The 142641-nt window shown below is 45.7% G+C and overlaps 2 protein-coding genes, 1 long non-coding RNA gene and 2 other non-coding genes across 10 annotated transcripts in view; 1 reads left to right on the forward strand and 4 right to left on the reverse strand.

The window, feature by feature from the left end:
* The window catches only part of LOC105472423 (mediator complex subunit 1), a 48708-nt gene extending 37350 nt beyond the window's left edge, over positions 1-11358 (reverse strand). The window contains exons 1-3 of one of the 2 annotated variants that reach the window (XM_071083062.1): positions 11113-11358; positions 7030-7136; positions 2452-2530 (exon numbers count right to left, since the gene is read on the reverse strand). In XM_071083062.1, coding sequence (XP_070939163.1) covers positions 2452-2530; positions 7030-7136; positions 11113-11137 — 211 coding nt within the window. In that variant the 5' untranslated portion in view covers positions 11138-11358. Of the gene's footprint in view, positions 1-2451; positions 2531-7029; positions 7137-11112 lie in introns of those variants that run through there. The other variant, XM_071083063.1, reaches the window with a different exon arrangement.
* Positions 11359-23874: 12516 nt separating this feature from the next.
* Positions 23875-101979, forward strand: LOC105472252 (cyclin dependent kinase 12). Of its 5 annotated transcripts, XM_011725323.3 has the most exons (15): positions 23876-24092; positions 24481-25541; positions 35016-35900; positions 55729-55905; positions 58116-58255; positions 59866-60036; positions 66268-66457; positions 75184-75240; positions 77587-77688; positions 82730-82807; positions 84450-84566; positions 87258-87389; positions 92642-92853; positions 93818-94270; positions 98573-101979. In XM_011725323.3, exons 2-15 carry the CDS (start codon positions 24496-24498, stop codon positions 99283-99285), a joined length of 4473 nt encoding a protein of 1490 aa, XP_011723625.1. In that variant the 5' UTR covers positions 23876-24092; positions 24481-24495; the 3' UTR covers positions 99286-101979. The 5 variants fall into 5 exon arrangements, with proteins under 5 accessions (XP_011723623.1, XP_011723625.1, XP_011723624.1 ...); XM_011725321.2 differs by having other exon boundaries at positions 23875-25541; positions 35019-35900; XM_011725322.3 differs by having other exon boundaries at positions 23876-25541.
* LOC112424991 (U6 spliceosomal RNA) lies at positions 47006-47110 on the reverse strand. Its single transcript, XR_003015963.1, has one exon. It is a non-coding gene; the product is annotated as a U6 spliceosomal RNA (small nuclear RNA).
* A 2432-nt stretch (positions 101980-104411) lies between the features above and the next one.
* On the reverse strand, positions 104412-125319 carry LOC139359634 (uncharacterized). The gene is made up of 3 exons (XR_011615815.1): positions 125116-125319; positions 106012-106064; positions 104412-104582 (listed from the first exon to the last, which is right to left on the reverse strand). It is a non-coding gene; the product is annotated as an uncharacterized lncRNA (long non-coding RNA).
* LOC139359693 (U6 spliceosomal RNA) lies at positions 113861-113970 on the reverse strand. Its single transcript, XR_011616051.1, has one exon. It is a non-coding gene; the product is annotated as a U6 spliceosomal RNA (small nuclear RNA).
* Positions 125320-142641: the final 17322 nt, after the last annotated feature.

Here is a 142641-nt window from a genome sequence, read left to right on the forward strand (position 1 = left end):
CCTGTAATCCCAGCTACTCAAGAGGTGGAGGCAAGAGAATTGCTTGAACCCAGGGGGCAGTGGTTGCAATGAGCAGAGATGGCGCCACTGCACTCCAGCCTGGGTGACACAGCGACTCTGTCTCAAAAAAAAAAAAAAAAAAAGAAAAAAAAAAAATAACACTCAGTCTCTACTAAAAATACAAAATTAGCCAGGCATGGTGGCATATGCCTGTAATCCCAGCTACTTGGGAGGCTGAGGCAGAAAAATCACTTGAACCCAGGAGGCAGAGGTTGTGGTGAGCCGAGATTCCACCATTGCACTCCTGAGACCAGGCAAAGTAGCTCACACCTGTAATCCCAACACTTTGGGAGGCCAAGGCAGGCAGATTACCTGAAGTCAGGAGTCCAAGACCACCCTGGCCAACATGGCAAAACCCCATCTCTACTAAAAATCCAGAAATTAGCCGAGCGTGGTAATGGGCACCTGTAATCCCAGTTACTTAAGAGGCTGAGGCAGAAGAATCACTTGAACCCAGGAAACGGAGGTTGTAGTGAGCAGAGATCACGCCACTGCACTCCAGCCTAGGCGACAGAGTGAGACACCGTCTCCAAAGAAGAAAAAAAAAAAAAAAACCTCAGCTGAATTAGGTTCATTTCCAGTGGATCAAAGTAAAATCTGTTTTTACTTTCCTTATTCCCAAAAAATAGAATTAGTCATTATAAGCATGAATAATCAAGCTCATGACTTATATTTTACATTTATTTTCCCGGAAATTTGCTCCATAAACATCGTAAAAATCTTTTTAGAGTAAAATGTCCATCTTCTAGCCAGGCATGGTAGCTCATGACTGTAATCCCAGCAATTTGGGAGGCCGAGGCAGGTGGATCACGAGGTCAGGAGATCGATACCATCCTGGCTAATGCGGTGAAACCCCATCTCTACTAAAAATACAAAAAATTAGCCAGGCATGGTAGGATGCACCTGCAGTCCCAGCTGCTTGGGAGGCTGAGCCAGGAGAATCGCTTGAACCCAGGAAGTGGAGGTTGCAGTGAGCCAAGATTGTGCCACTGCACTCCAGCCTGGGAGACAGAGTGAGACTGTGTCTTAAAACAAACAAACAAAAAAAAACGTCGCCAGGTGCAGTGGCTCACACCTGTGATCCCAGCACTTTGGGAGGCCAAGGCGGGTGAATCACCTGAGGTTGAGAGATCAAGACCAGCCTGACCAACATGAAAAACCCTGTCTCTACTAAAAATACAAAATTAGCCGGGCATGATGGCATATGCCCGTAATCCCAGCTACTTGGGAGGCCGAGGCAGAAGAATCACTTGAACCCAGGAGGCAGAGGTTGTCGTGAGCTGAGATTCCACCATTGCACTCCAGCCAGGGCAACAAGAGTGAAACTCTGTCTCAAAAAAAAAAAAAAAAGTCCATCTTCTTATCGAGATTAATCAGAAAAAAACATGTGAAGAAAAAAAAAACTTTGCCGGGCGTGGTGGCTCACGCCTGTAATCCCAGCACTTTGGGAGGCCGAGGCGGGTGGATCACGAGGTCAGGAGATCGAGACCATCCTGGCTAACACGGTGAAACCCCATCTCTACTAAAAAATAGAAAAAAATTAGCCGGGCGTGGTGGCGGGTGCCGGTAGTCCCAGCTACTCCAGAGGCTGGGGCACAAGAATGGCATGAACCCAGGAGGCGGAGCTTGCAGTGAGCCAAGATTGTGCCACTGCACTCTAGCCTGGGCAACACAGCAAGACTCCGTCTCAAAAAAAAAAAAAAAAAAAACCGGAAAAAAAAAAACTTTTCCCAGGTATCTCTTTTTTTTTTTTTTTTTATTTGAGACAGAGTCTCACCCTGTTGCCTGGGCTGGACTGCAATGGTGTGATTTCGGCTCATTGCAACCTCCGGCTCCCCAGTTCACACTATTCTCCTGCCTCAGCCTCCCAAGAAGCTGGGATTATAGGTGCCCACCACCACGCCCAGCTAATTTTGTATTTTTAGTAGAGACAGTATTTTTAGTAGATACTAAAAACGTGATTCTATACAGCTACTCAGGAGGCTGGGACTCCCGCCACCATGCCCGGCTAATTTTTGTATTTTTAGTGGAGATGGGGTTTCACCACGTTGGCCAAAGCTGGTCTCAAACTCCTGGCCTTGTGATCCGCCCGCCTCAGCCTCCCAAAGTGCTGGGATTACAGGAGTGAGCCACCGCACCCGACCTCCCCAGGTATCTTATATTACCCTTCATCATTTATCTTTTAATCTCTAACATCCTCCAAAACAGGATCGAAAATAAATGTTTCAAACTATAGCAAAAAGCTCATTCCAACTCCATAAATGAATGCAAGAGCAATATCTAGTATATAAAGTAGACCTACCTCAATTTATACTTCAAGTCTAAGTATAAATGGTCCTTCTTAAACTGGGGGTTTTGTGAAATCAGCATATTTCAAAAGCGTTTACAAACCTTTGAGAGCCTTCTGCAATGTCTCCAAACAGCTGACCAAATGTTGATGCCCTCCAGAACTCATCACAACCCTCTTCTCCTGTGTCAAGTGGGAAAACATTTGAGGTGAAAATTAACCAGGCCAACAGTGTTTTGGGTAAACATACACATTATCCTAGTAGTAATATTGCAGGACAGTCTATAGACTCAATATAGGCTACAGACTTTGTAGACTATATAGAGTAACACTGATCTACAAGTGTTACTCTGTCCATCCAACCAAAGGAAGAAAAATCCATATACATGAGTGTAGAAAAAGGTATTCCTCAGCCAGGCACAGGCTCATGCCTGTAATTCTAGCACACTGGGAGGCCAAAGCTGAATAATCACTTGAGTCCAGGAGTTCGAGACCAGCCAAGGTAAGATAGAGAGATCCTGTTTCTATTTAGTTAAAAACAAAAAAGAAAAAGAAAAACATATTTCCACATCTAAAACAAGAAAACCTTTACAGAAATATTAGGAAGAATCAAAATGTAATAGATGAGATCTGCCTCCTGTGGAAGTGACTATATGCTAAGATATAAACAGTTAAATAAGATGGCTCAGGAGATTTGGTAGTGTACAAATTTAACAAGGTGATTTGCATGTAATCTGAGAAACACAACCAAATTTTAGGAAAATGAGATTGACTCTAAAAAATAGAACATGTAGGCTGGGTGCGGTGGCTCACGCCTGCAATCCTAGCACTTTGGGAGGCCAAGGCAGGTGGATCATGAGGTCATGAGGTCAAGAGATCGAGACCATTCTGGTCAACATGGTGAAACTCCGTCTCTACCAAAAATACAAAAATTATCCGGGTGTGGTGGCGCATGCCTGTAGTGCCAGCTACTCAAGAGGCTGAAGCAGGAGAATCGCTTGAACCTGGGAGGCAGAGGTTGCAGTGAGCTGAGATCGTGCCACTGCACTCCAGCCTGGCAACAGAGCGAGAATCTGTCTTGGAAAAAAAAAAAAAAGAAACAGAAAAGACACAGAACATGTAGTCCAGAAAAGGGACTTCCAAAGAACAAAAAACTTAGCCCAGTTTTCCTAATGCTATCCAGTGAAGAAGTTTCCCTCTGAAAAACATTCCATTCCCTAAAAATGTGAACAATTTTCTGGTATAAGGATAGTTTTCCAGGCTTTTCCATGTTGCAAATAAATCTATCTCACTGCTCTAATTCTCCCTTACAAAACAAAGTAATTTATTAATAATCTGAAATCTCTTGATTCTTTTTTTTTTTTTTTTTTGAGACGGAGTCTCGCTCTGTCGCCCAGGCTGGAGTGCAGTGGCGCGATCTCGGCTCACTGCAAGCTCCACCTCCCGGGTTCACGCCATTCTCCTGCCTCAGCCTCTCGAGTAGCTGGGACTACAGGCGCCCACAACCGCGCCCGGCTAATTTTTTGTATTTTTAGTAGAGACGGGGTTTCACCGTGGTCTCGATCTCCTGACCTTGTGATCCGCCCGCCTCAGCCTCCCAAAGTGCTGGGATTACAGGCTTGAGCCACCGCGCCCGGCCAATCTCTTGATTCTTGACAGGAGAAGAGGTGCTCTGGTCAATGAATACCAGTATTATGAAAACTGGAAAACTAAACGTTTTGTTATAAATTAATAAATAAGCATATAGTATGTCAGTTGTTGAAAACTCTTTTTTTGTTGTTTTATGAGATGGAGTCTCGCTCTGATGCCCAGGCTGGAGTGCAGTAGCGTGATCTCCGCTCACTGCAACCTCCACCTCCTGGGTTCAAGCAATTCTCCTGTCTCAGCCTCCTGCGTAGCTGGGACTACAGGCACCTGCCACCACAACTGGCTAATTTTGTCTTTTTAGTAGAGACAGGGTTTCACCTTGTTGGTCAGGCTGGTCTCGACCTCCTGACCTCAGGTGATTCACCCACCTCGGCCACCCAAAGTGCTGGGATTACACGTGTGAACCACCACGCCCGGCCACGAAAACTCTATAAAACCTTAACATACCAATAAAATTAGGTTTCTGAATCTGCAAAACTGACAAGTAGACATGGGAAGTCATGGTGACCAAACCAAGATAGTGGGTACCCAAACAGAGGGCCTTAATAGCCACCTGGAATCCTTCTATCTCACAATGTCTCTCTAATGACAGTATCATTTACAGAACATATTTCAAGCTAGAATTTGGTTGCCTTAAGGAATAAAAATGACAACTTGGGCCAGGCGCAGTGGCTCACACCTGTAATCACAGCACTTTGAGAGGCTGAAGTGGGTGGATCACAAGGTCAGGAGTTTGAGACCAGCCTGGCTAACACGGTGAAACCCCATCTCCACTAAAAATACAAAAATTAGCTGGGCATGGTGGCGGGAGCCCCAGCCTCCTGAGTAGCTGTACAGAATCACTTGAACCCAGGAGACAGAGGATGCAGTGAGCCAAGATCCTGCCACTGCACTCCAGCCTGGGCGACAGACGGAGACTCCATCTTAAAAAAAAAAAAAAAAATTAATCCGCCAGGCATGGTGGCTCACACTGTAATCATAACACTTTGGGAGGCCAAGGTGGGTGGATCACTTGAGCCCACAAGTTTGAGACCAGCCTGGGCCACATGGTAAAAACCTATTTCTGACTGGGAGCAGTGGCTCACGCCTGTAATCCCAACACTTTGAGAGGCCAAGACCAGCAGATTACGAGGTCAGGAGATCAAGACCATCCTGGCTAACACGCTGAAACTCTGTCTGTACTAAAAATACAAAAAATTAGCTGGGTATGGCAGCGGGCACCTGTAGTTCCAGCTACTCAGGAGGCAGAGGCAGGAGAATGGTGTGAACCCAGGAGGCGGAACTTGTAGTGAGCCGAGATCACACCACTGCACTCCAGCCCGGGGGGACAGAGCAAGACTCAATCTCAAAAAAAAAAAAGAAAAAAAAAAAACCTACTTCTACAAAAATGTAAAAAACTAGCTGTACAGCCGGGCACAGTGGCGCACGCCTGTAATCCCAGGACTTTGGGAGGCCAAGGCAGGCAGATCACGAGGTCAGGAGATGGAGACCATCCTGGCCAACACGGTAAAACCCCATCTCTACTAAAATACAAAAAATTAGCCAGGCATGGTGGCGTGCACCTCTAGTCCTAGCTACTTGGGAGGTTGAAGCAGGGGAATCACTAGAACCCGAGAGACAGAGGTTGCGGTGAGCTGAGATCTCACTATTGCACTCCAGACTGGCCACAGAGTGAGACTCCATCTCAAAGGGAAAAAAAAAAAAAAAACTAGCCAGGCATGGTTACATGCACCTGTTGTCCCAGATACTGGGAGGCTGAAGTGGGAGAACCACCTAAGCCTGGGAAGTCAAAGCTACAGTGAGCCATGATCATGCCACTGCACTTGAGCCTAGATGACAAAGTAAGACCCGATCTCAAAAAAAAGAATGAATCAAAAACTCTTCTAGTACAGGCTGGGCAGACCTAATTAGAAAATCAAAAATCTGTAATGCTCCAAAATCCAAAACCTTTTTAGCATTCACAATGATGCCATCAAAGATTTCACACCTGACCTCATATAACAGGGTCATGATCAAAATGCAGTCAAAACGGCTGGGCATGGTTGCTCACACCTGTAATCCCAGCACTTTGGGAGGCCAAGGCAGGTGGATCACCTGAGGTCAGGAGTTGAAGACCAGCCTGACCGACAAGGAAAAACCCCATCTCTACTAAAAACATAAAAATTAGCCAGGCGTGATGGCCCATGCCTGTAATCCCAGCTATTTAGGAGGCTGAGGCAGAAGAATCACTTGAACCTGGGAGGCAGAGGTTGTAGTGAGCCAAGATCGGTCCATTACACTCCAGCCTGGGCAACAAGAGTGAAACTCCGTCTCAAAATAAAAAAATAAAAAATAAAAAAACTTTGTTTCATGCACAAAAGTATTAAATATATTATTAAATATATTGAATAGGCCGGGCGTGGTGGCTCAAGCCTGTAATCCCAGCACTTTGGGAGGCCAAGACGGGCAGATCACGAGATCAGGAGATCGAGACCATCCTGGCTAACATGGTGAAACCCCGTCTCTACTAAGAAATACAAAAAAACTAGCCGGGCGAGGTGGCGGGCGCCTGTAGTCCCAGCTACTCCGGAGGCTGAGGCAGGAGAATGGCGTAAACCCGGGAGGTGGAGCTTGCAGTGAGCTGAGATCTGGCCACTGCACTCCAGCCTGGGCGACAGAGCGAGACTCCGCCTCAAAAAAAAAATATATATATATATATATATAGTATAAAATTACCTTCAGGCTATATCTATAAGGTGTATGAAACATAAATTCTGTGTTTAGACTTGGGTCCCATCCCCCAAGATATCTCACTATGTATTTGCAAATATTCCAAAATTCAAAACAATCCAAAATCTGAAACACTTCTGGGCCCAAGCATTTCAGATAAGGGATATTCAACCTGTAGTATAGATACAATAAGACTCCTAAAGTTGAAACCACCATGTATTCAGATGTTTTATGAAGATAGTATGAATACATTTACATGAGGAACTTAGCGTATTAAGAATAATTATCTACGCAAAACACTTTACCCACTTCACCACAATCCTTACCATGACTTGACGCACAAGCTTAATGGTTTCACTCCAAGGTCTATTTTGGTTAAATTTTGCATGGAGCCGTTCCAGGAGAGAACTCATCTTACTCAGCTTTTCCGACTCTGCGATTCAAATCAGAAAACGTCATCAGTAACTATTCTATCAAGACTATCCACAGTTTTCCTTGCAAAATAAATTCCCACACTTCATCTCAGTAAGAATTCAGTTAAAATATTTTCCAAAATCATTTTACTTCAAAATATCCAAAGAAGACATTTTTAGGCCGGACGCGGTGGCTCAAGCCTGTAATCCCAGCACTTTGGGAGGCCGAGACGGGCGGATCACGAGGTCAGGAGATCGAGACCATCCTGGCTAACACGGTGAAACCCCATCTCTACTAAAAAAAATACAAAAAACTAGCCGGGCGAAGTGGCGGGCGCCTGTGGTCCCAGCTACTCGGGAGGCTGAGGCAGGAGAATGGCGTAAACCCGGGAGGCAGAGTTTGCAGTGAGCTGAGATCCGGCCACTGCACTCCAGCCTGGGCGACAGAGCCAGACTCAGTCTCAAAAAAAAAAAAAGAAGACATTTTTCATGGCAAGATGACACACAAATTATAGGTCTGATGTAAGGAATACCATACAGCTGGACTGTTTTCTATCTAAACTTTTTTTTTTTTGAGACGAAGTTTCACTCTTGATGCACAGGCTGGAATGCAATGGCGTGATCTCAGCTCACTGCAACCTCCACCTCCTCCCAGGTTCAAGCAGTACTCCTGCCTCAGCCTCCCAAGTAGCTGGGATTACAGGCACGCACCACTACACCAAGCTAATTTTGTATTTTTAGTAGAGATGGGGTTTTACCACATTGGTCAGGCTGGTCTCGAACTCCCGACCTCAGATGATCCGTCCACTCGGCCTCCCAAACTGCTGGGATTACAGGTGTGAGCCACCACACCCGACCTCAAGCACTAGTAAAAGTGCTGGGGAGGCCAGACACTGTGGCTCACACCTGTAATCCTCGCTAGCACTTTGGGAGGCCAACATGGGAGAATACTTAAGCTGGGGAGTTCAACTACAGCTTGGGCAACATAACAAGATCTCGTCACTACTTTAAAAAAAAAAAAATTTATCAGGCCAAGCGCAGTGGCTCACACCTGTAACCCCAGCATTTTAAAAAGCCGAAGCAGGCAGATTACCTAAGTCAAGAGCTTGAGACCACCGTGGTCAACATGGTGAAACTCTATCTCTACTTTTTTTTTTTTTTTTCAAATGGAGTTTTGCTCTGTCACCTAGGCTGGAGTACAGTGCTGCAATCTTGGCTCACTGCAACCTCCGCCTCCCGAGTTCAAGCAATTCCCCTGCCTCAGCCTCCCTAGTAGCTGGAATTATAGGCATGTACCACCACACCCAGCTAATTTTTGTATTTTTAGTACAGACGGGGTTTCACCATGTTGGCCAAGTTGCTCTCGAACTCCTGACCTCAGATGATCCACTCACCTCAGCCTACCAAAGTGCTGGGATTACAGGCCTGAGACACCGCACCCGGCCAAACCCTGTCTCTACTGAAAATACAAAATTAGCCTGGTATGGTGGTGCATGCCTGTAATCCCAGCTACTTGGGAGGCTAAGGCAGGAGAATAGCTTGAATCCAGAAGGCAAAGGCTGCAGTGAGCCGAGATCACACTATTGCACTCCAGCATTAGCAAGAGCAAAACTCTGTCTCAAAAAAAAAGAAAAAGAAAAAAATTAGCCAAGCCTCCTGGCATGTGCCTATAGTCAGTCCCCAGCTACTCTGGAGGCTGAGGCAGAAGGATCACCTTAGCCTGGGAGGTCGAAGCTTCAGAGATGGGCCTTGATCACACCACTTACTCCATCCTGAGCAACAGATGGAGACATTGTGTCAAAAAAAAGTTATTGAACTGGGTTAGAGAGGAAAATTTTTTAAAAAAAGAAAAAGAATAAATGAAATTGCTAAAAAGACAGCAGTGAACAAACCAGACAAAAACTCCTACTTCACAAAGTTTCCATTTTTACCCTTCTCCCCTTGCACCTGAGGAGTACATTTTTTCTTTTCTTTTTTTTTTTTTCAGACAGAGCATCACTCTGCAGCCCCGGCTTAAGTGCATTGGCACAATCAAGGTCTACTGTAGCCTCGACCTCCCATGCTCCAGGATCAAGTGATCCTCCCAGCTCAGCCTTCAGAGTAGCTGGGGCTATAGCTAATTTTTCCTTGAAACAGGGTCTCGCTCTGTCACCCAGGTTGGAGTGCAGTGGCACAATTCTGGCTCACTGGAGCCTTGACCTACAGGATTCAGGTAATCCTCCCACCTCAGCCTCCCAAGTAGCTGAGACTACTGGCTTGTGCCACCATGCCTAGTTAATTTTTATATTTGTTGTAGAGACAGGCTTTTGCCAGGTTGTCCAGGCTGGTCTCCAACTTGTGAGCTCAAGTGATCTGCCTGCTTCGGTCTCCCAAAGTGCTGGGACTACATCCTTGAGTCACTACCTGGCCCTAATTTTTTTTATTTTTTATTTTATTTATTTATTTATTTTTAATTTATTTATTTATATTTTTGAGAGGGAGTTTTGCTCTCGTTGCCCAGACTGGAGTCCAGTGGCACCACCTTGGCTCACTGCAACCTCCACCTCCTGGGTTTGAGTGATTCTCCTGCCTCAGTCTCCCAAGTAGCTGGGATTGCAGGCATGCCACCATGCCGGGCTAATTTTGTATTTTTAGTAGAGACAGGGTTTCACCATGTTGGCCAGGCTGGTCTTGAACTCCTGACCTCAGGTGATCCGCCACCTTGGTCTCCCAAAATGCTGGGATTACAGGAATGAGCCACCACGCCCAGCCAATTTTTTTTTTTTTTTTTTTTTTTTTTTTTTTTTGAGAGGAAGTTTCCCTCTTGTCGCCCAGGCAGGAGTGCAATGGCACAATCTTGGCTCACCACAACCTCCACCTCCTGGGTTCAAGTGATCCTCCCACCTCAGCCTCCCAAGTAGCTGGGATTACAGACATACGCCACCACAGCCAGCTAATTTTGTGTTTTTAGTAGAGCCAGGGTTTCTCCATGTTGGTCAGGCTGGTCTCAATCTCCCGACCTCAGGTGATCCGCCCGCCTCGACTTCCCAAAGTGCTGGGATTACAGGCGTGAGCCACGGCGCCCGGCAATTTTTCATTTTTTTGTAGAGACAGGGCCTCACTATGTTGCCCAGGCAGGTCTCGAACTCCTGGGCTCAAGGGATCCTCCAGCCTCAGCCTCCCAAAGCGCTGGGATTACAGATGTGAGTCACTGCTCCCGCGGGGCCTCACCTTTCGACCTCTCCTCCAAAACACACTCCTTGTTTTTCTTGAGAAACCTGCTGATAAATATTTGCACTTCGATGCTCCAAGATTTTTTGAGCGACTATTACGTTCCAGAAACTATATAAAAATGAATCAGGCAAGGACCCTAATCTGCAAAGCTCAGAGTAAACTGGAGATAAACAAACAATAACACAGCTCACTGTATCAACAGAACTATGCCCAAAATGCCAAGGAAGCATCTAAGCCAGAGTGTGGAACTTTAGAAAATCTTAGTAAAGTTCCCCAGGAAAGTTGTTTTTCTGCAGTTATTAGTTCGGTCAATAAAAGAATGAAATTCAGCACAGTTTAAAAATACACAACAGTACAGGATCTGAACACTTGACATTGTAGGGAGCCGCTGGCTGCTAATAAATACAAGGAATTAATCATTTCATTCATGCCAAAATAGTCTCCAGTACGTTTACACACAGCCCTAAATTTATTCGGGCGTCTCTTCTGGAAGGAGATGTAAGCTGGTTTTGTATTCACTAGCCCCGTCTCGCACCACTTTAGGCCAAAAGTGCCCTAGCCGAGCATGAAATCTTCACAGAAGTTGAGAGTCCCCATCACCCCAAAGTCGAAGCTCTATAGTCATCAAGGAGGGTATAGTGACAATCTAAAACTCATACACATTCCCTCTCCCGGACTCTGTGCCCCTCAAGTGGCCCCCATGGGACATCTGCAAGAACCTTCTCTCACAAACTGGCTCCCCCAGTTGTGTCCCGCCCCCTCCTTTCCCCCTCAGTCACTTACCCTCGGTTTCCCCCTGAGCTTTCATCCTGAAGGCGGCGAGAGACTGGATCTGCCACAAAAGGATAAGCCCTTCCCCACCACTAACGGGGGAAACAAGTTGGCTCGGGATTCCAGGACGCAGGGTACCAGCAGTCCCTACTCTTCGCGGGAAGGATCAGTCTGAAGTCCCCGGCGGCAAGAAGAGAAGGGTGCTCGAGGCCGCCGCCATCTTCCCCAACGGAACTTCCCAAAATTCGCGAGATAAACCGTGGTCCTGCCAGAAAGAGGAAAAGGACAGGGCATCGAAATCTCGCGAATATTGGTCGATGCGTGGGCCTCGCGAGATTTCTTTCAGCCCTGTCTTCTTTGATCTGAGTTGTCTCAGGCCTCACGCCGCTGTATGTAGCTTTCAGCTCCCTTCGGAAACCGGCATTTTTTTGTTTATTTTATTTTAGCAGTTAACTCGCAAATTAACTGATTAATTAACATGTCGCTGTACTTAAAGACTGGCTTTTTTTTTTTTTTTTTTGACACGGAGCCTTGCTCTCGTCGCCCAGGCCGGAGTGCAATGACACGATCTCGGCTCACTGCAACCTCCGTCTCCCGGGTTCAAGCGATTCTCCTGCCTCAGCCTCCCTAGTAGCTGGGATTACAGGCACCCGCCACCACGCCTGGCTAATTTTTGTATTTTTAGTAGAGACGGGGTTTCGCCTTGGCTAGTCACCCGGCCAAGACTAGCATTTCAAAGGGTATCGGTATCAGAAATGTCTTATGAAAAATAAGTTTAACCTGAGATACTAGATGCAGTAATTACATCCTAAGAAAGATAGTGGCGCGGCCGGGCGCGGTGGCTCACGCCTGTAATCCCAGCACTTTGGGAGGCCGAGGCAGGCGGATCACGAGGTCAGGAGATCGAGACCATCCTGGCTAACACGGTGAAACCCCGTCTCTACCAAAAATACAAAAAAATTAGCCGGGCGTGGTGGCAGGTGCCTGTAGTCCCAGCTACTCGGGAGGCTGAGGCAGGAGAATGGCGTGAACCCGGGAGGCGGAGCTTGCAGTGAGCGGAGATCGTGACACTGAACTCCAGCCTAGGCGACAGAGCGAGACTCCGTCTCAAAAAAAAAAAAAAAAAAAAAGATAGTGGCGCATTGTAACATGATGTTCAAAGCGAGACTAGCACAGTTCATTCCCCTTTTCTCATTTTTTTCGTTTCAAAACTATTTCTGGCTGGCCGCAGTGGCTCACGCCTGTAATCCCCACACTTTGGGAGGCCGAGGCAGGTGGATCAAATGAGGTCAGGAGTTTGAGACCAGCCTGGCTAACATGGTAAATCTCCGTCTCTACGAAAAATACAAAAATTAGCCCGGTGGTGCGCTCCTGTAATCCCAGCTATTCAGGAGGCTGAGGCAGGAGGATCACTTGAACCCATGAAGCGTAAATTGCAGTGAGCAGAGATCATGTCACTGCACTCTAGCCTGGGTGACAGAGTGAGACTCTGTCTCAAAAAAAAAAAGAAAAAACTGTATAATTTGCTATCCTCAAACTAAGTGTTCTTCACTTAGTAAGCATCTGTGGAGTCCTAATATGTGTATATTTGGAACTGGTAATACAAACATGAAAACACGACCAGGCACAGAGCTACTCAGGAGGCTGAAGCAGGAGAATCGCTTAAATCCCGGAGGCAGAGGTTGCAGTGAGCCGAGATCATGCTACTGCACTCCAGCCTGAGTGGTAGAGCAAGACGCTGTCTCAGACAAATAAACAACCATAAAAACACAACCCTAGCCTTTGATAGGCTAATCTTATTTAGAGTTCTGAAAATATGATTGTTCACTGTAATCACAGGGGCTCAAATTTTTTTCATTAATTATTATGCCCTAAGTACCAATGCCAGATACCCAACTACACTTTCTCATGGAAACTTTTTATACAAATAAAAAATAAATGTCTGTACTAAGTGTTGCTAGTACATTTTTAACTTTATAAAGCTTATAAATAAGCTTTACTAACTTCTGGTTACACAATCGAATGAGAAGTTATTTGTCATCTGAAAATGCAGATGAAACACACCATTGGAAAAGTTCTACTCTAGAAGATAACAGAGCAGTGTCCTTTGGGAGGCTGAGGCGGGCACTTGAGGTCAGGAGGCCGAGACCAGCCTGGCCAAAATGGTGAAACCCCATCTCTACTAAAAATACAAAAAATTAGCCCAGTGTGGTGACACATGCCTGTAATCCCAGCTACTGGGGAGGCTGAGGCAGGAGAATCGCTTCAATCCGGGAGGTGGAGGTTGCGGTGAGCCAAGATCGTGCCATTGCACTTCAGTCTGGACAACAAGAGCAAGACTCCGTCTAAAAAAAAAAAAAAGCAATGTCATTAAACAAGAAAAGTGGCCGGGCGCGGTGGCTCACGCCTGTAATCCCAGCACTTTGGGAGGCCGAGACGGGCGGATCACGAGGTCAGGAGATCGAGACCATCCTGGCTAACACGGTGAAACCCCGTCTCTACTAAAAAAAATACAAAAAACTAGCCGGGCGAGGTGGCGGGCGCCTATAGTCCCAGCTACTCGGGAGGCTGAGGCAGGAGAATGGCGTGAACCCGGGAGGCGGAGCTTGCAGTGAACTGAGATCCGGCCACTGCACTCCAGCCTGGGTGACAGAGCAAGACTCCATCTCAAAAAAAAAAAAAAAAAAACAAGAAAAGTATTCAAGGTACATATAGGAACAGTATTTATATATGGCAAAATGGGTACAGTGGGCAAATTGTAAGTGACTAAGCTTTGAAGGAGGATCCAAAGGACTCTTTTTTTTTTTTTTTTTTTTTTTTTTTTTTGGTGACAGAGTCTTGCTCTGTCATCTGGGCTGGAGTGCAGTGGCACAATCTCAGCTCACTGCAACCCCTGCCTCCCAGGTTCAAGCAATTCTGCCTCAGCCTCCCAAGTAGCTGAGACTACAGGTGTACACCGCTACACCTGGCTAATTTTTTTGTATTTTAGTAGAGACGGAGTTTCACCATGTTGCCCAGGCTGGTCTCGATCTCCTGAGCTCAGGCAATCCACCCACGCCGGCCTCCCCAAGTGTTAGGATTACAGGCATGAGCCACCGTGTCTGGCCCAAAGGACTCTTTAAATCTAAAATCTAAACTAACAAATTGGTTTGTGGGGAAAAAGAGCTATTGAAACTTTAGTTAAATGTCTCTTCTTGTGCACAGCATAAATAGAAACTTTCTGACTTGTTTTAGTAGATTTACAGGCAAAGTATTGCCACCGCCTGACTGATCACTTGGGGTTCACAGAGTTGCCCTGACTCTCTGCCCTTGAAGGTTATGCAAATAAAGCAAATGGGCAGTCCTGGAATTTCTGAGTTCAAAGTTTTTCTGTAGAATGAAGCAACCCTTATTTTACAAAAGCACTATTCTCACCAGTTATTGGATCAATACCTGCAGTTTACAGTAGATATTGTATTTAAAAATTTAGATACAGAGATTTTCTGGTGCAGAATTTTATTCACCAAAATGAGGAATACCATGTTAGGGAGATTATAAGAAAGAAAGAAAGGAAGAAAGGATGAAAGAAAGAGAGAGAGAAAGAAAGAAAGAAAGAAAGAAAGAAAGAAAGAAAGAAAGAAAGAAAGAAAGAAAGAAAGAGAGAGAGAGAGAGAGAGAGAGAGAGAGAGAGAAAGAAAGAAAGAAAGAAAGAAAGAAAGAAAGAAAGAAAGAAAGAAAGAAAGAAAGAAAGAAAACGAAAAAAGGGAGGGAGGAAGGAAAGAGAGAAGGGGGGAGAGGAGGGGAGGAAAGAAAGAAGAAAGAAAGGGAAAGAAAGAGAGGAAGGAGGGAGGGAGGGTTGAAAGAGAAAGAAAGAGAGAGAGAAAGAAAGAGAAAAAAAGAAATGAAAGAAAGAGGAAGTGCAGTTCAATAGAAAGTACTGGTTTAGGATGTAGAAATGAGGTGTTCCGGCTTCAGGCACTTCTTACACTTAAGTATAAACATGGTCCAATCTAATTCCTTGTGAGTCTCAGTTTAACCTATATTAGATGCCAATAATAATAACATAGGTAGGGGCGCAGTGGCTCACGCCTATAATCCCAGTCCTTTGGGAGGCTGAGGTGGGTGAATCACTTAAGGTCAGGAGTTTGAGACCAGCCTGGCCAACATGGCTAAATCCTGTCTCTACTAATAATACAAAATACAAAATAATACAAAAAAAATACCTAGGTAGCCGGGTGCGGTGGCTCAAGCCTGTAATCCCAGCACTTTGGGAGGCCGAGGCGGGTGGATCACGAGGTCAGGAGATCGAGACCATCCCTGGCTAATATGGTGAAACTCCGTCTCTACTAAAAATACAAAAAACTAGCCGGGCGTGGTGGCAGGCGCCTGTAGTCCCAGCTACTCGGAGGCTGAGGCAGGAGAATGGCGTGAACCCGGGAGGCGGAGCTTGCAGTGAGCTGAGATCGCGCCACTGCACCCCAGCCTGGGCGACACAGCGAGACTCCGTCTCAAAAAAAAAAAAAAAAAAAAAAAAAAGCTAGGCATAGTGGTGTGCGCCTGTAATCCCAGCTACTTGGAAGGCTGAGGCAGGAGAATTGCTTGAACCCAGGAGGTGGAGGTTGCAGTTAGCCAAGATCCTGCCACTGCACTCCAGCCTAGGCCACAGATTGAAACTGTCTCAATAATCATCATAATAATAATAGGCCCGGTGCAGTGGCTCACGCCTGTAATCATGCCACTGCACTCCAGCCTGGGCGACAGAGGGAGACTTCGTCTCAAAAAAATAAATAAAAATAATAATAATAACGTAATTTCATTAGTTTATTCAATTGAAATTTATTGACGGGATTAAGAGTTCCATGAAAAATTTTAAAGTGCTATAGAAATACAAGATATTGTAAGTGCAAAGTTTCAGTGATAAAGCTTCATTCATTCATTCCTTTGTGGTCTCTAATTGGCTTCAAGAGGCAGTAACAGAGAATTTTAAAAGTTTTGGCCAGGCGCAGTGGCTCACGCCTGTAATACCAGCACTTTGGGAGGCCAAGGAGAGCAGATCATGAGGTCAGGAGATCGAGACCATCCTGGCCAACACAGTGAAACCCTGCCTCTACTACAAATAGAAACAATTAGCTGGGCATAGTGGCGGGCGCCTGTAATCCCAGCCATTCAGGAGGCTGAGGCAGGAGAATGGTGTGAACCTGGGAGACAGAGCTTGCAGTGAGCCAGGATCGCACCACTGCACTCCAACCTGGGTGACAGAGCGAGACTCCATCTCAAAAAAAAGAAAAAGAAAAGAAAAGAAAAGAAAAAAAGAAAAGTTTCTGCTGGTGTTTAATCTGGATAATCAATTTAATTCTTCCATATTTTGACACATCACCATGCCTTCTGTCGTCTTCACTTTTCCATTCCACTGTGGGTACATTGTGTGTTTTTTTCTTTTTTTGAGGTGGAGTCTTGCTTTGTCGCCCAGGCTGGAGTGCAGTGGCACCATCTTGGCTCACTGCAAGCTCCGCCTCCTGGGTTCACGCCATTCTCCTGCCTCAGCCTCCGAGTAGCTGGGACTACAGGCACGCACCACCACGCCCGGCTAATTTTTTGTATTTTTAGTAGAGACAGGGTTTCACCGTGTTAGCCAGGATGGTGTCGATCTCCTGACCTCATGATACACCTGCCTTGGCCTCCCAAAGTGCTGGGATTACAGGCGTGAGCCACCGCGCCCAGCTGTGGGTACATTGTGAGTTAAAAACTTGGTCTTGGCTGGGTGCGGTGGCTCGCACCTATAATCCCAGCACTTTGGGAGTCTGAGGCAGAGGGATCACGAGGTCAGGAGTTCAAACCAGCCTGGCCAAGATGGTGAAACCACGTCTCTACTAAAAATTTTAAAAAATCAGCTGAGCGTGGTGGCAGACGCCTGTAATCCCAGCTACTCAGAAGGCAGAGGCAGAGAATTGCTTGAACCCAGGAGGCAGAGGTTGCAGTGAGCCATTGTTGAGATAGTGCCATTGCACTCCAGCCTGGCAACAGAGCAAGACTCCATCTCAAACAAACAAATAAAAAACTTGATCTCATTTAAAAGACAGAAAAATCAGGGTGAATTTTGTTGAACTCATGACAACAAACCCATGCCAACACTTACTATGGCTGACCAGTCACTACATTTAATCAGCCCAGGAAGTCTCATGCCATCTGTCATCATGTAAAACATTCAAGGCCAAACACAGTGGCTCATGCCTCTATTCCAAGCATCTTGGGAGGCCAAGGTGGGAGGATCCCTTGAGCTGAGGACTTCAAGAGCAGCCTGGGCAACATAGCAAGACCCCATCTTTACAAAAAATTAAAAAAAAATTAGCCAAGCTCTGTGGCTCATGCCTGTAATCCCAGCCAGGAGAGGTTGAGGCTGGAGGATTGCTTGAGCTCAGAAGGTAAAGACAGCAGTGTGTCAGCCGGGCGCGGTGGTTCACACCTATAATCCCAGCACTTTCGGAGGCCAAGGTGGGTGGATCACCTGAGGTCAGGAGTTCGAGACCAGCCTAGCCAACATGGCAAAACCCCATCTCTACTAAAAATATAAAAATGAGCTGGGCATGGTGGCAGGCGCCGGTAATCCCAGCTACTCGGGAGGCTGAGGCAGGAGAATCGCTTGAACCCAAGAGGCGGAGCTTGCAGGGAGCCTGGATCGTGCCATTGCACTCCAGCCTGGGGGACAAAAGCGAGACTTTATCTTCAAAAAAAAAAAAAAGACTGCAGTGTGTCATGGTCATACCACTATACTCCAGCCTGGGCAACAGAGCAAGGCCTTGTCTCAAGAAAATAAATTGGTGAGGACTTTTATATCCAGGGCCTCCTATTGTCCTATAGCAGTGAATAAGGAGTGTTCACAACTGAGTTCCAGTACTTGTGTTTTTCTTTCTTTCCTTTTTTTTTTTTTTTGGTACAGTTTCGCTCTTGTTGCCCAGGCTGAGTGCAATGGCACCATCTCAGTTCACCGCAACCTCCACCTCCCGGGTTCAAGTAATTCTCCTGCCTCAGCCTCCTGAGTAGCTGGGATTACAGGCGTGTGCCACCACACTGGGCTAATTTTTGTATTTTTAGTAGAGACGGGGTTTCTCCATGTTGGTCCAGCTGGTCTTGAACTCCTGACCTCAGGTGATCTGCCTGCCTCGGCCTCCCAAAGTACTGGGATTACAGGCTTGAGCCTCCATGCTCGGCCAGTGTTTTCTTTTTTCTTTTCTTTTTTGAGGCAGTTTCTTGTTCTATTATCCAGGCTGGAGTGCAGTGGCATGATCATGGCTCATTGCAGCCTTGACCTCCTGGGCTCAAGTGATCCTCCCATCTCAGCCTCAGAGTAGGTAGGACTACAGGCAAGCACCACCATGCCTGGTTAATTTCTTGCTTTTGTTTGTTTATTTTTTGTAGGGATGGAGTCTTGCTCTGTTGCCCAGGCTGGAGTACAGTGGTGTAATCTTGGCTTACTGCAACCTCTGCCTCCCGGGTTCAAGCAATTCTCCCGCGTCAGCCTCCCGAGTAGCTGGGAATACAGGCGCACACTGCCACACCCGGCTAATTTCTTTTGTATTTTAGTAGAAATGGGGTTTTACCGTGTTGCCCAGGTTGGTCTCGAACTCCTGAACTCAGGCAATTTGCCTGCCTCAGCCTCCCAAATTGCTGGGATTACAAGCATGAGCCACCGAACCTGGCCTGTCATTTCTTGTATTTTTTTTGGAGAGACAGAGGTCTCAACATGTTGCCCAGACTGGTCTCCAATTTCTGGGCTCATGAAATCCTCCCATGTTGGCCTCCCAAATTGTTGGTTTTATAGGTGTCAGCCACCACACTCAGCCCATTTTTCTTTTTGTTAGCCACTTTTTTTTTTTTTTTTTAAGACTGATTCTCACTCTGTCGCCCAGGTTGGAATGCAATGGCGCAATCTTAGTTCACTGCAACCTCTGCCTCCCAGGTTCTAGTGATTCTCATGCCTCAGCCTCCTGAGTAGCTGGAATTACAGGTGCGTGCCACCATGCCCGGCTAATTTTTTTTTTTTGTACATATATATAAATATATATATATATATATATATATATTTTTTTTTTGGAAACAAAGAGTGTTACTCTGTCACCCAGGCTGGAACGCAGTGGCACGATCTTGGTTCATGGCAACTTATGCATTCTGGGTTCAAGCGAGTCTCCTGTCTCAGCCTCTTGACTATCTGTGATTACAGGCAAGCACCACCACGCCTGGCTAATTTTTGTATTTTTAGTAGAGACAGGATTTCACTATTTTGGCCAGGCTGGTCTCGAACACCTGACCTCAAGTTATCTGCCCACTTTGGCTTCCCAAAGTGCTGGGATTACATTCATTAGCTACCGTGCTTGGCCTCTAATTGGTTTTTGTTTTTGTTTTTTGAGACGAGTCTTGCTCTGTTGCCCAGGCTGGAGTGCAGTGGCGCGATCTCCGCTCACTGCAAGCTCCACCTCCTGGGTTCCTGCCATTCTCCTGCCTCAGCCTCCTGAGTGACTGGGACTACAGGCACCCGATACCACGCCTGGCTAATTTTTTTGTTTTTTTTCCTTTTTTTTGAGACGGAGTCTGGCTCTGTCGCCCAGGCTGCAGTGCAGTGGCCGGATCTCAGTTTACTGCAAGCTCCGCCTTCCGGGTTCACGCCATTCTCCTGCCTCAGCCTCCCGGGTAGCTGGGACTACAGGCGCCCGCCACCTCACCCGGCTAATTTTTTTTTTTTTTTTTTTTTTTGAGACGGAGTCTCACTCTGTCGCCCAGGCTGGAGTGCAGTGGCCGGATCTCAGCTCACTGCAAGCTCCGCCTCCTGGGTTCACGCCATTCTCCTGCCTCAGCCTCTCGAGTAGCTGGGACTACAGGCGCCCGCCACCTCGCCCGGCTAGTTTTTTGTACTTTTTAGTAGAGACGGGGTTTCACCGTGTTAGCCAGGATGGTCTCGATCTCCCGACCTCGTGATCCGCCCGTCTCGGCCTCCCAAAGTGCTGGGATTACAGGCTTGAGCCACCGCGCCCGGCCATTTTTTTGTATTTTTAAGTAGAGACGGGGTTTCACCGTGTTAGCCAGGATGGTCTTGATCTTGTGACCTCGTGATCCGCGTGATCCACCCGTCTCGGCCTCCCAAAGTGCTGGGATTACAGGCTTGAGCCACCGCGCCCGGCCATTTTTTTGTAATTTTAGTAGAGACGGGGTTTTACCGTGTTAGCCAGGATGGCCTCAATCTCCTGACCTCGTGATCTGCCCGCCTCCGCCTCCCAAAGTGCTGGGATTACAGGAGTGAGCCAGCGCACCCGGCCCATTTTTATATTTTTAGTAGAGACAGGGTTTCACTGCATTGGCCAGTCTGGCCTTAAACTCCTGACCTCAAATGATCCTCCCCTCTTGGCCTCCCAAAGTGCTGGGATTACAGGCATGAGCCACCGCTCCCAGCCACTTTTTTTTTTTTTTTTTTTTTTTTTTTTTTTGAGACGGAGTCTCGCTTTGTCACCCAGGCTGGAGTGCAGTGGCCGGATCTCAGCTCACTGCCAGCTCCACCTCCCGGGTTTGCGCCATTCTCCTGCCTCAGCCTCCCGAGTAGCTGGGACTACAGGCGCCCGCCACCTCGCCCGGCTAGTTTTTTGTATTTTTTAGTAGAGACGGGGTTTCACCGTGTTAGCCAGGATGGTCTCCATCTCCTGACCTCGTGATCCGCCCGTCTCGGCCTCCCAAAGTGCTGGGATTACAGGCTTGAGCCACCGCGCCCGGCCCACTTTTTTTTCTTGATAGCATTTTTACTTCCATAGAAGATCAAAAAGTTGTCACGGAAAACTTGGTCTTTTTATTTTTTTAATTATTATTATTATTTATTTATTTATTTTGAGCTGGAGTTTTGCTCTGTTGCCAGGCTGGAGTGCAATGGCTCGGCTTGCTGCAACCTCTGCCTCCTGGGTTCAAGCAATTCTCCTGCCTCAGTCGCAGGAGTAGCTGGGACTACAGGCCTGCGCCACCAAGCCCAGTTAATTTTTGTGTTTTTAGTAGAGACGGGGTTTCACCAGGATGGTCTCCATCTCTTGACCTTGTGATCTGCCCGCCTTGGCCTCCCAAAGTGCTGGGATTACAGGAGTGAGCCACTGTGCCCAGCCTGATCTTTTTATTTTAGAACCAGTATTTATGGACTCAATAATTTAGGGCATGGTGGCTCACGCCTGTAATCCTAACACTTTGGGGGCCAAAGTGGACGAATTGCTTGAGCCCAGGCGTCTGAGGTCAGACTGGGCAACATAGCGAGCCCTCCATCTCTACAAAAAAATTAAAATTAAAATTAACTGGGCTGGTGGCCTGCATCTGTAGTCTCAGCTACTCAGGAGGCTGAGGTGGGAGGATCACCTGAGCCCATGAGGTGAAGGCTACAGTGAGTTATGATTGTGCTTCTGCACTCCAGCCTGGGTGACAAAGTGAGACCCTTCACACACACACACACACACACTTAGGTTTTTTTTTTTGTTTTTTTTTGTTTTTTTTTTTTTTTGAGACGGAGTCTCGCTGTGTCGCCCAGGCTGGAGTGCAGTGGCGGGATCTCAGCTCACTGCAAGCTCTGCCTCCCGGGTTTTTACGCCATTCTCCTGCCTCAGCCTCCCGAGTAGCCGGGACTACAGGCGCCCGCCACCTCGCCCGGCTAGTTTTTTGTATTTTTTAGTAGAGACGGGGTTTCACCGTGTTAGCCAGGATGGTCTCGAACTCCTGACCTCGTGATCCGCTCGTCTCGGCCTCCCAAAGTGCTGGGATTACAGGCTTGAGCCACCACGCCCGGCCTCACACTTAGGTTTTTTTAAAAAAATGTTTTGGATAGCCCTGTGAGCAAAAGGAACAAGAACATTTAAAGGGAGTGATTTTTTTTTTTTTTTTTTTTTGAGATGGAGTCTCGCTCTGTCGCCCAGGCTGGAGTGCAGTGGCCGGATCTCAGGTCACTGCAAGCTCCGCCTCCTGGGTTTACGCCATTCTCCTGCCTCAGCCTCCCGAGTAGCTGGGACTACAGGCGGCCGCCACCACGCCCAGCCAGTTTTTTTTTTTTTTTTTTTTTTTTTTAGTAGAGACGGGGTTTCACCGTGTTAGCCAGGATGGTCTCGATCTCCTGACCTCGTGATCCGCCCATCTCGGCCTCCCAAAGTGCTGGGATTACAGGCTTGAGCCACCTCGCCCGGCCAAGAGAGTGATTTTTGAGAATGGAGTTTACCTTAATTCAGAATGTTTTCTGGTCCTGAATTTACCAACTGAACTTCTCAGTTTTGGACAACCCCCTTCACTTCTCCATGCCTTAGTTTTCTCACTTACACGACCTATTTCAGAGGACTATTGTGAAGATGGAAGGACTTAAGGTACGTAAAATTTTTAAAAGTAATAAATGAGGGGCCAGTGTAAGAGAATGTTATTTTCTTGTTAATTAATACTATGCTTTTCTTGTTCATATTATAATCTTTCATATGAGAATGAAAGGCTAAATTATCCAATAATAGCCATGGGAGGATCTCAAGATGGGATGAGCTTTTAGGTTCTGAGATTTGAAGCAAAGATTGGTGAGGAGATAGCGCCATAGGATGGAAGAGCTTGTGCTTTAGTCTCAAAAAGACATGAATTTGAATGTTAACTGTGGCACTTGTTGGACTAAATGATTCAACTTCCCTGAGGCTGGGATTCCTTTTCTATAAAATGGGGATGAAAGTCTCATGTTTTGCAGGATACTTGTGAAAATTAGAGATAATGTATGTAAAATGCTTGGCACGTAGCACACACTCTATATGTTGGAAGCACTGTTAAAACACTCAGGGACTTGGGTTGAAATGTCCCCACATTTGTCTTTTGCTCTGTAAAAAATAATCTCAGCCGGGTGCAGCGGCTCAAGCCTGTAATCCCAGCACTTTGGGAGGACCAGGTGGGCAGATTGTTTCAGTCTAGGAGTTCAAGACCAAGGATCGCTTGAGTCTAGGAGTTCGAGACTAGCCTGGGCAACATGGCGAAACCCCAGCACTACGAAAAATAGAAACAAACTAGCACGGCGTAGTGGCGCGACTCTATAGTTCCAAGTACTCGGCAGGCTGAGGTGGGAGGATTGCTTGAGCCCCGGAGATGGAGGCTGCAGTGAGCCAAGATCGCGCCACTGCACTCCAGTCTGGGCAACAGAGAGAGACCTTGTTTCAAACAAACAAACAAAACGCCCGGGCGCGGCGGTTCACGCCTGTAATCCTAGTACTTTGGAAGGCCGAGGCGGGAAGATCACTTGAGGTCAGGAGGTCGAGACCAGCCTGGCCAACATGGTGAAACCCTGTCTCTACTAAAAACACAAAAGTTAGCCGGGCATGGTGGCGGGCTCCTGTAATGCCGGCTACTCGGGAGGCTGAGGCAGAAGAATCGCTTGAACCTGGGAGGTAGAGGTTGCAGTGAGCCGAGATCGCGCCACTAACACTCCAGGCTGGGCGACAGAGCGAGACTCCGTCTCAAAAGAAAACAAAAAACAAAAAACAAAGTCATCCTGGTAGTTAAAAGATTTGTTAAAAAGGAAGTTAAAATTAGTTTGTCAGGGAGCCTGGGAGTGTTTGTTTAATCACTTATCGATAAAGTTTTGGTTAAAAAAAAAACTCGGTTTGTTCCGTTTCAATAAAGCTTTGTTCAAATGGGGAGAGAGAGCTCATCGCGAGAGTCAGGTGAAACGCGTTTCTAGTTTGGGACCTGATCTCGCGTTGTTTGATGAAGCAGCGGAATGAGGTGAAAGCAAAGCATGAAACATCGCGAGAGGCTACTGGACTTTCGCGACGATTTCTGGGATTGCCCCTCCCCCCTCCTCTAAGTGCCGTTTCGGTTTAATCTAGTGTGTGACTGAGTCTGTGTGAGGGGGAGTGTGTGTGTGGTGTGGAGGTGAAACGGAGGCAAGAAAAGGGGCTCCCTCAGGAACGAGGGACAAAGGGGGCGTGAGGCACCTAGGCCGCGGGATCCCGGCGACAGGAAGCCGCCCTGAGCCGGGCTACCGGGTAGGGGAAGGGCCCGCGTAGTCCTCGCAGGGCCCCAGAGCGGGAGTCGGCCCCACAGCCCCGGGCCGTCGGCTTCTCACTTCCTCGACCTCCCTGGCGCCCGGGCCTGAGGACTGGCTCGGCGGGGGGAGAAAAGGAAACAGACTTGAGCAGCTCCCCGTTGTCTCGCAACTCCACTGCCGAGGAACTCTCATTTCTTCCCTCGCTCCTTCACCCCCCACCTCATGTAGGAGGGTGCTGAGGCGTCGGGAGGGAGGAGGAGTCTGGGCTACGGTCCCTGCCCTCCCCACCCCCTTCCTGGGGCGCTTTGGTGGGCGTGGAGTTGGGGTTGGGGGGGAGGGTGGGGGTTGCTTTTTGGAGTGCTGGGGAACTTTTTTCCCTTCTTCAGGTCAGGGGAAAGGGAATGCCCAATTCAGAGAGACATGGGGGCAAGAAGGACGGGAGTGGAGGAGCTTCTGGAACTTTGCAGCCGTCATCGGGAGGCGGCAGCTCTAACAGCAGAGAGCGTCACCGCTTGGTGTCGAAGCACAAGCGGCATAAGTCCAAACACTCCAAAGACATGGGGTTGGTGACCCCCGAAGCAGCATCCCTGGGCACGGTTATCAAACCTTTGGTGGAGTATGATGATATCAGCTCTGATTCCGACACCTTCTCCGATGACATGGCCTTCAAACTAGACAGAAGGGAGAACGACGAACGTCGTGGATCAGATCGGAGCGACCGCCTGCACAAACATCGTCACCACCAGCACAGGCGTTCCCGGGACTTACTAAAAGCTAAACAGACCGAAAAAGAAAAAAGCCAGGAAGTCTCCAGCAAGTCGGGATCGATGAAGGACCGGATATCGGGAAGTTCAAAGCGTTCGAATGAGGAGACTGATGACTATGGGAAGGCGCAGGTAGCCAAAAGCAGCAGCAAGGAATCCAGGTCATCCAAGCTCCACAAGGAGAAGACCAGGAAAGAACGGGAGCTGAAGTCTGGGCACAAAGACCGGAGTAAAAGTCATCGAAAAAGGGAAACACCCAAAAGTTACAAAACAGTGGACAGCCCCAAACGGAGATCCAGGAGCCCCCACAGGAAGTGGTCTGACAGCTCCAAACAAGATGATAGCCCCTCGGGAGCTTCTTATGGCCAAGATTATGACCTTAGTCCCCCAAGATCTCATACCTCGAGCAATTATGACTCCTACAAGAAAAGTCCTGGAAGTACCTCGAGAAGGCAGTCGATCAGCCCCCCTTACAAAGAGCCTTCGGCCTACCAGTCAAGCACCCGGTCACCGAGCCCCTACAGTAGGCGACAGAGGTCTGTCAGTCCCTATAGCAGGAGACGGTCGTCCAGCTACGAAAGGAGCGGCTCTTACAGCGGGCGATCGCCCAGCCCCTATGGTCGAAGGCGGTCCAGCAGCCCTTTCCTGAGCAAGCGGTCCCTGAGTCGGAGTCCACTCCCCAGGTGAGCTATTTGTCTAACAGTCCTTCCTCATTTAGGGTGGGTTGCGAGGAATTGGCATTCAGCGTGTTAACATTGTGTGGAAGCCTGCAGTGTTCATCATTGATTAGAACACTTTGCTGTTGGCTAGTCGTTGCAGTGTGTGAATCTGTCTCCCCTTAACCCAGAACGAAAAGTGAAGAGTACATAGGCCTCAAACCCCTAAAGGTAGGTACTTCCAGTGGTGGGGTCTTCAGTTGTAAGCTTGTAAGTGAGAAATGTCAAAGGCTTCTGCTTAGTGAGTGGATGGAGTTGATACTAGTTCCCAGAGCATGTTTAGCTGTTTCTGTTGCTTAGTTTAAAATTTTTAAAAATCATATTGGTATTAGTGCTTTAGACTCTATGGGACCTGTTTGAAGACTTAAGAAATTACAAAGTTTCGTTTGTATTAAAGTTACTTGCCTAGGTTATCCTATTTGTGTTGTCCACTGAGTCCCCAAATCTGTACATTTATTCATTTCCTACTTGGCACTGTTTTAATAATTTACAAAAGATTCCTGTCTTTTAACTGATGTTTTAGTGGAAATTCAACTGATTAATCTGTTACCCTTTTGATGGTATAACCTAGCAGAAATTGGTTCCAAGGACAATTTGGTTTTCTTTACAGCATCATCACTGACCTACCTTGTGACCGCTGACAATTTTCAAAATCTTTCTCTAAAACACATGGTAATAATGCCTTCCTTATATTTTGACTCCTTTGTGGCCTCACCTCAGTTCACGAAAACAGAAGGTGGGCTTTAGTTAGAACTTTGTGGAATCCTAATGTTGCTTTTTGATCTTTAGCAAATTAGTTAATTTCTCTGTGCCTGAGTTGCTTCAGGTGTAAAATGGGGCTGGTCTTGAACTCCTGAGCTCAAGCAATCCTCCTGCCTCCAAAAGTGCTGGGATTACAGGCTTGAGCCACCACGCCTGGCTCATACATGGCTTTTGTATTTCAGTGTAATTTTTGCTGACTTAAAGTTACAATTATTCATAAATGATGTGAGTACATCAAGCTGCAGAGTGTTCCTAGCTGTCAAGGGCTGGAATTCTTAATGTTTCCTCCTCCATTTTATTTTTTATTTTTATTTATTTATTTATTTATTTTTAAACTTTTTTTTTTTTTGAGACGGAGTCTCGCTCTGTCACCCAGGCTGGAGTGCAGTGGCCGGATCTCAGCTCACTGCAAGCTCCGCCTCCCGGGTTCACGCCATTCTCCGGCCTCAGCCTCCCAAGTAGCTGGGACTACAGGCGCCCACCACCTCGCCCGGCTAGTTTTTTTTTGTATTTCTTAATAGAGACGGGGTTTCACCGTGTCAGCCAGGATGGTCTCGATCTCCTGACCTCGTGATCCGCCCGTCTCGGCCTCCCAAAGTGCTGGGATTACAGGCTTGAGCCACCGCGCCCGGCCCCTCCTCCATTTTATTATAAAAAAATTTTAGGCCGGGCGCGGTGGCTCAAGCCTGTAATCCCAGCACTTTGGGAGGCCGAGACGGGCGGATCACGAGGTCAGGAGATCGAGACCATCCTGGCTGACACTGTGAAACCCCGTCTCTACTAAAAACTACAAAAAACTAGCCGGGCGAGGTGGCGGGCGCCTGTAGTCCCAGCTACTCGGGAGGCTGAGGCAGGAGAATGGCGTGAACCCGGGAGGCGGAGCTTGCAGTGAGCTGAGATCCGGCCACTGAACTCCAGCCTGGGTGGCAGAGCGAGACTCTGTCTCAAAAAAAAAAAAAAAAAAAAAAAAAAAAAAAATTTAAGCACAGAAAGGTTGAAAGAATTGTAGTGAACACCCATATATCTAACACCTAGTTTCTACAATAAATATTTGTTATATCCAGCCTAGGCAACATAGTGAGGGCCCCTTCTCTACAGAAAAAAAAAAAAAAAAAAATTAGCTGGTGGCGGTGGTGCACATCTGTGGTCCCCACTGCCTGGGAGGCTGAGGTGGGAGGATCACTTGAGCCTAGAAAATCAAGGCTGCAGTGAGCTGTGATCACACCACTGCACTTCAGACTGAGCATCAGAGTGAGACCTTGTCTCAAAAAAAAAATTGGGCTGGGAGGAGTGGCTCACACCCGTAATCCCAGCACTTTGGGAGGCCGAGGCCGGTGGATCATGAGGTAGGGAGTTTGAGACCAGCCTGACCCTGGTCAGGTGAAACCCTGTCTCCACTAAAAATATAAAAAATTAGTTGGGTGTGGTGGTGTGCACCTGTAGTCCCAGCTACTCGGAAGGCTGAGGCAGGAGAATCGGTTGAACCCAGGAGGCAGAGGTTGCAGTGAGCTGAGATCATGCCATTGCACTCCAGTCTAGGTAACAGAGACAGTAAGACTCCGTCTAAAAAAAAAAAAAAAGCTATATATTTTATAATCTGTCTACCTATCCATTAATCTGTCTTTTGTTTTCATTTATCTCAAAGTAAGTTGCAGACATCAGTATACTTAATTCTAAACACTTCAACATGTTTACCATTAGCTGGATTACCATTTTTTTTGGAGGGGTGAGGAGTAAAATTTATATACAGTAAAATGCCTAAGTCTTAAGTGTAGCATTTGTAAAGCTGCTTAGTTTTTTTTGTTTGTTTGTTTGTTTTTGTTTGTTTTTTTTTTTTTTTTGAGACAGTCTTGTTCTGTCGCCTAGGCTGGAGTTCAGTGGCGCAATCTCAGTTCACTGCAACCTCCACCTCTCGGGTTCAAGCTGTTCTCCTGCCTCAGCCTCCTGAGAGTAGCTGGGATTACAGGCGCCCACCATCACATCTGGATAATTTTTATATTTTTTTAGTAGAGACAGGGTTTCACCATGTTGGCCAGGTTGGTCTCGATCTCCTGACCTCAGGTGATCCGCCCGCCTCAGCCTCCCAAAGTACTGGGATTACAGACGTGAGCCACTGCGCCCGGCCACGCTGTTTAGTTTTTTAAGGAAGTCTAAAAAGTATTCTCAGAATATTTGTTTCTTGATAGAGTAGTTCATTAAGGTTGTAAAAATTGTTAACTGTTAGGCCGGGCGCGGTGGCTCAAGCCTGTAATCCCAGCACTTTGGGAGGCCGAGACGGGCGGATCATGAGGTCAGGAGATCGAGACCATCCTGGCTAACACAGTGAAACCCCGTCTCTACTAAAAAATACAAAAAAAAAAACTAGCCGGGCGAAGTGGCGGGCGCCTGTAGTCCCAGCTACTCGGGAGGCTGAGGCAGGAGAATGGCATGAACCCGAGAGGAGCAGCTTGTAGTGAGCTGAGATCCGGCCACTGCACTCCAGCCTGGGTGACAGAGCAAGACTCCGTCTCAAAAAAAAAAAAAAAAAAAAAAAAAATTGTTAACTGTTGTAGGGTATGGGAATACAGAAGAGTGTGCTAAGACTAAAACACTAAAAGGAGTTTCAGTAAGAAGTGCATCTTTCTAGTGATTCCTTTTGAATTCTTAGAGAAAACAGTGTATCTCATGTTCTCTTAAGAGAGTAGAGGAGGCTGGGCGTGGTGGCTCATGCCTGTAATCCCAAGCACTTTGGGAGGCCAAGGTGGGCAGATCACCTGAGGTCGGGAGTTTGAGACCAGCCTGGCCAACATGGTGAAACCCTGTCTCTACTAAAAATACAAAAATTAGCTGGGCGTGGTAGCATGCACCTATAATCCCAGCTACTCAGGTGGCTGAGGCAGGAGAATTGCTTGAATCCAGGAGGCGGAGGTTGTAGTGAGCCAAGGTCACGCCACTGCACTCCAGCCTGGGCAACAGAGTAAGACTGCATCTCAAGAAAAAAAAAAGCCACGCCTGTAATCCCACTACATTGGGAGGCTGAGGCGGGCGGATCACCTGAGGTCGAGAGTTCAAGACCAGCCTGACCAATATGGAGAAACCCCGTCTCTACTAAAAATACAAAATTAACCAGGCATGGTGGTGCATACCTGTAATCCCAGCTACTTGGGAGGCTGAGGTGGGAGAATTGCTTGAACCCAGGAGGCAGAGGTTGTGGTGAGCTGCAATTGCAATAAGTACACTCCAGCCTGGGCAACAAGAGGGAAACTCCATCTAAAATAAAAATAAAAATAAAAATCTGAGGAATCTACTCACATAATTTAAACTAGTCAGTAATGGTAAAAATAAGTTTAGAGAAAATTGGAGACACAATATGGTAGCGTAGCATGCAAATATAATCATTATATAATATTCCCAGAGACACATGAACGCTTTTAGTTGGCTTATAGAGAGCATTGTATGTTTGTATGTGTGCATTATATGTTTTTCTTCATTGGTTGAAATTCTAAACAGTACAGAAATATTGTAGAGTCAAAATAGAGGAACATATAGATCCCTTCTTCAATATTCTCTGTGTTTTCTTCCTTGGGAGACAAGTCAAAATGAAATAAGCAACATTTTATTTTATTTTTTTTTTTTGAAACAGAGTCTTACTCTGTGGCTAGGCTGGAGTGCAGTGGCGCGATCTCAGCTCTTTGCAACTTCTGCCTCCCAGGTTCAAGCGATTCTCCTGCCTCAGCCTCCCAAGTAGCTGAGACTACAGGTGCGCGCCACCATGCCTAGCTAATTTTTGCATTTTTAGTCGAGACGGGGTTTCACCATGTTGGCCAGGATGGTCTTGATCTCTTGACCTTGGGATCTGCCTGCCTCGGCCTCCCAAAGTGCTGGGATTACAGGCATGAGCCACTGGACCCGGCCAAACAACCTCATTTTGAAAGACTGAAGATGCTTTGGCAGAAATGCAATGTCTTTGCATTTGCCAGTTTAGCAATGATGAATAGTTGAGTGGAACCTAACTTAATTCGGGGAGTGGGGGGGAAATACATTTGTTTTTGAAGACATTCCTTGATTCTACATTGCTTATTGCTGGCTGTGTTTACCTATTTGTATCTACTCCTCCGCTTTTTTCTAGAAGAGTGAACCTGGAACTTAAATGTAGCATTTGTATCACTAAAAATACTGCAAGTGTATGGCCATCCAAATCTATTAACAGTAGGCTTCTGTGAGAAATTGAAGGGTTTGTAACAGACTTCCTTAGGAAGATTTGGTCACGCTGACTAAAACAATAGTACTTGGTAGCTAGCTAGCATTAGTGTTTTGGGTTTTACACATTTTCCCCGGGATAGAGATGTTACTTAGATACATTTCAAGCAGAGAAACCCTCTTGATTCAGCCAAATATGTACCGAAGGCATATTAGTTTTAATGGTAAGTGGATATTTGGTAAATATCAGTACTTTTCAGTATTTTATATTCTCATGTTCATGTTTGTGATGTTTTTTAGTTCTGTTGATTCCAACAATATTTTTATTTTTATTTTTATTTTTTGAGACAGTGTGTCTCTCTGTCCCTCGGGCTGGAGTGCAGTGGCGTGATCTTGGCTCACTGCAACCTCCATCTCCTGGGTTCAAGCAGTTCTTCTGCCTCAGCCTCCCGAGCAGCTGGGATTACAGGCACACACCACCATGCCTGGCTAATTTTTTTGTATTAGTAGAGATGGGGTTTCACCATATTAGTCAGGCTGGTCTCAAACTCTTGATTTAAGGGCGATCCACCCGCGTTGGCCTCCCAAAGTGCTGGGATTACAGGCATGAGCCACGGCACCCAGCTTCCAATATTAATTTTATATTTTAACTAACTGTTGGAAACAAACTTGCAAAAAGCAGTATAGGTAAAAGAAAATCATCGCTGCTGTTATACAAGTTGTTTCCCTTACACATATATGTTGTTTTGAAACATTTTGGTTCATGTCAGTCTTACTATATGTCAGTCTTACCATATCTCCCTGATCAAAGATAAAGGAAGACATTGATGATCTATAATGGAAGCAATTTGTTTTAGACTACTGGGAAAATTTTGTTTTGTCCAGTTATGCTTTTAATGTTTTTATTTTATTTATTTTTTTGAGACGGAGTTTCACTCTTGTTGCCCAGGCTGGAGTGCAATGGCGCAATCTCAGCTCACCACAACCTCTGCCTCCCAGGTTCAAGCTATTCTCCTGCCTCAGCCTCCCAAGTAGCTGGGATTACAGGCATGGACCACCATGCCTGGCTAATTTTGTATTTTTAGTAGAGACAGTGTTTCTCCGTATTGGTCAGGCTAGTCTCACTCCCAAACTCAGGTGATCTGCCTGCCTTGGCCTCCTAAAGTGTTGGGATTACAGGCGTGAGCCATAGTGCCTGGCGCTTTTAATATTTTTATTTAATTTAATTAATTTATTTATGTTTTGAGACAGATTTTCGCTCTGTCGCCAGGCTGGAGTACAGTGGCGAGATCTCTGCTCACTGCAACCTTGGCTCACTGCAACCTCTGCCTCCTGGGTTCAAGCGATTCTCCTCCCTCAGCCTCCCAAGTAGCTGGGAGTACAAGCACGCACCACCAAACCCAGCTAATTTTTGTATTTTTAGTAGATACGGGGTTTCACCATGTTAGCCAGGATGGTCTTGATCTCCTGACCTCGTAATCCGCTGCCTTGGCCTCCTAAAGTGCTGGGATTACAGATTTGTTTTTTGTTTTTTGTTTTTTTTTTTTTTTTGAGACGGAGTCTCGCTCTGTTGCCCAGGCTGGAGTGCAGTGGCCAGATCTCAGCTCACTGCAAGCTCCACCCCCGGGTTCACGCCATTCTCCTGGCTCAGCCTCCCGAGTAGCTGGGACTACAGGCGCCCGCCACCTCGCCCGGCTAGTTTTTTGTATTTTTTAGTAGAGACGGGGTTTCACCGTGTTAGCCAGGATGGTCTCGATCTCCTGACCTCATGATCCGCCTGTCTCGGCCTCCCAAAGTGCTGGGATTACAGGCTTGAGCCACCGCGCCCGGCCTGTTTTTTGTTTTATCTCACATTGAGACTTCAGCAGGTTAGGCTTTAGTAAAAGATTTGGGTTTCGACTTAAAATGATCTGCCCCATAGATTCCCAGATTTTATTTCCAACGCCTTCCTTAAGAAGGTTAATCAAACATGCAGTAATACCTTCCTTTAGGAGTTTCTAATCATAGTTGATTAGAAGTCATTTTATAATAAAGATATCAGGAGCCCTCATGTTTTTGAAACGTTCTAACAAATTTTGGTAAAATATTTTCTCCACTTTGTTTTGTAAATCCTAAGTTTTATGTGTTGGGAATTTGTTTAGTACTTTATTTTAAACTTTACAACTTTATTATAAACTGAGGATGCAAGGAACAATATATTTTTCTGAGATCTGCCAATTAAATAACTCTAGTTAACAAATTTAGGTTTTGGTGAAGCATGCTTGTTGCTTTTACCTTTCTGATGGATATAACCCAATTTTACTGTGGAGTATGACTTCTTTTTTTCTTTTTTTGAGACAGAATTTTGCTGTTGTTGCCCAGGCTGGAGTGCAGTGGCGCAATCTTGGCTCACCACAAACTCTGCCTCCTGGGTTCAAGCAATTCTCCTGCCTCAGCCTCCTGAGTAGCTGGGATTACAGGCGCCCACCACCACACCTGGCTAATTTTGTATTTTTAGTAGAGACGGAGTTTCTCATGGTTGGTCAGGCTGGTCTCAAACTCCCAAAATGGGCGGATCAGGTGATCCGCCCATTTTGGCCTTCCAAAGTGCTGGGATTACAGGTGTGAGCCACTGCACCCAACCGAGCATGACTTCTTTATCCTGTTTTCACTTTATCAAGGATTAAAATCAGAATTCTGAAAGTAATCATTGTGAATATGGTTCTTTCTTTTCCATTGTAGGAAAATAATAGTGACCCATCTTTTTTCAGATGAACAAGTAGTAGATAATTTTATTGTTATATGATTCAGATATGTTTTCATGTAGGATTATTTAGTTTAATCTTTTTTTTTTTTTTTTTTTGAGGCGGAATCTCCCTCTGTCACCCAGGCTCACTGTAAGCTCCACCTCCCAGGTTCATGCCATTCTCCTGCCTCAGCCTTCTGAGTAGCTGGGAATACAGGTGCCTGCCACCATGCCCAGCTAATTTTTTGTATTTTTTAATAGAGATGGGGTATCACTGTGTTAGCCAGAATGGCCTTGATCTCCTGACCTTGTGATCCAACCGCCTCGGCCTCCCAAAGTGTTGGGATTACAAGTGTGAGCCACCGTGCTCGGCCAGTTTAATCTATTTTTTAAATGAACTTTATTTTTTTTAGGGTAGTTTAAGACTTACAGAAGGCCGGGCACGGTGGCTCAAGCCTGTAATCCCAGCACTTTGGGAGGCCGAGACGGGTGGATCACGAGGTGAGGAGATCGAGACCATCCTGGCTAACACGGTGAAACCCCATCTCTACTAAAAAAAAAAGTACAAAAAACTAGCCGGGCGAGGTGGCAGGAGCCTGTAGTCCCAGTTACTCGGGAGGCTGAGGCAGGAGAATGGCGTGAACCCGGGAGGCGGAGCTTGCTGTGAGCTAAGATCCGGCCACTGCACTCCAGCCTGGGTGACAGAGCGAGACTCTGTTTCTTTTTTTTTTTTTTTTGAGACGGTGTCTCGCTGTGTCGCCCGGGCTGGAGTGCAGTGGCCGGATCTCAGCTCACTGCAAGCTCCGCCTCCGGGGTTTACGCCATTCTCCTGCCTCATCCTCCCGAGTAGCTGGGACTACAGGCGCCCGCCATCTCGCCCGGCTAGTTTTTTGTATTTTTTAGTAGAGACGGGGTTTCACCGTGTTAGCCAGGATGGTCTCGATCTCCTGACCTCGTGATCCGCCCGTCTCGGCCTCCCAAAGTGCTGGGATTCCAGGCTTGAGCCACCGCGCCCGGCCTTTTTTTTTTTTTTTTTTTTTTGAAACAGAGTCTCGGCCGGGCGCGGTGGCTCAAGCCTGTAATCCCAGCACTTTGGGAGGCCGAGACGGGCGGATCACGAGGTCAGGAGATCGAGACCATCCTGGCTAACACGGTGAAACCCCGTCTCTACTAAAAAATACAAAAAACTAGCCGGGCGAGATGGCGGGCGCCTGTAGTCCCAGCTACTCGGGAGGCTGAGGCAGGAGAATGGCGTAAACCCGGGAGGCGGGGCTTGCGGTGAGCTGAGATCCGGCCACTGTACTCCAGCCCGGGCGACACAGCGAGACTCCGTCTCAAAAAAAAAAAAAAAAAAAAAAAAAAAAGACTCACAGAAAAATTGTGAAGATAGTGCAAAGAAGTCTCATATATTCCTTCATCCAGTTTCCCTTATTGTTAACATCTTACATTAATGTGGTATAGTTGTTACAGTTAATGAACCAATATTGATAACATAATTGTAAACTGGAGTCCATACTTTATTTAGGTTTACTTAGTCTGCCTAATGTCCATTTTCTGTTCCAGGATCTTACTCATTATACCATCTTACATTTAGTCCTGTTTCCTTGGGATGCCTCTTGATTGGGCTGGTTTCTCAGACTTTCCTTGGTTTTGATGGCACTTAATCTATTTTAAGATTGATAAGTTACAGTTCTTCATAGTTTGTTTTGTTGATCTGTTTTCCTCCATATACTACTGTAGTCTATTCATTTAAAACTGCCTTTTTATTTTTCCAGTAGGAAATCCATGAAGTCCAGAAGTAGAAGTCCTGCATATTCAAGACATTCATCTTCTCATAGTAAAAAGAAGAGATCCAGTTCACGCAGTCGTCATTCCAGTATCTCACCTGTCAGGCTTCCACTGAATTCCAGTCTGGGAGCTGAACTCAGTAGGAAAAAGAAGGAAAGAGCAGCTGCTGCTGCTGCAGCAAAAATGGATGGAAAGGAATCCAAGGGTTCACCTGTATTTTTGCCTAGAAAAGAGAACAGTTCAGTAGAGGCTAAGGATTCAGGTTTGGAGTCTAAAAAGTTACCCAGAAGTGTAAAATTGGAAAAATCTGCTCCAGATACTGATCTGGTGAATGTAACACATCTAAACACAGAGGTAAAAAATTCTTTAGATACAGGGAAAGTAAAGTTGGATGAGAACTCTGAGAAGCATCTTGTTAAAGATTTGAAAGCACAGGGAACAAGAGACTCTAAACCCATAGCACTGAAAGAGGAGATTGTTACTCCAAAGGAGACAGAAACATCAGAAAAGGAGACCCCTCCACCTCTTCCTACAATTACTTCTCCCCCACCCCCTCTACCAACTACTACCCCTCCACCTCAGACACCCCCTTTGCCACCTTTGCCTCCAGTACCAGCTCTTCCGCAGCAACCACCTCTGCCTCCTTCTCAGCCAGCATTTAGTCAGGTTCCTGCTTCCAGTACTTCAACTTTGCCCTCTTCTACTCACTCAAAGACATCTTCTGTGTCCTCTCAGGCAAATTCTCAGCCCCCTGTACAGGTTTCTGTGAAGACTCAAGTATCTGTAACAGCTGCTATTCCACACCTGAAAACTTCAACATTGCCTCCTCTGCCCCTCCCACCCTTATTACCTGGAGATGATGACATGGATAGGTAAGTCCTATAGTGAACTGGAAAAAACCCACTTGATCTAAACATATAGCATTTTCTGTTTTAATCTTTGTCAAAACTACCGTCATGGTTTTATGAGCAGGAAATGCCTTTGATATCTTCAGTGGGAAAGTCTGTATTTATGACATTATTACTCGGAAAGAGAGAATTAGAATTTGAGGCCTGGTTAACCCATTTTATCATTAAGTTTATTTTATTTATTTTTTTTTATTTTGAGACATGGTCTTGCTGTGTCGCCCAGGCTGTAGTGCAGTGGTGTCATCTCGGCTTACTGCAGCATCTGCCTCCCGGGTTCAAGCGATTCTCCCGCCTCAGCCTCAGCCGCCTCAGCAGCTGGGACTGCAGGCATGCACCACCATACCTGGCTAATTTTTGTATTTTTAATAGAGACGGGGTTTCGCCATGTTGGCCGTGCTGGTCTCGAACTGACCTCAAGTGATTTCCCCACCTTGGCCTGCTAAAGTGCTGAGATTACAGGTGTGAGCCACCGTGCCTAGCCTAAGTTTATTGATAATGCTAATTTTGATTAAAATTTGAAGAAAACGATTTTTTCCCTTAAATTTTTGTTGAAAATATTAATACCTATAGAATAATTAAAAGTAATAGGCTGGGTACAGTGTCTTATACCTGTAATCCCAGCACTTTGGGAGGCTGAGGCGGGCCGGTGGATCACCTGAGGTCAGGAGTTCAAGACCAGCCTGGCCAACATGGTGAAACTCCGTCTCTGCTAAAAATATAAAAATTAGCTGGGCGTGGTGGTGGGCCCCTGTAATCCCAGCTACTTGAGAGGCTGAGGTAGGAGAATCACTTGAGCCCAGGATACGGAGGTTGCAGCGAGCCAGGATTGCTAATTGACATATTTGCTTTTGCTTTAACTGTGGGTATCATGACACTTCTAAGTACTTCAGCATGTCTCTCCTAATAATGACGTTGTTCTGTGTAATTACGATATCTTCATCACCCTGAAAAATTTAGGATTGACTTAATAACATCAATAGTTATATAAATAACATGCTATCTGCCATGCGCAGTGGCTCATGCCTGTAATCCCGGCACTTTGGGAGGCCGAGGCGGGTGGATCATGAGGTCAGGATATCAAGACTATCTTGGCGAACACGGTGAAACCCCGCCTCTACTAAAAATATAAAAAATTAGCCGGGCGTGGTGGCAGACGCCTGTAGTCCCAGCTACTCGGGAGGCTGAGGTAAGAATGGCGCGAACCTGGGAGGCGGAGCTTGTAGTGAGTTGAGATCGTACCACTGCACTCCAGCCTGGGCGACAGAACGAGACTCCATCTCAGAAAAACCAAACCAAACAAAAATGCTATCAATAATAATATTTAACCAAATAGTCCCAGTAGCCCCCAAAATGTCTTCATTGTTGGTTTTTGTTTTCAATTGGAATTCAGAATAACTCACAAAATGTCATTTATAGCTGAGTTTGTTTTTTCTCTCCTGATCCAGGGTCCAAACTGGGTTTATTTTGAAAAGGGCTGCTTTTTTTTTTGTTTTTTAATTATTCCATAAAAAGGGGGGAAGGGGTGAGGGATTGCATTGGGAGTTGTATCTGATGTAAATGACGAGTTGATGGGTGCTGACGAGTTGATGGGTGCAGCATGCCAGCATGGCACAAGTATACATATGTAACAAACCTGCACGTTATGCACATGTACCCTAGAACTTAAAGTATAATAATAAAAAAGAAAAAAAAATTACCATGGTAAATTTTAGATTATGTGTAATTTGCCATAATTAAAAATTTTTTACTTAAAAAAATGCATTTTTCAGATGAGGAAATTGAGACACGGTAACATGTAAAAAAAAAAAATTATTCCTTAAAAAGTAAAAGAATAATATGTAAAATATTTGCTAATTAGAATATAATTCACAGTGGGATGAGGGGAAGAACTTTAATCTTAGTAAGTTCTCTGAATATTGAGAATTGAAATGATTACGAAGCATGAATCTAATTTTATAGAAGACATTAACAAAAATATTTCTTTAAGGCTGGACTTGGTGGCTCACGCCTGTAATTTCAGCACTCTGGGAAACTGAGGGAGATAAGATCACTTGAACCCAGGAGTTCAAGATCAGCCTGGCCAACATGGTGGAACCCCATCTCTACTAAAAACATACAAAAATTAGCCAGGCGTGGCCGGGTACGGTGGCTCATGCCTTTAATCCCAGCACTTTGGGAAGCTGAGGCGGGTGGATCACGAGGTCAGGAGTTCAAGACCAGCCTGGCCACGATGGTGAAACCGTCTCTACTAAAAATACAAAAATTAGCTGGGCGTGGTGATGGGTGCCTGTAGTCCTAGCTACTGGGAAGGCTGAGGCAGAGAATTGCTTGTGAGGTTGCAGTGAGCTGAGATTGTGCCACTGCACTCCAGCCTTGGCAACAGAGCGAGACTCCGCCTCAAAAAAAAAAATAAAAATGAGGCCAGGCGTGGTGGCTCAAACCTGTAATCTCAGCACTTTGGGAGGCCGAGACGGGCGGATCACGAGGTCAGGAGATCGAGACCATCCTGGCTAACCCGGTGAAACCCTGTCTCTACTAAATAATACAAAAAACTAGCCGGACAAGGTGTCGGGTGCCTGTAGTCCCAGCTACTTGGGAGGCTGAGGCGGGAGAATGGCGTGAACCCGGGGAGGCGGAGCTTGCAGTGAGCTGAGATCTGGCCATTGCACTCCAGCGTGGGTGACAGAGTGAGACTCCGTCTCAAAAAAAAAAAAGAAAAATTAGCCAGGCGTGGTGGCAGGCGCCTGTAATCCCAGATGCTCAGGAGGCTGAGGTGGGAGGATCACTTGAACGCAGGAGGCGGAGGCTGCGGTGAGCCGAGGTCATGCCACTGCACTGCAGCCTGGGCGACAGAGCGAAACTCTGTTTCAAAACAATATATATGTATTTCTTTAATATCTTGACAGGACTAACTAGGCATGTACCACCAAACACACTTGCTTTAGCAGTGACATGTGATGGCAGTCTTTGTGTTACGGTTTGCTTATTCTACTGCGATCCTATGCTCTTTGGGATGTGAATTACATTTATTGAAACGAACTTTTCATTGTAAGCACAAAATTAAGTGCCACTGATCTTGCATCCTAGCCTAATTCCCAGGCCTCTGTTCCTTTCAAGGTAATAATTGTAGTTTTATTTCATTTTATTTTGAGACAGGCTCTGGCTCTGTCCCCCAGGCTGGAGTTCAGTGATGCGATCTAGGCTCTTTGCAACCTCTGCCTTCCAGACTCAGGTGATCCTCCCAGCTTAGCTTCCTGACTAGTTGAGATTACAGGTGCACACCACCACATCTGGCTAATTTATTTTTTGTAGAGATGGGATTTCATCATGTTGCCCAGGTTGGTCTTGAGCTCCTGGACTCAAGTGATCCATTGCCTTGCCTTCCAAAGTGTTGGGATTACAGGCATGAACCACCACTCCCGGCCAATATTGGTGATTTGAATGATGATACATTGCAGCCCTCTGGGTGAGAAAGTATGTTTTTTCACATTTACCCTCTGTTCCTTTAAAGAAGATGCAAATACAGTAAATGGAAAGGGGAGAAAAATTTTAAGAAATGGCCCATCACTATTTATAGAAAGAAATATGATGTGTAATGTTTCCTTTTTTTTTTTTTTTTTGGCGTGACCAGACTGCCAAAATCTGATTTTTTATTTATTTATTTTTTCAGACGGAGTCTCTTACTGTTGCCCAGGCTGGAGTGCAATGGTGTGATCTCGGCTCACTGCAACCTCCTGGGTTCAAGCGATTCTCCTGCCTCAGCTCCTCTGAGTAGCTGGGATTACAGGCATGTGCCACCATGGCTGGCTAATTTTTGTAATTTTTAGTAGGGACAGGGTTTCACCATGTTGGCCAGGCTGGTCTCAAACTCCTGACCTTAAATGATCCTCCCACCTCGGCCTTCCAAAGTGTTGGGATTACAGGCGTGAGCCGCCACATCCAACCCAAAATGTGATTTTTTTTTTTTTTTTTTTTTTTGAGACAGAGTCTCGCTGTGTCGCCTGGGCTGGAGTGCAGTGGCCGGATCTCAGCTCACTGCAAGCTCCGCCTCCGGGGTTTACGCCATTCTCCTGCCTCAGCCTCCCAAGTAGCTGGGACTACAGGCGCCCGCCATCTCGCCCGGCTAGTTTTTTTGTATTTTTTAGTAGAGACGGAGTTTCACCGTGTTAGCCAGGATGGTCTCGATCTCCTGACCTCGTGATCCACCCGTCTCGGCCTCCCAAAGTGCTGGGATTACAGGCTTGAGCCACCGCGCCCGGCCCAAAATGTGATTTTAAATAAAAATTCCACATACTCTTTCTAACATTAATAGGTATTTATAGACTGAGCTTTGTGGATGTAATCCCAGCACTTTGGGAGGCCATGGTGGGAGGATTGTTTAAGGCCAGGAGTTCAAAACCAGCCTGGACAACAACATAGTGAGACCCCATCTCTACAAAACATTTAAAAATTAGTTGGATGTGGTGGCAGGTACCTTTAGCCCTAGCTACTTGGGAGGCTGAGGCAGGAGGATCACTTGAGCCCAGGAGTTCAAGGCTGTGGTGAACTGTGATTGGGCTGCTGTACGCCAGCTTGTGAAAGAGACCTTGTCTTTAAAAAGAAAATTTTAATTAAAAAAATAATAATAACAAATTCTGCCACGTGATGAAAATTACAGAAGAGAAGGCGAGAACCTGAATTTTCTTTTTTTTTTTTTTGAGACGGAGTCTCTCATTATTGCCCAGGCTGGAGTGCAGTGGCAATCTTGGCTCACTGCAAACTCTGCCTCTCAGGTTCAAGTGATAGAATCCAAGTGGCTGGGATTACAGGTGCCTGCCACCACGCCCAGCTAATTTTTTGTATTTTTAGTGGAGACGGGGTTTTACCATGTTGGCCAGGCTGGTCTGGAACTCCTGACCTCGTGATTCGCCCGCCTCGTCCTTCCAAAGTGCTGTGATTACAGGTGTGAGCCACTGCACCCAGAACCGAACCTCAAATTTATGTGAAAAAAATTAACTTGAGGTCCAAAATATAGATAGATAAAAGCCAAAGATAAAAAGATAAAAGCCATATTCTTTTTTTTTTTTTTTTTTTTGAGGCGGAGTCTCGCTCTGTCGCCCAGGCTGGAGTGCAGTGGCACGATCTCGGCTCACTGCAAGCTCCGCCTCCCGGGTTCCCGCCATTCTCCTGCCTCAGCCTCCCGAGTAGCTGGGACTATAGGCGCCACCACCACGCCCGGCTAATTTTTTTGTATTTTTAGTGGAGACGGGGTTTCATTGTCTCATAGCCAGGATGTTTCATAGCCAGGATGGTCTCGATCTCCTGACCTCGTGATCCGCCCGTCTCGGCCTCCCAAAGTGCTGGGATTACAGGCTTGAGCCACCGCGCCCGGCCGATCTCAACTCTTGATCTCGTGATCCATCTGCCTCGGCCTCCCAAAGTACTGGGATTACAGGTGTGAACCTCCGTGCCACACCTAATATTATTTTATTTGTTTATTTATTTTTTGAGATGGAATTTTTGCTCTTGTCACCAAAGCTGGAGTGCAGTGGTGCGATCTCAGCTGCATCCGCCTCCTGGGTTCAAGCGATTCTCCTGCCTCAGCTTCCCAAGTAGCTGGGATTGCAGGTACCTGCTACCACACTCAACTAATTTTGTATTTTTAGTAGAGCCTGGGTTTCGCCTTGTTGGCCAGGCTGGTCAGGAACTCCTGACCTCAGGTGATCTGCCTGCCTTGGCCCCAACAAAGTGCAGAGATTACAGGCATAAGCCACTGTGCCTCGCCTTTTTTTTTTTTTTTTTTTTTTGAGGCAGTTCTGCTCTGTCACGCAGGCTGGAGTGCATTGGGGTGATCTTGGCTCACTGCAACCTCCACCTCACAAGTTCAGGCGATTCTCCTGCCTTAGCCTCCTGAGTAGCTGGGATTACAGGCGCCCACCACCATGCCTGGCTAATTTGTGTATTTTTATTAGAGATGGGGTTTCACCATGTTGGTTACGAACTCCTGACCTTAAATGATCCACCTGCCTCGGGCTTCCAATGTGCTGGAATTACAGGTGTGAACCACAGGCCTGGCCGTAATCTAATTATTATTATTGTTATTATTTTTGAGACAGTCTTGCTCTGTTGCCTAGGCTGGAGTGCAGTGGCGCGATCTTGGCTCACCACAACCCCCACCTCCAGGGTTCAAGCGATTCTCCTGCCTCAGCCTCCTGAGTAGCTGGGACTACAGCTGTACATGGTGTGTGCCACCATGTCCGGCTAATTTTTGTAGTGGTGGTTTTTTTTTTTTTTTTTTTTGAGATGGAGTCTCTGTTTCCCAGGCTGGATTGTAGTGGTGCGATCTTGGCTCACCACAACCTCTGCCTCCCAGGTTCAAGTGATTTTCCTGCCTCAGCCTCCCAAGTAGCTGGGACTATAGGCACATGCCACCATGCCCGGCTAAGTTTTTTGTATTTTTAGTAGAGACGGAGTTTCACTATGGTGGTCAGGCTGGTCTCGAACTCTTGACCTTGTGATCCACCTGCCTTGGCCTCCCAAAGTGCTGGGATTACAGACATGAGCCACTGCGCCCAGCTAATTTTTGTATTTTTAGTAGAGACAGGGTTTCACTACCTTGACTAGGCTGATCTTGAACTCCTGACCTCAGGGTCTGTCCCTTGGCTTCCCAAAGTACTGGGATTACAGGTATGAGCCACTGCACTGGGCCGATCTAATTATTCTTAAACATGTTTTTTTTTTTTTTAGCCACCTCCTCCTCCAGCTCTTTTTTAAGAGATGGGGTCTTACTCTGTTGCCCAGGTTTGTCCCAAACTCCTCAACTCATATTATCCTTCTACCTTGGCATACCTGAATGCTGGCATTACATGTGTGAGCTGCTGAGTTTGGCCATGATTTTTTTTTTTTTTTGAAATGGATTCCCACTGTCACCCAAGCTAGAGTGCAGTGGCTCAATCTCAGCTCACTGCAACTTCTGCCTCTGGGGTTCACACGACTCTCCTGCCTCAGCCTCCCCAGTAGCTGGGACTGCAGGCACATGCCACCACACCCGGATAATTTTTTTGTATTTTTAGCAGAGACAGGGTTTCACAATGTCAGCCAGGCTGGTCCCGTCCCGAACTCCTGACCTCAGGTGATCCACCTGCCTTGGCCTCCCATAGTGCTGGGATTAGAAGCATGAGCCACTGTGCCCAAGCCTGGCCATGATTATTATCAGTTTTCTACATATAAATAAATTATTAAGGGTAGAAAAATGGAAATAGGCCAGGTGCTATGGTTTATTCCTATAATCCCAGCCTTTTGGGAGGCCAAGACAAGAGGATTACTTGAGCCCAGGTGCTTGAGACCAGTCTAGACTACATAGCCAGACCCTGTTGCTACCATTAAACAAGAAAAAAGGGCATGATAGCATGCATCTGTGGTCTGAGCTACTTGGGAGACTGAGGTGGGACCATTACTGGAGCTTGGAAGGTTGGAGCTACAGTGAGCCACGATCGCACCACTGCACTCTAGCCTGGATAACAGTGAGATGTATCAAAAAAAAAAAAAAAAAGAAGATGAGAGTGTCTTCCATGAGCAATTTTATTTATTTATTTATTTATTTATTTATTTTTGAGACGGAGTCTTGCTCTGTCGCCCAGGCTGGAGTGCAGTGGCCAGATCTCAGCTCACTGCAAGCTCCGCCTCCCGGGTTCCCGCCATTCTCCTGCCTCAGCCTCTTGAGTAGCTGGGACTACAGGCGCCCGCCACCTCGCCCAGCTAGTTTTTTGTATTTTTTAGTAGAGACGGGGTTTCCCCGTGTTAGCCAGGATGGTCTCGATCTCCTGACCTTGTGATCCGCCCGTCTCGGCCTCCCAAAGTGCTGGGATTACAGGCTTGAGCCACCGCGCCCGGCCAGCAATTTTATTTTTTTATTTTAAATTCATGATGTGTTTCTGTTTCTATTTTGTGTGTGTGTGTGTGCTGATACATCCATGTACCAGTTGCTCCATATCCATGTACTAGCTGCTCCTATCTTTGACATGAGAAGTAATTTTTACGTAGGAAAACTTTTAAAAAAGAAATCTAAAAGTTTCATAAGGAACTCACTTATATTCTCTCTTTTATCTTCTCACCTGAGACTGCAGCAGCATGGATGTTGAGAATGTGACTTACACATCTTTTTATTACCTACAGTACCTTATGGATGAAATACAGAATGCAATTAGTAAATGTTGGTTATTTTAATTGATGGGTAAATAAAACTTCTAATGGAGCCAGGATCAGGGCTTGTGTGAAATGACAGTGGACATGTAAAATAAGTCAGTGTGCACATAAAGAACATAAAGCCTACATTAGAGGGTTTGTCTGCTTTTTTTTTTCCCCGAGACGGAGTCTTGCTCTGTTGCCCAGGCTGGAGTGCAGTGGCATGATCTCGGTTCACTGTAGTCTCCGCCTCTCACGTTCAAGCAATTCTCCTGCCTCAGCCTCCCAAGTAGCTGAAACTATAGATGGTCACCACCATGCCTGACTAATTTTTGTATTTTTAGTAGAGACAGGATCTCCACATGTTGGCCAGGCTGGTCTCAAATTCCTGACCTCAGGTGATCCACCCCCCTTGGCCTCCCAAAGTGCTGGGATTACAGGCATGAGTCACCGCACTGGCTTTTTTTTTTCTCCCCCTGAGACGGAGTTTTGCTCTTGTTGCCGAGGCTGAAGTGCAATGGCATGATCTCGGCTGACTGCAACCTCCACCTCCTGAGTTCAAGCGATTTTCCTGCCTCAGCTGCCTGAGTAGCTGGGGTTATAGGCCCCCGCCACCACGCTCAGCTAATTTTTATATTTTTAGTAGAGACGAGGTTTTACCATCTTGCCCATGCTGGTTTCAATCTCCTAACCTCATGTGATCCACTCATCTGGGCCTCCCAAAGTGCTGGGATTATAGGCATGAGCCACTGTGTCCAGCCTAGAGGATTTAGTGTCATTTTGGGAAAAGAATGAAACTTTACTTTTTTTTTGAGACAGAGTCTTACTTTGTTGTCCAGGCTGGAGTGCAGTGGTGTGATCTTGGCTCACTGCAACCTCCGTCTCTGAATCCCAAGTGATTCTCCTGCCTCAGCCTCCCGAGTAGCTAGGATTGCAGGCATGTACCACCATGCCCAGCTAAATTTTTTTTTTTTTTTTGAGACGGAGTTTTGTTAGTTGCCCAGGCTGGAGTACAATGGTGCAATCTCAGCTCACTGCAACCTCTGCCTCCTGGGTTCTAGCAATGCACCTTCCTCAGCCTCCCAAGTAGTTGGGATTCCAACTGATTTTTTGTATGTGTAGTAGAGACCGGGTTTCACCATGTTGGCCAGGCTGGTCTCGAACCCCTGATCTCTAGTGATCCACCTGCCTTTGCCTCCCAAAGTGCTGGGATTACAGGTGTGTGAGCTAGCACACCCAGCCGAAACTTTTCTTTCAAACATATATTTTGAGTAGGAGTGTACTAGTTCAGGTATCAAATACAGTAGTTAATTTAGCTAATGGTATTTCAAAAGCCTTTCTCATTTGTGGTCTACAATTCTCGTTTTCAAGAAGCACGGCAGCCCACATCCAACATAGTACAGTCTACATGACCATAGCTATTAATGAATATATTCCTGCCTTAAGTAGATCATCTGTATACTTTTCTTAGAAATTTCAGTTAACCGGCTGGGAGTGGTGGCTCACTCCTGTAATCCCAGCACTTTGGGAGGCTGAGGCCAGCAGATCACCTGAGGTCGGGAGTTCGAGACCAGCCTGGCCAACGTGGAGAAACCCTATATCTACTAAAAATACAAAATTAGCAGGGTATGGTGGCACATGCCTGTAATCCCAGCTACTTGGGAGGCTGAGGCAGGAGAATCCCTTGAACTCGGGGGGCGGAGGTTGCAGTGAGCCAAGATCATGCCATTGCACTCCAGCATGGGCAACAAGAGCAAAACTTCTCAAAAAAAAGAAATTTCAGTTAAACACATAGAATTTTTAAAATCATCTTTTCTTCTTTCTCTTTTTTTTTTTTTTTGTGACAGAATCTCACTGTCACCCAGGCTGGGGTACACTGGTGTGATCTTGCCTCACTGCAATCTTCACCTCCTGGCCTCAGCCTCCTGAGTAGCTGGGACTACAAGCACAATGCCTGGCTGGCTTTTTTTTTTTTTAATTTTTATTAGAGACCAAGTTTTGCCATGTTGCACAGGCTGGTCTCAAACTCCTGAGCTCAAGCAGTCTGCCCACCTTGGTCTTCCAAAGTGCTGGGATTGCATGTGTGAGCCACTGCGCCCAGCACTTCTGCTCTGCTTTTCTTTTTTCTTCTTTTTTTTTTTTTTTTTTGAAACAGAGTCTCGTCCTGTTGCCCAGGCTGGACTGCAGTGGCGCTATCTCGGCTCACTGCAACCTCCACCTCCCAGGTTCAAGCGAGTCTCCTGCCTCAGCCTCCCAAGTAGCTGGGATTACAGGCGCATGCCACCACGCCTGGCTAATTTTTTGTATTTTTAGTGGAGATGGGGTTTCACCAGGTTGGCCAGGCTGTTCTCTTAACTCCTGACCTTATGATCTGCCTGCCTTGGCTACCCAAAGTGCTGGGATTACAGGTGTGAGCCACCGCACCTGGCTTTTTTTTTTTTTTTTTTTCGATACAGAGTTTCGCTTTTTATTGCCCAGGCTAGAGTGCAATGGTGTGATCTCTGCTCACTGCAACCTCTACCTCCTAGGTTCAACCAATTCTTCTGCCTCAGCCTCCTGAGTAGCTGGATTACAGGCACGTGCCACCATGCCCCACTAATTTTGTGTTTTTAGTAGAGATGGGGTTTCACCATTTTGGCCAAGATGGTCTGGAACTCCTGATCTCAGGTGATCCACCTGCCTCTGCCTCCCAGAGTGCTAGGATTACAGGCTTGAGTCACCTTACTTGGCCTTGCTCTGTTTTTCTAATAGCCTTGTTCATTTGGAGTGTACTGAACTTCAAGGGAGTCTACATTATTTTTAAAGGCTGTATCTCTGTAAGTTCAGTACACTCCAAATGAACCAGGATTTTCCTAGTAGAATGGGATGCTTGGTTTCCATTTTTTATGTACGTAACTAAACTTTTTTTTTTTAGGGAACACTTCACGAATTTGTGTCATCTTTGTGCGGGGGCCGTGATAATCTTTTCTGTATTGTTCCGGTTTTAGTGTATGTGCTGCCAAAGTGAACACTCAACAAAATTTTTTTTTGTTTTTCCGAGACAGAGTGTCTCACTGTCACCCAGGCTGGAGTGCAGTGGTATGAGCTCAGCTCACTGCAGCCTACCCCTCCCAGGTTCAAATGATTCTTGTGCCTCAGCCTCCCAAGTAGCCGGGATTACAGACATGTGCCTCCATGCCTGCTGATTTTTATATTTTTAGTGGAGAGGGGTTATGCCATGTTGGCCAGGCTGGTATCTAACTCTTGGCCTCAAACAATCCACCTGCCTCAGCCTTTCAAAGTGCTGGGATTACAGGTGAGATCCACTATGCCTGCCTCAACTAAATTTTTTTTTTTTTTTTTGAGACAGAGTCTCACTCTGTCACCCAGGCTGGAGTGCAGTGGCACGATCTCGGCTCACTGCAACCTCCTCCTCCTGGATTTAAGCGAATCTGCTGCCTCAGCCTCCCGAATAGCTGGGATTACAGGCTTGTGCCACCACGCATGGTCTAAGTTTTGTATTTTTAGTAGAGACAGCGTTTCACCATGTTGGTCAGGCTGGTCTTGAACTCCTGCCCTCAAGTGATCCACCCGCCTTGGCCTCCCAAAGTGCTGGCATTACAGGTGTGAGCCACCTTGCCCTGGCTCAACTAAATTTTTGATAAAAGTTTGTAAATAGCAGTGAAATCACTGTTTCTTTTCTTTTTTTTTTCTTTTTCAGAGACAAGTTTTCACTTTGTCGCCCATGCTGGAGTTCAGTGGCCTGAGCATGGCTCACTGTAGCCTCTACTTGCTAGGCTGGAGCGATCCTTCCACCTCAGCCTCTCAAGTAGCTTGGACTACAGGCGTGTACCATCATGCCTGGCTAATTTTTGTACTTTTTTGTAGAGATGGAGTTTGACTGTGTTGTCCGGGCTAGTCTTGAACTCCTAGACACAAACAATACACCTGCCTTGGCCTCCTAAAGTGTTAGGATTACAGGCGTGAGCCACCATGCCTGGTCTGAAATCACGTTTTAAACAACCAACTTCAAGGGGAAGGAGATAAATGATCATGTTTAAAGTAGTTTACGCTGTTAAAATTGGCAAATTATCTATTGAAAAATTCAGTGTTTTTTTTTTTCTTTTGAGAGGCAGTTTCGCTCTGTCGCCCAGGCTGGAGTGCAGTGGCGCGATCTCCGCTTACTGCAAGCTCCGCCGCCTCCCGGGTTCATGCCATTCTCCTGCCTCAGCCTCCCTAGAAGCTGGGACTACAGGTGCCCACCACCACGCCTGGCTGATTGTTTTGTATTTTTAGTAGAGACGTGTTAGCCAGGATGGTCTCAATCTCCTGACCTCGTGATCCGCCCACCTCGGCCTCCCAAAGTGCTGGGATTATAGGCGTGAGCCACCGTGCCCGGCCCGATGTGTTTTAAATAGTTATAATTTATTTTTTATTTTTATTTTTTATATTTGAGGTAGATTCTCACTCATGATCCGCCTGCCTTGGCCTCCCAAAGTGCTGAGAGTACAACCGTGAGCCACCACCCCTGGCCTAAATATTTATAAATTTTTTTTTTTTTTTTTTTTTTTTTGAGACAGAGTCTCGCTCTGCCGCCCAGGCTGGAGTGCAGTGGCGCGATCTCAGCTCACTGCAAGCTCCACCTCCTGGGTTCACGCCATTCTCCTGCCTCAGCCTCCCGAGTAGCTGGGACTACAGGCGCCCACCACCTCGCCCGGCTAGTTTTTTTTTGTATTTTTTAGTAGAGACAGGGTTTCACCGTGTTAGCCAGGATGGTCTCGATCTCCTGACCTCATGATCCGCCCGTCTCGGCCTCCCAAAGTGCTGGGATTACAGGCTTGAGCCACCGCACCCGGCCAATATTTACAAATTTTATATTTTTCTTTTTTTTTTTTTTTTGAGACAGGATCTTGCTCTGTTGCCCAGGCTGGAGTGCAGTGGTGCGATCTTGGCTCACTGCAACCGCTGCCTCCAGGTTCAAGTGATTCTCATCCCTCAGCTTCCCAAGTGGCTGGGATTACAGGAACAAGCTACCACACTTGGCTAAGTTTTTGTATTCTTAGTAGAGACAGGGTTTCACCATGTTGGCCGTGCTGGTCTCGAACTCTTGGCCTTAAGTGATATGCCTACCTCAGCATCCCAAAGAGCTGGGATTACAGGTGGTAGTCACCATTCCTGGTCTATATTCTTTTTTTTATTAACAGTATTTTTATTAGAAGTGTTTCCATTATACCCACAGATTCAGTTCTGTCATCACAGATTCCAAAATACTATTCATATTCTAAAAGTTGGGCAGTCCTAGAGCTTGGTAGGTTTTTAAATTACACATGTATTATGAAACCTAATTACCAAATGTGAATTTGTGTATAGGTATAAATAGGGAACTAGGAACTACTGATATGGATAGGGTATATCAGCGCTTCCTGGTAGTGACTTTTCAATTAATGACTGATGTATAGTATCTGCTCCCCTGTGATAGACTCATTTCGCATGTACCGCATGTCCTCAACCCTTTATAATACTGAGTGTCCTATGCTAAAGGTAATAATGTTAAGCATTGTAGTTTTGAGGCTGTCAAATTTTCAAGTTTCAAGGTTTTAAATTCCAACATTGGAATTTGTTGAAACAGGATTTGATCTCTATTCAAATTGTATATCCTGAACTGGTAGGACATAACCTATCAAACACTCATTCTGTCTTGAAATAAACATGCTAAAAATGTAGTATTTTAGAAGCAATGTACATTTTTCATACAGATTCAATATCCCTAATCCAAAAATCTAGAAATCCTCCAAAATCGGAAACATTCTGAGTGCTGACATGATACTCAAAGGAAATGCTCATTGGAGCTTTTCAGTATTTAGATTTTTGCATTGAGTATGCTCATCCAGTATAATGCAAATAATCCAAAATCTAAAACTTTTTAAAATTTGAAACACTCTGGTTTGAGGCATTTTGGATAAGGGAGTACCTAACCTGTATTAGCACTTTATTTGAACTCATAAAGTAAACATTGGAGAAAACAAAACCTAAATATGAAACACAGACTGGCTGGTCATGGTGGCTGATGCCTGTGATCCCAGCACTTTAGGAGGCCAAGGCTGGAGGATTGCTTCAGGTAGGAGTTTGAGACCAGAGTCTGGGCGTCCCATCTTTTTTTTTTTTTTTTTTTTTTTTGCGGGGAGACAGTCTTACCGTGTTGCCAGGCTGGAGTGCAGTGGCTCGATCTCGGCTCACTGTATTCTCCACTTCCCAGGTTCAGGGAAGTGGAGAATACTCAGCCTCCTGAGTAGCTGGGACTACAGGCGGGTGCCACCACACCTGGCTAATTTTTTTTTGTATTTTAGTAGAGACAGGGTTTCACCATGTTGGCCAGGATGGTCTTGATCTTCTGACCTCATGACCCCCCGCCTCGGCCTCCCAAAGTGCTGGGACTATAGGCGTGAGCCCCTGTGCCTGGCCCCTGTCTCTTAAAAAAAAAAAAAAAAAAAATTAGCCAGCTTGGTTGTGTGCACCTGTAGTCTCAGCTACTTGAAATGTTGTGGTGGGTGCATCACTTGAGCCTCGAGGCTGCAGTGAGCCATGATTGCACCACTGCAGTCCAGCTTGGGTGACAGAGCAAGATCCTGTCTCCAAACAGACAAAAAGCCATAGACTGAATTTATTTGCAATGATGATGAGATAATTAAAATACCTTAATTTTTCTTTTTTTCTTTTTCTTTTTTTTTTTTTTTTTGAGACAGAGTCTCGCTCTGTCGCCCAGGCTGGAGTGCAGTGGGGTGATCTTGGCTCACTGCAACCTCTGCCTCCTGGGTTGAAGCAATTCTCCTTCCTCAGTCTCCCGAGTAGCTGGGATTTCAGGTGTGCACCATGCCCAGCTAATTTGTGTATTTTTAGTAGAGATGCGGTTTCACCATGTTGGCCAGGCTGGTCTTGAACTCCTGACTTCAGGTGATCTGCCTGCCTTGACCTTCCAGAGTGCTGGGACTACAGATGTGAGCCCCTGCACCCTGCCTGTGTGTGTGTGTGTGTGTGTGTGAAAAACAGAGTCTTGCTCTGTCACTTAGACTGGAGTGCAGTGGTACGATCATGGCTCACTGCAACCTTGACCTCCCTCCCTGGCTCAAGTGATCCTCCCACCTCAGCCTCCATAGTAGCTGGGACGAGAAGTGCATGCCACCAGGCCCAGCTAACTTTATTTTTTTTAGAGATAAGGTCTCACTGTGCTGCTCAGGCTGGTCTTGAACTCCTAGGCTCTTGGAATCTTCCTTTCTTGGCTCCCAAAGTAATGGGATTACAGGCATGAGTCACCTTGCTCAGCCTGATTTCTCTTGTTCTTCTAGTGAAGCCAAACCAAGAAGAAATCTATTTTGAATAATGAGAAATTGAGATTTGTAAAGAATATTCTGACAGTGGTTGAGAAATTACAATTTTTTTTCCCTGAACATCTTAAAAATTAGAATAATTTAAAAACTCTGTATTGGCCGGGCACGGTGGCTCTTGTCTGTAATCCCAGCACTTTGAGAGGCTGAGGTGGGTGGATCACGAGGTCGGGAGTTCGAGTCCAACCTGGCCAATATGGTGAAACACCCCCCCTCCCGTCTCTACTAAAAATACAAAAAAACTAGTCGGGCGTGTTGGCACACGCCTGTAGTCCCAGCTACTTGGGAGGCTGAGGCGGGAGAATCTCTTGGACCCAGGAGGCAGAGGTTGCAGTGAGCCGAGATTGCACCACTGTACTCCAGCCTGGGCAATAGAGGGAGACTCCGTCTCAAAAAAAAAAAAAAAAAAAAAAAATTATATTACATTGTGACTCAAAGAGTTTTCTGGTAATGAGCTTTGTTCCTAGGATGGAAAAATCTGAGTGCACATTATAATAATGTTGCATGTTTATCTGTCTGAAACTTTATTAACAGAAAGTTTCAGATGATCATTTTACACTCCATTGACTACCCCAGTTCTGGTTGATGTGGTACAAACTAACCTATATTGTATTGTATTCTGTCTGATTTACAAGGGATTAAAACAATAAAAATTGGCAGGAGTCAATAGCCGTTGAGATTTATGTTCTTGTATTTTGACTAAATGACATTCTTTTATGGAAAGTATTTAAAATTTCACACAAGGGGCAACAGTATTCTTTAAAAAGATACATTGCAAGAGATAGATCTTTGTGATCTAGGAAATATTCATGCAAAGCACCAATGTTTTCCTTTATAACTACTTGTCATAAAAATAGAGAAGATTCCCTGTGGTTAAGGTTCTCAGATCTTTTTCAACCGTCTGATACTGTGAAGGAATAGAGAAGACCTATGTGGCCTGATTTTATTTGTAGACATGAGTTAGTCTGTTATACTATAGATGTCTTATTTTTTCTGAGGATGTGCATGGCACAATTTTTTGTTTTTGAGAGAGAGTCTTGCCCTGTCACCCAGGCTGGAATGCAATGGCACGATCTTGGATTACTGCAACCTTGACCTCCCCAGTTCAAGTGATTCTCACGTCTCACAATAGCTGGAACTACAGGCACATGCCACCATGCCCAGCTAATTTGTTTGTTTGTTTGTTTGTTTTTGAGATGGAGTCTCACTCTGTCGCCCAGGCTGGAGTGTAGTGGCACCATCTCGGCTCACTACAAGCTCCGCCTCCCGAGTTCACGCCGTTCTCCTGCCTCAGCCTCCCTAGTAGCTGGGACTACAGGCGCCTGCCACCGTGCCCAGCTAATATTTTTTTGTATTTTTAGTAGAGACGGGCTTTCACCGTGGTCTCAATCTCCTGACCTCGTGATCCGCCTACCTCGGCCTCCCAAAGTGCTGGAATTATAGGCATGAGCCACCGAGCCCAGCCCAATTTTTGTATTTTAATAGAGACGAGGTTTCACCATGTTGGCCAGATTGGTCTTGAACTCCTGGGCTCAACTGATCGGCCTGCCTTGGCTGCCCGAAGTGTTGGGATTATGGGCGTGAGCCACCACATCCAGCTCTTGGCACAAAATTTGTCTATCACTTATTAATAAATTGAGATAGGCAAAAAGTTGTATCTGGGCCATACGTGGTAGGAGGCGAGGCAAGAGGACCACTTGGGGAGGTCCAGGAGTTTGTGACTAGCCTGGGCAATATGGCGAGACCTTGTCTCTACAAAAAATTTTAAAAATCAGCTGGGTGTGGTGGTATGTGCCGTGGTCCCAGTTTCTTAGGAGGCTAAGCTGGAACTGTTGCTTGAGCATGGGAAATTGAGGCTGCAGTGAGCCATGATTGTGTCATTGCATTCCAGCCTGGGCAACAAAGTGAGTCCCTGTCTCAAAAAAAACAGGATTGAAAACTGACTCTTCTGATCTATTCCTGGAAAGCTATCTTTTTACAAAATCCCACTGACTACTATAATTTGCTGATTATTATGAGAGGCTTCTGCCACCGTGTGGCTTAATAATTCTGAAATAGTTGCTTGGACCCTTTCTCCTTAGATATTTAGTTTGATGATATCTATTTTGGCTGGTCAGAGAGGCTTGCTGTCTGCTTTGAAGTGAACAGAATGATTCAGTATATTTTTCATTAGTTTTGACTTACAGCTTAGCTATATTTCTATTTTTTTTGTAAATATCTTCAACAATTTATATTTCTTACAGGCAAAGCATTCTAAAATACTATTTCTTTTTGCCAAGGTTTTTGTACCTCTTTAGCAATAGAATAGTATTAAATTGTTGAGCTCTTCTTGTTTGTTATTTAAATCTTTGCTAAAATGTAGAGTAAATTCAATGAACTCCATGAGTTGCAGTGATACTTTGTGAATTTAAGATGATTACTTCCTGCATTTTATTTCTATTTTTAAATTTTTTATATTTTGAGACAGAGCCTCCCTTTGTTGCCCAGGGTGGAGTGCAATGGCATGGTGATGGCTTACTGTAGCTTTGACTTCCTGGGCTCAAATGATGCTCCCACCTCAGGACTGCCCGTCACCATCTGCCCCCAAGTAGCTGGAACCACAGACATATACCACCATGCCCAGCTAATTCTTTTTGAGACAGAGTCTTGATGTCACCCAGACCGGAGTGTAGTCATGCAATCTTGGCTCACTGCATCTTCCCCCTCCTAGGCTTAAGCAATTCTCCTGCCTCAGCCTCTCGAGTAGCTGGGATTACAAGGCACACAACACCACACCTGGTTAATTTTTTTTTTTTTTTTTTTTTTTTTGAGATGGAGTCTCACTCTGTCTCTTCGGCTGGAGTGCAGTGGTGTGATCTCAGCTCACTGCAACCTCTGCCCCTGGGGTTCAAGCAGTTCTGCCTCAGCCTCCTGAGTAGCTGAGAGTACAGGTGCACACCGCCACGCCTGGCTAAATTTTGTATTTTATTAGAGACTGGGTTTCACTGTGTTGCCCAGGCTGGTCTCTAACTCCTGAGTTCAGGCAGTCTCCCCACCTCGGCCTCCCAAAGTGCTAGCTAGGATTATAGGCGTGAGCCACCGTGCCTGGCCAATTTTTGTGTTTTTAGTAGAGACGGTTTCACCAGGCTGAGCAGGCGGATCTTCAACTCTTGACCTCAAGTGATCTGCCCGCCTCAGCCTCTCAAAGTGCTAGGATTACAGGCGTGAGCACTGTGCCTGTTCTAATTTTTTTTTTTGAGACGAGTTTTGCACTGTCGCCTGGGCTGGAGTGCAATGGCACAATCTTGGCTCACTGGAACCTCTGCCTCCCAGATTCAAGCAATTCTCCTGCCTCAGCCTCCTGAGTAGCTGGGATTACAGGCACTTGCTACCATACCCGGCTAATTTTTTGTAGTTTTAGTAGAGATGGGGTTTCCCTATGTTGGCCAGTCTGGTCTCGAACTCTTTACCTCATGATCTGCCTGCCTCAGCCTCCCAAAGTGCTGGGATTACAGGCGCAAGCCACCGTGCCCAGCCTAATTTTTTTTTTTTTTTTTAATTCTTTGTAGTGATAGGGTCTCACTGTGTTTTCCAGGGTGGTCTCAAACTCCTGGCCTCAAGCAGTCCTCGTGCCTCAGCCTCCCAAAGTGCTGGGATCACAGGGGTGAGCCACCATGCCAAGGTGAATTTTATTTCATCTTGATAAAAATCTGAATAAAATCTTAGGAACGATATATTAAGAGTTTGATGAAGGGAACTGCAAGTAATATCACAAATAAAATGATCGTTTCTTTAATATACTATAGATTTCTTTTTATAAAATTTATCTCAGCTGGGCACGGTGGCCCACGCCTGTAATCCCAGCATTTTGGGAGGCCGAGGTGGGTGGATTAATTGGGACCAGGAGTTCAAGAGCAGCCTGGCAAACATGGTGAAACCCCATCTCTACTAAAAATACAAAAATTAGTTGGGCGTGGTGGCACATGCCTGTAATCCCAGCTACTTGGGAAGCTGAGGTAGGAGAATCGCTTGAACCCGGGAGGCAGAGGTTGTAGTGAGCCAAGATCACACCACTGCATTCCAGCCTGGGTGACAGTGATACTCTGTCTCAAAAAAAAAAAAAAAAAAAAGTATCTTTAGTTGTGGTAAATTATATTTTTTAATGTTACAGGTCTTTTTCCTTAAAAATGAGATGTAATCTTTTAGTAACCAGGCATTATGATCTTTGAAAATTTTTATTTGCATATCTTTAATTGTAATTTTGTCATCTCTTCCCCTTTATTGTTTAGTCCAAAAGAAACTCTTCCTTCAAAACCTGTGAAGAAAGAGAAGGAACAGAGGACGCGTCACCTACTCACAGACCTCCCTCTCCCTCCAGAGCTCCCTGGTGGAGATCTGTCTCCCCCAGACTCTCCAGAACCAAAGGCAATCACACCACCTCAGCAACCATATAAAAAGAGACCAAAGTAAGTTTTTGGAGGAATCTATCTTTCATGATAGTTTTCTCCCTTCCTTTTGAACTAAATCTCTCATGTTTCTTCTATAACCTATACCAGTAAGATCATAGAAGTTTGGTCCCAAAGTATACCTTTTATTTTATTTTAGTGGACAAAAGCCTTCCTTGGAGACCCAGGTCATTCATCTGTGCCCTCAGATACCCAACTCTGTTTTTAGAACAACAGAAAATTCCCAAATCCAGATATACTATGAACATTTATGTCATTATGTCTTTTTTATTCATAATATTTAGAGTACTGAGGAAAAATAAAAGCTTTTTAAATTCAGGATGTGTCAATCATGTACACATTAATGAAAAATTAATAGATGTGGGTTTTTTTTTCTGAAAGCATATAAATTGTCATGCCATAAATAGAGTATAATCTGGGTCTAATCTTCTGATTGTTAGCATTTCTCTCTTAATAATAAAAATAGTTATTTATTGAGCGCGTATTATTGTCATAGTTTTATATATATATATTTTTGAGACGGAGTTGCGTTCTTTGTTGCCCAGGCTGGAATGCAGTGGTGCTGTCTCTGCTCATCACAACCTCCACCTCCCTGGTTCAAGCGATTCTCCTGCCTCAGCCTCCCGAATAGCTGGGATTATGGGCACACGCCACCACACCAGGCTAATTTTTGTATTTTTAGTAGAGTTGGGGGTTTCACCATGTTGGCCAGGCTGGTCTCGAACTCCTGACCTCAGGTGATCCACCGCCTTGGCCTCCCAAAGTGCTGGGATTATAGGCATGAGCCGCCGTGTCTGGCCTTATATTTTCATAGTAGCCTTAGCATGTAGCGATTAATTTCCCATTTTATAGTTGAAGCCATACCTGAGAGAGGTGAGAAAGTAAGCAATCTGTTATTTCAGCTTATGTCTTCCTAAAGCTATAGCCTTGTGCCTTAGACACTGTGAGAGACTGTGTATTTTTTTTTTTTTTTATTTTGAGACCGAGTCTCACTCTGTCACCCAGGCTGGAGTGCAGTGGTGCGATCTTGCTCACTGTATCCTCTGCCTCCTGGATTCAAGCAATTCTCCTGCCTCAGAGTAGCTGGAGTACAGGTGTACACCACCACACCTGGATAATTTTTGTATTTTTAGTGGAGATGGGTTTCACCTTCTTGGTCAGACTGGTCTTGAACTTCTGACCTCGTGATCCACCTGCCTCAGTCTGCTAAAGTACTGGGATTACAGGCAGGAGCCACTGAGCCCGGCTTGTTTATGTATTTTATGTTAGGTTTTTATTTATTATTTATTTATTTATTATTTATTTATTTATTTTTGAGACAGAGTCTCACTCTGTTGCTCAGGCTATTGCCCAGGAGTGCAGTGGCGCAATCTCTGTTGCCCAGGAGTGCAGTGGCGCAAACTCCACTCACTGCAACCTCCGCCTCCCAGGTTCAAGCGTTTCTTCTGCCTCTGTCTACCAGGTAGCTGGGACTACAGGTGCCCACCACCATGGCCGACTGCGTCTTTATATATTTCATATCGTTTAATTTCTGACTTTTTAGTAAAAAATATATAAAAGATACTCCACAGGAGTGGCTGGGTGCGGTGGCTCACGCTTGTAATCCCAGCACTTTGGGAGGCCGAGGCGGGCGGATCATAGGGTCAAGAGATCGAGACCATCTTGGCCAACATGGTGAAACCCCATCTCTACTGAAAATACAAAAATTAGCTGGGCGTTGTGGCGCCTGCCTGTAGAGTACTAAGGAAGAATAAAAGCTTTTTAAATTCAGCTCATGACAGAGCAAGACTCCATCTCAAAAAAAAAAAAAAAAGATACAGGAGTTAGTGAAATCATCATAAAAGAATCCTTTTTCTTTGACTAGATTTCATTTTCTTTTTTTTTGAGTTGGAGTCTCGCTCTGTCACCCAGGCTGGAGTGCAGTGGCATGACCTTGGCTCACTGTCACCTCCGCCTCCTGGGTTCAAGCAATTCTCCTGCCTCAGCCTCCTGAGTAGCTGGGACTACAGGCACCCGCCACCACGCCCGGCTAATTTTTTGTATATTCAGTAGAGACGGGGTTTCACCGTGTTAGCCAGGGTGGTCTCGATCTCCTCACCTCGTGATCTGCCTGCCTCGGTCTCCCAAAGTGCTGGGATTACAGGCGTGAGCCTCCGCGCCAGGCCAACTTCATTTTCTTAAATAACTGTTTTGTTGTTTTTCCTTTTTAGAATTTGTTGTCCTCGTTATGGAGAAAGAAGACAAACAGAAAGCGACTGGGGGAAACGCTGTGTGGACAAGTTTGACATTATTGGGATTATTGGAGAAGGAACCTATGGCCAAGTATATAAAGCCAAGGACAAAGACACCGGTAAATATTGCCACAAAATTTTAGATGTCAGAATGTTAACAATTTAGCATTCCTAATATCTTAAGTGGACTTGGCAAAAGTAAATTCTGACGTGTTTTTCTTTTTTTTTTTTTTTTGAGGTGGACTCTTGCTCTGTCCCCCAGGCTGTAGTGCAGTGGTGTGATCTCACTGCAAGCTCCGCCTCCCGGGTTCACGCCATTCTCCTGCCTCAGCCTCCTGAGTAACTGGGATTACAGACCATGTGCAACCACACCTGACTAATTTTTGTTGTTTTTAGTAGAGACAAGGTTTCACTATGTCATCCAGGCTGGTCTTGAACTCCTGACCTCAAGCAGTCTGTCTGCCTCGGCCTCCCAAAGTGCTGGGATTGTAGGTGTGAGCTGGGATTATAGGTGTGAGCGCTGGGCCTTGTTTTATTTTTATTTTTTGATATGGAGTCTTGCACTGTCATCCAGGCTAGAGTGCAGTGGGTCAGTCTCTGCTCACTGGAGGCTCTGCCTCCTGGGTTCAAGTGATACCCCTGCGTCAGCCTCCTGAGTAGCTGACATTATAGGCACATGCCACCAAGCCCAGCTAATTTCTGTATTTTTAGTAGAGATGGAGTTTTACCATGTTGGCCAGGCTTGAACTCCAGGCTGGTCTCAAACTCCTAACCTGAAATGATCCACCCACCTCAGCCTCCCTAAGTGCTGGGATTACAGGCGTGAGCCACCATGCTTGGCCAAATTTTTAGTTCTAATTTTGTCTCCAAAAGTTAATTGAGTAGATCAAAGGTTTCCAAAAGAATACTATAATTATAACTTTTAAAACTCTCCAGCTGGGTGCGGTGACTCATGCCTATAATTTCAGCACTTTGGGAGGCCAGGTGGGCAGATCACAAGGTCAGGAGATTGAGACCATCCTGGCTAACGTGGTGAAACCCCCGTGTCTACTAAAAATAGAAAAAATTAGCCAGGCATGGTGCCACACGCCTATAGTCCCAGCTACTCAGGAGGCGGAGGCAGGAGAATCACTTGAACCTAGGAGGCGGAGGTTGCAGTGAGCGGAGGTCACGCCACTGCACTGCAGCCTGGGTGACAGAGCAAGACTGTCTCCAAAAAAAGAAAAAATCCATATCTTAAGATAAAATTAAAACCAAGAAAGGGAATATAGAATTTCCTTTTTTGTTTTTTTATTGAGAAGGAGTCATCCTGTCACCCAGGGTAGAGTGCAATGATGCGATCTCGGCTCACTGCAACCTCTGCTCACTGCAACCTCTGCCTCCTGCGTTCAAGCGATTCTCCTGTCTCAGCCTCCCGAGTACCTGGGATTACAGGCGTCCACCACCATGCCCGGCTAATTTTTGTATTTTAGTAGAGACGGGATTTCACCACGTTGGCTAGGCTGGTCTCGAATTCCTGACCTCAGGTGATCCGCCCACCTGCTGGGATTACAGGTGTGAGCCACTGCGCCCAGCCTAGAGTTTACTTTTTAAAGGTGTATAAGTATCTCGTGTGTAAGCATTAAAGTAAGCACTAAGTTTGTCTTCCAGAGCAAGGGCATATATTGCTGGTTCACAATAGTGGCCAAAAATGCTCATTGGTAATAACAGTTTACATTTGTTTCGGCAGGAGAACTAGTGGCTCTGAAGAAGGTGAGACTAGACAATGAGAAAGAGGGCTTCCCAATCACAGCCATTCGTGAAATCAAAATTCTTCGTCAGTTAATCCACCGAAGTGTTGTTAACATGAAGGAAATTGTCACAGATAAACAAGATGCACTGGATTTCAAGAAGGATAAAGGTACCAGCAAAGAATCACATTTTTACAGGGTAGACTGGTTCAATCTTTGCCTTTCTTTTTTCTTTCTTTCTTTCTTATTTATTTATTTATTGTCAGACAGAGTCTCACAGTGTCGCCCAGGCTGGATTGCAGTCGTGCGGTGTTGGCTCACTGCAACCTCTGCCTCTCAGGTTTAAGTGATTCTTGTGCCTCAGCCCCCAAGTAGCAGGGATTACAGGCATGCGCCATCATGCCAGGCTTATTTTTGTATATTTAGTTAAGGGGGGGTTTCGCTATGTTGGTCAAGCTGGTCTCAAACTCCTGACCTCAGGTGATCCGCCCACCTTGGCCCCCCAAAGTGCTGGGATTACAGGAGTGAGCTACCATGCCTGGCCTCGTGTGTGTGTGTGTGTGTGTTTTTTTTAAATTATAAAATAATAAGTGAATGAGTGGATATGATGCATGTATGCCTTTGGTGGAAAAACTGAAAACATAGAAGAAAAAGAAGATGGTAGTAGTTTATCTCCTATTTTCTCCCTATATGCTACCACCATCCATGGGAAACCACTGAAGTATTAATACATTTTGGTATATTTGCTTTTAGTTCTTTTTTTTTTTTTTTTTTTTGAGACAGAGTTTCACTCTCTCACCCAGGCTGGAGTGCATTGGCTCTGTCTTGGCTTACTGCAACCTCCACTTCCCAGGTTCAAGCGATTCTCTTCCCTCAGCCTCAGCCTCCCAGGTAGCTGGGTAGCTGGGATTACAGGCACATGCCACCACTCCCAGCTAATTTTTATAATTTTAGTAGAGACCAGGTTTCACCATGTTGACCAGGCTGGTCTCGAACTCCCGACCTCAGGCAATCATCCGCCTCAGCCTGCCAAAGAGCCGGGATTACAAGGGTGAGCCACCACACTCAGCCCTGCTTTTAGTACTTTGAAAGCCCTGCTTTTTAGTACTTTATGCCATATCTACTGTATTTATTTTAACAAAGCTAAGATCAAAGGTTATTTAGTGTTGTATAATAACCAATTATTATAAAGGTTATTTAGTGTTGTCATAAGCAATTTCTCATATCATTAACACATTTTAATGGCTATGCATAAACATGAACCCAAATTTACCAGTCCCTGTTGAGCAATTAGTTGCCAATTTTCAATTTAAAAAAAAATAATAGGCCAGGTGCAGTGACTCACCCCTGTAATCCCAACACTTTGGGAGGCCGAGTCGGGTTGATCACCTGAGGTCAGGAGTTCGAGACCAGCCTGGCCAAGATGTTGAAACCCCATCTCTACTAAAAATACAATATTTAGCTGGGCATGGTGGCAAGCACCTGTAATCTTCAGCTGCTTGGGAGGCTGAAGCAGGAGAATCATTTGAACCCGGTAGGCTGAGGTTGCAGTGAGTCGAGATCACGCCATTGCACTCCAGCCTGGGTGACAAGAGCAAAACTCTGTCTCAAAAAAAAAAACCCCAAAAACATAATAGCAATGCCTTGAGTATCTGTCTGCATAAATCTTTGCATTATGATTTATTTTCATTGTATAGCATTTTTGATATAAGAGTTATTTGGTCAAATGGATTTTCATATTTAATGTCAGATTCCTTTTAAGAAAAATAGTATGTCCAGTGGGTGTCCATCTCAGTGTATCATCCCCAACATTGAGTATATCTTTTTTTTTTTAAATTTTGAGAAGGAGTCTCACTCTGTCGCCCAGGCTCAAGTGCAGTGATGCGGTACAGCGACAAAATCTTGGCTCACTGCAACCTCCGCCTCCTGGGTTCAAGTGATTCTCCTGCCTCAGCCTTTGGAGTAGGTGGGATTACAGGCACACGCCACCACTACCGGCTAATTTTTGTATTTTTATTAGAGACAAGGTTTCGCCATTTGGCTGGGATGGTCTCAAACTCCTGACCCCAGGTGATCGCCCACCTCGGCCTCCCAAAGTGCTGGGATTACAGGCCCAGTGTACCCGGCCAAGTATATCTTTTTTAAAAATTGTCATCTGGGTTAGGTGTGGTTGCTCATGCCTATAATCCCAGTACTTTGGGAGGCCAATGCAGGTGGATCACCTGAAGTCAGGAGTTTGAGACAAGCCTGGCCAACGTGGTGAAACCCCTCTCTACTAAAAATGCAAAAATTCACTGGGCATGGTGCTGGGCACTTTTAATCCCAGCTACTGGGAAGGTTGAGGCAGGAGAATTGCTTGAACCCGGGAGGTAGAGGTTGCAGTGAGCCGAGATAGTGTCGCTGTACTTGAGCCTGGGCAACAGATCAAGACCCTGTCTCCAGAAAAAAAATTGTCATCTGGATAGGTTAAGTATGATATTATTATTTTATATATTATTTTAATTTAATTTTTATTTTTTGAGACAGAGTCTCAGTGTGTCACCCAGGCTGGAGTACAGTGGTGATCATAGCTCATTACATCCTCAACCTCTAGGCTCAAGTGATTCTCCATGCCTCAGCCTCCTGATTAGCTGAGACAACAGGCATGCACCACCACATCCAGCTGATTTTTTATATTTTTAGTAGAAACGGGATCTCTCTATGTTGCCCAGGCAGGTCTCTAACTCCTGGGCTCAAGCGGTCTGCTCACCTTAGCCTCCTAAAGTGCTGGGATTACAGACACCGCACCCAGCCAATGTCACTTTGGATTATATTCCTAATATTTTGGGTTTTCTCTGTGTTACTACTTTTACTTTCTCTCCCTCTCTCTTTCTCTCTTTTTTTGTTTTTTGAGACAGAATCTTGCTCTGTCACCCAGGCTGCAGTGCAGTGACATGATCACAGCTCACGGTAACTGAACTCCTGGGTTCAAGTGATCCTCCTGACTCACCCTCCCAAGTAACTAGGACTAGACAGCACTCCTGGCTGATTTTTAAAAATTTTGGTAGAAACAGGATTTTGCTGTGTTGCCCAGCCTGGTCTGTCTTTTTTTTTTTTTTTTTTGAGACAGAGTCTCGCTCTGTCACCCAGGCTGGAGTGCAGTGGCATGATCTCTGCTCACTGCAAGCTCCGCCTCCCAGGTTCACGCCATTCTCCTGCCTCAGCCTCCCGAGTAGCTGGGACTACAGGCGCCCACCACCACGCCTGGCTCATTTTTTTGTATTTTCAGTAGAGACGGGGTTTCACTGTGTCAGCTAGGATGGTCTTGATCTCCTGACCTTGTGATCTTCCCGTCTTGGCCTCCCATAGTGCGGGATTACAGGCGTGAGCCACCGCGCCCGGCCATACTTCTTTTTTTTTCGTTTTTTGTAGACGGAATCTTGCTTTCTCACCCAGGCTAGAGTACATTGGTGCAATCACAGCTTATTGTAGCCTCGAACTCCTGGGCTCATATGATTCTCTTGCTTCGGCCTCCCGAGTGTCCAGGAATACAGGCAAGCACCATCACACCTAGCTAATTTATAAATTTTTTTGTGGAGATGGTGTCTCACTATTTTGCCCAGTCTGGTTTCCAAAGCTCAGGCAATCCTCTCACCTCAGCTCCTCAAAATGTGGGGATTACAGGCATAAGTCACTGAACACAGCCCCAAATTTAAGGGATTGAATTCGTTGATTCATTTTTCTCTCAATTTTTAAATACTACGATTTTATTTTTTTCCTTTCTTTTTTTTGAGACGGAATCTTGCTCTTTTTGCCCAGGCTGGAGTGCAGTGCCGCTGTCTTGGCTCACTGCAACCTCTGCCTCCCAGGTTCAAGCAATTCTCATGCCTCAGCCTCCCTGAGTAGTTGGAATTACAGGTGCATGCCACCACGCCCAGGTAATTTTTGTATTTTTAGCAGTTAGGGTTTCACCATGTTGGCCAAGCTTGTCTCGAACTCCTGACCTCAAGTGATCTGCCCACCTTGGCCTCCGAAAGTGCCGGGATTACAGGCATGAACCCAGCCTCTTTTTTTTTTTTTTTTCTTGAGATGGAGTTTTGCTCTTGTTGCCTGGGCTGAAGTGCAATGGTGCAGTCTTGGCTCACTGCAACCTCTGCCTCCTGGGTTCAAGCGATTCTCCTGCCTTAGCCTCCTGTGTAGCTGGAATTATAGGCGCCTGCCATCATGCCTGGCTAATTTTTGTATTTTTTTTTAGTAGAGATGGGGTTTCACCATGTTGGCCAGGTTGGTCTCGAACTCCTGACCTCAGGCAGTCCTCCAGCCTTGGCCTCCCAAAGTGCTGGAATTATAGGCGTGAGCCACCACGCCAGGCCAGTACTATGAATTTCACTAATAATTTATAACACATTTATTATGCTGTCCCTGGCATATTGAGTCCTGTTAACTTGTATAAAAACCTTTACAAAATAGTCATCAATAATATGTAACTAATGGGTATGGTTGTGTTACAAATGCAACTTCATTTACAGCAACAAGCAGCAGGCTGGTTCTGGTCTAAGGTCTGTAATTTGCTAACTGACTTAGGTCATTAAAGTCTAATAAGACAGGCTGAGCACAGTGGTTTATGCCTCTAACCTCAGCACTTTGGGATGTTGGGATGGAAAGATTGCCTAGGCCGAAGAGTTAGAGACCAACCTGGGTACCATAGCAAGACCCTGTCTCTACAAAAAGTGAAAAACATTAACTGGGTGTGGCGGCGTGTGCCTGTATTCCCAGCTACATGAGAGGCTGAGGTGGAAGATTTGCTTGAGCCCAGGAGTTTGAGGCTGTAGTGAGCCATGATCATGCCACTGCGCTCCATCCTGGGCAACAGAATGAGACTCTGTCTCAAAAAAAGATAGAAAAAGGCTGAGTGTGGTAGCTGACACCTGTAATCCAAACACTTTGGGAAGCCCAGGTGGGCGGATCACCTGAGGTCGGGAGTTTGAGACCAGCCTGACCAACATGGTGAAATCTTGTCTCTACTCAAAATATAAAAATTAACCGGGACTTGGTGGCGCATGCTTGTAATCCCAGCTACACGGGAAGCTGAGGCAGGAGAATGGCTTGAACCCAGGAGACAGAGGTTGCAGTGAGCTGAGATAGTGCCACCGCACTCCAGCATGGGTGGCAGAGTGAGAGTCTGTCTTAAAAAAACAGCCTAGTAATGCAACCCGATCAGGACAGTTGCCCCCACGAAGAGGTGAGTAGGCCATACAGTACTAGACTAGGAATCAGAAGATTAATTCCTTTTTTTTTTTTTTTTTTTGAGAAGGAGTCTGGCTCTGTCGCCCAGGCTGGAGTGCAGTGGCGCGATCTCGGCTCACTGCAAGCTCCGCCTCCCAGGTTCCCACCATTCTCCTGCCTCAGCCTCCGCAAGTAGCTGGGTGCCCGCCACCACGTCTGGCTTATTTTTTGTATTTTTAGTAGAGATGGGGTTTCACTGTGTTAGCCAGGATGGTCTTGATCTCCTGACCTCGTGATCCGCCCATCTCGGCCTCCCAAAGTGCTGGGATTACAGGTGTGAGCCACCACGCCCGGCCTTTTTTTTTTTTTTTTTTTTTTTTTTTTTTGAGAAGGAGTCTTGCTTTGTTACCCAGGCTGGAATGCAGTGGCACCATCTTAGCTCACTGCAACCTCCAGCTCCTGGGTTCAAGTGATTCTCCCACCTCAGCCTCCCAAGTAGCTGGGATTATAGGCACGTGCCACCCATGCCCAACTAATTTTTGTATTTTTTTTTTAGTCGAAATGGGGTTTCACCATGTTGGGCAGGCTGGTGTTGAACTCATGACCTCAAGTGACCCGCCCTCCTCGGCCTCCCAAAGTGCTGAGATTACAGGCATCTTCCACCGCGCCCAGCCACAGAAGATTAATTCAAATGTTAGCTCCGTTATTTATTATTAGGAAGGGCTAATTATTCAACTACTCTTAGTTTCAGTTTCTTCATCTATAAAATTCAAGGGTTTTTTCTAGACAGTCTATGGTCAACTCCAAAATTTTTTTTTTTTTTTTTTTTTTGAGACGGAGTCTCGCTCTGTAGCCCAGGCTGGAGTGCAGTGGCCGGATCTCAGCTCACTGCAAGCTCCGCCTCCCGGGTTCACGCCATTCTCCGGCCTCAGCCTCCCGAGTAGCTGGGACTACAGGCGCTGCCACCTCACCCGGCTATTTTTTGTATTTCTTAATAGAGACGGGGTTTCACCGTGTTAGCCAGGATGGTCTCGATCTCCTGACCTCGTGATCCGCCCATCTCGGCCTCCCAAAGTGCTGGGATTACAGGCTTGAGCCACCGCGCCCGGCCAACTCCAAAATTATATTAGGATTGAGGCATTGTTACTTCAGCATTCTTTTTTTTTCTTGTTTTTAATTTTTTTCGTCTTATGTAGGTGCCTTTTACCTTGTATTTGAGTATATGGACCATGACTTAATGGGACTGCTAGAATCTGGTTTGGTGCACTTTTCTGAAGACCATATCAAGTCGTTCATGAAACAGCTAATGGAAGGATTGGATTACTGTCACAAAAAGAATTTCCTGCATCGGGATATTAAGTGTTCTAACATTTTGCTGAATAACAGGTAACATAGTAACCAAATAAGATTAATTTCTTTTCTCCTCTCCTCTGACCTTTTTAGTTTCAAATGGTTAATTGGTGTTATAATTAGACCTAATAGTGCAGTATTCGTGCACACATTGAGTTTTTAGTGATATTCCCTATGTTCAGTGTGGGAGAAACATGCCTGCTCCTTCAGTTGTTCTTGAGCCTTTCTCAGTTACCAGCTTTCTGAGTAGACATTGATGTGCAGTTGGTGATTGGCCTTTTCTGCCCAGTACTTACTCATAGGTTTTAATAGTGTAAACAAGCAGGAATCTGGTGATGAACAGGTGTTAATTCATCAGAAGTTTTTTATTATCTGCTTTCTTCTTTTCTGTTTATTTGCCTATACTGCATTGGTAATATCAGAAGTATTATGCATAGTAGGGTTTTTTTTTTTTTTTTGAGACGGAGTTTCACTCTTGTTGTCCAGGCTGGAGTGTAGTGGCGTGATCTCAGCTCACTGCAACCTCCACTTCCCAAGTTCAAGTGATTCTCCTGCCTCAGCCTCCCGAGTAGCTGGGATTACAGGCACCCAGCACCATGCTCGGCTAATTTTTGTATTTTTAGTAGAGATGGGGTTTCACTATATTGGCCAGGCTGGTCTCGAACTCCTGACCTCGTGATCCACCCGCCTTGGCCTCCCAAAGTGCTGGGATTACAGATGTGAGCCACCGCGCCTGGCACACTAGTTTTTTTGTTTGTTTGTTTTTGAGACAGAGTCTTGCTCTATCGCCCAGGCTGGAGTGCAGTGGCATGGTCTCAGCTCACCCTCTGCCTCCTGGGTTCACGCCATTCTTCTGCCTCAGCCTCCCGAGTAGCTGGTATTACAGGCGCCCGTTGCCACGCCCAGCTGATTTTTTGTATTTTTAGTAGAGATGGGGTTTCACCATGTTAGCCAGGATGGTCTCGATCTCCTGACCTTGTGATCCGCCCGCCTCGGCCTCCCAAAGTGCTGGGATTACAGGTGTGAGCCACTGCGTCTGGCCCTGGCACACTAGTTTTTTTAACAGCCTACTTGCTGAGGAATAAAGAACAAATCTGGTACCATTTAAATCGGGCAAGTGTTTAGTTCTTTAGGTAATTAGGTTGGTTATCTCTATTTTTGTCTGATTGACTCATTGTTTTAAACATTTCGGTTCAGTTTTATCTGGCAGACATTATATAGGAAAAAGGAAAGATTATGACACATTTCCTCTCTTTATGGTGTAAAATAACCAATTGTGGATGGTTTCCTGGGACTTTCCAGATTTTAGCTCTAAAAGGCTCACATGCGATGATTGAACACTGGAACTCAAAACTTTTGCAGGAGAAATAAATTACTCAGTTCAGTAAACTTTTATTAAGCTCAATTTTTTTTCCCTTTGAATTTGAGAGTATCTGGAAAGATGTATCCTTGAGGAATGAATAAGAATTTATCTGAAAAACTGATAGTGGGTGATCAAATTTCTAGGCAGAAGAAGCTGCATGCCACAAAAGCACATAAACATGAAAATAACACGTTATGTCTGGAAACCTGTAAACAGGTCAGTATTTCTAGAGTAAGAAGAGGGAAGCACGTAATGGCCAAGAGATGAAGCTGGATAGTTACATGGAGCCCATTTATGGATCTTGTATGCCCCACTGAGGAACTTAAACTTTATCTGTATTTGACAAGGATCAGCATAACTTGAACCCAGGAGGTGGAGGTTGCAGTGAGGCGAGATCATTCTGCCTGGGCGACAGAGCGAGACTCCATCTCAAAAAAAGAAATAATCTTAGACTGAGTCTAATCACTCTGTCGCCCAGGCTAGAGTTCAATGGCAGGATCTCACTGCAACCTCCAACTCCTGGGTTCAGGCGATGCTCCTGCCTCAGCCTCCTGAGTAGCTGGGATTACAGGTGTCCGCCACCATGCCCAGCTAATTTTTCTTTTTTTAGTAGAGATGGGGTTTCACCATATTGGCCAGGCTGGTCTTGAACTCCTGACCTCAAGTGATCTGCCTGCCTTAGCCTCCCAAAGTGCTGGTATTACAGGCGTGAGCCACTGTATCCGGCCAAAAGAGTATTTCTTTTTTTTTTTTTGAGAAGGAGTCTGGCTCTGTCACCCAGACTGGAGTGCAGTGGAGCGATCTCGGCTCACTGCAAGCTCTGCCTCCCAGGTTCCCACCATTCTCCTGCCTCAGCCTCCGTGAGTAGCTGGGACTACAGGTGCCCGCTACCATGCCTGGCTTATTTTTTGTATTTTTAGTAGAGATGGGGTTTCACTGTGTTAGCCAGGATGGTCTCGATCTCCTGACCTCGTGATCCGCCCATCTCGGCCTTCCAAAGTGCTGGGATTACAGGTGTGAGCCACCGCGCCCGGCCAAGAGTATTTCTTTATGTTGCTTTCTCTGACTCATAATTCCTAGTAAAGTTGGAGATTGGTGCTCTCCATCTATAATAAATAATGCATTAAGAACTTCTGGCCTATAGTATAATATACTTTCTGCTGTTCCCTTTACTCCTCCATGAGGAGATGTCTCAAAGCAGGGAATAATTGCAGCTCCGTTTGGTGTCCTTTCTGGTGGGTAAGGCCCCTTTTTCTTCCTGACTTTCCAGAGTCAGAAAGCTGATGAGGTCCCAGACTAAATTGAATTTCCTCCTCAGGTTGCTAAGTAGGATACAGGAATCCCATGGTCTAGCCTGATCCATCCAGCCTCTTCCCTTACCCACTTAGCTGTGTCTACTCAGACCTCTGGGTTAGACGGCCTGGAGAAAACGGTGAAGGGTTGTCAGCTGGGCAAGGAAAAGAGAGAACAGTTGGCAAGAGAGAGAGAGAAGACCAGAGTTGGATTCCTTGATGTTCATTATATTTTAATTACAAAGTATAAATGAGACCAAATCATTTTATATAGAAGAGAGACGCAGTCAGTCTTCTGTTTTGGAAAGGTCGCCAAATTATCACTTTATGCTCATAAACTGGAGGCAGAGAGACCCTCTAAGAACTTTGTAAGAAGTGGTCAGTGCTTGAAATAACCCAGACACTACTAGTAGGGATGGACTCAGTAGATCTGTAGACTTTGGTTGAATGAGTGAATGGTAGATAGTGAATTAGAGAAAGTAAGATCACTCACAGGTTTCTGACTTGAAAAACTATCTAGATGGGTGGCACTACTAGCCAATACAAGGAAGACGGAGGAGTAGGATGGATGGGGTAACAGGCAAATCTCTTTTGGATGTGTCTTTTATATATCCAGGGTAGTGATATTTAATAGCATATGGTCATTTGGGAATTCCAAACTACCAGTACAGATTTGGTAGTTACCAAGCATAGGAAATATGTCAGAAATGTCACCCAAGAGAAATTGTCAGAGAGATAGGAAGAAAATAAGGAAAATATGAATGCAGGATAGGCAAGTTTAAGAAGGGAGTGATCATTGATGTCAGATGATGCAGGCAAATTATAAGAGAATCTGAAAATTAAAAGGTCAGTAGTGATATTAGTGTGGAGTAAGGGGATGAGTAGCACAATTAATGAGAAGGTAGTGGTAGGGGGTGTCTTTAATTTTTAATTTTAAGGATGGCAGATATTTGAATATATTTAAATGCTAAGGGGAGGCCAACGTGGTGGCTCACATGTGAAATCCTAACACTATGGGAGGCTTTGAGCTGGGCAGGTCACTTGATGCTAGGAGTTGGAGACCAGCCTGGCCAACATAGCAAAACTCTGTCTCTACTAAAACTACTAAAATTAGCTGAGCTTGGTGGTGCACGCCTCTAATCCCATCCCAGGCCCAGGAGGCCAAGGCATGAGAATTGCTTGAACCTGGGATGCAGAGATTGCACCACTGCACTCCAGCCTGGGTGACAGAGCAAGACCCTGTCTCAAAAAAAAAAAAAAAAAAATGCTAAGGAGAGAGAATATCTGTACAAAGGGAGCAGTTAAAGATTTGGGGGCTGGGCACAGTGGCTCACGCCTGTAATCCCAGCACTTTGGGAGGCCGAGGTGGGCGGATCATGAGGTCAGGAGATCGAGATCATCTTGCTCAACATGGTAAAGCCCTGCCTCTACTAAAATACAAAAAATTAGCTGGGTGTGGTGGCACGTGACTGTAATCCCAGCTACTTGGGAGGTTGAGGCAGGGGAATCACTTGAACCTGGGGGACAGAGGTTGCAGTGAGTTGAGATCGCACCACTGCACTCCAGCCTGGAAACAGAGCAAGACTCCGTCTCGGAAAAAAAAAAAAGCCGGGTGTGGTGGCTCACACCCGTAATCCCAGCACTTTGGGAGGCCAAGGTGGGCGGATCACGAGGTCAAGAGATCAAGACCATCCTGGCCAACATGGTGAAACCCCATCTCTACTGAAAATAGAAAAACTAACTGGATATGGAGGCACATACCTGTAGTCCCAGCTACTCAGGAGGTTGAGGCAGGAGAACTGTTTGAACCTGGGAGGCGGAGGTTGCAGTGAGCTGAGATCGCGCCACCGCACTCCACCCTGGTGACAGAGCGAGATTCCGTCTCAAAAAAATAAAATAAAAAATAAAAAAGATTTGGCAAAGAACCAAAATAATTTAAAGGAGCAAGGTTCTAGAATAGATGGGATCGAGGCCACAGGTGGAGGGATTGATTACCCTTGGTCAAGAAAAGAGATTGACATACTTTTTATGTATCGTTGAACCTTGAACAACACGGGTTTCAACTGTGGCATGTCCACTTATACACAGATTTTTATCCAACCAAAGACGAATAAAAAACAATGTTTGCAGTATATAAAACTTGTGTATATGGAGTACCAGTGTTTCATATATGCTGTTTCTGTAAAACCTACTGCAGGACTTGAGTTTGCTTGAATTTTGGTATATATGGGAGTCTTGGAACCAATCCCGTAGATATACTGAGGGATAACTGTAATTAAAAGGAAAGAGGAAAGTAAGATTATAGATGGAAGTAGGTTTACTGGAAAAAGGTAGGATGTTAAGTACCTCTCACCTAATGACTTTAATTTTTTCACTGAAAAAGGTCATTTATTAAGTAAGTGTAAGAGGGTAGGGGATGGATTAGAGCATTAAGGAGAATGCCAAAGGTGTGTAAGGACAGCCATGCTGAATGGAAGTTGCTGATTACAGGCAAGTAAAAGGACTAATCAGTAGCATTCAGGAATTAACAGAGAGAGGAAGTCACACATTTTGCAGTGGCACCATACAATATGATTATATGATTTTTTATTTTTATTTTTTTTGAGATGGAGTCTCACTCTGTCACCCAGGCTGGAGTGCAGTGGCGCTATCTCGGCTCACTGCAACCTCTGCCTCCCGGGTTCAAGCAGTTCTCCTGCCTCCGCCTCCCGAGTAGTTGGGACTACAGGCGCATGCCACCACACCTGGCTAATTTTTGTATTTTTAGAGACGGGGTTTCACCATGTCGGCCAGGCTGGGTCTCAAACCTCTGACCTCAAGTGACCCACCCACCTCAGCCTCCTAAAGTGCTAGGATTACAGGTGTGAGCCACCACGCCCGGCCAGTTATATGATTTTTATTCTTTGCCCTTGTGTTCAGCTCTCTAGGTAGAGCAGAAAAGGCAGATTTTCTAATGATCCAGAATTAGGGACTTAAGGATTAGCTATATCACAAGCTAAGGGAACCAGGAAGACAGTAGTTTGGTTAAATAACCAAGGGGTCCAGGCAGGCAAGGGAAGGAAGTATTATGTGAGAGAGGGCTGAACTGGGAGTGAGTGGAGGCACTGTGTACTTGAAGGTCTTGTCAAAAGGCAAAAATGTTAAACCATGGTCTCAGAAAGAATTCTCCACATATTTCTGTATTCATCTTATTCCTTTGAGACAGGACAAACAATATGATGGCACTTCTTTTGTATTTTATTTTAATTAATTTATTTATTTATTTTGTATTTTATTTTTTGAGATGGAGTCTCGCCGTGTCACCCAGGCTGGAGTGCAGTGGCACAATCTCGGCTCACTGCAACCTCGGCCTCCCGGGTTCAAGCGATTCTCCCGCCTCAGCCTCCCAAGTGGCTAGGACTATAGGTGTCCGCTGCCACGCCCATCTGATTTTTGTATTTTTAGTAGAGACGGGGGTTTCACCTGGTTTCACCAGGCTGGTCTCAAACTCCTGACTTAAATGATCCGCCTGCCTTGGTCTCCCAAAGTGTTGGGACTACAGGCGTGAGCCACTGCACCCAGCCTGTTCTATTTTATATTGCAAAAAGTTACCAATACTTCCACACTTCATAGTGAGTCACCTTAATGGTTTAGTTGTAAGGAAAAGCAGGAGTCAGTAAAAGTGCTATCAGTGGCCTGGCGTGGTGGCTTATGCCTGTAATCCCAGCACTTTGGGAGGCCAAGGCAGGTGGATCACCTGAGGTAGGGAGTTCAAGACCAGCCTGACCAACATGGAGAAACACCATCTCTACTAAAAATACAAAATTAGCCATTAGTGGTGGTGCATGCCTATAATCCCAGCCATTTGGGAGGCAGAGGTTGCAAGTGAGCCGAGATAGTGCCATTGCACTCCAGCCTGGGCAACAAGAGTGAAACTCAGTCTTTTTTTTTTTTTTTTTAAGTGCTATCGACAGGTTCTATAGCAGACTAAATTCATTTAATAAACATTTATTTAGTACCTAGTGTGAGCCAGGCAGGAAATATGTTAGATGCTGGTGATATTCAGCTCTACCCTGATTTCTGTAACTATATATCCATTTCCATTTTAACTTTCAGTCATACTATGTGCCTTGAATCTTGAATCGTCTCAGGCTTTCAGAGTAAGGATGCCAAGTAATTTGAGGAATCATCTTTGTCTCAATATAAGTTAACTATTTCTTTCTGCTTTTCTCAGAATTTGCTTATAAATTGAACTTAATGTAATGGTGTTTGGAGCAAATGGATAAGGTACCTTTAACTTGACTAGGAATAAGCATTGATTTAATGTAGAAGTTTGTTGCTGGTAGTTACCTTGTTTTAATATTGTCCCATGTTCATATCTTGGGGAGTACCTCTTGGCCTTTTTTCTGTACTACATATTGAGTCCCCTGTGCTTGAGACAAGAATTCTTTTGGATTTCAGATTTTTTTAGATTTTGGAATATTTACATTATATTTACTGGTTCTGAACATCCCAAATCTGAAATGTTCCAGTGAGTATATCCTTTGAGTATCATGTTGGCACTCAAAAAGTTTCAGATTTTGCTTCAGACAGAGATGGGGGGAAAGGGTTCTGAAAAATTTTGGATTTCAGATTTTTGGATTTGGATGCGCAATCTGTATCTCATTTTTTTGCCTGATCTGAGCTATTAGACACCTACACCAGCTTCCTGTAAGAGAGTGAGCTGGCTTTTCATGCCCTAAGAAGTAGGAAGGCTGTAAATATGACTAAGGAGGTTACATGAATTTAGATAATTATCATTAATCCAAAGTAGTCAATAAATAGTTGTTGGGTTTTTTTGCATTGTCCACCCCCTCCAATGAATAAATAGTTTTTAAATAGATTCCCAACATTTTGCCTTGCAGTTTTCAAAATTATTCCTTCATGCAGGAGGAGAGAGAGCATCAGGAAAAATAGCTAACGCTTGCAGGGCTTAATACTTTGGTGATGGGTCAAGAGGTGCAGTAAACCACCATGGAACACATTTACCTGTGTAACAAACCTGCACATGTACCCTGGAACTTAAAAAAAAAAAAAAATTCCTTTATATCACTGTCAAGGATAGAATACTGAGCAGAGGCCAGTCATGGTGGCCCATGCCTGTACTTCCAGCCCTTTGGGAGGCTGAGGAGGGAGGATCACTTGAGCACAGGAATTTAAGACCAGTCTGGGCAACACAGGGGAACTCTGTCTCTACAAAAAAATAAAATAATTAGCTGAGCATATTGGTGCATGCCTGTAGTCCCAGCTACTCGGGAGGCTGAGGCTAGAGAATCACTTGAACCCGGGAGATCATCAAGGCTGCAGTGAGCCACAGTTGCACCACTGCACTCCAGCCTGGGTGATAGAGTGAGACTCTGTCTCAAAAAAAAAAAAAAAAAAAAAAAAAAAAAAAAATTACTGAGCAGAGTGAAACATGGTTGGGATCTCCTTGAAGTGATTCTCAAAGCCTGATTCTCAGGCCAGCTGCATTAGCATCACATATGGGCCTGCTAGAAATGCAGATTCATGAGCCACGTTCTACTGAGTCAGCATCTCTTAAGAATGGGGCCCAGGAAACTGGATTTCTTTGCTTGTTTTTTCAGAGATAGGGTCTTGCTCTGTTGCCCAGGCTGGAGTGCAGTGGCCTCCCAAAGTTCTGGGATTACAGGTGTGAGCCACCATGCCCAGTCTGTTTGCCCTCTTAAATCTTTCCCAATCTAGAACAGCTCATTTATTTTTTTCCCAACAATAAGTATTTAATCTAGCAGGTTCTAGGTACTGTTGTTTACCATGAAATAAACTTAGCTAAGGAGTCAAATTCAGAAAATGTAATAATAGTTTGTTTCTTTTAAAAGCCTAAGGCATTATAATTGAAGTAGTCAAAAAAGGTTTAATTAGGGGGATTGAGTGTTAAGAGTAGAAGTAACCATGAACTGGGTATTGTATGAAATTTTTAAAAAAGAAAGAGAAAAGAGTAGAACGAAGAGAGCAGAAGTTAAAATTTATTTTTGTAATTCCTTTAGCTCCTAACTTGGCGCATGACTTTTCAGGTGTATTTTGGAGGCCACTGCTATTGCTTATGAAAATAATTGTTTTTTGTTTTACAGTGGGCAAATCAAACTAGCAGATTTTGGACTTGCTCGGCTCTATAACTCTGAAGAGAGGTAAGGCATTAATAAAATTACATGTCGGAAATCAGGTTTGTTTTTTTGAGGCAGAGTCTTACTCTGTTGCTCAGGCTGGAGTGCATGGCTTGATCTCAGCTCACTGCAGCCTCAACCTCTGTGGGCTCAGGTGATTCTCCCACCCTAATCTCACAAGTAGCTGGGACCATAGGTGGGTATCATCACACCTGGCTAATTTTTGTATTTTTAGTAGAGACAGGATTTTGCTATGTTGCCCAGGGTCGTATTGAACTCCTGGGCTCAAGCTATCTACCTGCCTCAGCCTCCCAAAGTGCTGGGATTACAGACGTGAGCCACCACATCCAGCCAATAATCTTTTTTTTTTTTTTTTGGAGACAGAGTCTTGCTCAGTCGCCCAGGCTGGAGTGCAGTGGTGCAATCTCGGCTCACTGCAAGCTCTGCCTCCCGGGTTCAAGCCATTCTCCTGCCTCAGCCTCCCGAGTAGCTGGGACTACAGGCGCCCGCCACCATACCTGGCTAATTTTTTGTGTTTTTAGAAGAGAAAGGGTTTCACCATGTTAGCCAGGATGGTCTCGATCTCCTGACCTCATGATCTACCCGCCTTGGCCTCCCAAAGTGCTGGGATTACAGGTGTGAGCCACTGTGCCCGGCCTTTGCTTTTCTTTTTTTTTGAGACAGAGTCTCACTCTGTCACCTGGGCTGGAGTGCAGTAGCGTGATCTCCGCTCACTGCAACCTCTACCTCTCCGGTTCAAGCAATTCTCCTGCCTCAGCCTCCCGAGTAGCTGGGATTACAGGTGCCCGCCACTATGCCCAGCTAATTTTTTGTATTTTTAGTAGAGATGGGGTTTCACCATGTTGGCCAGGCTGGTCTCAAACTCCTGACCTCGTGATTCATCTGCCTCGGCTTCTCAAAGTGCTGGGATTACAGGCATGAGCCACCGTACCCGGCTAAGAATCTTTTTTATTCCTGGATATTCTAGTATTCTGCAAGTTGCAGCAACTGTTAGAGTTCCCTAATTATCTGAAAGCGTTATCACTTAGATTTTAGGCAGCAAATTTTATCTAAATTCTTGAATCGTCCCTTGACTGGAATAAATAAATTAGAATGGAAGTTATTTATTTCTCTCTCTTTTCTTTTCTCTTCCTTTTTCTTTTTCTTTTTCTTTCCCAGAGATTTGCACTTGTTGCCCAGGCTGGAGTGTAATGGCACGATCTTGGCTCACTGAAACCTCTGCTTCCCAGGTTCAAGCAATTCCCCTGCCTCAGCCTCCCAACTAACTGAGATTACAGGCATGCGCCGCCACGCCTGGCTAATTTTGTATTTTTAGTGGAGACGGGGTTTCTCCTTGTTGGTCACGCTGCTCTCGAACTCCCAACCTTAGGTGATCCACCCACTCAGCCTCCCAAAGTGCTGGGATGACAGGTGTGAGCCACCGCGCCTGGCCTTTTTTCTTTTTTTTTTAATAGGCCAGGCGCAGTGGCTCACGCCTGTCGTCCCAGCACTTTGGGAGGCCCAGGTGGGTGGATCACCTGAGGGCAGGAGATCAAGACCATCCTGGCTAACAGGGTGAAATCCCGTCTCTACTAAAAATACAAAAAATGAGCCAGGTATGGTGGCGGGTGCCTGTAGTCCCAGCTACTCGAGAGGCTGAGGCAGGAGAATGGCATGAACCTGGGAGGCAGAGCCTGCAATAAGCCGAGCTGGTACCACTGTATTCCAGCCTGGGGGACAGAGCAAGACTTCGTCTCAAAAACCAAAAATAATAGAGGTGAGATCTTGCAGTGTTGACCAGGCTGGTCTTGAACTGGCCTCAAATGATTCTCCCCTATAGGCCTCCCAAAGTGCTGGGATTACAGGCATAAGCCACCACGCCAGGCCTGGAAGTTACTTCTTTTTTTTTCTTTTTTTTTTGAGACGGAGTCTTTCTCTGTCACCCAGGCTGGAGTGCAGTGGCGTGATCTCGGCTCACTGCAAGCTCCGCCTCCCGGGTTCATGCTGTTCTCCTGCCTCAGCCTCCCGAGTAACTGGGACTACAGGCGCCCGCCACTGCACCCGGCTAGTTTTTTTGTATTTTTAGTAGAGACGGGGTTTCACTGTGGTCTCGATCTCCTGACCTTGTGATCCACCCACCTCGGCCTCCCAAGTGCTGGGATTACTGGTGTGAGCCACCACACCCAGCCTGGAAGTTACTTCTTCATCTCCCACTTCTGACCAGTTTAATTTTGGAGTGTTAGGTTGCTATGGATTTGTTTTTCAGTCTCATCTTCATTTGGCACCTATTTCTATTTGTATTTAGTTATATGAATATTTTTCATCAGAAGCCATTGTAAGTTTATGTCATGGTTGTTTTTTATATTTCAGTCGCCCTTACACAAACAAAGTCATTACTCTGTGGTACCGACCTCCAGAACTACTGCTAGGAGAAGAACGTTACACACCAGCCATAGATGTTTGGAGCTGTGGGTAAGGTTCTGTTAACTTTTTCTCTTGTCTGTAACTTACGTATTGTTGACTTGTACTTTGTTTTCTCTGTACACTGGCTTTTTAGAGCTCTTATGGTGATAAACTTTTGGCCAGATTTCTGGGGAATCTGTTGAATATTTCTTAATGTCAGAGACACTTTATTTAAAAAACAGATTTCTTCTTTTTTTTGTTTAAACTTTGAATTGATACCTTATTTGGAAATAAGATATCCAAGTAAGGTTCATAGATTGCAATTGATTACATCAAATCTTTTAATTTTACATTCCCCTTCTGTGTTACCTAATTTTGATTTATTTTGTTTCCTTATAATTTCCTTAGAAGAAACTATTTCACTTGTCCTATCCAGCCTTTTGTAGTCTGGATTTCGCAGATTGTATCCTTGTGATGATACATATATATTTTAGCATGATTTTTTATCTTTTTTTTTTTTTTTTTTTTTTGGAGAAGGAGTCTCGCTCTGTTGCCCAGGCTGGAGTGCAGTGGCGGGATCTCCGCTCACTGCAAGCTCCACCACCTCCCGGGTTCACGCCATTCTCCTGCCTCAGCCTCCCTAGAAGTTGGGACTACAGGCGCCCGCCACCACACCTGGCTAATTTTTTTGTATTTTTAGTAGAGACGGGGTTTCACCGTATTCACCAGGATGGTCTCGATCTCCTGACCTCATGATCCACCCGCTTCGGCCTCCCAAAGTGCTGGGATTACAGGCGTGAGCCACCGCGCCTGGCCGATTTTTTATCTTTTTATTGTTTGAGACAGAGTCTTTCTATGTTGCCCATTCTCGAGTCCAGTGGCTGTTCATAAGCATGATCATAACATGCTATATCCTTGAACTCCTGGGCTCAAGCAGTCCTCCTGCCTCAGCCTCCTGAATAGCTGTAACTACAGGCGCATGTTGCCGTACCCAGCTTATCTTTTTTACTTTTCACAAATTGTAAATGGATTAAAGGTTGATTACTCACCACCCACCCAGGGTCAGGTAGTAGACCCTGAAACTACTTTACAGTTGGTTTTGAATACTTCTAACAAAAGTTGTATAATCAGTGGTACATCAGAGTTGGGAGGTGGGGAGCAGTGGGAGCCTCTGCCCAGAGTACAAGCAGTAAATTAGTATGTTGTCTGTGGAAGATTTTGAAACAACAAAACAAAACAATCCAGTATAAACTAGTCAGCTTTTTATTATGGCCTTGTGAGGGCAGTTCTAAATGAGCAGATTTGTACACACACACCACTTTACATAATAGTAATAGTCTTTTTTTGGGATGTTTTCAGTTACTTGGCCATTGCCCACATCTGTTAATTCATTTGTGGTTATTTTATGATGGTCACATTCTAATTATATCATTTCTTATTGGAATGCTTTATATCCTCCCATCTGTTTGGCTGAACTCAGGTCTAAATAATATAGAAACGGTAGGATAAAAGTTAATTCTTTAATTTTATTTAACAGTTTTCAAAATAATGAAGTAGTTTCCTAGTATCCTTCAAAGATGACCAATGAAAAATGTTTTTGTTTTTTGGTTTTATTATGAACTCGTAGATTTAAACTTATTTGATGTATTTTAATCCATTGTGGTTATTATCCTTATTCTTGTTCAAACTGTGCAGGCTTTAGCCAGTGGGAGCTTATTCAGGCTATATTTTGAGTCTTTTTGACACACCATAGTAGTGTTATAGTAGAAAACATCTTGTTTTTGGTTCTAAGCTTGTCCTGTTCATTTCCTGTCCCAGAACTGGAATCAGCCATTTCTCTAAGGAGTCTTAGTTCCTTTTAGTGGAAAATTATATTTAGAAACTACAGTTTGTGTGTTGGGGCATGGATGTTTTAAATGGGCCATGTTTGTTAATTGTATCTTTTTTTTTTTTTTTTTTTTGAGACGGAGTCTGGCTCTGTCACCCAGGCTGGAGTGCAGTGGCGATCTCTGCTCACTGCAAGCTCCGCCTCCCGGGTTCACGCCATTCTCCTGCCTCAGCCTCCCGAGTAGCTGGGACTACAGGCGCCCGCCACCTCGCCCAGCTAGTTTTTTTTGTATTTTTTAGTAGAGACAGGGTTTCACCATGTTAGCCAGGATGGTCTCGATCTCCTGACCTCGTGATCCGCCCGTCTCGGCCTCCCAAAGTGCTGGGATTACAGGCTTGAGCCACCGCGCCCGGCCGTTAATTGTATCTTATGTCGTATGATTTATGCCCACTCACACACTGTCCTTGACCTCTATACTTTACAATTCTGACATATATACTTCCCAGTGGAGCAAATCACTTCTTTCCATTCTTTTCCTTCCTCTATTAATGTCAGTCTTTAAGAGGAGCACTACAGGGGTTTTATTTTAAAATTCAACAGAATGATGGAGAAAGAGCATAATTTCTGTAGTAGCCTACCCAAATCAAATAAAGCTTTAGTTAAATTTTACTGACTCAAGCTGGGTGTGTTTTTGTTCTGGACTATTTGCTTTAACAGTATTAGCATTTAAATTATCACAACCAGGCTCTAAAGTTAACGCCCCATTAAGATGCATGGGGAAAGTTCATAGCTCTGTTTGGTACTATTATTTCAGTCTGTGCAGCCTGCCACCTCAGTGTAGTAGCAAAGTGTTGATTACATAATGAAGATGTCTTCCCACCAAAGGACTGGAAACCAAAAGAAAATAAAACAGAAAAACACAATTGGAAATTACAACTACAGAAATTTAGACATTCTTCAAAGCCCAGTGGCTCATTGAATTAAGATTTTGTTTGAGTTTTGATGTGAACTTACTACTTTGGTGATCCATGGTAGTCTCTCTGAAGATATTTCTATGGGATTTTTTATAGAGAATTGGTATGACAGTTCAGTGTGCAAATTAGAATCAAGAGGAGAAACTAGAAAGACTAGTACAGCAAATTATGTTGGGAATCTGAAAACCTAGTAGTTTTTTTTTTTCTTTTTTTCTTTTTTAAATGTCTGAGTATACCCTCTGTGACGACAACACTGCACTTAGAACTTGATGTGGCAGTTAATGTTGAAAGCAGAATTAAATTTTACTTTTCTTTTTTTTTTTTTTTGAGACGGAGTCTCGCTCTGTCGCCCAGGCTGGAGTGCAGTGGCCAGATCTCAGCTCACTGCAAGCTCTGCCTCCCGGGTTCACACCATTCTCCTGCCTCAGCCTCCCAAGTAGCTGGGACTACAGGCGCCCGCCACCTCGCCCGGCTAGTTTTTTGTATTTTTTAGTAGAGACGGGGTTTCACCGTGTTAGCCAGGATGGTCTCAATCTCCTGACCTCGTGATCCACCCGTCTCGGCCTCCCAAAGTGCTGGGGTTACAGGCTTGAGCCACCACGCCCGGCCTAAGTTTTACTTTTCTTTAATTTTTATAGAGTTGAGATCTCACTGTGTTGCCCAGCCTGGTCTCACACTCCTGGGCTCAAGCAATCCTTCCACGTTGGCCTCCCCAAGTGCCAGGATTACAGGCATCAGCCACTGGGCCTGGCCTAAATTTTACTTTTACTTTTCCATCTCTGAATAGGGTTTGAGAGAATGCAGGAAGTAAGAATTTATCTTTAAAGTTGTTTTAACATAATTTGTTTAAAGGTCCAAATTCTAATAGAAAAATACTACTTAAAAAGCTAGGTTTGTTTTGCTTTCTCAAATTAAGTCAAACTAAAGAATTTCAAAGTAAAACTATAAATTTGGTTTTGTATTTGTTTCATTTCAAAGCATAGGTCAGATTGACCATTTTTTTTTCTCTCCTCACTTCAAAAAAATGAAAAATTTCAGGTATATAACAAAAACTGTAGAATATTCATGTAATCTTTTATTATTATTATTATTTCAAAGAGATGTGGTCTTGCTATGTTACCTACCAGTCTGGTCCTGAACTCTTGGCTTCAAGTGATCCTTCTGCCTAGGCCTCCCAAAGTGCTGGGATTACAGGCATGAGCTGCCATGCTCAGCCTTTATTTTAATTTATTTTGAAATAATTTCAATCTATGGAAAAGTTACAAGAATAGTACAGAAAACTTTAGTATAGCCTTATCAAATTCATTCAATATTTAAACCTTTTTTTTTGAAGTATAAACTGCATATATTTTTATATGTTTTTACCTAATATATCCACCAGTAAAACCATCAACACAGCCAAGATAATGATTACCCGCCAGTTTCCTTATGCTCTTTTATAATCCCTTTCCTCTACCCATACCCTCCCATTACCAAGCAAACCACTGTTCTGCTTTCTGTCACTATATAGATTAATTTCTATTTCTAGAATTTTATACAAATTATATAGTATATACTCCCCCCACTCTTTTAATCAGCATAAATGATTTGAGATATATTCATGTTTTATTCACTAGATTCTACTAAAAATACAAAAAAATTAGCCGGGTGTGGTGGTGCATGCCTGTAGTCCCAGCTACTTGGAAGGCTGAGGCAGAGAATCACTTGAACCCAGGAGGCAAAGGTTACAGTGAGCAGAGATTGCGCCACTGCACTCCAGCCTGGGTGACAGAGTGAGACTCTTATCTCAAAAAATAAAACTAAAAAAGTCCAAGTGATCCTAGCTGATGACAGTAAATTATTTTCTTTGCAATACAGTGCCAAGAGGGCTATAGTATAATGCATCTTCTACAGAGCAGATTAATGACAAAAACAAATACAAACTTTATAGAAACTAACTACAGAGAGCATCCTTGTTTATTTATTTATTTTTTGTTAGTATTGTTCTTTAATTTTGAGCATCCTTGTAAAATTGTCTTTAGTTATTTCCTTAATTTACAATGGCATGATAGAAAAGGACTCTTGACTCCCTTTCTCTGTTCATAGAGTGTCCTTAATAGGTGACAGAAGTTTGATCTGCTGGCAAATTTAAATCCTTTATACTGTCTGTTTCACTGTAAGAAATATTTTCTCTTTGGAAACTCAGACACTGAAATTTGGGGCTAGTTATCTTCGTTGCAACTTGATACATTAATATAAAAAATTTTTGAGACACTTTAAATAGGCTCTAAGAATTTCTCTTCTGACCTCTCAATTTTACCTTTTCTAGATGTATTCTTGGGGAACTGTTCACAAAGAAGCCTATTTTTCAAGCCAATCTGGAACTGGCTCAGCTGGAACTGATCAGGTACAGCTGTACATGTGCTCTTGAGTGCCCAGGTGTGATAGGTAATCTCATCCTCCAGTTTCTAACACTTTCTAGTCATTCTGAATGAGTTTATGTTTCTTATGTCCAAGTAAGTTTCTCTTTACTCAGTCAGGTTTACCATATATTTTGTCATGGGCTATGCATATAAAGAAGTTTTATTTCATCTCATTTTTAGGTCTTACCTTGCATATTTTTTATTAGCTCTTCATATAAAAGCATACCATTTTTGGGATGGCCGTTCCATTCATAGCTCAGATTAGATTAAATTTATTCAGTAAACATTTATTGAGCCTGTTGTACAACAGATTACTTTTAACATTAAACTTTAGGATTCAGAGATAAAGTACGTCCCTGCCTTCAAAGAATTTAGAATTTAGTAAGGTATATAGCAAGTAAATAGTTATGAAATACAACTTATAATATAAAATTTGGGGAAGGCCCAGGATTGGGCTGGCATTTGGGCAGATTTGTTTTTGTTTTGTTTTTTCAATAAAATTAAAGGGAAGAATATAGCAGGTTAGTGTAGTGTTTTTTGTTTTTTGTTGTTTTTAAATAGAGAGTGTCTCACTTTGTCACCTAGAGTGGAGTGCAGTGGCGTAATCATAGTTCACTGCAGCCTCAAACTCCTGCACTCAAGTGATCCTACCTCCTTACCCTCCTGAGTAGCTTGGACTACACCTGTAGTCCCAGCTATTTTTTCATTCATTTGTTTTGTAGAGACAGGGTCTCATTATGTTTGTTGCCTGGGCTTGAACTCCTGGGCTCAAACAGTCCTCCCGCCTTGACCTCCCAAAGTGCTGGGATTACACACATGAGCCACCACACCAGCCTAATGTAGACCTTTGTTTTTTTTTTTTTTGAGACGGAGTCTCGCTCTGTCGCCCAGGCTGGAATGCAGTGGTGTGATGTCGGCTCACTGCAAGCTCCACCTCCCGGGTTCACGCCATTCTCCTACCTCAGCCTCCTGAGTAGCTGGGACTACAGGCGCCTGCCGCCACCCCCATCTAATGTTTTTGTATTTTTAGTAGAGACAGGGTTTCACCATGTTAGCCAGGATGGTCTCGATCTCCTGATCTTGTGAGCTGCCCGCCTTGGCCTCCCAAAGTGCTGGGATTACAGGCGTGAGCCACCGCCCCCGGCCAATGTAGACATTTTTTAAAGGTGGTATGTAACTCAATTTTTTTTTGTTGTTATTTGGTAAACTGTCAATTATCTATCAAAATGTTCAGTCTTATACTCTCTTCTCATCTCACAGTTTACCCTATAGGGTTACTATAGGACCAACTTAGCCCTTTGTAATTAGTATTAACCGAACAGAACAAAACTGGTAATAAAAACCTGTATAGGGGGATCAAAACATTCCACAAATCCAAATAATGTGAATCATTTAGGATTATTATCCAAGTATGTTTTCTTTGCTCTATTATAACCAGTTCTTTCTGTTCTATTCCTTTCTGTCCTTAAAGCAGTAATATCATATTTTCCTTTCTGCATGCCCTCTAATGTAATAAGCAAAGATTCCCCAGACCTCAGGAGGTAATAATTACTGCTTCTGAAATCTCCAGAATTCATGATGCTGACTCACTCACTCTGTTGTTCCTGCTTTTTGCTTTGTTTTTAGCCGACTCTGTGGTAGCCCTTGTCCAGCTGTGTGGCCTGATGTTATCAAACTGCCCTACTTCAACACCATGAAACCGAAGAAGCAATATAGAAGGCGTCTACGAGAAGAATTCTCTTTGTGAGTTTGGGGAAAATGTTACATCTCGTTTCTGTGTCTGGCTGGTGTTGAGACTTGACTTTTTCCTGGTCTGGGGAATTAATGTCCCAATTTATCATGGCAACACAGTGTAGGAAAACATTTTAGTTTTGAACAGTATATGAGTTTTATCATAGCCCTTTTGTAATTTTCTCTTCTGAAGGCTTTAGACAATAGAAAACCATTTTATTTTGAACAATATATAAATTTTCTCATAGCCTTCTTGATCTTCCCATGAGAAAAAGAGAATGGAACTGTTGCTTCATGGTTTTTTGTTTGTTTGTTTGTTTTTTAAATTGAGACAGGGTCTTGCTCTGTTGTCCAGGCTGGAGTGCAGGGCTCACTGCAGCCTTGACCTGCTGGGCTCAAGCAATCCTCCCACCTTAGCCTTCTTTTTTTTTTTTTTTTTTTTTTTTTTTGAGACAGTCTCACTTTGCTGCCCAGGCTGGAGTACAGTGGTGTGAGCTCGGCTCACTGCAACCTCTACCCTCCGAGTTCAAGTGATTCTCCTGCCTCAGCCTCCCACGTAGTTGGGATTACAGGCGCCTGCCACCACGCCCAGCTAATTTTTGTATTTTTAGTAGAGACGGGGTTTCACCATGTTGGCCAGGCTGGTCTTGAACTCCTGACTTTGTGATCCATCCACCTCTGCCTTCCAAAGTGCTAAGATTATAGGCATGAGCCACCGCGCCTGGCCCCACCTTAACCTTCTGAATAGCTGGGACCACAGGAAACTGCCACCACACCTGGCATTTTTTTTTTTCCCCCTGTAGAGATAGGGTCTCCTAATGTTGCCCAGGCTGGTCTTGAGCTCCTGGGCTCAAGTGATCTTCCTGCTTCAGCCTCCCAAAGTGCTGGGCTTAAACTATGGGAGGCTAAGGCAGGAAGATCACTGGTTGTGCCACCACGCCAAGTGATCTGCCCGCCTCGGCCTCCCGAAGAGCTGGGATTATAGGTGCAAGCCACCACACCTGGCCAGAGCTGGCCATATTTTTACTTGTGTTATAGCACAGCAGTTCTTGTTTGTTTTTGAGACGAGGTTTCGCTCTTGTTGCCCAAGCCAGAGTGCAATGGCATGATGTCGGCTCACTGCAACCTCTGCCTCCTGGGTTCAAGTGTTTCTCCTGCCTCAGCTTCCTGAGTAGCAGGGATTACAGGCACTTGCCACCACGCCCAGCTAATTTTTTTGTATTTTTAATAGAAACGAGGTTTCACCATGTTAGCCAGCCTAGTGTCAAACTCCTGATCTCAGATTATCCACCCGCCTTGGCCCCTCAAAGTGCGGGGATTACAGGCATGAGCGACTGTGCCCGGCCCAGCATTTCTCTTTTTTTTTATTTTTTTGAGACAGAGTCTCACTCTGTCACCCAGGGTGGAGTCCAGTGGTACGATCTCAGCTCAGTGCAGGCTCCGCCTCCCGGGTTCACGCCATTCTCCTGCCTCAGCCTCCTGAGTAGCTGGGACTATAGGCGCCTGCCACCATGCCTGGCTAATTTTTGGTACTTTTAGAGATGGGGTTTCACCGTGTTAGCCAGGATGGTCTTGATCTCCTGATCTTGTGATCCACCCGCCTCGGCCTCCCAAAGTGCTGGGATTATAGGCTTGAGCCACCACGCCTGTTCCCGGCCCAGCATTTCTTAAATCCTGTGTGGGAGCAAATCTGCTTGCTTGAGTTGGCCAACTTCCAACTTCCTTTCTTTGGTTTTACATGGAAATTCAAAGACTTTTTTTTTTTTTTTTTTTGAGACTGTCTCACTCTGTCTAGGTGTGATCTCACTGCAACCTCCGCCTCCTGGGTCCAAGCGATTCTCAGCCCTCCGAGGAGCTAGGATTACAAGCATGCGTCACCATGCCTGGCTAATTTTTTCTATTTTTAGTAGAGATGGGGTTTCACTTTGTTGGCCAGGCTGGTCCTGAACTCCTGACCTCAAATGATCCACTCGCTTCAGCCTCCCAAAGTGCTGGGTGGGACTATAGGCATGAGCCACCATTGCCCATCCCTTTTTTTTTTTTTTTTTTTTTTTTGAGACGGAGTCTTGCTCTGTCGTCCAGGCTGGAGTGCAGTGGCCGGATCTCAGCTCACTGCAAGCTCCGCCTCCCGGGTTCACGCCATTCTCCTGCCTCAGCCTCCCGAGTAGCTGGGACTACGGGCGCCCGCCACCTCGCCCGGCTAGTTTTTTGTATTTTTTAGTAGAGACGGGGTTTCACCGTGTTAGCCAGGATGGTCTCGATCTTCTGACCTCGTGATCCGCCCGTCTCGGCCTCCCAAAGTGCTGGGATTACAGGCTTGAGCCACCGCGCCCGGCCCCTTTTTTTTTTTTTTTAAAAAAAGAGATGGGCTCTTGCTCTGTTGCCCCGGCTAGAATGTAGTTGTGCAGTAAGAGCTCACTGCAGCCTCAAATTCCTAGGCTCAAGTGATTCTCCATTGTCAGCCTCCCAAGTAGCTGAGACGACAGGGTGCACATTACTGCACCCACCTAATTAAAAATATATATATTTGTAGAGGTGAGGTCTCAGTATGTTGCCCAGGTTGATCTCAAACTTCTGGCCTCAAGCAGTCCTCCTACCTTGGCCTCCCAAAGTCCTGGAATTACAGGTGTGAGACCCTTTCACACAAAATTTGAGAACTGTAGGGTCATTGTGAACTTGTCCTTTCTGTGTTCTTTTCCATAGCATTCCTTCTGCAGCACTTGATTTATTGGACCACATGCTGACACTAGATCCTAGTAAGCGGTGCACAGCTGAACAGACCCTACAGAGCGACTTCCTTAAAGATGTTGAGCTCAGCAAAATGGCTCCTCCAGAGTAAGTGCTGGTAGCCGCGTTGTGACCCTAAACCTTCCCCTGGGCCTTAGAAGATGAGAAACTCATAAAAGAACCATAAACGCCCAGTAAGACCCAAATGAAGAGGTGTCTTTGAGTATTATGGTTGAGGTTTTTTTTGTTTTATCTTTGTTTTTTTCTTTATATAAGTAATAGATTTAGCTTTGATGCTTGTTCTAATTTGACTCAAGCTGTCTTCTTTTGTCCCTGGATCTCCATCCCAGAATATTGTTCTTTTTTTTTTTTTTTTTTTTTGAGACGGAGTCTCGCTCTGCCGCCCAGGCTGGAGTGCAGTGGCCGGATCTCAGCTCACTGCAAGCTCCGCCTCCCGGGTTCACGCCATTCTCCTGCCTCAGCCTCCCGAGTAGTTGGGACTACAGGCGCCCACCACCTCGCCCGGCTAGTTTTTTGTATTTTTAGTAGAGACGGGGTTTCACCGGGTTAGCCAGGATGGTCTCGATCTCCTGACTTCGTGATCCGCCCGTCTCGGCCTCCCAAAGTGCTGGGATTACAGGCTTGAGCCACCGCGCCCGGCCCAGAATATTGTTCTGTAGAGCCTCTTTGAAAGTATTCCTTTTAGATTTTTGTGGGTTGGTTGGTTGGTTGATTTACTTATTTTTGAGATGGAGTCTTTCTCTGTCGCCCAGGCAGGAGTGCAGTGGCGCAACTCAGCTCACTGCAACCTGTGCAGGGTTCAAGCGATTCTCATGCCTCAGCCTCCCGAGTAAGTGGAACTAAAGGCACACACCACCACACCTGGCTAATTTTTGTATTTTTAGTAGAGACAGGGTTATACCATGCTGGCCTGGCTGGTCTCGAATTCCTGACCTCAGGTGATCCACCTACCTCAGCCTCCCAAAGTGTTGGGATTGCCGGCGTAAGCCACTGCGCCCTGCGTGTTTTTTTCTTTTTTGTTGTTGTTGTTGTTGTTGTTTTGAGATGGAATCTTGTGCTCTGCCTCCTCCGCCTCCCATGTTCAAGCGATTCTCCTGCCTCAGCCTTGCGAGTAGCTAGGATTACAGGTGCCCACCACGATGCCCGGCTAATTTTTTTGTGTTTTTGTTTTGTTTTGTTTTGTTTTGTTTTTTGAGACGGAGTTTCGCTCTTGTTGCCCAGGCTGGAGTACAGTGGCGCAATCTCGGCTCATCACAACCTCCACTTCCCAGGTTCAAGCGATTTGCCTGCCTCAGCCTCCCCAAGTAGTTGGGATTGCAGGCATGCGCCACCATGCCTAGGTAATTTTGTGTTTTTAGTAGAGACAGGGTTTCTCCATGTTGGTCAGGCTGGTCTCGACCTCCTGACCTCAGGTGATCCACCCGCCTCAGCCTCCCAAAGTGCTGGGATTACAGGCATGAGCCACCGCGCCCGGCCATTTTTTTGTATTTTTAGTAGAGACAGGGTTTCACCATGTTGGCCAGGCTGGTCTTGAACTCCTACCCATCTTGGCCCCTCAAAGTGCTGGGATTATAGGTGTGAGCCACCACGCCTGGCCTGTTTGTTTGTTTGTTTTGAGATGGAATTTTACTCTTGGCATCTAGGCTGGAGTGCAGTGGCACAATACTGGCTTACCGCAATCTCTGCCTCCTGGTTTCAAGTGATTCTCCTGCCTCCGCCTCCCAAGTAGCTGGGGTTACAGGCGCCTGCCACTATGCCCGGCTAATTTTTGTATTTTTAGTAGAGACGGGGTTTCACCACGTTGGCCAGGCTGATCTTGAACTCCTGGCCTCAGGTGGTCCGCCTGCCTTGGCCTCCCAAAGTGCTGGGATTATAGGTGTGAGCTACTGCTCTCAGCCTTTTTTGTTTTTTTCCAAGTCAGAGTGTCGCCCTGTCGCCCAGGCTGGAGTGCAGTGGCATGATCTCGGCTCACTGCAACCTCCACCTCCTGGATTCAAGTGATTCTCCTGTCTCAGCCTCCTGAGTAGCTGGGATTACAGGTGCAGGCTACCACACCCGACTAATTTTTTTTGTATTTTTAGTAGAGACAGGGTTTTACCATGTTGGCCAAGCTGGTCTCAGACTCCTGACTTCAGGTGATCTGCCTGCCTCAGCCTCCCAAAGTGTTGGGATTACAGGCATGAACCACCATTTTTTTTTTTTTTTCCTAATTGTAGAAATGGCGTCTCACAATGTTGCCCAGGCTGTCTCAAACTCCTGGGCTCAAGTGATTTTCCCGCCTCAGCCTTCCAAAGTCGTGGGATTACAGCCAGGAGACACCACGCTTGGCCTCCTTCTGGTTTTTGCTTTTAACCATTCCTTCTGCTGCAATCATGCATATCTCTGGTGACCACATATATCTCACACTTGCAGAGACAGTCCCAGTTTTTGGGGTTTTTTTTGGTTATTATTTTTGAGACAGAATTTCACTCTTGTTGCCCAGGCTGTAGTGCAGTGGCGTGATCTCGACTCACCACAAGCATTTCTCCTGCCTCAGCCTCCCGAGTAGCTGGGATTACAGGCATGCGCCCCCATGCCTGGCTAATTTTGTATTTTTAGTAGAGACAGAGTTTTGCCATATTGGTCAGACTGGTCTTGAACTCCCGACCTCAGGTGATCTGCCTGCCTCAGCCTCCGAAAGTGCTGGGATTACAGGCGTGAGCCACTGAGCCCGGCCGATAGTCCCAGTTTTAAATGGTTTCCATCACTGCCAGTTTTTTTTTGTTTTTGTTTTTTTCTGAGACAAGATCTCTCACTCTGTCACCCAGGCTGGAGTGCAGTGGCGTAATCTCAGCTCACTGCAACCTCCACCTCCCGGGTTCAAGCGATTCTCGTGTCTCAGCCTCCTGAGTAGCTGGATTACAGGAGCCTGCCACTACAGCTGGCTAATTTTTATATTTTTATTTTTATTTTTATTTTTTTATTTTATTTTTTTAAATTTAATTTTATTTTTTTTTTTTGAGACGGAGTCTCGCTCTGTCGCCCAGGCTGGAGTGCAGTGGCGCGATCTCGGCTCACTGCAAGCTCCGCCTCCCAGGTTCACGCCATTCTCCTGCCTCAGCCTCCTGAGTAGCTGGGACTACAGGCGCCCACCACCGCGCCCGGCTAATTTTTTGTATTTTTAGTAGAGACAGGGTTTCACCGTGGTCTCGATCTCCTGACCTTGTGATCCGCCCGCCTCGGCCTCCCAAAGTGCTGGGATTACAGGCGTGACCCACCGCGCCCGGCCTAATTTTTATATTTTTATTAGAGACAAGGTTTCACCATGTTGGTCAGGCTTGTCTCCAATTCCCGACCTCAGGTTATTTGCCTGCCTCGGCCTCCCAAAGCGCTGTGATTATAGGCATGAGCCACCGTGCCTGGCCAGGTTACTGAATTTTGATGTAAGAAATAAGATCTTTCGGCCGGGCGTGGTCGCTTTTACTGGTAATCCCAGCACTTTGGGAGGCCAAGGTGGATGAATCACCTGAGGTCAGCAGTTCAAGAGAGCCTGGCCAACATGGTAAAACTCCATCTTTCCTAAAAATACAAAAAATTAACCAGGTGTGGTGGTGTGCACTTGTAGTCCTGGCTACTTGGGTGGCTGAGGGAGGAGAATTGCCTGAACTCAGGAGGTGGAGGTTGCAGTGAGCCGAGATTGTGCCAGTGCCTGCCTGGGCCATAGAGTGATACTCCATCTGAAAAAATTAAAGTAACATAAAAGAAATATGATATTTTGATGTGTCTCTATTTCATTAAAATCTTATGAATGCCTCTGTATTGTTTTGGAGCTTCATAGGTTCATATCCCACATTATAGCACATAAAAAGTCTTTTATCTGGCCTGACGCAGTTGCTCAACGCCTGTAATCCTAGCACTTTGGGAGGCTGAGGCAGGCGGATCACCTGAGGTCATGAGTTCGAGACCAGTTTGGCCAACATAGTGAAACCTCGTCTCTACTAAAAAATACAAAAATTAACCGGGTGTAGTGGCATGTACTTGTAGTCCCAGCTACTCAGGGAGACTGAGGCAGGAGAATCACTTGAACCTGGGAGGAGGAGGTTGCAGTGAACCGAGATTGCACCACTGCACTCTAGCCTGGGCAACAGAGCAAGACTTTGTCTCAAAAGAAAAGGAAAAAAAGAGTCTTTTAGCTTTGAATTTGTCACTGACAGTATTATAGCTTTAATATCAAATTTTGGGGGTCGTTTTCTTACCTTAAGAAAGACTGCATGTCTTAAAAATGGATAGGATGTTAGTTCATGAGTAGGTAGTAACTAAATCTGATTGCTCCAAAGAAATGTCCAAATTCATGTATTTTTTTGAGACACACTCTTGTTCTGTTGCCCAGGCTGGAGTGCAGTGATGTAGTCTCGGCTCACTGCTGCCTCCACCTCTCGCGTTCAAGCAATCCTCCTGCCTCAGTCACCCTAGTAGCTGGAATTAACAGGCACACAACACCACACCTAGCTGATTTTTATATTTTTAGTAGAGACAGGATTTTACCATGTTGCCAGGCTAGTCTCGAACTCCTGACCTCATGATCCGCCTGCCTCTATCTCCCAAAGTGCTGGGATTACAGGCGTGAGCCACTGTGCCCAGCCAAATTCATTTATTACATTGGAATATTGATACATTGAATATGACTTGATATATATAAGGGTTTTACTAAAATTTGGGGACTCCTATTATAGAGAGATTTTTGTAGTAAGATTTTATCTACTTGGTCTGGTTGTATGGGAAAGTCTGGAAAAATGTACTAAGTTATACGTAGTGCTGAACTCCACAGATGAACAAGTTGATATCCAGTCGTGGAAATTCTGTGGGCAGAAAGGGGAAAGAACTAGTCTGTGGTCCTCACAAACGAAATTACACATAAGTTGATTTTGCACAGAGATGTTTTGATCATGATACATGGTTCCATGGTTTAAGTCACCACCTTTCCTCGACCTTCTGTGTACATTAACAAGCCATTTCTGTCCTCCTCTTTATTCCCTGCTGAAACTTGATCAATACAGTTGTCCTTTATTCTTGTTATGCCAAGGAAAGACAATATTTATATGGGAATTTATATAGCTAGTCTGTACCTAGTATTAGCAAGATCCTCCTTTCTCACTGTATAACTTTCTTGTACTTTTGTACTTTTATTTCCTCAGACTACCGTCTGCCATGACTTCTTTTACACTGCTGTTACCTACTTTTGTTTTCCTTATTCTTTACATTTCCCACAGTCTTTGCCTTCCCATTTTAATCCTTTGCTCCTCCATTCATTCACTGCCGCATTCCCATACATATTTCCCCTTTGCTTTGTCTTTTTCCAGTCTCCCCCACTGGCAAGATTGCCATGAGTTGTGGAGTAAGAAACGGCGACGTCAGCGACAGAGCGGTGTGGTAGTGGAAGAGCCACCTCCATCCAAAACTTCTCGAAAAGAAACTACCTCAGGGACAAATGCTGAGCCTGTAAAGAACAGCAGCCCAGCACCACCTCAGCCTGCTCCTGGCAAGGTGGAGCCTGGGGCTGGAGATGCAATAGGTCAGTGCCAGAATGGGGACTTTGTGCTTTTACTAAGCGTATTTGGCAGGTTTTGAAGGTCAAGTGTAAGGATTCTGTGTGTGTGTCTGTGTTTTAGTTTTTGTCCAGTGAACCATTAGGAAAGAGGTTAATGTCCTCATTATGGGGAGAAGGAGATTAACCAAGTTTTGTACATATGGTCCAGAAAGTCTACAATGGATCATTTTCCTTTCCTGAAATATGTATGGAACACTGTATCTCAATTAAATGTGTGGCATAAATCAGTGAATTAGGTAAGCCAAATTTAATATAAGGTTAGTTCACCCGTGACTTTCTAACACACATAATTTAGAGCCTTGTTTATATTAGATTTGATAAGACCTTCATAGAATCTAATCATGTTAAATTACAATAGCTGAATGTTGTTCTGTAGACTTATTTTGATCTAAATGTATCTGAAGCTATGTCATATTGAACTATTACAACAAAGTAGTTCTCCTGTTTTATGACCAATTCTTCGGAACAAAAGATACTCTTTTCTGGTTCACTTTCCCTTCCCTCTTCACTTACAGCAGTGGTTCTCAATACTGGCTATACATTGGAATCATCCAGGAAGCTTTAAAAACAATTATGCCCATCTAAGGATGGGTCCTGAGGCATCTGAATAGGAGAGATTTTAAAATCTCTCCTGGTAATTCTGATGTACAGTAAGGGTTGAAAAATCACAGACCTTGAAAAATACAGGTAAAATGGAGTCACTTTTATGCGTAGTCCAGAGATGTTTTAGTTATTAGTGCCTGTATTTTTTAAGGGAAAGCATAAAGAATAACAAACTGTGTCATGACATTTTAAGGCATGAAAAATGAGACATTTAAAATGAAAACTTCATTTTTTGGATATTGTAAGTTGTTGTTGCCAGTTGAAGAAGGCAAAGGGTCGTTGGCCTGTCTCATCCTCTTATATTGGCTTCACTGTCTTTCCACAGGCCTTGGTGACATCACACAACAGCTGAATCAAAGTGAATTGGCAGTGTTATTAAACCTGCTGCAGAGCCAAACCGACCTGAGCATCCCTCAAATGGCACAGCTGCTTAACATCCACTCCAACCCAGAGATGCAGCAGCAGCTAGAAGCTCTGAATCAATCCATCAGTGCCCTGACGGAAGCTTCTTCCCAGCAGCAGGACTCAGAGACCATGGCCCCAGAGGAGTCTTTGAAGGAAGCACCCTCTGCCCCAGTGATCCTGCCTTCAGCAGAACAGACGACCCCTGAAGCTTCAAGCACACCAGCTGACACGCAGAATATTTTGGCAGTTCTCTTGAGTCAGTTGATGAAAACCCAAGAGCCAGCAGGCAGTCTGGAGGAAAACAACAGTGACAAGAACAGTGGGCCACAGGGGCCCCGAAGAACTCCCACAATGCCACAGGAGGAGGCAGCAGGTAAACAGACCGGTCATGAATCTCATTGAGCTCAGGTGCTGTTTATACCCTCTTAAAAATATCTTAACATTTTTTTTTCCCCCACATCAATGGCCTTGGTTTCAGTTATTCTGTAACCTAGTCTACAGGAAAACATAGCACCAAGTAATGTATTTCTTGCTTGGCTTCTTTTATTTAAGTCTCAGAGCTTCCCAAAGCACCTTTCCTATATTGATTGTTTTTCCACTTCCTAGGAGATAGGTAAGTAAAGCCCCTGTGTTCTAACCAACGAAACCACAGCCATAGCTAGTGATGCATCTTGAACCACACATCTTGAACTGTGTGTGGTGGCCAGCTAATCCTAGCACTTGGAAATCTGACTTCCAAACAAACCATTATCAGACTATACTTCTTTACCTCCAGTGGAGTGGATGCTGAATGCCAGTCTTTCCTGGAAGATACAATCAAGAAAACCCTAATAAAATATCATTGTTAATTTCCTGAAGAATAATTTGGGAATATTTCTAAGTAGATAATTAACACTATACATTTCTTTTCCCTAAAATAATAGTATATAAGAACAATTCCTTTAAATCTGTTTCTAATAGAAGCAATTGAATGGACCCCAGATCAGGAAGTGAGTATATTATAAAGAAAAAAAGGAAAATGGGGATAAGTTATACTTTAATCTCACATGACCATAGTGTGCAATTTATTAGAGGAAAAAGCATTTTAAATTTTTAAATTCTGATTCACAGTGTATTTGCAAAATCTTTACTTACGTGAAAGTGTTTTTAATTCCTTGGAAATTCTCACTGCCCATGAAGACCCCATGAATTGGGGAATAAGAAGAGGCTCGAGGGCTGAAGAGGTATACTAATCTTCAACTTTAGGGTCCTATATTCACATTTCATATAAGGTGTGGTACAGAAAGTATATATTTTAAGGCCTGGCCTATGGCCAGAAATTGTTGTATTTACTTTTCAGAGGAAAGTGTAGAAATGTCATAACTAATTATTGCAGTCACCCCTGGATTATTCAGTTGGTGCCTCTACACTGGCTCACTTGGTATTATTTCTCCCCTGCTGTCTCTATTTGGCCATTTCACTGTTAATTAGCACTTCCACCAGAGGGCAGACTGTATAAGCCAGAGAAAGTGACAGCCTATTAATTTGGCTGCTGTTTTGCTATTCTGTACTTATTGGGAAGGGTGATTAGTTGAAATCAAATGAGTAAAATGAAGTTTTTGTTTTTGTTTTTGTTTTTGGAGGCAGAGTCTTACTCTGTTGCCCAGGCTGAAGTAAAATGGCATGATCTTGGCTCACTGCAATCTCTGCCTCCTGGGTTCAAGCAATTCTCCTGCCTCAGCCTCCCGAGTAGTTGGGATTACAGGCATCCACCTCCACACCGAGTTGATTTTGTATATTTAGTGGAAATGAGGTTTTACCATGTTAACTAGGCTGGTCTCGAACTCCCAACCTCAGGTGATCTGCCCGCCTCGGCCTCCCATAGTGCTGGGATTACAGGCTTGAGCCACTACCCCTGGCCTGAAGTTTTAAATTTATTTTTACATTTCAATAATACATCCTTATTGTTGTCAATCCTAAAAGTCTGTACTTTTTTCTGTTTGTCTGTTTTGAGACAGAGTTTCTCTCTGTCGCCCAGGCTGGAGTACAATGGCGCAATCATGGTGCACTGCAACCTCTGCCTCCCAGGTTCAAGCAATTCTCCTGCCTCAGCCTCCCAAGTAGCTGGAATTATAGGCACCCACCACCACGCCCAGCTAATTTTTTTGTATTTTTAGTAGAGACGGGGTTTTGCTGTGTTGACCAGGCTGGTCTTGAACTGCTGACCTCAGGTGATCCACCTGCCTTGGCCTGCTAAAGTGCTAGAATTACAGGTGTGAACTACCACGGCCCGGCCAAAAGTCTGTACTTTTAAGGATTGACAACATTGATATTTTAAAGATAACAATATGATTTATAATTCACATTTTATTTTTAATTCCTTTAAGAAGTTTTATTAGGCTTACTTTAATAAATTTTTTTTTTTTTTTTTTTTGAGATGGAGTCTCGCTTTGTCACCCAGGCTGGAGTGTAGTGGTGTGATCTCAGCTCACTGAAAACCCTACCTCCCAGGTTCAAGCGATTCTCCTGCCTCAGCCTCCCAAGTAGCTGGGATTACAGGCATGTGACACCAGGCCTGGCTAATTTTTTTGTATTTTTAGTAGAGACGGGGTTTCACCTTGTTGGCCAGGCTGGTCTCTAACTCCTGACCTCAAGTGATCTGCCTTCCTTGTTCTCTCAAAGTGCTGGGATTACAGGCATGAGCCACCATGCCCAGCCTTTGCTACCTTGGTGTCGAATTTTTATTTTATACATATGAAAGAATTTGACCTCAAGAGTTAGTTCTGTTGAAACATATTTAGGCTATTTACATAAAAGGCAAAGTTTGAATACAAAAAAATAGCGTAGCTGGAAGAATGTAAGTTTAGATTATCTCACTTTTACAGTTATACATTTTTAAGTTATTTGACCTCAGTATTAAAAAAACCTCATGTTCCATTTTATGTGTAGTCCAGAAATACTTTTAAAAATAACTGGTACAGTGATGTCCTTATATAGAGAGTGTTGAAAGCAAAAGGCTCTGAAATCTATCATTACTTGTAGTACAGTTAGCCCTCCTTTTTCAGCATGTCTATTCTCCATGTTCAAAATTTTCCATGGCTAATTTTTTGTCTTTAAATTCATTTCCCCTGCCACCCTGTCAACCAGCCAATCAGTCAACAAGTAACTTGTGTGGGTACTATACATAGGGTCACCAGTTCATTCCTGAACTATCCCAGTTTTAAAGCTGAACACTGACAACCTGGAAAACCCCCTCAGTCCCAGACAAACTGGGACTGTTGGTCACCTTGCTTGGATGTTACATGTAGCACCTGACCATCTTTTGTACTGTACGACCTTACAATTATGTAGTGTTTTCAGAGTGCTTTCATCTGCATACTAAGGGAATACAAACTTATTTACTGATTGTCTTTGCAGACTATAATTAAGGTAAATATGCTACAGAAATATCTAATTATAACTAAAAACTCTTTTTGGCTTGCTTTGAGTAATGACTTTACATCACAGCTTAGATAATGGAAGAATGACTATATATATATATATATTTTAAAATATGCTTCCATAGGGAAAAGAAAAATCGGTCATTTGGAAGCTATCCCAAAACATTAAATCTTTTCTTCAGCAGGATGACTCTCAATTTTCTAAAGGCATTGTTCCGACCATACTTCTGTCTCAGTGGTTTTCTATGTCCTCAAACTCATACCATGTTACATCTCTCCTCTCCTGCCTTGGCAGGAGTTCATTATCAGACAATGTTTATCATGCCTAAGCACATTTATGCAGCAGTGGAAAAAAGAAAGTCTGGGGAAGTAGTTCAAGAAAGACAAAAGATCTTTGTAAAGACAGATTATAGTATGAATTTAATACATTTCTAAATTCTCAGTTCCTGTCACTGTCTCCAAGATAAACAGATGTTTATCAACAGTTCATTCTGCATGACACTGCTATAGTGATTTTTTTTTTCATAGCATGGAAAAAAAATGCAGTAGGTGGGAAAACAAAACAGAAAATTATGATAGAAATTACTTTAGTCTTTAAAATTACTGTAACATAGGAAGCTGAATGATAATATGGTAGTTAAAATCCTTTCAGACTATGATTTTGGGGAGAGGTGACTAAAGTTTGGAGAAGCAAGTGTATTTTTATACATGACAGTAATGAAAACTTTTTACTTTATTTTATGTCTCCTGTATATTCTTTAAGTTTTATTTCAGGTTAACCTATGTCATCAAACATTCTGTAAAATGTGTTAGCCAAGTCCACACAGGGTCTCTGTTGTACAGCAAGATTATGTCCTAGAAATGTGACCACAGCATGTATATTGTTCCCTCTTATCTTCCTTCCTTCTGCTTTGTTTTAATGTTTCCATCTAACAGCAAAAAGGGGCAGGGAGTCTACCAGCAGCCTACATATTAGTTCTTTAAAGGAAGGAAATGGAGGAAATCTCAGATAAAAATCAGGATAATCATTTGAAACATATGATATTTTTACACTAGCTGTTAGATCCAGAATGCAACTGTTTTACTTTTAATCACTTGATTTACGTATAATTGCAATTTCCTGATCCCAAGATTTTATTCTTTATATATCTGGTTACTTATATTGATATTTGTTTATGTTGCGCAGTGTGTGTGTTTGTGTTTATAATCACATGTGCTTTTTAAGATGGTGTTTAAAAGAAGTAACCCTTCCACAGCATGTCCTCCTCACATTCTTCCACCAGAGAAGAGGCCCCCTGAGCCCCCCGGACCTCCACCGCCGCCACCTCCACCCCCTCTGGTTGAAGGCGATCTTTCCAGCGCCCCCCAGGAGTTGAACCCAGCCGTGACAGCCGCCTTGCTGCAACTTTTATCCCAGCCTGAAGCAGAGCCTCCTGGCCACCTGCCACATGAGCACCAGGCCTTGAGACCAATGGAATACTCCACCCGACCCCATCCAAACAGGACTTACGGAAACACTGATGGGCCTGAAACAGGGTTCAGTTCCATTGACACTGATGAACGAAACTCTGGTCCAGCCTTGACAGAATCCTTGGTCCAGACCCTGGTGAAGAACAGGACCTTCTCAGGCTCTGTGAGCCACCTTGGGGAGTCCAGCAGTTACCAGGGCACAGGGTCAGTGCAGTTTCCAGGGGACCAGGACCTCCGTTTTGCCAGGGTCCCCTTAGCGTTACACTCGGTGGTCGGGCAACCATTCCTGAAGGCTGAGGGAAGCAGCAATTCTGTGGTACATGCAGAGACCAAATTGCAAAACTATGGGGAGCTGGGGCCAGGAACCACTGGGGCCAGCAGCTCAGGAGCAGGCCTTCACTGGGGGGGCCCAACTCAGTCTTCTGCTTATGGAAAACTCTATCGGGGGCCTACGAGAGTCCCACCAAGAGGGGGAAGAGGGAGAGGAGTTCCTTACTAACCCAGAGACTTCAGTGTCCTGAAAGATTCCTTCCCTATCCATCCTTCCATCCAGTTCTCTGAATCTTTAATGAAATCATTTGCCAGAGCGAGGTAATCATCTGCATTTGGCTACTGCAAAGCTGTCCGTTGTATTCCTTGCTCACTTGCTACTAGCAGGCGACTTATGAAATAATGATGTTGGCACCATTTCCCCCTGGATGGGCTATAGCCAGAACATTTACTTCAACTCTACCTTAGTAGATACAAGTAGAGAATATGGAGAGGATCATTACATTGAAAAGTAAATGTTTTATTAGTTCATTGCCTGCACTTACTGATCAGAAGAGAGAAAGAACAGTTTCAGTTTTGAGATGGCTCAGGAGAGGCTCTTTGATTTTTAAAGTTTTGGGGTGGGGGGTTGTGTGTGGTTTCTTTCTTTTGAATTTTAATTTAGGTGTTTTGGGTTTTTTCCTTTAAAGAGAATAGTGTTCACAAAATTTGAGCTGCGCTTAGGCTTTTGCTATAAGGGAAACAGAGTGGCCTGGATGATTTAAATAAATGTTTCTTTCCTCTCCACCATCTCACATTTTGCTTTTAAGTGAACACTTTTTCCCCATTGAGCATCTTGAACATACTTTTTTTCCAAATAAATTACTCATCCTTAAAGTTTACTCCTCTTTGACAAAAGATATGCCCTTCTCCCTGCACATAAAGCAGGTTGTAGAAAGTGGCATTCTTGGGCAAGTAGGTAGACTTTACCCAACCTCTTTCCTTTTTTGCCCACATATGCTGTCTCTCTCTCTTTCATGCTCACTCTCTCGCTTGCTTGCTCACTCTCGCTCTCGCTATTTCTCTCTCTTTGAGGCATTTGTTTGGAAAAAATCGTTGAGATGCCCAAGAACCTGGGATAATTCTTTACTTTTTTTGAAATAAAGGAAAGGAAATTCAGACTCCTACATTGTTCTCTGTAACTCTTCAATTCTAAAATGTTTTGTTTTTTAAACCATGTTCTGATGGGGAAGTTGACTTGTAAGTGTGGACAGCTTGGACGTTGCTGCTGAGCTGTGGTTAGAGATGATGCCTCCATACCTAGAGGGCTAATAACAGCATTTAGCATATTGTTTACACATATATTTTTATGTCAAAAAAAAAAAAAACTTTCAAACAGAGCATTGTGATATTGTCAAAGAGAAAAACAAATCCTGAAGATACATGGAAATGTAACCTAGTTTAGGGTGGGTATTTTTCTGAAGATACATCAATACCTGACCTTTTTTAAAAAAATAATTTTAAAACAGCATACTGCGAGGAAGAACAGTATTGACATGTCCACATCCCAGCATGTGTACCCTGCCAGTTCTTATAGGGATTTTCCTCCAAAGAGATTTGGATTTGATTTTGGTAAAAGGGGTTGAACTGTGCTTCCAGGCAAGAACTTTGCCTTATCATAAACAGGAAATGAAAAAGGGAAAGGCTGTCAGGGTGGGATAATTTGGGAGGCTTCTCATTCTGGCTTCTATTTCTATGTGAGTACCAGCATATAGAGTGTTTTAAAAACAGATACATGTCATATAATTTATCTGCACAGACTTAGACCTTTAGGAAACATAGGTTAGCCCCCTTTTACAAAGAAAAAGCAAACATGCTTCATCATCTTCGAGGGTAGTTTTCAAAACTCAAGTTTCATGTTTCAATGCCAAGTTCTTATTTTAAAAAATAAAATCTATAAGAGAAAGGTGCATTACTTTAAAAAAGAAAAAAAAAACTTTAAAGAAATGAAAGAAGAACCCTCTTCAGATACTTACTTGAAGACTGTTTTCCCCTGTTAATGAGAAATAGGTAGATATCGGTGTGTATATTTCTTTATTATTCTCTGGTTTTTGATCTGGCCTTGCCTGCAGGGCCAAACACTGATTTGGAAAGAGAACCTTCTAGCCATTTTGGCATTGATGGCTTTTTTATACCAGTGTGTCCAGTTAGATTTACTAGGCTTACTGACATGCTATTGGTAAATTGCATTAAAGTTCATCTGAACCTTCTGTCTGTTGACTTCTTAGTCCTCAGACATGGGCCTTTGTATTTTAGAATATTTGAATTTGAGTTATTGGGCCCCACTCCCTGTTTTTTATTAAAGAACTTGAGCCTGGGATACTTTCAGAAGTATCTGTTCAATGAAAAAAAGTTGGTTTCCCATCAAATATGAATAAAATTATCTATATATTTTCATTGTATTTTGGTTATCAGCAGTCATCAATAATGTTTTTCCCTCCCCTCTCCCACCTCTTATTTTTAATTATGCCAAATATCCCAAATAATATACTTAAGCCTCCATTCCCTCATCCCTACTAGGGAAGGGGATGAGTGTATGTGTGAGTGTATGTGTATGTATGATCCCATCTCACCCCCACCCCCATTTTGGGAGTCTTTTAAAATGAAAACAAAGTTTGGTAGTTTTGACTATTTCTAAAAGCAGAGGAAAAAAAAACTTATTTAAATATCCTGGAATCTGTATGGAGGAAGAAAAGGTATTTGTTAATTTTTCAGTTATGTTATCTATAAACATGATGGAAGTAAAGGTTTGGCAGAATTTCAACTTGACTATTTGAAAATTACAAACCCAAGTAATTCCATTCAAAAGTGGTTTTCGTTTTGTTTTGTTTTAATTATTGTACAATGAGAGATATTAAGTCTATTAAATACATTATTTTGAACAGATGAGAAATCTGATTCTGTTCATGAGTGGGAGGCAAAACTGGTTTGACCGTGATCATTTTTGTGGTTTTGAAAACAAATATATTTGACCCAGTTTGCTTAGTTTTTTCTTCAGCTGTCCATAGGAACGATAAATATTTGAAAGCAACATCAAATCTATACGTTTAAAGCAGGGCAGTTAGCACAAATTTGCAAGTAGAACTTCTATTAGCTTATGCCATAGACATCACCCAACCACTTGTATGTGTGTGTGTATATATAATATGCATATATAGTTACCGTGCTAAAATGGTTACCAGCAGGTTTTGAGAGAGAATGCTGCATCAGAAAAGTGTCAGTTGCCACCTCATTCTCCCTGATTTAGGTTCCTGACACTGTATTCCTTTCTCTCTCTTGTTTTTGACCCCCATTGGGTGTATCTTGTCTATGTACAGGTATTTTGTAATATATTACATTTTTTTCTTTCAGTTTATAAAAATGGAAAGTGGAGATTGGAAAATTAAATATTTCCTGTTACTATACCACTTTTGCTCCATTGCATTTACTTCTTAATCTGTACCCCCTGAGCATATCTAATCATGTATAAAGGACATTTTTCCTCCACTTTATCTTAGGGGTTCTCTGTCTCAGAATCGTTATAGACTCAAACTCCCCCTCCCAGCAGAAAGTTATCAGGATTTGAAGAGGGGCTTGAAAACGCTAAAGTAGGAACTAGAGAATAAAAAATGAGTTGGGAAAAACCATAAAATGTGATTTTTTTAAAAAAAGTAGAAAAGTTATGCAAATAATGGTACCAAACCATCAAAAGAGTTGAGCTTCATATACCCTGACTCCTCCTGACTGGAGAGGTAAGTGGGTTTGAGCTCAGCTGTCATCAAGGGAAGTTGGTAAGAGGCTGTTTAGACTCAGAGGATAGTCTTAAACCAGACTCTTCACCACCCACCCCACCCCAGTTCCCATGTTGTTACATGCAGAGTCAGCATAGGGATTAGTGTACCTACCTCTGTTGAGATTTCCTAATGCGTTGCCAATCCAGAAAGCGAATCAAAAAGTTGTTTAAAAGTTAAAGTCCCTATTGTTTCCAAAATCTTTCCCATCTCCACCTGAAGACAGAATTGCTTTGCCTTCTCTTTCATGGCTTAGAAGACAGGATAAATTTGCCCCTGTGGTATGTGCTGCAATCCTGCTAGTTATGACAAATAGGCAGAGGGCAGATAAAGTCCACTAGAAGAAAGAAAGAGGGGCGATAGGTATCTGAAGTTGTAAATGGGGTGAACAAGTCATACAAGAAGGTTAAAGGATACACCAGAGCAAGGGAAGTTAGAAGGAAGTTGAATTCAAAAACTGGTGATGATGAGAGTTGCTAACCTGTTTATGAATCTTCAAAAGTTTAAGTGGTGTTCCCTTGCCTGTGGGCTAAGTCACATCTTAGAAGGAGAATGGAGAGCTCAAGATTGTTCCAATTTCTGGAATTATGTGTTCCTGGTTGCAAGTTCATGATTGGGGTGTAAACTTCAACCTACTAGAAAATACTGTTTTCACTTCATAGCAGTGAACATTGAAGCAGTGTCTTTTCAATTCTAGGCCTAAAGGTTGAGGACTTTACTAACCTAGATTTTTCTGTCATACCCAAGGCCATTTCTAACCAGAAACCATGCTGTTCAGTACCTCAATTTCTTAGGCACTGTCCTTTCCTAGATAGGCGTCCTTAACTGTATGGTTAATGCCTTAAAGAAGTGAACAGTTAATGCTCTTGGTGCTGATCTTGGGATTTCCGTTGTTATTAAAGATTGCCTCATAGCTTGACTGTTTTTTAACTATTGAGTGACTTTTCATATCCTAATCATCCAGAAGTGCTAAGTGTAATGGGAATGGGGAATTCCTCAAGGGAGGAAGCACTCAACCATTCCAAGGGAGAGGTGGAACTGCTGAGTCTTCTGGTTGTCCTGAGAGGCAAGGTGAGCATTCCTGGACACTTCAGTTAATTTTACTGTCCAGGTGTGACAGTTCTCATCTGTAGGAACACCTCCAGTGTTCCTAACTTTAGGAATTCTCTCAAGTAGGAGATTACTCCAAGCCAGAGTTGAAAGACTTTGGGGGAGTACGACACCTGAAGGAATTACTGGTGGTACTCCTTACTGTACGCAACGGTCTCTCCATCTCCTATTCACCCACTTCTTTTCCTATTTCTCTTTCTTCCCACTCACCATTCAACTGGAATATTTTAGGCCTACCATCGGTATTGATTGCTTAACCCTACCAGGTATTTAGAGTTACTGCTATTTCATAGTTTTGAAAGGTAATAAGAGTCAATTCAGAAGACAAATGTCTGTCTGGATCCTTAACCTACTGCAGTGGAAAGTGAAAGAGAAAGCAAACTAACCATACTTTCTTATTTCTAGGAGCTATGAAAGGAGCTTTTCATTCGTGTTATGTAGGTACGAATCTTTTGTACCCTTTGTACCCTGGCCAGGAAAGGCAGGGAGTCATCTTTCTGTCTTCCTGCTTCCCCTCTTTCAGCCTTCACCTTTTTATCCTCTTCTTCCATATCCTGAGATTGTTGCTTTTGCTGATGACATTTCTAAGCTCACTTGCAGATGGTGCCTGTGGGAAGTAAAGCTTGGTGAGAAGAGGGCTCTCTGGTATCTAAGAGAAAGCAGATAAGAGTTGCTTTAATGTCCTGATGATTAATCACTGGGGTGCCAAAACACTTTGACCACTGGATTTCTCTCATATCTCTTATCTCAAAAAGTAGTACTCCAAGGCTGAGAGAAAGAGGCTGATTCCGAGTTTGTCTTTCATACCCTCTAAGTGGGTAGTTTGTTAGTGGAGCATTCTTAATTTGCATCCTTCAGCTACAGCATACTTCTCTGGAATAAGAAGGTATAGCCATGAAGTAAATTAACTTAGACCCAGGTTCCCTAGGACCTGTAAATGGATGGACTTTTTGATATCTTGCTCTGGCATGGTTGTAAACTACAGATAGTATTGATAGCTCTAAAGGAATGAAGGGCATTTTATCCAAACCAACCCTGAGGGAGGCAGCATGAAGAAACCTTTTAAGAAGTCCACGATATAGCAGTCAGAGCTAAGTAAAGAACAAAGCCTGAGTCTTGGAGGATGTCTTTTCTCTACCTAAGGGGCTTATCTGATGGACTCTCTGTAGGAGGGGATCCTTCTCCCTCCTGAGTCTCAGAACTAAAACAGTGCCTAATGAGGGACACCCTTGTAAGGGACACCTTACACCTTGTAAGGATCAGCTTGTAGACGACCCTCCTCACCAAGGCTAATGCAATTTTGAATGCATTTGGCCCTGGAGAAAACAGGCTGAATTGAAAGACCTAGAGAAAGCTTAGTAGCTTGGTCCCTTTTTTAAAGTCTGGAATTTTTTAGTTTGGTCTTACACTAGTGTTAATATTTATAATTTCTGTTAGGGGACCAAAAGTCTCAGAAAATGAAGCAATATAAGAAATGGAAATAAGGGTAAGAAGGGAGAACTAGAAGAGTCTGGTAGCTGGGCTGCGGAAAGAGACTTGGGGTATAATTGCTTATTTTTATTGATTGATTTATTTTTGAGATGGACTTGCTCTTCTTGCCCAGGCTGGAGCACAAGTGCAGTGGTGCAATCTCAGCTCACTGCAACCTCCACCTCCCGGGTTCAAGCGATTCTCCTGCCTTAGCCTCTCGAGTAGCTGGGATTACAGGCGTGTGCCACCATGCCTGGCTGATTTTTTGTATTTTTAGTAGAGACAGGGTTTCACCATGCTGGCCACGCTGGTCTTGCACTCCTGACCTTGTGATCCACCCGCCTCAGCCTCCCAAAGTGCTGGAATTACAGGTGTGAGCCACCGTGCCCAGCTTGGGCATAATTGCTTATAAAGAAGAGATAGGGATATGGGATGGAGGAAAAATTATGGTTGGGCTAGTGAAATTTATAGGATAATTTTCTTAGAGAGTCACAATTCATTTCAGGAAGACCCCATTAAAGCACCACTACTGAGTAAAGAATTCCCCTTGATTAAAGTAGTCTTACCTTTAAGGTTGGAGGATGGGCCAAGAACCCCTAGGATACTATGAAGACTTTTTCTGTAGGGAAACCAGAAAAGATGGGCAAATATGTTAAGCAATATATAAGGACATTTACTTAACACTGTTATCTACATAGTTCAAGAGAGTAATTCAGGAATAAGGAGGAATGACATGGATGCATCACATTAAAGTTACTGGTATTGTTTGAGTTTCAAAACTCCTGCAAGTGGTTTTAGGTACGCCAAGTCAACCTAGAGACTGGTATTATTCCTCTGCCACTCATTTTAGATCCAAATGATGGCAATGCATAGAAGAACAAACGAGAGTATGTGAATTAGTCATAGAATGTTAGAGCTACAAAAGAACATTAGTTTGTTTAGTTCAGTGCCATCTTTAACCAGTAAAAAAGGCCCAGAAAGGCTGAGGAACCTGTATAGTGTTGCGAGAAAGAAGGCAGAGAAAGGGAACTAACATTGTTGGGTACCTGCTATGTATCAGGCACTGCGCTAAGTGCTTTGTTTTTATCTTGATTAATGAGCACCTTGAGGCTAAGGGATAGAATTAATAAAAGGCAAACCTCAGCCAGCTGGGTTCGGTGACTCATGCCTGTAATCCCAGCACTTTGGGAGGCCAAGGTGGGCAGATCACAAGGTCAGGAGATCGAGACCATCCTGGCTAACATGGTGAAACCCCGTCTCTACTAAAAATACAAAAAATTAGTCGGCCGTGGTGGTGCAAGCCTGTAGTCCCAGCTACTCAAGAGGTTGAGGCAGGAGAATTCGCTTGAACCCAGGAGGTGGAGGTTGCAGTGAGCGAAGATTGCTCCACTTCACTCCAGCCTGGGCGACAGAGCGAGACTCCATCTCAAAAAAAATAAAAAAATAAAAATAAAAATAAAAAAGGCTATTATCCTGAGCAATATGTAGGCGGTAAAAGGGAGTGGTAGACCACGTTTTCCTCTCTAACCGCACAGGGCTAAACTAGAGGAAGTAAAGAGTCAGCATTTGAGAGTGAGGTTAATCTAAGGAAGTATTTACCAAACTGTTGAAAGAGACTCACAAATAACTTACCATTCCTTGAGACCTTCTAAAACATGTTGATAAGAGATAGGACTGATAGGGACCAAGATTACTCTTGGCTCTGGAATTGATTTTCATTTTGGAAAATCAAGTCATGACCTGAGAATGAGGAATTAATCGTACAAATAGGAAACAAAATGGAGCTTCTCATCCTAAGATGTCTTCATAGAGAATGGTATTTATATACCATGAATGAAAGAGATAAATTCCTTTGGTGACTGTACTTGTTTTTTCTTTTGTAACACTTTGAAGTCATGAAACTGAATTTGTAATCTTGGGGAGATTCAGTGCCAAGTTCAAGGCAGGTGGCAGTTTGAAAATTGACAGAATAAGATTGTGTTCCTCGTGGTTGTTTGATATAATATCCCAATAGTTATACCATGAGGGCTGCTTTGTGGGGAGCATTAATATCATTAGCAGAGGCATGTCCTGAGTACAGACAGGACAGCCTCTGAGGAAGAAGACTGGGGGAGGGTCCCACCTTCAGGAAACTTCTGGGTCTTGTGAGAGAGGTCAGTCTTACAGCTGGTGGACAGTGGGGAATCTGTATTTGTAAGTCAACATATCAATGCAGGTTATAATATAAAACTGTTATAATAAGAGGAAACCAAAGCAAAGAAATAATCAGAAAAAGTGGAGTTATTCAGAAACAATTATTTGAAAATAAAGAAGATAAGGGACATAGAACAGAAGAGGAAGGTGAGCAGTGGGAGGAATCTCATAGAAGAGGGCTCATGTATGTTTTATGCAGAGGCGGTGAATTGGCTGACCAGAATGGTACAGGAAAGGAGTATTAGGAAATGAAGTTGGAGGAGCAATCTCATTGGGTTCAATGAGGAATTTGATTTGTTAAGCAGTAGCAGGAAACAGAGCATGATGAGATGAAAATCACATTGAGGACCTTTGTAGCCGTACTTGGTCAAGGAAGCAGAAAAGTTCACTAGAATATTATTGTTCTTGCCAAGACATGAATCACTGAGAGTTTACACTAGAGTAAGACAAGGAGAATCAGAGGAAAGGAAATGGGTCCATAGGAATTAGCAAGGCTTGGTCACAGCTTGGATGTGAAGAGAGGGATAAAAGCCTCAGGATGATGATCCCAGGACACATTTGTGCTGTTGGTGGTGATGAAAGCTTGGTAAGAGGGAACTGCTTTGTTTTTAAGTAGGAAGTGTTTTATCTTATTAACCAATTGATAGGATGTGTCAGTGTTCAGTATTGTGGAGTCTAGGAGGGGGCACTGCCCCTGGAGAATAGTGGAGCATGCACTATGTGTCCAGATGATAACCTGCATGCACCCTGCCCTTTTCAGGTTGAATAACTAGGCAAGAGGGAGTCTGTTGCTAGGGTGTGCCCATAGACTTCAAGAATGCTATCCTACTCTGGATCTGGGAAAGAAAATAGTATTTTTGCCAGTTTCTTCCCCTTTAATGCTCTGAAAATGGGATATGACTACCCTGTGGCAGCATGTGCCTGTGGATGCACAATTCTCTGGCTTCATTCTTGGAAGGCCTTTTTCTGTCCCTCCCTAGGGATCATTTGTATCTCTGATTCCTGCTCCCAGAGCCATAAAGTGGGAGCCCCCATTTATTAATTGGGTTGGGACTGGGGCGGGGGTCGGCGGGGGACTCTTTAGTGCGGCAGGCAGGGGTCTTCCCAAATAAGCCCATTAGCCAGCCCCAACGGCAGCTGAAACGGGGCGGCAGCCAAGTCCTCTGTTTCAAAAACCCTCCATCGCCTGCAGCAGATCAGAACAAGGCCTGCGGGAGCCCTTAGCTTCTGATTGCAGCTGTGAGGAAGGACAAAACAATTTATAGGAAGCCAAGTATCTCCTGTCTCACTGTCTCTTCCTTTCCAACTTTGGGGAAGGGGAAGACTGGGATATGGTGTCGCCTCCCACCATGGCTTCTTACAGGCTTAAAGTAGGAGAGAAAGAGAGTATATGGACATTGATTGAATGCTTATGTCAATGCTGTGGGTGTGTTTACACATGTCCTTGCTTTCTTCTTCCCATCCGCACACAGTTGAGTTGGATTAGCAGCTACTACTTATGTGGGGCTCCCTAGGTGTGTGCTAAGTCTGGCAGGTGGGGAGGTATGCTTATCATGCTCCTTCCTGCCCCATAGCTGCTTTCAGTCTCCCATCTGCTTTATCAAAATTCAGGGTTAGAGTTAGACTGCCTCAACTTCTTTTCCTCTTAGTGGGAGGAGTTTGGCTCTTTTTTTTTTGAGACAGAGTCTCACTCTGTCACCCAGACTGGAGTGCAGTGGCGTGATCTCGGCTCACTGCAAGCTCCGCCTCCAGGGTTCACGCCATTCTCCTGCCTCAGCCTCCCAAGTAGCAGGGACTGCAGGCGCCCACCACCATGCCTGGCTAATTGTTTTGTATTTTTAGTAGAGACGGGGTCTCACCATGTTAGCCAGGTTGGTCTTGATCTCCTGACCTTGTGATCAGCCTGCCTCAGCCTCCCAAAGTGCTGGGATTACAGGCATGAGCCACCGCACCTGGCCCCACGTTTGGCTCTTAAAGGAAGGCCTCCTTCTGAAACGTACTTGTCCCTTTGGTTAAGCCAGCAAGAGAAAGGTAGGCATCTATAGGGGAGTTTCTCTGCAGTGGCCCAGAGAGAAGCTGTAAAGTGCAGGAACGAATGTCTTACTTCCTGATGGAATGACACATGTCTTCTCCCTTAGGGAATCATAGATTGCCAGGGCTAGAAAAGAGGTCAGGTAATCTAACCTCTCCCTTTACAGAGCAGGAAACTGAGGTTTAAGGAAGGAAAGTGCCTTGCCCATACAGTCTCACAGCGAGTTAATGGCAGCCAGCCAGAACTAGATCCAAGAGGCCAGAATCTTGACTTCTGCAAGTGGAATGCCCCTGACTTTAAGGTGACCCATTCCTGAGAGCCCTGAGCTTCTTCAGGAAAGGAAGGACGGACTGTGAGATTTGAGGAGGGAGAGAGAGATTGAGGGGGAAAGGTAGATTTAAAAATCATTAGTAGAAAGACTGAGAAATTTTATATATTTTTACCTTAAAGAATAATCTTTTTTTTTTTTTTTTTTTTTTTTTTTTTTTGAGACAGAGTTTCACTCTTGTCACCTAGGCTGGAGTGCAATGGCACGACCTCAGCTCACTGCAACTTCTACCTCCCAGGTTCAAGCGATTCTCCTACCTCAGCCTCCCGAGTAGCTGGGATTACAGACACCCACTACCACGCCTGGCTAATTTTTTTGTATTTTTAGTAGAGATGGGGTTTCACCATGTTGGCCAGGCTAGTCTCAAACTCCTGACCTCGGATGATCCGCCCGCCTCAGCCTCCCAAAGTGCTGGGATTACAGGTGTGAGCCACCGCTCCCAGCCTCTTTTTTTTTTTTTTTTTTTTTTTTGAGACGGAGTTTTATTCTTGTTGCCCAGGCTGGAGTGCAGTGGTACAGTCTCGGCTCACCGCAACCTCTGGCCTCCCAGGTTCGAGCAACTCTCCTGCCTCAGCCTCCCAAGTAGCTGGGATTATAGGCATGTGCCACCATGCCCAGCTAATTTTGTATTTTTAGCAGAGACAGGGTTTCACCATGTTGGTCAGTCTGGTCTTGAACTCCCAACCTCAGGTGATCCACCCACCTCGGCCTCCCAAAGTGCTGGGATTACAGGCGTGAGCCACTGTGCCCAGTCTAAGAATAATATTTCAATGACATACAGATTATACAAGTGTAATTTTTATTTAAAGACAAGAGTTCTGGTTCATTGGGAAGCAGATGGCAGCCATAGCCAAAGATCCCGATGCTCTCAGAGTTAACCCAAACTTCAAAGAGCATTTTGCAACTATCTCTGGCAGTTTGATAGCAGGAAAAGATCCTCAAAGGCAATGTGAGGAATTCACCCTAAATCTCTACTGAAGCTCCTTTGCTATATTGAAAAGAAAAAGAGAATGGAGAAAGAAAACACATCTGCTAGAAAACTATGGTGGGGGGAGGGGTCCCTGAATGAGAGAGGAGATGATAGAACTCAGCCAAAAGAGGTATGTTCTGAGATTACAGGAAAATGGTAAGGGGACCTTCTACTCCTCTCCTTTATTTTAGTTTTTAAAGTTTTGAGTTGTTTGATACTCTCCTTTGATGAGTCAGAAGGAAGGTGGTATGTGGTGATCCACAGTGGCCTAAAAACACTAAATAGTGTGTTCAGTTGGCTGACACACGTTACTGGCTCCAAAAGTCATCTCAGTCTGGTACCAAGACGCCCTTTCCCTCCTTAGACCTCTCCTGGATGTATCTACAGTCCCTTCCAGTGCTCGCTTTCTCTGAGCATATGAGTCTGGGAGCCACTGATGAGCAGAGAGTGGAATGCTGGAACATTCCTAGGCTGGAAGCAGAATCGTGAAGGGAGGAGGGCATCATTGGACAGATTAGAAAGAGTTAATGGGTCTAGGGGAGAGGTACTGGGGATCTGCAAAATGAATATTGTCTGCTGCTGATGAAGAAATAGATCCCAGTACATATCCTTTACATTTTGTTCATCAACTCTGATGGATAGCATAGAGGAAATGCGGAGCTGGTCCCATGTAAATTTGTCTCTAGGGAATGTATGATAGACCTACTTGTCCAGATTAAATTAAGTTTGCTGTCCTGCAAACCTCCTTTCTCACAGTCAGGATCCTTTTTTGCCTTAGAGCCCTTCTTGAAGAAGCTGTTACGGACAAGAGAGCCACAGGTCCAACCTGGTGATCTGATCTAAAACTAGGTGGCCTCCTCCCAGTCACCTTCTTTTATTAGCCTTATATTAACCATTAACCTTCATTGACCTTTATGATTCTGGGTTTCACAGCTTCTGTTTCTGTTGAATTTCCTGACTTCAAGAACCATGGTTTTGTTCTTATCAGCCTGGGAGCTAGGTCCCTGGGGACAAGAATTTTAGAACAGTTATGACTCTGGGAGTATACTAAGGTTAGTCTGAATCCTTCTGGGGAATTCAGGTTTGAAGGAGTTAGAAGAGTGCTAACATCACCATCACTGTTACCTACCAATGCCATGTTCCCTGGGTGCAAAACAAAAGATGCTGTTTGGTGTCTAGTCCCTTGTCTCATGTCTGATGTAACCTGCCATTTTCCTTTACAGGTAGGAGCAACAGCTGGAATGCCCTCTGAGGAATGCAATGATGTCCATCAGTCACCTCTCACCCAGAGCCTGGCAAATTCAGTCTCTTTCACAGAACCTAAAGCCAAGCCAGGTAGGAACCTAAAGCCAATCAGAGGCCACTGGCCTGCTTTTGTATGGGATGACCCCACTCCCACCCCGCCCCACCCCTGGTCTTAGAGAAGTTTCTTTCTTTTTTGTTTTTTAATTTTTATTTTTTGAGACAGAGTCTCACTCTGCTGCCTAGGCTGGAGTGCAGTGGCGCAATCTCAGCTCACTTCAACCTGCGCCTCCTGGGTTCAAGCGATTCTTGTGCCTCAGCCTCTTGAGTAGCTGGGATAACAGGCAATCTTTTTTTTTTTTTTTTTTTTTTTTTTGATGGAGTTTTGCTCTTGTTGCCCAGGCTGGAGTGCAATGGCATGATCTCGGCTCACCGCAACCTCTGCCTCCCGGGGTTCAAGCGATTCTCCTGCCTCAGTCTCCCGAGTAGCTGGGATTACAGGCATGCGCCACCACACCCGGCTCATTTTGTATTTTTAGTAGAGATGGGGTTTCTCCACATTGGTCAGGCTGATCTCGAATTCCCGACCTCAGGTGATCCGCCTGTCTTGGCCTCCCAAAGTGCTGGGATTACAGGCGTGAGCCAGCACTCCAGGCTAACAGGTGATCTTAGGGAAGTTTCTTATTCCAAAAGATCTCCAGAGGAGTTTCCTTAGCTTTTTATTTGACCCTATTCTGATGTTCTGCCTTCTGATTAATAGATTCTCCCTTCCAGGTAGAGCAGATAACCTCCTTTCTTGGCATTCCTGTTCTTTCCTCTTGTCCAGTTGTGCTAATGGATGTTCCTCTACAATGGGTTGCTGATGTCAGTTACTGGGTTACTCTCAGCCCTCTCCTCCAGGGCAGCTGCCCCTCTAGCCCACAGCTCCATCTATATACACAGCCCTGCAGGGTCTTACTCCTGTTGCCCAGGCTGTAGTGCAATGGCATTATCATAGCTCACTGCAGCCTCAGGTGATTTTTCCCACCTCATCCTCCTGAGTAGCTGGGACTAGAGGCGTGTGCTACCATGCCTGGGTAATTTTTTGTATTTTTAGTAGAGACGAGGTTTCACCATGTAGCCCAGACTGTCCTTGAACTCCTGGACTCAAGCAGTCTGCCTCAGCTACTAAAGTGCAGAGATTATAGACATGAGCCACCCAGTCCCAAAAAGCTTTTCTTTTTTTCGAGATGGAGTCTTGGTCTGTTGCCCAGGCTGGAGTGAAATGGCGCGATCTCCGCTCACTACAACCTCTGCCTCCCAGGTTCAAGCGATTCTTCTGTCTCAGCTTCCTGAGCAGCTGGGATTACAGGTGCCCACCACTATGCCTGGCTAATTTTTGGTATTTTTAGTAGGGATGGGGTTTCACCATGTTGACCAGGCTGGTCTTGAACTCCTGACCTCAGGTGTCTCTCTGTTCACCTCAGCCTCCCAAAGTCCTGGGATTACAGGATTTTTTTTTCCTTCCTTCCTTCCTTCCTTCCTTCCTTCCTTCCTTCCTTCCTTCCTTCCTTCCTTCCTTCCTTCCTCCCTCCCTCCCTCCCTTCCCTCCCTCCCCCCTCCCTCCCTCCCTCCCTCCCTTCCCTCCCTCCCCCCTCCCTCCCTCCCTCCCTTTTTATGGAACACTTTACAAATTTGCGTGTCATCCTTGCACAGGGACCATGCTAATCTTCTCTGTATCATTCCAATTTTTAAAGTAGATGTGCTGCCAAAGCAAGCACCAAAAAGCTATTTTCTATCCCTTTCTTCTCAGTCAAGATAGGGCATTCTGTCTCTTCTCACTACCTCTAATCAGCTTCTTCACTTCCTTTCCAGGTTCAACGGGAAATCCCACCTGTCCAAACACTGTGTGAGACACCAGAAGTAGAGGCCTGCAAGCCTGCTTCCGCCATCTCCGATGCTCAGATGGGACAGGTCACCAGCGTCCTGTGTCTACCCCCACGTTTCTTGCTTGCTGGTAGGTGTGCTGCTTCCCCTACCCATCAACCCCAAACAGGGTTATGTTTCTCTTTCAGAGTATTTTTCTCTGTTACTAAATGTCTCCAACAAGGGAAAGGTCTTGGTGACTTACCTGTATGTCTTTGTAACTTCCAGCCTGAATCTTTAGAGAGCTGCTAACCTCCTGGTACAAATGTCCATCCTTTTTCTATAGTTCATGACCATTTTTCCCATTTAGTGGGTGTGGGAAGGGACCAGTAAACAGATCTTATTTGGTACTGGAGAGGGAGAGTCTAATGACAGGTAGCCTTTCTTCTGGGGGCTAGAAATCTGAAGCCACAGATGTGCATTCTTCCTAGTTGCTTGCCATCCTGGGAGAGTACCTGGATTTTTTTTTTTTTTTTTTGAGACGGAGTTTCGCTCTTGTTGCCTAGGCTGGAGTGCAATGGCACGATTTTGGCTCACTGCAACCTCTGCCTCCCGGGTTCAAGCTATTCTCCTGCCTCAGCCTCCTGAGTAGCTGGGATTACAAGCATGTGCCACTATGCCCGGCTAATTTTTGTATTTTTAGTAGAGACGGAGTTTCTCCATGATGGTCAGGCTGCTCTCGAACTCCGGACTTCAGGTGATACACCCACCTCAGCCTCCCAAAGTGCTGGGATTATAGGTGTGAGCCACTGCACCCGACCTACCTGTATGTTTTGAGGGAATGGTTTTGTGTGTGTGTTTGTTTTTAATAATATCCGGACTGGTCCAAAAGGAAAGATGCTTTATCTAGTGTCTATTTCCCAGGACCAGGATCTTAGGCTCTGAGAATCTGCCCATACTCATTCCCAGATGCCCCCAGGGAGTGGAAAATAGATGGCCATAAAGCAGAATCAACTACTAAGTGTTACTGTCTTGAGCTCAGGTGTCAGCTCTCCTCTGGGGCCTGTTGAGAGTTGGGGGGTCAGGTGTGGGCAGAGCATCTCCCTGCCTCCTGGGCATAGGAGGTGACATCAGGTTATCTTCTTGACCCTAGGCCTCCTCTCTCTGCAGTGCCTCTCTCATCCCTGCAATCCAGACAGCACATGCAGGAGCTCAAATAAGTGCCACCTCTGGGTAAGGTGCTCCCTCTCCTGGTACGCTTATGGGTTGAGTTAGAGGTGAAGCAGGTGGGCTGAGGTAGACAGAAGGATAGGGCAGGTGTTAGCAAGAAACGTCCCTGGATGTAGTCAAGCAGTAAGTATTCGTGGGGTACCTTGAGCACCAGCATTTTTAACTTATCTACATGTCTGTCTACCAGGTTATCTGATTGCACAGAACAGCCCTGCTAGTTGGGCAGCTGCGGTCATGGTTTCTGCCACACGAGGGCACTGCTGGCCAATTAAAACTCATGCCCCTTAGCAGAAAGTTTGGGAATGAGGGCACCCTTTCTCCAAAACAGGGTTCAGAAACACTCCCAGAGAGCAGGTGCCCAAAAAGTGAGACAAATAATTGGTACCACTTGTTCTTCCTTTAAAGTGGCCTGAGACCTCTAAACACTTTGCCCTAGTGGCCTGACATCTCAATGTGCTTCCAGCTGAACTTGGGAAGCCCCCCTCTTTCCAGGCACTGAACACCTTGCAAAGGTGCTTCTTTCCCTCAAGGTGTAGCGGGTTCCAGCTGTGTGCCCCGTTGTCCCCCTGCCTTAATGGCAGTCACTTTCCGACCCAGATGGTGGAGGTGCCTGTGGTTTTTAGGGGAAAAAAATCTCTTATAATTGTTCTAAGAAAAGTATTTAGTTAGTGAGAAAGTGTTAGGGGTGACTGAAGCCTGGGAGAGTTAGTCTCCCTGTCACCTACTGCAGCACAAACCTATAGAATTCAAGATGGTCTAGTGAATGTTTACAGCCTCGGTGGCTGGAATACACCCCAGGACATTCCAGGGCTCTGAGCCAAAAATGGTGTCAGAAAGCTGGATAGGAGGTTGGGCTGCTTTGGGCCATGAGCCTCATACCCACCCTATATCAGACAGTGTTTCTGCTAGGGGTGCCAAATGGCCATGGGGCCTCTATGGGACTGAGGACTCCACAATTGACCCTCCATCTCCATGAAGCCCTTCCAGGCTGAACAGGCTAAGGGAGATGACAGAGGTTCTCCTCCTCCTTCCTGCCCCCATGCCTGAGGGCCCCTCCCCAGGAGGACAGCTTGATTAAACAGTCGGTGCTGCTGGAATTACTGCACAGCTGGCGCTCCCCCCAGCACCCCGAGCAGAGCAGCAGTGCAGATTAAAATCTCCAATTAGCGTTAAAGTGAAGTGAGGAGGTGCTGAGGCTGCCAAGGAGGCCAGGCAGGGGCCCTGGGTCGGCAAAACCCCCACTCTGGCCTGGATTCTGAGAGTCACCCTTAGTCACCCCTACTTTCCCAGCTCCTCTCCCAACAGCTTTCAGTGCCCATTAGCTTTGTATCGCTTGGGGCCAGAGGGCTTTGCAGAGGGGTGGAGGGGGGCAAATGCCTTACCTAAAATGCTAGGGATACCATAAGTATGGAGGAGAATGAGAGTGGGTCCGTGCTCATCAAGGGAGATACCCTACTCACTGCCTGCCAGGCAGCCAGGCCAAGGTGACTTCACACTACAGCTCTGCTCCTCCTTTTTGCTTGGAGAAAAGATAAACAGGACAGGTCCTTTTAAGTCCTTTACCTATAAAGTGCTAGGGGACATGATGCCCACATGAACATCTCTCTCTGCATATTTTATCCTATCTGACCCATCTGCTCCCACCCAAGTTATGGCTCCTTCCTCCCTCTCTCCATTCTTCTCTCATCTTTCTTGTGGGCAGTGGTAGGCACAGCCAGGCTTGGGAGCATCACCATGCCCTGCCACCTGGGTCCCAGCCTGCTCCTTGTTATATTCTTCCCAGTTTGGGGAAGAGCAGTGATATGCCAGGAATGGAGGCCTTAGACTCTCCCAATCCCTGATTTTTACATGTCGCCCCCGAGGCCCCTCTGCCATCTACACTTCTGCCCTTCATCCACCAAGCCCAAAAGGAAGGCATTATAGCTAGCCATGCCCTCTGACTGCCCTCTGCCCCTTTAAGGGAAATGGAAATGGGTACCCAGCTGACAACCTACTCACACCTCCAGAAATTAGACACCAGGGCATGGTGCCACCCTCCCAGGCTGGCACATGCTACCCTGGCAGAGGATCAAATAACCCCCCCATCATACCCTGCCCCATGTCTTCCTCTACTCTCTCCCTCATGCTTTCTCTCTCTCTCTCTCTCTCTCTCTCTCTCTCTCTCAGCTGAAAGCACAGCTGAGCCTTAAAAGGGGGGGTTGAGGGGGTGGAGAGACCAAGCTGGGGCAGGGGGGTATACAGCTCCAATAGCACGTTTTCACCTGCCATTTAATTGGATGTATTTTTAATTAATGGGACCTCAGGGACCAACATGAGACAATCTGATATCTGAATAGGGACAGGGGAGGGATTGGGTAAGGGAGGAGGATTGGGCCACTGGGTGCGGTTACCGAGAACCCAGGCCCATCAATCACTGGCCACTTTGCGTTCTGGCATGGAGAATAGCGAGGTGGAGGAGGGGAGGCACTGGGGAGAGGTGCCAGGATTTCCCCCCAACTGCCAGGACCTCCAAACGGATTGGAACTATACTGGTTGACTCAGGTCTGGAGCCCAAAATCACAGCCAGAATATGAGGTGAGGCTGTTTTCTTGCTCCTGGGGTTTTGTCTGGTTGGGCTTGTCCCAGGGAGTGCTATAAAATTGTGAAAGGAAGGTGGGGACAGAGCTTTGAGGTCCTTGTAGAGAGAAGACAAGCTATGGACCATAGAACCAGAGACTATGGAGAGACAGAGGAGAAGGGCAGGGTTCAGAGATATTTCTGTCCGTTTTGACATAAAATAAATGCCATGGAGATTACATTGCAAAATGGCATGCAAATGAGGCCTGATGCCTTTTGGGGTATGAATCATAGAACCTTTCTGTTGCAAGAAAGGGAACTTGGCCGGGCGTGGTGGCTCACGCCTGTAATCCTAGCACTTTGGGAGGCCAAAGCGGGTGGATCACTTGAGCTCAGGAGTTCGAGACCAGCCTGGCCAACATGGTGAAACTCCATCTCTACCAAAAAACACAAAAAAATTAGCCGGGCATGGTGATGCGTGCCTGTAATCCTAGCTACTGGGGAGGCTGGGGTAGGAGAATCAGCCTGGGCAACAGAGCAAGATTCCATCTCAAAAAAAAAAAAGGGAACTTGGAGCTAATCTTGCCCCACCACTTCATTTTGCAGATATGAAAAACAGGACCCAGAGAGGGGAAATCATTTGAATCTTGTCCTGGAATTGCTTTGTGTTCCTGGATTTGGAGAATTTCTGGGAACACAGGAAAAGGAAAGGTAGGTAGGTGTTGGGGGAGAAAAGTCAAGGGAAGAAGGTATGCAGGATATTATTCTCCACTGCTTGAAGTCTCAAGTTTCTATCCCCTGTCTTAGAAGCAACTTAGGGGAGTCATGGATAGGTTCAGCTTCTATGGAGCACTGTTGCGGGGACATTTCCTCTATACAGCCTGTTCCAGAGGTCATCTTATCCATTCTCTTGCTTCCAAGTACACAAATCCCTTACAGCCCCTGGCCCCTATGGAGTTTTACCGTGTCTTATAAGATCTACAGGGAAGGAAATGCATTATTTACCCCACCTCCTTAACCAAGAAGCATAACCCCCAATCAAGACTAAATGTTGAGCTTTTTTTTTGAAATCTTATCACATATTTCCTTGTTGCAATATAATAAGCCACTGGAGAAACTTATGCCAAAAAATATATTAAGGAGTAGTTTTATACCTCTTGTCCCATGGTGAAGCCTAGAACAGAGACATAATTTAAATTCAAGGCCCTGAAGGCTGAATTAGAAACGCTTCTGAATTCATGTGGTGCCATGGCCTTAGAGCTCTTAGACCCCTCTGGCTCTTGTAGTGTTGATGTACACTGGAGAAAGGGGCAAGTTTCCAGCTGTACCCATCCCTATCCCCTTGCTTCCTTCACTGTTCACATGCTAGGGTTAAGAGGGAAGGAATGAAGGAGAAAGGGGGCTCTCCCATTAGGTTGCCAAGGTGGCATTTCTTGCCATCCTCCTCCTTCCTCAGAAAATTCAACATTTTTAGTTCCATGCTTCATGAGACTAAGTTAGGGTAGGGGCAAGGATAGGCACAGAGCTTGGAAAGCAGTGCCAGTAAAAACTTTATCACACTACCCAGGCCCCCAACACCCTTCCCCGACTCAAGAGTTGCCTTCTCTTCCCCGTTTTATATCCCCAAATCCCCTGAGAAGAGCAGGATCTGCCAGAGTGCCCCCAGCCTCTCCCAGCCCTTCCTTCAGACTGAGTCATCTCCTTGGCTGTCTCATTGCCTGCCTTCTCGACTGCAGACAGGATGAGAAGAGCTCTCCTCAGATCCCTCCAAAACAGTTTGGAAAGAATTTATCTAGGACCCCTTGCCTACTTCTAAGGGCCCCAGGGGTGTCAGCGGGAGGAAGGCTGTGCCAAGGGGCTGGAAAGGAAGATTCTCTTGTCAGGGGAGAGCAGATAAAAGCCTGAACGTGGTGACAAGGCAGAGGGTGAAGTTTGGGAAATGAGACCTGTAGTCCCACCTGTGGGGCTGGCTGCCTAATGTGTGGCAGGACATTTAGAGCAAGTATTGTTTGTAGGATTTATTAAATGACTGCTGTTTACAGAGCTGCTGTTTCTACTCTGGGACACACAGCAGTGGAAAGGAGCATGCATTGAAGGAGAGAGGGTGGTAGGCTTTCCGTAAGCCCTGTTTTTCACCCGTTGTCTATCCCTACTCCAACATATTGCAGTCGTGTTAGAGCTAGGGCTAAAAGGCCCTAAAAGCATTCAGTCTAATCTGGGTGTTTCTCCAAGGAACAGAGCCTCCTTTCTTGTAACTCCTGTTACAAGATCTGCCTCCCACTCCTAAGGCTTTTTTGTTTATTTGTTTGTTTTTGAGATGGAGTCTCACTGTATTGCCCAGGCTGGAGAGTGCAGTGGCGTGATCTCGGCTCACTGCAACCTCTGCCTCCTAGGATCAAGCGATTCTCCTGCTTCAGCCTCCCAAGTACCTGGGATTATAGGCATACACCACCATGCCCAGCTAATTTTTGTAATTTTAGTAGAGACGGGTTTCACCATATTGGCCAGGCTGGTCTCAAACTCCTGACCTCAAGTGATCCACCTATCTCAGCATCCCAAAGTACTGGGATTACAGGAGTGTGGCTCAGCCTCTCATTCCTAAGGTTTATACAAGGGTGCCAGGTCTTTGCGGGGAAGAGGGGTAACTTGAAGTGAGTGGAAGTTAAAAATGGTAGTACCCAGAATTTCCGCACTTTGGAGAAAAGGGACTAGGTGAGGTGCTCAGTGTTAGCCTAGGGCTTAGCTCTTACTCTAATAGGACCTCTTTCCTCCTTCTCCCCTAAATTTTTCCCACTGGTTAAAGAGAGATCTGGATGTCTAAACCTCCCATCTTGACACCTTGGAGTTTATTAAGCAGGTCCCCTCTCTGTAGCTTCCAAAGCCATGAAGAAAGGGAAGAAAGGCCAAGACAGGGGTAGATAGAGGTGGCAGTGCCATGGTGTCCATCAGCACCCAAGGAGAAAGGCCAAGGAGAAGAAGGTGACTAGAGAGGAAGCCAGGAGGAGATGCCTGCTCCTGAAACAGCATTCTTACCCCATCCTCTCCTGCTTCCCCACTCACATGCTGACAGGGCTGTTTGCCCAAGTGTGGCAGCTCGCCTGGCTAGTGATCCTGCTCTGCTGTGCAGGCAGCCAGCTCTCTGCCCCAGCACAGAGCACATGCTGAGGTCTCTCACACTCCTTTGCTCACTCATTTCCATGTGTCTATGTTGCGGATTCCTAGAAATGAAGGAAGGGACTGTGGGCTTGAAGATAGGAAGATGGCAGGCTCTGGGCCCCATTGGGCACATATTTGCCTGGCTGGAGGAAGGAAAGAGGAAGAATGCTGCTGGTAGCTCAGCAAGCTCAAGGTTCTGGTGACTCACAGCAGTGGAGGTGGCTCACAAAAACAACAGAGGGGAAGGGGTCCAGGCCTGTTAGAGCTCTCTTTTGCCCCATATCTCCCCACTCTGAGCTCTGTGAATGAAGGTGCCTCATCTGGATTGTGGAGCAGGGGAGGCCCCAACCATGAAAAAAGAGGGAAATGGGAGAGAAGACAGCAGGGGAAACTGAGCATTCCCAGTGAAAGGTATCTTAGTGAGGAAAGGATAGGAGAGGCCAGTTATTCTTGTCCTACTGTATTTGTTGGGTGCACAGGGGGTATGGGGCATCCACCTGTGCTAGGGTAGCTCAGTGCCCCTGGGTACTTCGCAGAAGAGGGGCTTCCTAGGCAAACACAATTACTCCTCCCTGTCCTCTCTTGCCTGCCCAGAACTCTAGGTACCCAGCTGACACTAAATTTTTAGAAGTAAAACAAGCTGTGTTATAACACCAGAACCTGGAAGGATAACTGCTGGGTCTCAGTACTCTCCTTTCTGGAAACAGACACCTGGGACAAGAGAGAAGTAGCTAGGGACTCCTACGTTGGCTGAACCAAGGTAGTGGTGCAGGCTGTGGAGGTGGGTGCAGAACCATAGCTCTTCAGATGTGTCAATTTCCTCTTCCCTTGTGTGCCAGGTGGGCAGTATGCATCGTCTCCATTTTTCTGAAGGGGGGATAATAAGGTACTGTGTTTGAGGTCACACCAGGGAAAAGAGGCCAGAAAGTGGACCGGGAGAACATTCATGCCTTGGACTCCAGTCCCAGGGGCCTATACTGGATCTGGTAAAGAGTAACAGCTAGGATAGCCAGGCACGGCAGCTCACACCCGTATTCCCAGCACTTTGGGAGTCCGAGGTCAGGAGACCTTTGGATCACGAGGTCAGGAGATAGAGACCATCCTAACCAACATGGTGAAACCACCCTGTCTCTACTAAAAATACAAAAATTAGCTGGGTGTGGTGGTGGGCGCCTGTAGTCCCAGCTACTCAGGAGTCTGAGGCAGGAGAATCTCTTGAGCCCGGGAGGCAGAGGTTGCAGCGATCTCTGAGTTGAGATCGCGCCACTGCACTCCAGCCTTCCAGCCTGGGCAACAGAGCGAAACTCTGTCTCAAAAAAAAAAAAAAAAAAGTAACAGCGATCTTACTTGCCAGCATATCCAGACACATAATAGTAAATATCCGACTGGCGCAATGGCTTACACCTATAATCCCAGCACTTTGAGAGGCCGAGGCAGGCGGATCACAAGGTCAGGAGATGGAGACTATCCTGGCTAATATGGGGAAACCCCGTCTCTATTAAAAATACAAAAAATTAGCCGGGCATGGTGGCAGGTGCCTGTAACCCCAGCTACTCAGGAGGCTGAGGCAGGAGAATCGCTTGAACCCGGGAAGCAGAGGTTGCAGTGAGCCGAGATCACACCACTGCACCACTGTAATCCAGCCTGGGTGACACAGCAAGACTCTGTCTCAAAAAATTAATTAATTAAGTAATTAAAAAATAAACATCCCATCTTCAGAGAAGGATGGACTAAGAGGAGGAGGGTTCTGTGACAGAGCCTGAGTTCTCATTTGCCTATTTCTGTTCCTTTCATTGCTGGCAGCTCTGCTCTCCTGCCAGGATGAGGGACCCTCTGCCCACTTGCTCCTGGTGGTCCAGAGATGGCTTTGGTTAGAAAAAGGACAGATGATTAGCCACTCCTTGTGTAGGAAGACAGGAAGAGCTCCATTCCCCAAGCTCTCCTGGGCAGTATGAAAAGCCCCAGGTTCCCTGCTGGGACATACATAATAAAGCTCAGTGCTGAACTAAACCAACAACCTGGCCCTGGGTATAAAAGTAGTACTGTGAGGGGGATCTTGGGTCCACCAGGCCAGATGTAAGCAGGTGTAGGGAGTTCAGCCCTGGGAGAGATATAAGAAGCATGCTATGGTCAGGCGTAGTGGCTTATGCCTATAATCCCAGCACTTTGGGGGGCCGAGGTGGGCAGATCGCTTGAGCTTAGGAGTTCGAGACCAGCCTGGGAAACATAGTGAAACCTCATCTCTACACACACACACACACACACACACACACACACACAATTATCCAGGTGTGGTGGCATACATCTCTAGTCCCAGCTACTTAGGAAGCTGAGGTAGGAGGATTGCTTGAGCCTGGGAGGTGGAGATTGCAGTAAGCCAAGATTGTGCCACTGCACTCCAGCCTGGACAACAGAGTGAGACCCTGTCTCAAAAAAAAAAAAAAAAGAAGAAAAGAAAGAAAAAAAAGAAAACATGCCATGATACCACATGCTCCCTAATCTTCTACTTTCTCAAACCCTATTTTCTGCCTGCCTTTTCTTTCACCTCCCTTTAGCCAACTCCATTCCTGGCTACCTCATCCCCTCCAGTCTGAAAGGACGTGGTAAGTAGTTGTCTGTTCCCTATGCTTTTCTCTCACTCTCCTCCTCTTCTCCCAGCTCCCAAATGAGAGCTCTCCCTGTTTCAACTCTTTCCAGTGAATGCCACCAGGATCTGAACCCAAGATCTCCAGCCTCCGTCACCATCCTGACCCTGAGAATGCCACTGGGATGGGGAGAACTTGCCAGTCTTCATCCTTACCCACAAGTGTACTGAGGCCAGGACAGGTATGTCCACTGCCATGAAGGACCCTGCCCTGGAGCAGAGGGCAGCCATAGGGGTACAGTGGGGTCCCAGCCCTAAATGTGTGTATGCCAGTGCATTGGGCACACTGGTTTATTAGTGTTATTTCAGCATTGTGATGCAGAGAGAGTAAGTGTAACAGCTGCTCCTTGCTTGCAGTGTTTATTGTTACCTAGAGACAACCTCCTGGCTTTTTCCCAGCTCCCCCTCCCCCCCAGCCCAACCCCCTCCCTGCCAACAATCCTGCTCTCCCCACACTGATGGGAAATTTATAGCTTGCCCATACCATGCCTTTAACCCTCTCCTGTCCATAGGGTAGATGGGCTGAGGGAAGCCAAGTGAGCGGCAGGCATGCTTGGGTACCAGCAGGGTAGAATAATGTGTGGAGGAGGGAGGGGGCAATTGACACCCCTCCCCTCCATTCTGTGTGTTCAGTCTTAGGCCCCTGCTGCCCTCCTGGCTCTCAGTGGAGAGAAAAGAGGAAGTAAATTTGGACCTAGCCTTGAGATCCTGGAAGAGCTCCTTTGGATCTAGCCTTGGGATCCTAGCATCTCTTCACAAAATTATGATCTTCCTTGGGCATCTCTAAGCCACCAGTTGGGTTGCCTGCACCTGAGCAAATACAGCAAGGTAGTATTGAAGCAGAAGGGTAAATACAGAGTGGGAGGACCCTCAGATCCCTCCTTTATGTCTGAGAGAGAGGTAGCTGTAGAGATGTCATATCAAGACAAGAGGCACTGGCTTGAGAAATGCTGGCTGGACTTCTACAGCTGGGTAGATGTCAGACATGAAGCCCGCTGCTGAGTCTGGTGGAAGAAACTGCCCACCTTAACATCACCCTGAGCCCAGCACTAAGATCCTGAGAGACTGGCCAGGCGCAGTGGCTCATGCCTATAACCCCAGCACTTTGGGAGGCTGAGGCAGGCGGATCACGAGGTCAGGAAATCAAGAGCATCCTGGCTAACACAGTGAAACCCCATCTCTACTGAAAATACAAAAAATTAGCCAGGCGTGGTGGTGGGCGCCTGTAGTCCCAGCTACTTGGGAGGCTGAGGCAGGAGAATGGCGTGAACCCCGGGAGGCGGAGCTTGCAGTGAGCCAAGATCGCGCCACTGCACTCTTAGCCTGGGTGACAGAACAAGACACCATCTCAAAAATAAAAGGATCCTAAGAGACCCCCGGGTCATTCTCTAAGCTGGTCTTTTTGGTCTGGTTATGCTGCTGCTTTTTACTTTTCCTTCCTGGGTCATTTTCTCCTACACATCTAGTTTGATACCTTGGGGTAGATCCAAGAGACTGAGAAGATGGAGGCATCCTAGTCATGACCTCAACAAAGCTGGGGAAAGAAAACTCCTTCCGTCCTCTCTTGACCTTTCATGGAGGGGCACTATGTCTTCCACTCAGCATCCTCACTGGAAACAGAAGAGAGGAAAAGGCATCAGATTTTAGCAGAAAGGATAGAGGGTAGACATATGGAAAAACTTACTCATGAGATGAAAGACTTCAGATTGGACCTGCTTCTCTTCTGAGATTTTTCTTCTGCCTGCCGGTTTGTTTTTGTGTCTACCTAAGAAGCATTGGATGAACCAGGGTTACTTTTCCAGGCCCCTTCCACACAGCCTCAGCACAGTTTCCATACAGTGCACTGCTTCTCGGTTCTTCTAAATGTAATGTAGTATGTATGGTGGTTAGATCACAAGTTTTGGAGACAGACAGCTCTGGGTTCCAGTGCCTTCTCTACCACTTACCAGCTGTGCTATCTTGGTAATTCACTTAACCTCTTTGAGTCCTAGTTTTCTTGTAAAATGCAGATAAACAACTACTCCTTAAGTCTGTTGTGAGAATTTCGTGAAATAATGTGTGTAAAGCACAGTGCCTGATACTCAGTAGATGCTCACTCAACAGTGGATGGTGCAAGAGTACTACTACTTTTATGAAGTTAGCAGGGCTGATATTGCTTCCAAGACTTTGTGAGTTCCCTGAGATTAAAGGCTGAATGTATGTGCATATGCTGGGGGAGAATGTAGTTTTCTACATGATGTGGAGTAGGGGTGGCCATCCTCTGGAAAGAAAGTCCCAATCCTTGACTCAGACTCCCCAAGAAATCAGTTACCCCATTCCTATGCCTCTCAAGCCAGAGTACCTTGGCCACTGTTCTGCCTGGAAGTTCAGCTTCATCCAGGATGGAGGTGGGAGAGATAGTCATTAGAAGGATAGCAACAACTAGCATTTGCTAGGCACTTTACAGTTTGTTAATTACATTTATCTACATTAACTCTTTTGATACCCAGAACAACCCAGTAAAGAGAACTCCATTTATTGATGCCTGTATGCCAGGCATTGTACTGAGTGTGTTTTTTAAAGTATGTTTAAAGACTATAGAGTATTTCATCCACTGGATATGCTGTGATTTATGAGGCTCATCCCCTATTTTGAATCATTTAGATATTTTTACTATTATAAAAAATACCACAGTGAATATCCAAACAAATAAAACTTCATGCATTTTATTTTATTTTATTTTATTTTTTGAGACAGAGTTTTGCTCTTGTTGCCCAGGCTGGAGTGCAATGGTGCAGTCTCGGCTCACTGCAACCTCTGCCTCCTGGATTCAAGTGATGGATTCTCCTGCCTCAACCTCCCAAGTAGCTGGGATTATAGGCGTGTGCCACCATGCCTGGCTAATTTTCGTATTTTTAGTAGAGATGGGGTTTCACCATGTTGGCCAGGCTAGTCTTGAATTCCTGACCTCAGGTGATCCACCCTCCTTGGCCTCCCAAAGTGTTGGCATTACAGGCGTGAGCCACTGCACCCAACCTTCATGCATTTTAAATAGTTAATTCTGAGAAGTGGAATTATTGGTCAATGGATACAAATACCCACCTCCCATGGTTGTGTTCATTTTATTGATGTACCCTAATGAGAATAATAATTATTAGTCTTCCTTGTTGGAATTCTACATTGGAAACACAAGGCGGCCCCTTTTCCCTCCTATACCCAACAGAGACATTAATAATCTATCAAAGCTTTTAAAACTGAGATCATTGTAGATCCACATGCAGCTGTAAGAAATAATACAGAGAGGTCTCTTGTACATTTTGCCCACTTTCACCAAATGGTAACATTTTATAAAACTGCAATATGTCACAACCAGAATATTGACCTTGATATAATCTACCAGTCATATCCAGATTTCTCTAGTTGTACTTGTTCTCATATGTGTATATATTAAGTACTATGCAATTTTATTACCTGTGTAATTTTGTGTATCTACCACTACAATCAAGAAGCTGAACAGTTTTAACACAACAAGAATTCTTCATGTTGCCCTTTTATAATCATACCTCCTTCCCTCCCACCTACCTCATCCCCTCCCTAACCCTTGCCACCACTAATCTGTCTTCTTCTAAAATTTCATAGTTTCAAAAATGTAATACTAGAGTACATAACTTTTTAGATTGTCTTTTTTTAATGTTTTAGAAACAGGATCTTGCTCTGTCACCCAGGATGGAGTACAGTGGCTCAATCATAACTCACTGCAGCCTTGAAAGCCTGGGCTTATTAGCTGGGCATGATGGCATGCTCCCCGTAGTCCCAGCTACTTGGAAGACTGAGGTGGGAGGATCTCTTGAGCCTGAGAGGCAGAGATTGTGGTAAGCCAAGATCACACCACTGCACGCCAGCCTGGTGACAGAGCAAGACCTCATCTCATAAAAAAGAAAAAATGTTAAAAAAAAAAAAAAAAAAAAAAGAAAAGAAAAAATCCTGGGCTCAAGGGATCCTCCAGCCTCAGTCTCCTAAGTGGCCAAGACTACAGGTGCCTGCCACCATGCCAGACTAATTTTTAAATTTTTGTAGGAATGTAAAATGGAGCCTTGCTATGTTTGCCCAGGGTGATCTTAAACTCCTAGCTGTGAGCAGTGTTCCTGCCTTAGCCTCTCAAGTTGCTGAGATTACAGGCATGAGCCACTGTGCCTAGGTTGTCTTTTTTCATGCAGCATAATTCCCCGGAGATCTGAGTTTTTATGTGGATCAGTAGTTCATTCCTTTTATTTATTCCATGGTATGAATATACCACGGTTTGTTTGGCCAGTTACCTGTAGAAGGATATCTGGACTAATTCCAGTTTTTGGCTATTACAAATAAAGCTGCTATGATCATTCACGTACAGATTTTTGTGTGAACATAAACATTTTTTTATATTACCAGGTTGCCCATCAACAAGGTTCTCTCACTTTGTACTCATTAGCAATGAATGAAATAGCTCATTTCACTTGTTTGCTGAATGTTTTATATTCATAATTATTAAACTTCTTAATTGGGCATGGCACTAATATTATCTCCATTTTATAGATGTGGAAGATTGAGGCTCATGTTAAGTCATTTTCCCAAGATCACATGATGTTAAGTGACAAAGAAGAGCCTGGAATCCAAGATAATAAGGCTCTTTCCACCACAGCTGACTTTTCAGGTGGAGGCCTTTCTACACTTCACTAAGGTTGCTGAAAAGAGGGTGTGGGTGCTACTAGCAGAGAGATGTTGGGGGCAGGGAGAGCCTGGAGCAGCCTGGGTCAACTCAGGTCCTCACAGCCAACTTCAGTCCATAGATCAAAAGAGTGGCACAGGCCAGGTCGGGTGGCTCACGCCTGTAATCCCAGCACTTTGAGAGGCTGAGGCAGGTAGATGACTTGAGGTCCAGGAATTTGAGACAAGCCTGGCCAACAGGGTGAAACCCCGTCTCTACTAAAAATGCAAAAATTAGCCAGGCGTGGTGGCAACCACCTATAATCTCAGCTACTCGGGAAGCTGAGGCAGGAGAATCGCCTCCACCAGAAGGTGGAGGCTGCAGTGAACCGAGATCATGCCGCTGCACTCTAGCCTGGGCAACAGAGCAAGACTCTGCCTCAAAAAAAAAAAAAGCAGCAGTGTCATAGTGTCATGGAGCAGGGGACCTGTGCCCTTGAAATTGTTTCCCCTTTGCCAGAGAACAAGGCTGAAGTGAATGGTGCCCTTGAACAATCTATCCAAACACCTGAGACCTGGAATGGGGAAGGGAGGACCCAGCCTTTGGATGCATATCAGAGGATGAGATATTAAGGTCCTCTTTGGAAATGTGCAGCCGAATGTGTCTATGAGGCCTGAGGAAATTGAGACCGATGATAAGTGAGCTCTCTATTCTGAGGGAGATATATCACTTTTTATTGTTTTTGAACAGGGGAACTATAGTTCATTTATAAGCCCACACATCCACACACACCCCTTGGGCAGGCTCAGTGTCTAGGACGTGGTAGAGAGGGAATGAGCACAGTGGAAGCAAACATGCCAGTTCGGTGCTTAGTGCTGACTTTACCACTGTTCTTCATGGCAACTGAACTCATGGACAGCTCAGGAGAAGCTAGAGAAATTGTTTTGTCTGTCCCTCAGCCTCTAGGGCACTGGTTGAAGCTGACAGGTGGAAACTTAGAGTTGGCCCAGACACGATGAATGTAGAGATGCCAATTTGTAGGAGAGTAGGTTTGGCTCCTCTCCTGGGAGTTCTGTGTGGCCAAAGGCTCCCACCTCCCACCTCCTGCTGGAGCTGGCTCTTTTATAGTTGATGTTACCATTGCTCTCTTGGCCTATTCCAGCAGCTGTAGACTCCTAACAGTTTTCCCCATTCACTTACAGCTGCAGAATCAGGCTAAGATTACATACCACTCCTCCATCTTCTTGGGCCCATCAGGAACAGCATATCTCCCAGTGGTACCCACTGTCCCTGCCCAGTAGTCCCAGCCATGTGGGATATAAACACTGAGGCTAGACCTGGAATGGGGACTGTAAGGATTATATAGGCACCACACTGTATCATCGAAACAACTAGAGATATCCATTCTGAACCTCTGTCCTCTGGTTGGAGGTTCTTAGACAAAGGGAGACCACTCTTTAGTAGCTCTTTCACTTCCACCCACACTGAGAGTTTCTGGCTCCGGGAGGTCCTGACTGTGGCTGGGAAGACAGCTACCTTCTCTTAGAGTCAAGATGGTGAGGAAATCTCAAGACCTCTCCCTGCCTTGTTCCCTTTCCTTGGCTGCTCCTCTATTCAGGTCCCCTCCTCTCCTGGTACCACTCCATTCCCATTCCTTCTTTCTCTTCTCTCTCTCTCTCTCTCAGCAAGTTTTTTATGTGATTACAGGCACTGCATGGTAATTAGTGCTAAACTCATTTGCACAACTACAGTTAATTGGCTACAACAATTAATTAATGTGTTGGAAATTTGGCACTGGAAAAAAAAGTTTGTCATCAAAAAAAGGGCAAAAAATTGTAGAGTGAGGTACCCATAAAAATTGAGGGTAGGCTTCAAAAGCCCAGCTGGGCCTCAAACTTCAGGCCTGCCTCAGCTGCTTTTCCACTCTCAACTTCAACGCAATTTCCTCTCTCATTTTTTTTCTCCTTTCTTTCTCTGTCTCTCTCCTCTCTCTTTTTTTTTTCTTTCTTTTTCTTTTTCTTTTTTTTTTTTTTTTTTACAACTTAAGCAAACTCATTTCCCTGATAAAATATAGCATGACTAATGGCTAGAGCATGTAAAAATCATTGGGAAAATGTCCTTGGAAGACGAATGCATTTTCAGCAGAATAATTAACTTAATTAACAAATTCACATGCATATTCATCAGGCTATTAATGTCTTCTCGGCTCAGCTTGATGAACATTGCGGTAATAACCATCTCATTTACATACTGCATTCTACTGCGATCCAAAACAGAGACAACATACAGGCGTATACACACACACACACACACACTCACACACACGAATACACACAACATGCCTGGGCCGCTCTTGACTTCCAGGTTGTCTGGGAGAGTGTGTGTGTAAGCGAGGCAGGGTAGGGAGTGGGTGAGTGGGAACCCTGACTGGGTGGTGTGATCTTTAGATGGCCATGAGTCAGGTGGGCTAGGGATACCCACATGTAAATGTCTGAGGGAACTCAATATTCTCTCTCTCTCTCTCTGCCTCTTTTTCCTTGTTTCCATTTCTCTGTGTCATTTTCTTCTCTTGCTTCCTGCCGCCCACCGCCCCCCCCATATCTCTCTAGGGAAAAACTTGGTATCCGTGCCAACTTTTTTTCCCCCTCCCCTCCTCCCTCTCTCTTCTCCTTCCACTCTCCCGACTGCTGCCAGCCGGCATCAGCGCCGAATTGCCATCTCCTTGAGCTCTCTGTGGAGCAATCTCAGAGAGCAGTAAGGTGTGACGCGGAGCTCTGCCGGCTTCGCAGCACCGCCTGCGGAAAGAGCGCAGGATGGCGGAGGAAGATTAAGAGAAATCGCGAGCAGGGCTCGGCTGCCATTGGTGTGTGCAAACGCCGAGGAGGAAGGGAGAGGGAGAGTGAGGAAGGGGGGAGAGAAAGGGGGAAAAAACCAGCAGCTGTCGGCCTAATTCTTCTAACACTCTGCTTGTGGTCATATTAGAAAAACAGATTATGCCCCTTGGTGCCACTCACTTATACTTGACATACGTTAATGTTCTGTATCTCCATTTTCCTGTTCTTGATGACGGTGGACTTGAGGTCGAGGAGGATGGAGGCCTGGGTGGCCAAGGGGCACAAAAAAGCCCTGTCCTCTCATTCTCTCCTGACCTTGAACCCCAGTCTGCACTCGCCCTTTAAAAAGCAAGCCAGTTTACATCTGATGCCACCATTTGGTGTTTCGCAGCCCCTTATGAGATGCAGAGGTCAGAGGATACTTGGAGCCCTTAACCCTAAGTCACACCTCCTTTATAGTCTTAATAGGTCACTTTAGCACGAATTGAGACCAGCTTTTGTGGCACTACCCCCCAAACTTTCTATGGGCTCTCTCCCTCAAATCAGAAGTTGAGGGTCAGAGAAGGGAGTCTATGATAGTGTGTGTCCCAAGAGGGGGTTACAGAAAAAGCCATAAGCAAAACAAGGCCAGGATTGTTTCTGGGTTGCTATGGAAACCAGGTTCCCTCCTTCCGGCAGGAATGGAGGAGTGCCTCAGGCCTTCCTGCTACCACCAATCCTGAGGGTTGTAAAGGCGGAGTTTGCTAAGGCCTGGGGAAAGGGCTGGTCTTGGAGGACAAACCAACCATTCCCTACAGCTGGCCTGCCATTCAGAGGTCTTTGACCCCCACCTTTCCTACCCTCCCACCCCTATATTCAGTCAAAGGAGGCTTTTTCCTCTGGTGCCTTGTCCTCTATGGAGACCTGTTGCTTAGCAACCACTTGTGCTTTCTTCTTAATAACTCACAGGGATGGAGAGATAAAATATCTGTGTCTATATTCAGTTCCCCTCCCCTGTCTATTTATATTTAATAACTGAAGCCCTGTCTTGGGTTCCCTTAGCACCTGCCTTAGAGAGCTCTTAGAGGGATTATCCGCAGCCTGAAGAAAGAAGGTTACAACTGAGGAAGAACTTCTGAACAGGGAAGAGTGGAAGAAAAGACTGGAGTAGGTAGAGCATCAAGGGAAGCTGTGGAAACATATTTTCTTAAGTACAGGTAGAGAGGGGAAACAAAATATTTAGAACTTGGAATGTGAGAAGGGGATATCCACAGAAATTCTTAAGGGACAGCTCCAGGTCCTTGAGTGGACCCTAACAGCTGCTTCCAGGCTGGCATTTTCCACTTCCCACACCCTTCCCTGCCCCTGCTTCCTGGCCACTTCCAGTCTATGTCCCTCTCGTATTTCTTTTGTTTGTTTGTTTGTTTGTTTGTTTTGAGATGGACTCTTGCTCTGTCGCCCAGGCTGGAGTGCAGTGGTGCGATCTCAGAGCACTGCAAGCTCTGCCTCCCGGGTTCACGCCATTTTCCTGCCTCAGCCTCCCTAGTAGCTGGGACTACAGGCGCCTGCCACCATGCCTGGCTAATTTTTTAGTATTTTTAATAGAGACAGGGTGCCGGGCGCGGTGGCTCACGCCTGTAATCCCAGCACTTTGGGAGGCCGAGGCGGGCGGATCACAAGGTCAGGAGATCGAGACCACGGTGAAACCCCGTCTCTACTAAAAATACAAAAAATTAGCTGGGCGCGGTTGTGGGCGCCTGTAGTCCCAGCTACTCGGGAGGCTGAGGCAGGAGAATGGCGTGAACCCGGGAGGCGGAGCTTGCAGTGAGCCGAGATCGCGCCACTGCACTCCAGCCTGGGCGACAGAGCGAGACTCCGTCTCAAAAAAAAAAAAATAGAGACAGGGTTTCACCATGTTAGCCAGGATGGTCTCAATCTCCTGACCTCGTGATCTGCCTGCCTCAGCCTCCCAAACTGCTGGGATTACAGGTGTGAGCCACTGCGCCTGGTCTGTTTGTTTGTTTAAAAAAAAAAAAATGGAGTTTCGCTCTTCTTGCCTAGGCTGGAGTACAGTGGCACGATCCCAGCTCACTGCAAGCTGTGCCTCCCAGGTTTAAGCGATTCTCCTGCCTCCGCCTCCCAAGTAGCTAGGATTACAGGCACATGGCCACCACATCCAGCTAATTTTTGTATTTTTAGTAGAGACGAGGTTTCATCATGTTGGTCAGGCTGGTCTCGAACTCCTGACCTCAGGTGATCCGCCCACCTCAGCCTCCCAAAGTGCTGGGATTACAGGCGTGAGCCACCGCGCCCAGCTTCCCTCTCATATTTCTATCTGTAAGTGGCCTGTTGGATCTCGTTTCCTAGCGTCTGGATGTTGGTATCCAGGAGAGGGGGCTCTGCTGATGTTTGTCCCCCAAGGTCTGGGTACCTCCCAGTTTTTCAGTCACTAGGAATGAGTTCTTCTGAGTTCTCCACTGGAAAATCCCACACCTGACCTGGCAGTGGGGGTGTACAATAACCAAAAAATGAGCAAGGAAGGTCTACAGTAGCCTAGGCCTGTATGCAGAGTCAGGAGACTTAGATTTAGTCACTTCTCCTTACTCTCCTGTGATCCCAGATTATTAGCCACTTGATCTTTTAAAGCCCTTGTTGCCTCATCTGTAAGCCAGGAATAATAATAATGTTTACCTTACTGGACTTTAGCAGGATCAGTTAAAGTAATATGTGAAAGAAAATATGCCGCAAACTATCACATTTAACTAAAATATTATTTTAAGGTCTGAAAAAGGTCTGATTGCTAGGGAGAGGGAGGCATCATGAATCCAGCCCAGCCCTGGACTTAGGAGTGTTCCTTCCCACAACTCTCACAGCCTCTGGTCTTCCATTAGTTTGTTGGCAAGAGGGGTATGACTCTGCCCTCTGGTCTTTGGGGCAAGGAGCTATAAAAATCAAAATCAAACACGAAGCAGTCTAGGGAGAGTCGTGCAGTGTTGTCCCTATCATCTTACCTCAGACCCAACCTCTGGCCTCTAGTTTTCAGCTGCCGAGAAAGCAGCCCTACCGACACCCGACCCTGACCCTCTGCCCTTTTCGGCGGTCAGCACCTTTGCTGCCATCGTGCTAGCTCACAGACTGTACAGTTTCACCCGCCATACCCCCCTTCTCTGCACCTCTTCCAACCCGAGCCTTCTGTGGCAGACAGATGGGGTGTCTGGGATGGAAAAGGCTCTGGGCTCTATGCCGTCTTGGGTGGGCAGCCCCCTCCCCAACTCCCCATTACTCCCTCTCCCCACCTAAGAACTCAGATTCACCCCAGGCAGCACTAGAAGGGGCTGAGAATTCCAACTCTCTTCTCTTCTCAGGCTCAGCTCCAGAAGCAGACCCAGAATGGCATCCTTCTCTGAGACCCAGACTCCAGCCTCTCTTCATGGAAGACCAGAGCAAAGGAGGAAGTAGGTTAGGGAATGGTAAGGCTCCATGTGATGGGACTAATGTGGAGAGGCCTGGGGCCTTTCCCTGAGGACTGGATGGCTGGAGTTTGGGAGCCTGAGTTGACAGAGGAGGCTAAGCCCTGGCAGCTACTTTGTTCCAGAAATCTAAGGTCCCTGGAGAGAGGCTCAGCTTGGGGAGGGGGAAGGGAACTAACATTGCAGAGCACCAACTGTGAGCCAGGTACAATGGCAGAGCCTTTCCACACCTGTACTCACAACTAGCGGGTGAGGAGTCAGAGCAAATAGGTGTCTCATGAGCTCCCCATATCTCAGCAGCCGACTACCTTCTCCATTGATTTTGTGATGTCACTGCCAGTTCTCCTACTGCTCTGACCGGTCTTTCTCTGTGTCCTTCGCAAACTCATTCTCAACTCCTTAGATTCAGTCAAGTCCCCCAGTTATATACTTCGATGGTACTATATATTGTTCCTTCAGAGCACTTAACACAGTTATTTCCTATGTATTTGTCCAGTCATTTGAATAATGATCCTGGTTTCATTGGATGGAAAGTTCCACAAGGTCAGTGACCATTTCTATCTGTATTCACCAATGTATTCCCAGTGCCCAGAAACAATGCCTAGCATAAAGCAGCTGTTTGGTAAATACTTGTTCAATGAATGAATAAATGACAAAAGAACATCTCTCTGGCCTAAACTCCCTTCTTAGCCACTCCCTCACTCTGAGCTCACCCACCCCAATATGTGGACCAGGGAACAAAGGTACCTGGGAGGTCAGGCCACCTTGTGCTCCCTCATCAGGACAGGACCAGTCCTGGTTTCAGGGTGTGGGGCCATTGCTGTGCCAGAGCCTGGTCCTGCCTGTCTGCTCTTCATCTTTTCCAGGGACTGAGAGAATTCAAAGTCTCAACAGTTTTTCCCCACATCATTCATGTGAGCTGGAAAGGGAGGGGAGTTCCATCAGAGGAAGGTGCTCTGAAGAAAATCCCTCTTTTTTGCCTTGCCGAGACTGCAGAGACCATCTGTTGCCACCCCTCTGTTTGCTTCTGTCCTCTTACCCTGGACTTCAGGGAAAGAGATGGTTAAAAAGTAGGAGAGATAGGCAGTTTACCAGATACAGGACAGGCTGCTTGCTCCTAAAAATGTCTGGGGAGCTAGGTGATGAGCCTCGGCCAGGTGATTGGAGCAGAGGATTAGGGCTGTACTCCCTAGACCCTGGGAAGCAGAGGGTAGATGAAATGACCTCTGTGAGGTGTCCAGCCTCCAGCCCAGGGCTTTATCTGACTCCTCTGCTGCCCTTGCCATCCGACCTCAAACAATGTTCCCAAATCTGTTAAGAGTTAAAGTGAGGCCAAGCATGGTAGCTCCTTGCTGTCTGTTGCTATTCCCCATTCTTAACCTTAACCTTAACAGACATTTGCCCATCTCCCAGCCCAGAGCATCTCTTCTTCCACCTCAGTGCCAATACCCAGTGCTCACAGCAGCCTCTTGGCCATCTTATCCTAACAGTGCCCCTCAGCACCCAGATATCTAGGGTCCTGGATCTGGGAAGCCACTCTGGGCAGTGTTGCTCTCTCTGACCCCACCTGTTCTGTGGGCCCTAATGAAGCAGGACAACTCAGGCTTCAGGCCAAGTCCTTGTGTCCTTATCAAAGGCAACATCTGTCCCCTCCAAGAGGATAACCCCTGGGGGGAAGAGGGTGAGACAGGCACAAGGGAGAAATCGTGATCTTGCCTGGGCCCTCACCCCAGATTCCACTGCAGGCATAGATTGGGGGTGAAAGCCAAGACAGCCACAGAGGCCCTCACACACACATGCCCCTGCATGGGCCTTCATGCCTCTGAGCCCCCACATATGAAAGCCCCTCCTAGGCTCACCCAGCTACCTGGGCTGCTGCTGCTGCCAAGCGGCTTTCTTTTATTCATGCGTTGTTTTATTGCTGGCAAATGCTGCTGCTTGCTGCTGTTGGAGGCGTTCCTGCCAAATCCATCCCAACATCTTGGCCTGGCATCAGGGCGGCATGCTAATGTGGAAATTTAAAGAGCCGCCCGGCTTTAAATCGGAATTTTAAATGAGCAGCAGTGCTCCGAGGGGACCTGGGCAAAATCGAACAGTATCCGATCCACCCTTCCTCCTCCCACACCCACAGCATCACCCCACGTTCCTCCCACCCCTCCCTTTGATTTGGACATTAGAGGAGGTATTGGCATGGGACACCATAGAGGAAAAGAGAGGTACCAGGGCAGAGGAATTTGTTCAAGATGGGGTCATCTGGATCAGTGAGGAGCTAGGATCACTCTGGACCAAGAATGGATCTACTCCTTGCTGTCACAGGCAAATGGCCACATGCAGGGTGTTCCACAAGGGAGAAGGGTTAGAGGTAATGAAACTGAAGTTCCTCCCTCACTTCCCATTTTACCAGGAAACAAGAAGAGAAGGCCTGCTCTGCAGAGAAGAGGGAAGGTGGAATTCCAAGAAGACACTCACACAAAACATACTCTTGTTGCCAATGGGATGTGTGCACACAGCTGTGCATGCAGGATGGGATGCTTGATGAGGTCCCTGCAGCACATATATACATAGCTCACACATCACCCCTGCATGGAGAGGAATTATCTGCACATAGAGGGCGGTCTTTCTTTCCCTACCCAGGACACTATTGTAACCCCAGAGCAAACTGGCTTCTGCAAGTTGCTAGCCTGTGCCCCAGGTTTTTCCATGGATCCTAATTTCCCAGCTCCTGGCAGCTGCTTGAGTCAGCCATGGTGATGGATCTCTGCAGCTCTTCTGCCAGGACAGGGGCAGGGGGAACCTGAGGCCATCCTGTGCACTGTCTTGGCCACAGTGTGGTGCCTTCTCTGGTGATCACCAAATGACAGGCTCAGACATCTCATCTGGGAGAGGTTTTGGACACAGCCTTGGTTTCAAAGGAAAGAAGGGGCTAATGGGAGGTGAGAGAGGCAGAATCTGTGCCTCCTTGTGATTCCCTCTCCTTACCTATCTCCAGGAGATAGGTGGCCCCTCTATCAGAAAACATTTTTTGAGTGCCTGCCCTCAGGGAGACACCATGCTTTGCTTTAGCACAATGCCTCACAATTTTCAGGATTGACAGCAGCCCTCAGAGTCTGGATGTGCTGTCCCCATTGGAGGGTCCACAGTAACTCACATGGTGACATCAACCTTACTCATGTTAGGCTACCAGGCCAAGGGATGCTCCAAGACCTTCCCTAGAATTCCTCCTCCCTCAAAGAAGGAGCCAGCTCCTTCAGGGGCTGGTGTGGCCGCCAGCCAAGAGGCTTGGGGAAGGCCTGGGGCATGCAGCTGACACCTGCCCACCAGATCTCCAAGGAACACCCTCCTCCCCCACTCCCACAGCCTCATTCAGATGGCCCCTGGGCTACAAGGAGACAGTGCTCACTTCTCCCCACTCCCAGAAAAAACTTCAAGCTGGACAGACAGCCTCCCTTTCCATTGTAACTTGTTCCAAGATCCTCCACCCAGACTAACACTAACGACCCACCAAGCAATTTTGCCAGGTAGGACCAAATGTTTAATATAGTAGGGGTTGAGCTGGGCCTAGGTACGGAAACTTGAGGAGTAAGGCTTGGGCTGGAATCCTGGGAGAAGTTGTTGAGGTCAAGAGAGGTATGAGGAAGAACAACTTGATGTGAGTGAAATAGGACAGGGGGACATGAAGGGGAGGGCCTGAATGAATCTGCCTTTCTCATCTAATTAGCAACATGTAAATAATATGCAAATAACACCCTCTTTGTCTAGAGACCACAAGGCCAGTGCTTTTTGGAAGTGGATTGCAGAGAGCCCTCCAGACAGTGTCTCTGAGATCCTCAGATATGGGACACCCAGGCTCAAGAGAGAGGCCAGAGTGCAGCCATCTGGTTCTTGCTTATTCCCTGAATTGGCTCACTTTCTGTGAGCCTCAGTTTCCCTGTGTATGAAATGGCAAGACTACTGGATGGTCTCTAAGGCTTTTTTCCAGTACCAACAGTCTGGGATTGTATGACCTGGGCCCAGTGCCAGAGCAGAGTGGAGGGTTTGATTCCATTCTGGGGTGGAAGCCAAGATCCTTGGCTCTCTTGCCCCTGCTGCCCACCTCAGCAGTTAGTTCTGTCATGCTGCCCCCACAGCACCTCACACACCTGCCATCCCAAACATGGGCAGTTTCCTGAAGGCAGTGTTTTCTCCCATCCATGCCTTTACCGACACTGTTTTCTCTGCCTGGTATGCCCTTCCTGTTTCAGCCCCTCACTTGACTAAGTCCTCCAACATTCTTGCCTACCTTACTCCTCCACTCCCCAGTTCTGACAAGGTGCCTCCCTTCTGGGTGCCTCTATGCACTGTCTGTTTAGTTATCTCTTGTCCCACTAGACCATGAACTCCTGGTTTTTGTTCAAGACTAAATCTCCAGTATAAGTGTATTAGTTTCCCAAGGCTGCTGTAACAAATTAACCACAACTCTGGTGTCTTAAAACAACTGAAGTTTATTCTCTCACGCTTCTGGAGACCAAAGGTTCAACATCCGTTTTACTATACCAAAATCAAAGTGTTGGCAGGGCTATGCTCTTTCTGGAGGCTCTAGAGGAGAATCTGTTCCTTGTCTCTTTCAGCTTCTAGTGGCTACTAGCATTCCTTTGCTTGTGGCCCCATCACTGCAATTTCCACCTCTGTCTTCATATCGCCTTCTACTCTTTGATGTATGTATAATCTCTCTCTCTCACTCTGTCGCCCAGGCTGGAGTGCAGTGGGCCGGATCTCAGCTCACTGCAAGCTCCGCCTCCCGGGTTTATGCCATTCTCCTGCCTCAGCCTCCCAGTAGCTGGGATTACAGGCGCCCGCCACTTCGCCCGGCTAGTTTTTTGTACTTTTTAGTAGAGACGGGGTTTCACCGGGTTAGCCAGGATGGTCTCGATCTCCTGACCTTGTGATCCACCAGTCTCAGCCTCCCAAAGTGCTGGGATTACAGGCTGAGCCACCGCGCCCGGCCCCCATCTCAGGATTCTTAATCACATCCTCAAAGATGAACCCATTTTCCAGTTAAGGTAACATTCACAGGTTCTGGGGATTAGGACATGGACATATCTTTAGAAGCTGTCAGACCACCAAAATAAGCAAAGACATTTTAAAATGTACCATTTATTAAGTACCATGTGCCAGACACCTACATACATTTTTCTCACCTCAATTAAGTTTTACAATAACCCTGAAATGTAGGTATTAATGCCTCTATTCTATGGATGAGGAAACTGAGGCTCAGGGAGATTGAGTCATGCTCCCAAAGTCACGTAGCTGGTAAATGACAGAACTGGGATTTGAAACCAGATTGAGCTTGGCTCCAAAGCCAACATGCTTTTTGCCTTACCAACAGCCTCTGAGCCTACCCCGGGCCCTGGCACAGGTTTCTTGCCTGAATGGATGTGCAGAAAAAGAAAGATAGGTGGACAAGAGAACGAATGATGAGGCCCAGCATTTTTAGTGATATTGACTCTAGCTTTCTTTTGCCAAAGCCCCCTTACCACCCCTCTTATTCTCCCCTACCAACCCTGACCCCTTGTTTCAGAAGCCTGGAATCCCCCCCAGCTTGCAGCCCCCTGCCAACTACTGCTGCCCAGAAGGGTGGCACAGTGCCTGGACTTCAGGCAGGATCTATCAAATCACAAAACCAGAGGGTGTCTGGAGGTCACCTCATCTAGTCCTCTGTTCACACCCAGCCCTGTCATGAGGACAGGGGCAGACAGGGTCGGGGTAGTGGGCAGCAGCAGGATGAAGTGCCCATCTCTTCCTTCAGCTGCCCTTTCTCCTTTCTCACTTCTTACACAATTTATATTGGAAGTCCTCACTCAGGTTTGCAGACATCATGCATAATGAGAATTGGCCAGAATCGGGAGTCCTGTGGTCATAGGACTGACCCAGTCCTAGATTCTCCAAAAAATAAAATGAGATTTTTGGCTAAGTCTCTTCACCTCTCTGGGCCTCTAATTCTTCATCTTTAAAATGGGATCGATAATAGGGGTAGTAACAATACCCACATCACAGGGCCTTTGGGATAATAACACAGCCCAGGAAAGAAGCGTCCAACCCACAGCCCGGAGCAAGGCAGGTGCTGCAGGATTATTTTATAACACACCCCCCCTCCCCACCCCGCCAGCCCTCCAACCAAGCCCCTTTATCCTGGGTAACACAGGGCTCTGCTCACCTCAGCCATTCTGGTCTGCCTCGCGCGCTAGACTGTGAATTCCTCTTGGCAGGATCTTGTTCATTTCTAATCACCGCCCGTTCCCCTCCCTAGTGTCTAGCCTGTGCTCGGGTACATAAGTTCAACACACATTTAATAAATGAGGTCGGGCGCGGTGGCTCACGCCTGTAATACTAGCATTTTGGGAGGCCGAGGCAGGCAGATCACTTGAGGTCAGGAGTTCAAAACCAGCCTGGCCAAAGTAGTGAAACCCCGTCTCTAGTAAAAATAGAAAAAAAATTAGCCGGGCGTGGTGGCGGGCGCCTGTAATACGAGCTACTCGGGAGGCTGAGGCAGGAGAATCGCTTGAACCCGGGCGGCGGAGGTGGCAGCCAGCCGAGGTCGCGCCACTGCACTCCAGCTTGCGCAACAGAGTGAGACTCCGTCTCAAAATAAAATAAAATACAATAAATAAGTTAGCAAGGGTATGAATCGGCCCCCCAAGTCCCGAGAGGCTCAAAGCTTGACTCCCCCCAGCAAGTTTTCCCCGCACGACCCTTTCCCCTGGGTTCCTGGCGGCGACCGCAATGGCGGGGAAAGAGGCGCTGCGGCTTTAAGATTTCTCTCGGGCGTCCCGGTTGCCAAGGCGCGGTTGCCAGCGGCCTGCGCGGAGCTGCGTCCGGCTTTCGCGCGCAGGCTTCGGGTTTCCGCCATCGCCGCCGCCGCCGCTGGGCCGCGCCGGGCTCGGCTCCTCCGAACCGTCTGGCGGACTTGGCACCGGCCCCCGCTCCTCAGTGCCCCCGCAGTGCGTGGCAGGCTGCGGCTTCATTATCCTGATTGATTCCTCCTGCTCCCCGACACCATGGGGGCCCCGGACAAGGAAGGGGGGCGGAGGCGGCATCTGCAGGCCCCTCCCCTGGCCCTCGCCCCCAGCCGCTCCTCAGGCCACCCTGCTGTGGCTGGCCAGGCAGGGCGGGGATGGAGGACCGGCCTGGCCTCTGCTCTCTTGGTGGGCGGGGAGGGGAGGGCCCCAAGGGGGAGGGGAGCAGTGTCCGGTCGGTGCTTTTCCCAAGGTGCCCACTCTGGGCCGCGTACACCCTGCCTCGGCCCGCCCTCAGCAAAGGTTTTGCGCCTTCTCCGGGAGGATATGGAAAGGTTGGGGTGGGGAAAGAACACAGTGGAGGACTGAGAACTTCAGGAGAACAAGCCCTGGCAAAACGGAAAAGGTGACTTCTCTGAGGAGTGTTGGTCACGTGTGTCAAGGCCTGGTGACGCGTGTCTTGTGTGCCTCCCTGGGCATCTTCCCCCTACAGTTCTCAGTAGAGGCAGGGGCAGGGTCTGGACCCAACCAACACAGGACACCCCGCAAGAATCTGAGCTCAAAGGAGGGCCAGGAGTCTGTGTGAGGGAGAGGACCTGTTCTCCAGAATCCGGCAGGGTGTGGCCACCCCACACCCAAACCAAGTACTGACACCTTAGTAGAAAGAGCATCTGGGCCGGGCGCAGTGGCTCATGCCTGTAATCCCAACACTTTGGGTGGCCGAGGCGGGCGGATCACGAGGTCAGGAGTTCGAGACCATCCTGGCCAACATAGTGAAACACCCCCCGCCTCTACTAAAAATACAAAAAAAATTCGCTGGGCGTGGTGGTGGGCGCCTGTAATCCCAGCTACTTTGGAGGCTGAGGCAGGAGAGTCGTTTGAACCCGGGAGGCAGAGGTTGCTATGAGCCAAGATTGCACCATTGCACTCCAGCCTGGGCAACAAGAGCAAAACTCCGTCTCAAAAAAAAAAAAAAAAAAAAAAGAGCACCTGGGGGCCAGAACTGAGTTTGCTGAGTTTGGAGCATCTTCTTAGTTCTGCCACTTGGTTTGTGGCCTGGGC

Source organism: Macaca nemestrina, chromosome 17 (assembly GCF_043159975.1).
Source record: "Macaca nemestrina isolate mMacNem1 chromosome 17, mMacNem.hap1, whole genome shotgun sequence".
NCBI classification, from domain to species: domain Eukaryota; kingdom Metazoa; phylum Chordata; class Mammalia; order Primates; family Cercopithecidae; genus Macaca; species Macaca nemestrina.

Coding starts and splice junctions, on each gene's coding strand:
- LOC105472252 (XM_011725322.3), top strand. CDS start 24,496: ATGCCCAATTCAGAGAGACATGGGGGCAAGAAGGACGGGAGTGGAGGA. Junction 77,689..82,729: donor ATAGATGTTTGGAGCTGTGG/GTAAGGTTCTGT, acceptor TACCTTTTCTAG/ATGTATTCTTGGGGAACTGT. Junction 94,271..98,572: donor GCCACAGGAGGAGGCAGCAG/GTAAACAGACCG, acceptor ACCCTTCCACAG/CATGTCCTCCTCACATTCTT.